This window comes from Acanthaster planci, linkage group LG08 (genome assembly GCF_054643075.1).
Source record: "Acanthaster planci isolate LZ-2023a linkage group LG08, COTS_SCS, whole genome shotgun sequence".
Taxonomy (NCBI): Eukaryota; Metazoa; Echinodermata; class Asteroidea; order Valvatida; family Acanthasteridae; genus Acanthaster; species Acanthaster planci.
The window spans coordinates 2080778-2224956 of NC_141784.1; the positions used below are offsets into that span (position 1 = coordinate 2080778).

The 144179-nt window shown below is 41.6% G+C and overlaps 1 protein-coding gene across 3 annotated transcripts; it reads left to right on the forward strand.

Moving 5' to 3' along the window:
- Positions 1-13300: 13300 nt before the first annotated feature.
- On the forward strand, positions 13301-70921 carry LOC110976056 (neuromedin-U receptor 2-like). 3 transcript variants are annotated; one of them, XM_022229010.2, is made up of 5 exons: positions 13301-13457; positions 21043-21126; positions 41605-41861; positions 63528-63645; positions 64500-70921. In XM_022229010.2, exon 5 carries the CDS (start codon positions 64523-64525, stop codon positions 65741-65743), a length of 1221 nt encoding a protein of 406 aa, XP_022084702.1. In that variant the 5' UTR covers positions 13301-13457; positions 21043-21126; positions 41605-41861; positions 63528-63645; positions 64500-64522; the 3' UTR covers positions 65744-70921. The 3 variants fall into 3 exon arrangements, with proteins under 3 accessions (XP_022084702.1, XP_022084707.1, XP_086996340.1); XM_022229015.2 differs by lacking the exon at positions 41605-41861; XM_087140214.1 differs by lacking the exons at positions 13301-13457; positions 21043-21126; positions 41605-41861 and adding an exon at positions 63310-63329.
- Positions 70922-144179: the final 73258 nt, after the last annotated feature.

Consider the following 144179-nt stretch of genomic DNA (forward strand, 5'->3'; position numbering starts at 1 on the left):
ACCGGCATGTGAATCTAACTCCAACGCCGCTCGCTTATATTGGCAGGGCAGTGTAAAAAAAACAAAAACACACACACACACTGACAGTCATGATGAAGTAACTGATCCACGGCTGCTTCGCTTCACTTGCACGTAAAAAGGGTAAACGTTAGCCTTCGCAGGCAATGAGTTGTGCTACATATACCGGTACGGTATATCGGCATGTATGATTGGAAGTCAAAAGGCCTTGTATCCCACAAAATGAAGAAAAAATACATATATATATATTTGTGTGGAGCTGTGTGTTTTTAATTAAATTAAAATTCAGCCGTGGTACATATCAGTGATGTGCCCGGAACGCGATACATTACTTGATCTACCCTGCGTATGAAAATGTAGATCCACCTCGTTTTATTGGTACAACCTTGAGTACGAGGCTGGTACTGCATTATTTCATGTAAATGAGATTAGGGGAACAGAGACGAACGATTCCTGGATTTTCTGCAACAGCAGCCGTCTTTGCTTACACGCGGAGGGGGTATTTATCCCCCAACTTTTTGAGGGTGGGGTATGGCCTGTTGAATTACCCCCCCCCCGTTTGTGGTGAGCAAAAAAACGTGTTCAATATCACTAAAAATAGGGAAAACAATTTCAAAAAGCCATAAACATGCCATTTTGATGTAATATTCTGCATGAATGTAATGCATCTTACAGATGCATTTAACTATCATGAATATATAGACCTCTATAAAGTCCTTATATTGACCTCGCTACTACTTTATTACGACACTGTGTGACTCCAGGGCCTCACCCTGAAGCTCTTACAAGCCACCCCTGATCGTCAACGTGTCCGGTCCATCTGCATCATTCTCTGACAGTAACCGCTTTTCCGTCTTAAAGACCAACAACGGACAATCAAGCCGTCCATACGGCGCCGCAGAAATAGTGTCCCCAAGGCTCAGAGCTGTCTTCCATCCTACATTAGTGACCTGCCGCACACCACATCGGTGCAGTAGCCTATGGCTGTGCAGATGCTCTGGCACTTCTCTGCTCAGATAGCAACTGGCAAAGGTAAGAGAAGGCCCTCACCAAAGACACGGAGCTTGTGGCCACACACCTGAAGACCTGGTCCCTCAGAACTGAGCATGAGGAAAACTACATCAACCGCCTTCCATCTGAATACCAGGGAAGCTAAAAGTCAGCTTAAGGTGAAGCTTGTTGGTGCAACTTGCTGTATAACCCCTCCCCAGCTGATCCTCTCACTACAGGCGATGGCATTGGCCAGGAAAAACCTTCTGCACGGCCTGGCAGGCACAACGTGGGTGCAAAGGCAACTACACTCCCCACAGGATCCCTGTAGTTCTTGTGTTCAGTGCGGCCGCAGAGTACGCTGCCCCAGTCTAGTGTTGGAGCTCTCACACAAACAAGCTAGACACCACCCTCAATGACACCCTGAGATTAATCATCGGCTGCCTGCGCCCAACCCCAACCGAGTTTCTGCCAGTGCTCTCTGGCATTGCTCCTGCCACCCTCTGCAGAGAACATGCAGTAGCCACGTTCGTAAACAAGGCCCTTCAAGACACCAAACATCTGCCCCACAACTGCGTGCAAGACAGCGCCAGCATGAGAAAAAATTACCAAACATTCTGTACTTGTGTGAATAATGTGGTGGTTTTGAATTCTGCATCGCTACAGACACATGACAGGGGAGACCCCGTAGCAGTGGCGTAACTACGGGGGGGGGGGGCACGGGGGGCGTTCCCCCGCCCCTGGTGATGCCTGTGTCCCCCCTGGGTGCTCCCCTCCCCCGATTTGAAATCTGTGAATAATCTCCGTTGAGTTTATATAGCTATGCAGCTGTTTTCTCCTGGTACCCCCGTAAAAAAAACGTATGTAAACCCGGGTGCTCCCCGGGTATTAGTGTAATTAGCCCCTGGTACGCCACCCCCACGTAGTTTCACAAGGTTACCCACAACAAAATTCCTAGTTTTGCTGTAAAATTTCTTTCTCAGTGTCAAAACCAATAGGCAGTATTTACAAATTCCTAACAATTATTCTATTTAGTTGAATTTGTTCAACTAAACCCTTTGGTGGTGAAGATAATTTCAGTGGTATGAAATGCATTGTAAAGCAGCAAAATGTATGTCACTTTATTCCTTGCATTCATAAAACCTATTACCGGGTTGTAACAAAACAAATGTTGAGTATTGTGAAGCGATCCATGGGTTTTTAAGCCCTCTGCGGCAAATAGCACCCTCGGCTTCACCTTGGATGGACCCCTGCACAGCAGGCAAAAATAACATGTACATTAAGCATGCTCCATGATTCAAGCAAGCGCATAAAGCAAGTGACTCATGCTCAGACGTGTCCGCCTGTCCGTAGTTGAAATCTCTGTTACCTTGGGTCTGCAGTACGATACGGTGCATACTGGCGGACTGATAAGCGCTGTGAGCAAAACCCAAGCCGGTTAGGTTTTCCTACACTGGCATCCGGACCACTTTCTTGCGAGAGTGTGCCGGTAATCCCTAAAAGGTATAAAGCTGTGTTTGCAGAGATAACCAGCATATCAAAGAGGGTCTACGGATCTAAATATCTTGAGGGCTCAACATGTAATCCCACAGCATTCCTCAGACTTCTGAAGTCCATTTTATTGTCTAGCCAGGCTCAGTACGGTGCGATGGTTTCCACCCGTGCCTGGTGTCAAATATTGTTCTGTTAAGGATTTGCTTTGGCTGAAAACTGTGTAATCTTTTCTGGGGGAGTGACCCCTTTCACACTTATTATTTTAAATAATCGTTGCTCTATAGGTAGAGAAGCCTTCCTATAGAGTTTGCGCAGTTGCCATCTTGCAAGCAAGTGATTTTATTCCACTGGATATATGCACAAAGGAGATTTCCATGTGGAACAACAGAACTGCCCTGCAAGATTGCTTGTTGTAAAGCCTCGATACTTGAGGGAGGCGGCCAGAAGACCTTCTCGATTCGTTATTTGTACGCCATGGTTGTAGTTTGCTCAATAGTTGGCTGGTGAACTATTGCTGGCCTATCTGCACAGAAAGCCGAAGAAAAATCGCTCGCGGTTATCATGCAAACACCAAATAATATGGTATTTCCATGCCCAAACCTATATGTACTACGTTAAAATACGACCTTTTTCGAAGTTCCTCGATCGGAACCAAAAGTACATTTTGAAGCAAAACCTGAAAACAACCAATATTACAATTTTTGCAAGCCATGCAAATAAAATAGGCAGCATGAGCGACAGGTCTATATCTGGAAAGGACCAAAGGCCAACCTGTTCCCAAATTTTCGAAATGTTCCAAACTTGTTTTCTCATTATGTCAGGCGATTGTCGATGATGTTTGTGATCATAGCTGACCTTTGGCACGTGCTGCGTGAGGACTGTCGTAGGCCTGGATTAAATCGTTGGACATTTTTGGTGAAATGGAAGTCTGTTGAAAAGGTGCCCCGTTTCCATTTTTTTCATGTACAAGACGTTTAACTGACACTGATTTCGTCATCAAAATTCTATTGTAAACCAGGGTGGCTAACAACATACGGCTTATGAAATGTCGGGTGCAGAAAGCTTCGGCTCAGTGACAGACTAACAGACACTTGAATGTCATTAGCGCGGAGTTCTGTGCACATTTAGATGAAACTGATCAGACTGATAGTGCTTGCTGTACACATTCAAAGGAGCCTGCTCAGTCACCACGTTCTTGTCTCAACATGCCAGAAAGTCGTCTCCACTGTGACCTTTGTTTTGAAGTCAGTTCTTTCAAACTTTCCATAGGCCCGCGCGCACCTGCACGCACTTTTGACAGTAAGCGCCTTATTAGACGACATAGTCTGGATACCAGACCCATGATTCTGACTATTCTACGAATCAATGGTCCGGTATCACCCAATGTCTACGTGACCAAGACGGGAGGAATTCATTCAGTTTTCCGAAAACAGCCGAAATATTCCCAAGTCGTCCCGTCTATATTCGGCATGTTCGGATGATATCGTTGATGTTCGGTTATTCCCGGCTGGGTAGGCAGGCTAGCTGTTGAACGTAAATTCCCGTGTCCTAATGGCAGCTGTTGATCCTACAATATTTAACTTTTCACTGAAACCGAAGGTCGCCTTAGCCGAAATCCAACGCCAGGCGAAAAAAAGTGCAGAATATAACTTACGAATGATGCATGGCCGCCACCACAAACTTTTAATTTCAATGCTTCAACAGCGTCAGCACCGTAAGAATAAAATATCACTCTCCTGAAGGTCTTCTTGGTAATCCCCCTAGAGGAGAATCTAGGAAGAATCAGGACCTGACAACGACTGGCAAATGCCCACACGTACAGGGTGCACCATTGTAATGAAATCGAAAACACCAGGGCTCTCAACTTGTGACCCCTGACCCTTGCGTCATATCTATTTATATCCGTGGGTGATGCCTGACCTAAGATTTTTTATCAACAGTCGTTGATCCCAGTGAGATTTCTGAAGATATGAGGGCGCTACCAGTGTCTTCCGTCGTTACGGTCTCTCCATCACGCATAGATGTATTAGCCTATTTTAAATATGGCGGACAATAGAAGGGCACTATTTGGTTTAGGGGTGCATTTCCACTAATTCAAGGGAGAATTCTGGCCAGCTAATGAGCATTAAAAATGCCCTCACAGTATCTTTTGAAAAAACGAGATTGTATGCCCCCAAATGGTGACATTGTGTAAATTTTGCCGGAGTCAACTTCCTGGGTCTTTGGGCTTTCATATGAGAGCAGAATGGCTAAAAATGCGGTTGGAAAATGGTCCTAAATGCCCCAGAAATTTGAGGGCTGCCACTTGAAAAATGGCTGCAAGCAGACTTCGGAGATATCACTTTTTGGGGATAATTTTGTTTTGTGGGAATAACTCAAAATGTAATCGGTTAATCCACAGAAAAATTGAAAAGAAAGTGAAAGATAGGAAAATAATGTATTTCAGATATATACCTCAGGGATGTAAGTACGCATGTCATTGGACTCCAAACAATGCTGATGTTACACTGTTTTCAATGGGGCTTGAATTGGTGGACTGGCACCCGTAGGTGATCACTCCAATTTACCCACATCAAATAGCGCCCTCCTATAATGTGTCCACCATGATTCCAAACAATAAACTCCTTATCAAGACTAGCTCATGTACGCGTAGAAGAAACGATGTTGCTTCGCACTATTTCTGGAGTGATCCAAGGGCTCAGCGAAGGGAAGGCCAAAAAGGAATGAGGACTGGGGAGAGACTACCAAATGGCACCAAAGGTTAAAAGCAGTGCCCTGCAAATTCTAGCAAACCTGAGATTATATATATAATTGTTTATGAAAAGACCATGTCTGCACAAACGATTCGCGTACAGGGATCTGATGAAACGCTCAGTAGGCCGTAGGCATGCAACTAGAGGGGAGATGGGTTTCTGGGTCACCCCGTGCTCTTTGAAAAATATAAACCTAATAAACAGACTTCACGTAACCGTGAGAATACGGGCATTTCACAATTGTGCGCCTTCGAGAGTTTGTATCGCGTTGACCAGTCACAATGTGCAAAATCCGTCGACCCTTTCTAAACGCGCATTGGGTCGACAGAGTTTGCGCACTGTGATTGATCAACGCGATGCAAACTCTTGAAGGCGCACTATTGTGGTTCGCCTGTATTATAGCAAAAAAAGAAGAAAAAAAGGACAATTCCTGGATCCCCCTCCCCGCTGGAAGCCTCTCTTCGTAAAGTAAGTAAAATTTTTACTTAGGCCCATAAGAATGGTGCCTATTGGATAATCCACTCCCACGTCCACCAGAAATGACACACGGGCGGGCAGGGATAAGAGACGGCCATGTTTCGACCGCTGGTCGATTCTCCCTGGTTATACCGTTTCACAAAATGCAAGTCGTCCTGCTCGCTCTCGAAGTTGTCAAAAAGCTTCAGTCTTTGAAAGGGCGCCCTCTTTCGTCGGAAGCACTGGAAATAGTTATTCGGAGTTCCTGCGCAATTTCTGTATCCGTGGCAGGGAACGATTACAGTGTGCATCTATCAAATTCGGACTTAAAATGATCCAGCTGGGCTCAGGCTCCATCATGGTTATAGTCCCCCCTGAAATCGATCTGCAATCTGACCCCACGGAGAAATCCGTGTCTCCAACAGCTATCCGAAGAGGCTCCCGAAACGAAGACGGTCGGCTCGATCGAGTCCGTCGGTCCCATACGCCGAGTTTCACAGAAGGCTATTCGGTTTCTGGAATTGCCACCATCAACTCGTGCTGTTTTCCTCGTCATCCAAGCTGGATTATTTATTCAGCCTTTAGGATAATTACTGCACGGTTTGCTTACAATTCAAAACTGATGCAAGAACCCTTGGGAAGAATGTTGTCTTCTTTATTCCTCTTACCCTAGTTTTTTCTTAGTCAGAGACCCGACATTTTAGGTAAAAAAAAATCCACATTGACAGCTGGTCAGTCAATATGATTTTAATTTTGTTCAAAGCCGAACATGATGTACAGGGCTTGACAACTCTCGTTTTTTGCTCACGCCCTCTTTAAATACTACTTACAAAACTACAAGGCTATTTTAATGGGTACGGCTAATGAAAAATAGGCATCAGGTGTTACGCTAAGTTACAGCAGAGTTCATTCAAGTTTACCGAGCTTATATATCGTTCCGGGTGATTATCTATCGTGGTTGCCGGTTGTCATCAGAGCCGACATTTTGCAGTCCACACCAGCGCACTATTCAAACTATGAGGAAGGAATACTTGTTAACCCCCCCCCCCCCACCACCTCCCCCATGACTCTGCATGGCCGTCTCTGCAGACATGTAAGATCTCTATCAGGCTGTATCGGCGGTCGCCTGCTCCGGTCTGGTATGTTGTCATCAATCTTGTGGCCTCGCAATTTAAGATGTTTTTGGAAGGTCCCTCTCTTTATAATACATGACTTGAGGTGAAGGGGCCTGGCATTACAATATTTCACTAGGAGCAGCGGACAGGAAACATCGGCGGTGCCTGTTGAACCCATCTTTCTCTGAAGATCTCAGAAGAAAACAAAACCAACGCTTGTGATTACCGAGCGGCCTGTACCTTGAAGAAATCGAAAACAAAAAATTCTTGCTAGTATACTCGTGACACTCCCCCGAAGAGCGCAGCCTTCTCCGTTTTCAAAACTTTCGTTTACGAGATGCCTGTTCTCTGACCAACCGTCCATATATAAAACATATTTACAACATGTTTCTTATTATTTTTGTTGTAAGTTTGCATGTATGACAAAAAAGTTTAATCATGGGAAATGGTTACATTTTGTAGTAAAATGCTCCTATCCTGTGGATGCAAACTCAATTGTCAGTTTGTTAAATCAGCACACAGATAGTCTGATAACCACACGCAGGGATTCTGCACTGTGGAGAATGCAGCAGAATAGTTTTTGTTTCAGACAGTCCTATGAGATTTCTGCGAATTCGAAGATTAATTTCTAGCTTGACAGTATTATAAATAGCATCTCCCTTCGCATGATTTGCCAGATATTGTGACCAAAGATAAAGAACCAAAAGGGGAGGTGAAATGAATGAGAGGAAAAAGACCTTGCTTTGCACTAATAAAGGATCATTTCTGGAGTAGGCAGAAAATTAGAGTGCCCCATATAAAAAAAAACCAAGCATGGGAGATGAAATGGTGAATAGAAAAAAAAAAGAAATGAGATTAAAAACCTTGCTTTGCCATAATGAATGCCCATGTCTAGAATCAGTACAAAATGGAAATCCTCACTGATTAAAATGTATTATGGTGATGCTAGCTGGGCAATGGAAAATAAATCATGTCAGCGAGGAAGATCATTAGGCGCTCACGTTGTGGTCGCGCATACCAGGCGTTATTCTGGAAGCATCCTGAAAGTTCAAATTCCTTGTAGGATGGGACTTGTCCTGTGTAATTACCAAGAAGGCCCCGGCCAAGATGGCCTAGCCTGATGCTATTATAATGCTCACTCCGCATCCTGATTAATGGATGTTGAAAACGTGACCTTGACAGGTCTTTTGACGTGATCGGGCACCGAACGGCCACCTATTGGATTTGCAGAGGTCCATCTTTCTTCCCCCTTTTCGTCTGTACAGTAATTCTCCGCGGCCTTTGTCTGAGAGGGTAACGGTATACCGTGTGAACTTTAAAGTGGACTTTATCAACACTGATTCCTAGATGAACATTCAAGTGCGACTCTCGATGACGTCACCAAGGGTCGTATTTCAAGCTATTTCGTTTTCCAAAAACAACAATAACGTCTATCAGGTAAACCTTCATTCAACAATCAAGTACATTGAAAATGCTTAAAAACAACCCTTCAATTCAACAACCGTAAATATTTCCAGTTTATGTTACTAACGTAGAACCTCGCACAAACATAACCTTCGTTGTGCTTATTTTTTTACGTCACTCTGATGTCAGAAGATAACCAATTACAAACAATATGAAATAAATACCTTGAACGTAGCTTTTGAATGGAACGAAGTATCGTGTTTATGCATGTATTTGAGAGTTGGGAGTCCATATCTTTGGCAACTTTAACCAATATTCATGGAAGCTTGACCAGGGGTAACTGCAAGTGCAGTGATTTGGGATTGTAACTCAAAAACGGAACCATTTTTATACCCTTCTGGCAAATTACTAACACCAGCAAGAATTGCTGACGTCATAGCACGAAAGTATACCCTTTCTTGGCCCATCAAATACCGATATTGTTTTACATTTGAGATTCGTTTGCCATATTTTCATGAAGGTGCCTGGACAAAAACCACACTTGTTAGACAAAAATCATTTTTCTAAAGTTTCAAAATAAGGACATCATCATCCAGGAGGTTATTGACAGGACAATTTTGAGAAGATCGGGCTCCTTTGTTATTTTCATTCGTCATTTTATACACTTCAAAGATGTCATCTTGCACAAATGAGACCAACTACATTTTCGAATGATACTCCTCAATGCAACTTCATCAAAAAGAAATCGATGTCATTGATAACTTCGGGTTTGTATAGAACTCTACAAACGTGTCCCCTTCTATTTTGTTTCGTTTTTCATGGGTACCAATCGATCATGAGTGAGCTGACAAACCAAACTTATTCACACAAAGAACTTGATTCAACCTCGGTAATCACCGTGAGCATCCTTGTAATATTACGTCGTCAAGGGAGATGATACATTACGCTCGCGCCGAGCATGAGACGCCCTGTTGGCAGATGTCCTCGGGCTCTTTCTTTATCAAAACATCTCTGGGGCAATTCAGATCTTCAGAGGGGTGTTGTCTGTCTCACTCTGAATTTGACCTCCCTATGGTAAGTGCTGAAGGGTTTGTAGAATTATATATTCAGCTATGATATGCGCCATGGGCTGTTTCCCTTGACGACATAGGCAGCTGCGATAAGATTGTGCAGGTCGTTGCCACGAAGGAGCTGAACTGCACAAACCCAACCTTATCCGACAACCCTTCCCTTATTTTATTCGATATTAAAAAAAAGTAACAGCAACGCTCGAGTTGATATCCTGTATATAGATTGAGTATATGCCTCTGGGAGCTGGCTTCTTTCACCGATTGTGGTGTGTGAATTTTTATTGTAAAAATTTAAATTTAACGTTTAACAAAGCTTGATGTGATCGTCCCGAGCATCGACTTTTTTGTGGAAACAGTTTGTACCACGATTGCAGCGATGAATTTGTGGACAACGGGAATTTCTGAATTGCAAGCTAAAAGCCAAAGCAGATAAAGCTTCATGCTACACTCCTCTTTAAAGCTGGTTTAGAAAAGGCTGTAACTACATCTGATGGTCTGGTCATTTTTCCCTTGACTTGTGTCCCTGGTTTTTTTTTTTCACGCGTTGGAATTGGAATCGATAAACGCGATGAATAATCAGTCAAGTATCAAAATCGGAATTCGATTAAAACGGCCACATGGTTACTGCAGTGCTTCGACTTTAATATTGAAACGACATGTTGGGACTGCGTGCCCAGTGATGTGTTGACATTATACCGGAAAGGGTGGCTGTCTCCAGGGAGGTCGCATGGTGGGGCTTTGCCAACTTAATTTGAATGAGTCTATGAGAAGGCTGATCGAAAAGAATGCTTTCAGTCAACAGAAAATAAAAGTGTTGCGAATTTGGCACCTTTCGCTGCTACTTTCTTTGTGTCAGAACTGGAGGGCCCAACCCTGCATGTGGTGGGTTCTGATACTGTCCTTTCTTTTGCTCTTGTTGACTTTAAACCTGGGTTTTTTCGTACTAACAGTTGTAATTATAGATACCAGTTTCCACGTGAGCGGAGTGGTTCATTGATTTCTCTCTCAGAGGTGTGGGTCATAGTATTTAACAGTGTAGATCTCATTTTATTCCCATTCTCTGAGAGAGGGCGCTTGGGGGCACAGCTCTCGGATGGGAATCCCTTCCTCTGTTTGATTTTGCAGGTTTTCCTTTTCCCATTGAAGGTGCGTGATGAATGGGCACGTTTGCTCAGGAAAGGTCGTTTTTCCACACCAAGGGTTCAGTTAATTGACCCCTTGGAAGGCACAAACTTCCCACAAACTTGAAGAAGGGTTGGCCAAAGCTTTTGTTGGGATAGTTCACCCAGGGATTCAGGATCAATTTTTGTTAGCTATTTAAGAATTGTGTTTGTTTAGTTGTTGGGTTGTTTGCTTGTTTGTTTTTGCGTCGCTTCCTCGTCTCGTCTCTCATTGGTTTTGATCTGATGTGCCTTTTCTACTGTTTTTTTAAGAAAATGAAATCCTTTCTTTTAATGCAAATTTCACCAAGGCTCATGAGAGTGGAGCGAACAGGATATAAGGACTCGAGTTTGTTATATTATGTAACGCCTTAGGACTGCTGTGGGTATTAATTTCATGGGCTGATACTTGTGTCCCATGGGCACAGGTGTGAGTGGTTACTTCTCATGTAAAGACAGGGTTCCAGACCGCAAGCAAAGATCTCCTTTGGACCCAGTAGGCGGCAGGTGGAAGTGCACACTCTGTATTCGCAAGGCCTGGCAAGATGAAAAATTAGTCCAGAAGTAAACTCTCTTGAAATACCACGGCACTGAAGAGAAAAAAAGAGAGAGACAGAGAGATCAAATTCACGCTGCATCCCAAAGAATTTGAAATCTGTTACAAGCGCCACTCAGCCTAAAACGTGGGCCGCTGGTTATGTCGGGAATAGCGCACCATCATGAATCCAAAGTTGTGTTCCGGGGTTCATTCTCCCTACCCAGGTTCGGGCGGTGTCACGTGATGGACGATACCCTCAGGCCTGAAATGCACCTGTTCCACCTGCGGAGGTTTTTCCAATTAAATTGTCCGGCGTTTTTCTTTTTTTTAAAACGTGCATTGTCTTAAGGCGGACCGATAATTAGATTTTTTGTGAAAACATGACAGTGCCGTTAGATCTTAGTACATTAAGACGTCATCGTTATATTTTGACATTTCAGAAATAACAAACAAATATTACTCTGAGGTCGAGGGAATATCAAACACTTACGCATTTTGGTTTTAAGAAACACAGAACATTAAATATAATTATATTTATAAGTAGCACAGACTTGCAGAGTAGCTTTAAGTTAAATGTATGGAACACTGTATGGTTTTTGTTGTCGTCGGAGTCACCGTCCCGTAGTGACCTTTGACCAGTTTCCTTGTCCGAGATCGCGGTGGTACTGCAGTGGCAAATCTAGAGGGGTAGGGAATTTTAACCCTCACCAGTAATGTTTCTAATTAATAAAAAAAGAGCTAAAATGATAAATGAAATGCTACATTTCCTTATTTTGTTTTACCTTAGATACCTTATATAACAAGAAACAGCATCACTGATTTTTAATATTGTTTCCCTTTGAGCACGCACCGGTACCATCCCTCCTAAAAAGGCGTGTCGTCGATGCTGTTCAACCCCCTTTTCTGGAAGCTAGATTCATTCCCTGTATAATGCCTCAGGTACTCCTCAGATAATCTAGGTACTGATGATTCTCTACAATATTAGGGCCTTTCAAATTTCTTTCTTTTTGCATCCAACATGAATTCTTTATCTAACACATGTACAATATCGTAACAGAAATTACGCTAGGATTCCACCGTCGCCATCTCCATTTCTGCTGATCATCCTCAGGTACTCCAATCTTTAAAACCATTTAAAAAATCAGATAACTAAACAGCGCGCGTGAAATGCTGAACAACTTATCACCCTTTGAGATTAAATTACTACTTCAGAGCGGGGGTTATCAAAAGATTGTGCACAAATAAAAGCAAATTTACAGGATTAATCCAACGAGGAAAAACGAGGCTAAGTTGAAGTCTTGAATTATGCGTCCAGGGTTGATTAATCGACGGGGTGCTTCGAGTCACGGCAGTTTGTCTACAGCTTGGCCGGTGATTAGCACGAAGGTAGGGTCTAGAAACAACCCAGGTCCAGTCCTCAAAGTGAATGGTAACCAATTGACGTCTTCTAGAAACAACCCAGGTCCAGTCCTCAAAGCGAATGGTAACCAATTGACGTCTTCTGATGACGCCACGCTTTGTGTACGTGTGAGCTTTTCAGTGGTGCTCAGTAAGCTGTTGGTTCCCACTGGCTCGGGATGAGAGTACGTAGGTACGGTACAAACTAAGTGTGGGGTATGTCATTAGTACACAGGCCCAGCACGTGCGTAACGACGATGAGACGCCCAACACTTCACCAGTTGTAACGATCAAAACCACAAACACCCTGAGGAACAAACTCGTAATCGAGGTCTAAGATCCATTGTCAGACTCATTTAATGATCAACTAACTGCCTTTTAAAGTTTCACTGACCTTAAAGACTTTTAATGAGCCTGTTGTTTTACTCTTCCTTACAGGGAAAAGATTGAAAACAGGATTTGTATTCATGGAGAGTTAGCCTCTCTCCCTGTCAGGATCACGTTTTATATAAAGTTTGATATAAAAAAACCCCAAAAACAAAACAAAACAAAAAAAACCTCGTAAGATGTCGTCTCCTGGCAGTGTCCTTCTGGTGAATAATGGCGATGTTTGTGGTATTCATTTCTGATGAGGTCCCTCATTAAATTCATATGTTTCTTTACAATTCCCTGTGTAGTGATAGCTTTCCATGAAGACTTTATGGAAGCACGGCTTTTGATAAACACGTTTTATGATTTCCTGCCGGCTTCTCATGATCACGTGATTTGGTCTCATCAGGCGCAGTCTGCCTCCTTCCCAGTCGCCCCGGCTCCCCAGGATTTTGTTTAGCCGTGGGCGGGGTTCAGTGCGGGGCGGCTGCTGCAGGAATCGTTTTCTCCCAGACAGGCTGAAATGAATCAGTCGTCGAAATCATTTGGCGGTCGGCCTGTGTCTGGCTAGGAGCGAAAGGCAAGCCAGATACCAGATGTTGCAGTCTCCACCAAGCGGCACCACTGGTTGTTGATCAGCAAGGATTCTGCCTCAAAGCAGCGTGTATCCACCTGCTGCAGTGGCACGTTGGGTAAGAATGACGCCTTTATCTTATGTTTTCATTTGTAATGAAAGGAATACAGTGAGTGATCGTATAACTGAGAATACGTGATGTGTTGACTGCAATCTTATCTATTGAAAAAAATCGTCTAAACCATCATCTAATAAGTGGAAGCGTTCTTACTACAGTAACACGACGCCAAATTTGTTTTCGGTTGGTATACCTTCTTTGCACATTGGAAATGAAAAAAGCCAGACACTTTTCAGAGAGAGATTCATGACAGAAGTTGGGACTGTCGTCTTCCATCGGTTGTTATGATTCTTTAAAAGGCTGGTGATGGAGATCAGACATTGTTCCCGTCTGAGTGTGCATAAAGAGACATGTTACATCACGAACCAATATTTTAAGGAATGTTACGATTCCCTGTGATATGAACGCACTGGTCTTAGACAATTCGACAGGAAAAGACTCTGCGATCTTGCCTGTAAAACCATGCGACATCAACCTGTCTGACTCCACACTGCCGCTAACTACTGCTTGCCATTGATATCATCTGCAATAATACATGTACGCTAATACACATGTAGTTGAAGCTCCACTTAACAAGGTAATAGTTTTATCGCATTATAAAGTAACTGAGTTTTATTGTGTCGACAACACTCGACGAAATGAGTGTATTTTCTCAAAGTATACCATACGTTGTGTCGCTAAAAACATGAGATGGGAACTAAATTATATTTTCAAATCTCACCCTTTCCAAGAAAAGTAATAAATAAACAACATTTCGTGTTCGAGATCAGAGCAACAAACTTTCTGCACGCAAAATTTTCGGAATGTTTGTTACCAAAAGTATATAGCCAACGCAACCAAACTGTTTTGGTTTGTTATTAATGCGGAGGGTTTTTCATAAGGACTGTACACTCAAAAAAGGTTGGGTAAAAAATGGGTAAAACGTCCTTTACCAGATATTGAGTCAAATCTACAGAACATGGGTAATTGTTTAGACGTTTTATCCAACTGTCCTTCTGTGATGTTGGGTAATTATTTAGCATTAATTTATTGGGAAAATGATCTCCTATGATTAGGTAAGTTTAATTTTACCCCAATTTAATTGGTTAATGAGAATGCTAATTGTTGGTGGTAAATGCAATTGGGCGGAGCTTCATTTCGTCGAACAAAATTCGCTAAATTTCAATCCAAAGTTACTCTTTTACGTTTTGGTAATTGTTTGTGCTTTCGTGGATAATTCAAGTTCCGTTTCAGACCAACGTCAATCTCAAAGAAAATTGGGATTTACAAAGATAGCCTAAATAAAAAAAAAACGGGCAAGGTTCATGTATCCACTGTAATTACACACGAGTGGTGAACTGCCTAAGATATCAAGTAAGGTCACCTTAAAAATAAAGAATTACAGTGACTGCGTACACTGGGGCTACTCACGCGTTCAGTGTAAGTATACTCCAAAGAACTGACCTGCAGTCGGCTTTTGTCACTACTTGGAAACACGATTCCTCCGGACCCCTCCCTCGCAGAATCTCACATGTCACACCAAGTAAAAATAAGTTTTATTTCAAAGCTTTTAAAAGACCAACCATTGGTTAATTATTATGGCTAAATATTGGGCACTTTTGCCCAACCGCAGGAAAATTCTAAATACCAACCATGTTGGGTAGTAAAAGCCGATCTGTGTAGGCAGTTGGTTTGTTACTCAATATTGGGATAGATAGAGGTAGGGCTTATTCTATCCAACTTTTTTAAGAGTGTAGATACACAAGGTGCTTTCAGGATAAACACTTTCTTCTTGTCAGCTGAAATGCAGTTTGACCAGTTCAGGCAGAACGATCAAAAACCAAACAGAAATCAGAATTTATTCCTATTGTTGTCTTGTAATTATACAGAAGTAAAGCCAAGTTCGGGAAAGGAAAAGCATCGAATAAGACAAATTTTGATCAAACCTTAAACATCGTAATGTACATAATAAAGTGTCACTGCATCTCACTTGCCTTTCCTGCGCGTCCAATAGATTGACTAGCTATACAATAATGAAAATGCAACAGAAGACAGCGAAAATCGGGTTAATGTCTTTGAGAGCGACTACGGCTTCCGTCTTTGTTTCTGGACTCCTGTAGATTTAATCAGTGTGAACCAGGGTACCTGACCCGTTGCCCACGACTTGGGCCTGGTCATGATACACGGAAAGAATTAACCTTATTCGATGCGCTCAGTGACGTAAAAAACTCCAGCTGCGCACAGGACTCTTCGCTCCAAGCTTGATGGTGTCCAGAACGATAACAGCTTGTGGAGGTAAACTGAAAATGTTCAGCTCCCTCAGTGGTGATGCGCATTAAATCCATCACACCCAGGACTTGGACTACAGTTTTAATCTTATGAGAAGCTGGAACATGAAGTCACAAAGACAAACACCGAATGGGCCCAGAACACAGTAAAGTATATTAGATTTGCATTAATAACCCACTCAAAACTGGATCTCAACTGGCAACATGGATCCCCTCCAGGCTAATAGAGTCACCGTCTGCGGTAAACAATTACAGGCTAGATGCACAAAGTACAGCATCCTCAAATATATACACTTCGTCCCTGAATGTGATCAGCCCAACCCATGCATAACGAGTTTGCTTGATCCTGCTGATGCAGTGGGCAGCAATTATCTGCCCTACGCCAAGCTCTCTATTTTCTGAGTATCAAATTCCCGGGAGGCCCGGGCGCTTCGTCGCATCTCTATTCTCAATGCACATCTCTAACAATCGGCAATGGGCGAGGAAAGTTCAATGGCTTCAGCAAGGATATACCGATTTCAACCAGTCTGTGTAGCACATGCAGGGCGGATTCTAATATAAGGCATCCCTGCCACTCCATTAGCGTGCAAAACACCAAGTTGGTTAGATTTCCATACTTTCTGAATATGTATCCCTTTTTCCAGTTTGTCGGGTCTTGGTTTGGTGTTAAAACTCCCTTGCATTTCTTGCCCACGGGCCGACTTTCCTCCAAAACGCCAAATGTGATCCACATAATTGCATCAGCGCTTGAATTTCAAAAGGGGAAGAAGACCGACGTTGGGAAAGGGACACATGTCGTGAGTTGTTTTCAACATTTTATATAATTATTAGCACGCCAGAGGGGGTGAAACACCATTCGATAAAACTGGGTCATGTGGCTTATACCGGCTTCCTCGCTCCCGTTCCTTGCTTTGGGCAATAGCCGTGTGCTCTACCTCATCGTACCCAGGACAATGGTTTACTGTCGGTTATTGCATCTTATCAACAGTGTCGTCATACAGTTGCATGCGTATTTCTCGAATTACAGGTATCGGATCTCAGACGCAGAAAACTGGCTGGGATCTGGTTGGACTTAATTGAGGTCGTATATCTTTTAAACGTCGGCTCAAATTCTGCAGGAAAACGCCACACGCAAAAACTGAACATTTTAAAACGTACATGCGGATAACTGACTTTAAAGTGAGCATATAATCAGATATGCCCACATAATAATGGACTTCATATTCACCTTGTCGAAATTGAAAACGTTGAAACATTTCTCACTGGGGATAAATGTCTGGCTCTATACGAACAGCCCGAGTCTTCGTGTCAAGTCTGTACACCCCTAGAACAGACATGGTCAGACAGGCACCGAGTTGTTGACCTTCTCATCACGCCCACGTTCCGAACCCAGTCATTATGATTGCGAGGAGTGGCCTCCCCCGTGCTTTATTATCAATATTGATGTATAGCGCCGCCATCGGTGGTTTTTTTCCCAGTGGGGGGATTGCGTTTCCCTATGTTTCTTTGGCCGTGACATTTAACAGCGAGGGGCAGAGGGGCTTTTCTTTGTAGGAATCAAGAGGAAAGTCAAAGCTTCTAAGACAGCCCAACGATTCAAAGAAAAGCAAGGACGAGGTAGGAAAACAGGTTTTTCGCACAGCCATCCACACAACGCCCGTGTGGCGTGTTTGTGGGAGGCTTCGGTATACCGTGAGGGCAGGTTCTGTGCTCGTATCAAAAATTGACAGCAAAGTGAACTTTATGTGTGTCTTCTGTCAGAGACACCACGAGGACTTGTCCTGACCCATGACCCTCCTCCCAAAAGGAAAGAGAATATACATTTTTTTTCTGGGAAGGATCTACATTGGCGGAGAAACAACTACGATGAGGGCGTTTTTTTATCGTGAGAGCTCCACAAGTGGTTGTATACTTCCGCTTCACTTTTAATTTAAATTTACCTCCGGAGGTAAGTCATTCTGAAGTTTGTTTTCTGGAAATGTAGAGTTGTTGCCAATCATCGTTTCTAACGTTTTGAATTATTTCCTACCATAGTGCAACCTGGAGTAGTGACGTTTGTTGCCTGATTTTTTTTCATCTCCAAAATTACTGTTAGGAAATGAAACAGATTCATAAAATACTACTGTGACAAATTCAACGAACGGTTTACCTTTTTTCTGCTTTGAAAATATATGTTTATGCTATTTTGCTTCCCAGAGGAATTTGAGATGATCAAACTGTAAATCCACCGTATGTATTAAATGGGCGTTCCTTGAAGAACACAAAGCCTTTCCCATGTGATTTCACCTGTTCAGTTAATGGTACTGAAATTAAGGAAACATCAAGAATTCGATCAGTGAAGTGTTTGTTCGGGCTCAAGTAGTTTTCATCCTCTTTCAAAGCAAGCAAAAAGCAATCATGAACGCTATTAGCATTGCCCATGAAAACAAACACTGGAGTGGGCTGTTTTGTTTCCACACGGGTAATGACGATGCGAGAATCGAGCACAGAGTGTTGTAATTACAAGGCAAGTGAAGATGTCGTTTCGATTCTCCGTCCGGCGAGTGGATTAAAATGAAAAGTCTGTTCTCACGATCGAAATCGCACCTAACTGCAGCGCTGTCATCACGGAGACAAATTTGTGAATTTCCGCCGGACAGTCACGTTTCTCTGTATTATTAGCGGTACATTAAAGTAGGACTGCTGAGGCTGTTGCCGCTTATTAAATTATTTCTATTAATCTTGATAAGATGGCGGGACTTACCTGAAAGAACTTCATATTGGGTCGGCACAGGGTATATCTGGGAAACGACTGTAGTTTTATCGCATAGTTTATAATTCATAAACATGTACACAGTTCAGTGCATCCATACTGAGCACGTTTGAAGTATGACTTTATACAAAGGAAAAAAAAATCAGTGATTCGATTTTTTTTCCACCCTTCAAAGAATGAAGCGCGCAGGCACATCACAGATTGAACTCGCTAACCAGCCCTTGAAGCCGTAGTGGTTAGGCAGATGGGCCGATCGGCAGAGCTTTGGAGCCCTAAATATCTTGTCCCAATTTTGCGCTGTTTTCAGCCCAGCTTTTTTTCAACAAGGCGTTAAGCACAGCAGCGTTAAATCTGCGCCCCACACAGTCCAGCACGTATTTGTACCTCAGTCCTCGCGGCTTCGTCGGCGCTCTCAGCCCATTTAATGATCTCCCTATAGACTGGTCGGGCGGGCGGCACGTATAATTAGCATTTTGCATAATTTCCTTACCCTGTCCCAAAGGGGCCATGCCGACAGAAACAAAATGAAACTTTCTGCGGTGTGCGCTCCTTGTTTATGATTCGGGTGACATTTAGGTGGTCTTCGCTGCAGGACAACTTCAACGTTTTGAGTTATAATTGATGCCATTTGAAAACCAGGTCGTGTGTATTATACTCTAAAATGTTAACAGTTGGCGTAAGGGGGTCAAAGTTATTTTTATGATGGAGAGATGACTCTAATCACTCGTTGGAAAACTGTCCATAAGAGAAACATGACACCTGATCTAGCTTTCACTACCCTGTAAGCGTATTAATGTAATAAGCAAATAAGTGACGGTAAATCCGTAAACAAATTTAACCAGGTTGTGAATGCCTAGGCCTACGCCAAACCCCATAATTAAACTGACGCAAGCAACGACCACTGAAAATGCGAAAGCAAAAGTTAGAAAGAGGCGATAAAGAGTTCACCCCTTTTCAATAAATGTGAATGTTTTTCTTTTTCAACAAAATCTTAATTTAAATTAAGATTTTTTTGTTTGCTTCTGAGATGCTAACTAAGTATCGCTGCCTTCTGTAGATAGCAGTCATACCGATTGTCGATTACCCAGTTTTCATACTACCACATTGCAAACCCAAAGCTATTTGTTAAGTGTTAAGACACCGTGGCGGCCGCAGCGGAGTGGAATGTAGGTGGAAAGATTCTGAAGGTGCCTCAGACTTTGATTTCTGTGTATTTGTCCGCTTCCTCAAGATGTCCGCGATGATGACATAATTTCAATATTGGGCAGAAGGTGTTCAATATATATTATTAGCAGCCACTGGTGAGAGATCACCTCAGAATCAATATCTTACTCCATCGCGTTTGTTTTGAAATCAAACTGTTTTTCACTAATACCGGGATTACATAGGCATGCTGGGTCTAAGCCTGTTTTCATTGCTCGGCTCACCGTATATGCACGAGGCTGCCCCGAGCCGGGATAACGGCCAGGCTATGTACAGCTAGGATGAAGCCAGAGTCGCTTTCGGGCAGGGATGTCTGCATCAGCACTCTTCAACAAATTTGCTCCCTCCTCTTTCTCCCCTCCGCCTTCATGCTCGGTTTAAGTTGCTGATCCGCCATAGCAGTCCTCCGCACGCGCGAGATAATACGGGCTGGAAATGAACCATGTCGTTTCCATTATGTTCTGGTTGGTAAAGGTGTCGTCTTCGATGCTGTTTGGTCCTAGGGGCGTTTGTTGCTGCACATGTGAGTGACCTATATACCCAATTCTTTGGGGCTTGTGTGCTGGACAGTTGAAAGGGGGGGGGGAGACGACGAGCTGAAAATCGCACACTTCGTGAACAGCAAACACAGCAGTCCAAAGAGCGAATTTTTCTCCCATGGTACGATTAATGAGCGCGCTATCTAAATATTCACTGGAGAAAATGCTCCCTACGCCAATAAATTTCGCGGGCTGTAGATTCTTTATGTTCATTCTTAACACCAGACAAATAAATTGTAATTCCAGTCTAAGTGTAGGTATCTATCATGCCGGTATGCCCCTGCTTATTGATTGCTTTCTTGGGCAGTAAAGCTTGTAATTATGTCACACACTAGAAGTAACTAACACTCCGAATACATACATGTCGGTGGGATCGACAAAAATCATCATGGAAGGGTAAATGGATAAGGAAACACGTAAACTATTCTAAAGTCCGTACAAGCAGCCGTCTTGAAACTGCAAAATGCACACAGTTTTATGTTTGATCTGGCACTGCAGTTGTTATTACGGGCATAATCATGGATTTTTTTGTTACTTATGTATTTGGGGGTTGAGCATCTAGAGAGCTGACAGCTATACTGCTGGCTGGTTGTCATCCCATCTCGTTTCCATTATCATCTCTAAGCTATTACTTTCGTTGATACCTTACTCGAGCAAGATCTAATCACACAGACGCCGCGGGCAGTGTGTTTAGTATCAAATTCATCCATTCCTCTCTCTCTCTCTCTCTCCGCTCCAAAGGTATGGTCTTTGTTTCGATGGAAGGCTTATTAAAGTCTTATTTCTTTTATGTTTTTTCAACTTATTTTTTATGCACATCCCAGGCCGTGCCCATGCCCAGGTCCTACAGATGTCTCCAAGCTTGCGGACTGGACCACCTGCCTGTCAACATCTGTGAAAAGTTACAGGTAGGATTTGATTTGATTGTGTTGCCAGTGCTGGGAGCGATTGTTGTGGCCACCATGTGCACACGTGCACTTTGCAGTGAGTGTTTCCAAATGTCACTGCCGAGGGTGATTCATACGCAGTTTTGCTTCTGTTTAACCCCTAAAGATGCTCACCCCGGACACGGGTTAACGATGCACCTTTGCTTCTTGTAGTTTGAATCAGAGTAAATGATAATACGTTCCTAGGAGATAACTAACAGGGCTGGACTGACTGGCGGTGCTTCAAACGGGATAGACACTCTACTTCCGATTGTTTCGGTTCGCGTGGATTTTGGTGCACTCAAAATAATAACCGTGTGCCGAGCAGATCAATCCTTGCCATACCCTCCGTCGTGTTCTTTTTTCCCCTCTCTGTACGCACGTCCTAACTAAAGCTGCATAATGCTAATTTAAAGCTTACAGATATCTGCATGAAGCTGACGAATTGCATTAGTTTCATGGGACTTCACTGAGTGAGTATGGAGTCGGTGCGATTCAGTTGACGCCTGTGGCAGAAATGGCGTCGGTTCGGTGCAGCGTAGTGCATGACTGCATAACCCGTTGTGCGAGATAGAAAGATCAGCGTAAACTAAGGCGTCTTATTGTGATCGCATTCTGATAACGTTGTGAAGATTTTGGAAAAAGAGAGTTGTCGTCGAGGTGAAAAATAAGCTTCAGTTGAGTGTCGGTGTATTGCATGGATACTGCGAGGAGACACCGATACCGACGGTGGCACAGAACTCCCGCATGGCGTCGCGGCACCGCACGCGGTCCTCAATGAGCGTGCGTGCATTTTATCAAGTCGCAACACCCCTGATGGTTCTCGTTGGTTAAAGAGGCAGGACTTGACTGGCACCCGTGCATGGTGCCACTGTATAGGAGCAGCTTCTAAGTTTTGTTCCTGATGGAATTTGGTCTTTATTTATACCAATGGATAATGGTTTAAAGGTGGGTGTGCAATAGTAGCTCCTAAATGTATTGGAAGTTAGCACACTCTTTCCCAAGGCGCAGCCGCGTTAACTTGTTTGTCAACTACCAAGACTGAGGAAATATGTGCAGGGTTAAGTAATAAAATAGTTTGCTTATAATGTTATGAATATTTGAAATTTGTTACAAATAACGAGCACATACCATCTAAGACTGTAAGCCAAGTACACTTACCACATAGTCAGTTTAATGCTATAATAGTGGGTCGTCTAGGCATCCGGGCTTCCCTAGCCAAACAAATCCATACAGCGTCCCATTAATTCTCTGTGGCATATTAAGCTGAAACAGAGATAGGCCTTTACAAAGGTATATAAGCACTTCGCTGTGAGATTTACAGTTTGCCGAGGGTACTTCTGTCTCCTTTGGTCTCACACTATGTGTGGTTCTCTGAATCACCGCGGTTGAGAATAAATATCCTCCCATCAAGCATAAAGAAGGGAAGAGTTTAATGTCCCTAAAGGGATACTAGATAACAGCCCTATTAAACAGCACCGAGCTAAGTGTCGCACAGCTTGCGTTTATGTCATTACTGCTTTGCAAGATGTTATAAATACGACGCATATCACCCCGAAGATATGCCTTAATAACTGAATACGTGTTCACTTGTGAAAATTGGACAACATTGTACATTCAGATGAGGCAAACCGGCTCGCACTCAGGATAGTTCATTGATCATTTCATCGCATCGTTGCTGAACCGGTCAACTTTCGTATAAATCTTGATCCTTTAAATAACTGCAGAGTCTGACAAGATAAGCTTGACTAGGAAATGATAACTTACAGTTAACTCTACAATGAGCCTTGAAAAATTGCGAAGAAAGAATGATGTTTCAATAATTGAATAGAGAACACCTGTCATAATGTCAAAGCGTATTGGAGCACTAATTGCAGAGGTTATCGACCGACGATGGAATACAGGTGTCATGTGATCAGCACGACAGGTGGAAAAGTGATACCGTTGTTTGGACATCCCGGGCGCATAAATTAATATAGAATGCTTCAATAAAGTGGACAGGTGTCATGAATAGTATTCTAGTTTCACAGGTAGTATAGGATCTTTTTCCCACTTCTTTTGCTTTCAACTAGACATTATTAACTTTACAAAAACACCAAAATAAAATTTTTCCTAGTAATGAAAAAAATATGCCTTAAGCTTGTTCGTTGTTTGTATGTTGCATCCATTTTTTGATGACCTTCCTTTTTCGGAAATGCTGGACGTCACATCTGCAGTTATCGATTGCTTGTAGCGATTAGACATGACTCTATGTTCAGTTTTATTCACATTTGGAGCAAATCAGTGTTAGCAATTGCACGTTTAAAAAAAAACAAGTCCGTTTACGCACTTACTTTTTGCTGAAAACAGAAATGACACCATGAAAGATATGACTTCGTTACTTTAATATACAGGACAGAGAAGACTGGGTTGCTATTACACGATCATGTCATAATAAAATCGATGACAACCGTCGGCAAATCTGTACGCTTTTACACTGTGACATTTCTTGACATTAATAGTATTTTTCGTTACGTTAAATCCAAAAGGACACCTCCACTGTCGTCTTATAAAATTGCCGAAATACTCAGATCAAATTTTCTTTTATTGTATTGATCTTTTAGTATTAAACAACCCGTCAAGCTTTCACAATTTCAGCAATTTCAGCGCATTTTTAAAACGCATAAACTTTAACGTACAAATAGCGTTTATGAGGTTGAAAACCATTCCGTTTCCTATTGATGTACGATGTACATTGAAGCATGACTTGGCGGCCATTCACCCGATAACTCAATCCAGTACCCGCACAAAGCCCCGAAATTATTCCAAATATCGACTGTGTGGTGTGGCCGGAGGGCGCTGTGTATCCGCGATGTCATTGTCCCGTGATGAAAGCAACATCTTCCTCGCAGGTACATTACCACGCATCATCAGCCAAAGTTGTCACTTTTTTAGCGAGGCGATGTATCTCTTTCCGTTTTGGTCATACTTGTCCTGTAACACAGGATCGAAAGTGCCGGCAAGGCATTCGTCACTGTTGATATTGTTCAGCACCTCTAAAAGTATGACTTAATTGCCTCTCAACTTTGTTCTTGTCCATGGGCTGCACTTCAATCAATTCAGCGACACTATCTCTAAAAGCCTGCGAATTCCTTTCCCAACCGTGTCCTATTACATGAAGATTGAGTGCAGTTATTTCTCTCGTACACCCAAAATGCCACGAAAACGTTTGATGTCAGAAAATGCTCTAAAGTAGCTGGAACACCGGTAGGAATATCGAATCCGATCCGTCATGAAACGACTGCAAATTTTAATAGCCGTCTTCGCAAACTTTAACTGTCCTCAATCCTTCACTTATTGGAAGATTGGGGACTATATTAAAGGGTTAAGACATTCTTTTAAAGAAGAGGCTCTGTTGTCATACGGCGTACGTCTTGATCAATATATTTGATATCAGATAGTAGATATAAACTATGTTAAATGTCCAAAATGACGCTGTAGTATAACGGGGCAAAAAGCAAATGGATCATAATTTTCTTGGAGTATACTAGGTTGGAAGTACAATCTTATAGGCTGTTTTGGATTATACACTCATGCATGTTGCATAGATAAGACATACAGACATAATTTTCTCTCAGGTTCCTAGTTTTGTTCATATTTTTTTCTTCAGAAAATCCCATTAAATCGTTTTGGCTATAAAACAGCACGGCAAGGAGAGCGGCCTAAATACGGAAATCTCGTACCCATAGGAAAAATTAAGACTATACCCCGCTTATAGATTAGAAAATTATAGCAAAAACGATTTAATGGGATTTTCTGAAGAAAAAATGAACAAGGATAGAAAACCTGAGAGAAAATGATCAAAATTGCACCCCTGTACATTCTCAGGGCCCGCTCACACTTCTTACCGCCAAGTCCATTTGTGCACATGCGTGCATAATTGTAAATTTATTAGTGAAAAAGTCTATCGATTACTCGAATATCAAATCATCTTAGCCAATGGATTTTTTTCCAAGTAGGGCAGAGGTAAGCCGACAATGCAAGGGTCATCAAAAGTCAAAGGTCAAGCATTGAGGCCCTTTGTCGACTGAATGTTACAGGTTTGTCTATATATTCTGCCATTTCTGTGAATGGAAAAAAATTCCGCCAAATTCAGCGACCTGCCGTCTGTGCGAATGCAATTGGATTTCCTGTACGCAAACCTCTTACTAGTGATGTAAGACGAGACTAGAATCCAGCGAAATAGCATTGAATGCGAAAATATTGTCCAAATGTTCTTCAAATGGCAAATGAAATTTCCAGCATCATTAAATCTGTCTGAGTATTTTGTAAGGGAGAAATGTAAATCTCATAATAAAAACTTGCGTGGACAATGTTTGGCTAGTTTTCAAGTTACATGGGACCCCATATACAGGGGGCGATTATTAAGGCCCAAAGGAGCTGTAACCACTTCGATAGGCCGTGTTCTACATGCAACGCTGCCCTTTCCAATTGTTTTAACTACTTATTGTTAAAATATTTTTATTCCTAAGCATTTTGTTTTGAAAATGAGGTGCATATGAACTTCAGTGCATTTCTTTTACCGCACACGTTAGCGCTAGTTGTAATAGAGTAGAACATTTCTATATGGAAGGAAAACATGAACATAACATAGGCATAGCATAAAAACAGGGGAAAACGCCGGTATGCCCTGGTGACATAAATTATGCTTGTTGTCTCCCTTGCAAATTAGCATCAGTGGTTCCAATGGCAGTATTTTGTGAATAATAAATACGCGCGGAAATGCCATCCGATCTCCAATTCTCACGAATGAGCCCCAGCGGAATTCCCTTTTTTTTCTATTTTCTTTCATTTATTTCCTAACGAATTTTCGACCAACTGTCATGAAGTCGATCTAATTCACCTAGGATATTTAACACACTTTTGAATCAAGTAAATTGACTTTTAGCCTTATTGGGTTTACCGTCTTAATGAAATCAGACTGGTTTCTGTGGGGTAAGGTGTTCTAGAACTCGATTGAGTAACCACACCCGAACCTTGTAACATTTTCTTTCCTTTCTGAAACTGAAGTCGGCTAAAGTCTTTCGGGATTTGAAGTAGAAACTTGACCCGATATGGGAAAGAGCTGCTTGAAATTAAAATTGCCTGAAAGGGCTAACGGGAGATAAGGTCAGAGGTTGTCAAGTGTTTTTGAGCAAAACCGTCTTAAGAGTTTATTAAACACTCTGGTAAAGCGTATTTCATGTTGGCTTTGAATTACCGTCCTGTGTCAATTTTTTTGCCTCGACAGCCAGGACTTTTTCGCTTTCGATAAAGTGTTATAAGCAGGAAGAGGAAACCGGCTATGTCCAGGAAATACGTTTTCCATTTCCTCGACTGGGCTGGCTCCGCAGCACGCGTATTGATCAGGCGAAAGGTCGTCTAGAATTTCAAAGCCTGTTTATTGATTCGGTATCTGGTTGGAATGCGAGGCAGATCTGATGGGACGGAGCCGCAGGGGAGCACAGTGCAGCAAGTGCCGGCCACAGGTTGGCTATCAGGAGACACTGGGCTTGCGTTCTTTTGAATATTGATACCATGAAGAAAAAAATTAACTTAGGAGGGAAGATGAAGAAATTGGAGGAAAACTGGTCTGGGATATTCTGCTCACGCGTAACAGCTTGAGAAGTGGACAATAGGGGATTCCTCTGCCCGTACAATCCGAAATGATTAAGAAATACTAAGTCCTTATTTCACTTGCGGAGGGAGGTCGGAAATGGGGATCATGGCGGCAGAACTTGGGTGTGCAAAGGCAAGGTTGGCAAACAGACCCAAACGAACTCCGGGATTTAGCGTGAACGCTTGAACATTTCCGTAAACCTCGTAAAAGCTGCTATGTTAGAAGCTATGGCTTTCCCCTGATGTGTTTGAAACTTGCACTGCATGGAACACAACAAGTGCGACAACCTTTCTGCTTGGACCATTGCGATATGTACGGCAGATATCATAAATTGAAAAGTGATTTTATTTACCGTATACCTAATTGTGTTCTATTCACCAAATACTTGGGCAATTTCTAGTTACACCACCCCCATTCATCTACACACGTGTATTTAGTTGGAACCTACAGCACTCCCTATTTCAGATCTTAGTTCTGTCTCTAGTTATTTCCAAACTGGTGTGTGATGTAGGCCTCCCTCCGACAATTTGTTTTTTGTTCCAGCTCTAAATGCCCGGACGGGGCAGTGATCCAGTGAAACCCCATGGGCTACATTGCATGCGAGGGAGTCAGGCGTGGTAAATATCTTCCAAGTTCATGTGAATGTCATAACAGACTCTCTGAGGACCGTGCATGGCTCAGTCTTAAGTATGCAGCTAGTACACATTGCGACATAGATCAGATGCGTTATGCAGCATGCACTTTTAATAATGTCTGCATGTAGAAGAACCAGCTGCGATGGTTCTGTTGGAGTCTATAGTCTGAAGTACATCATCACCAAAAATTAAACAAATAAATTTTGAAGACAAAACTTGAAACAAGCGCTTCAACTTGAAGCAAAAAGCTCAACCGAAAAGATTTCGTAACCTTTGCTACTGATATTATGCTAAATGTTTATATTCAATAAGTTGGAAACAACAATGTCATTGTAGTCGGAAGCCCGTGTGTAAAAAAGTCTTTATTTGAAGTGTTTTTCAAAGCAAGAAAAAAGGAAATTGGAAATATAGAACGGTATACAGAACAATAAACTTTTTCGTGTTATTGTCCCGTTTTAGTGAAATAGTAAGGTATCGACTAATGGCATTTCATTTACACCATATGATATAATTTTAAAATGCCTTATTTCTTTAGAAAAGGATGAAACCTCAAAACAAATATAAATTGCCATAGGTCCTGGGTATAACAAGGTGGTATGTATGTATAGTTCAGCAAATTTCTTGCTTCGATCCTTTTCCCCTGTGCACGCTACAAAGTATGTTCCAATTGCGACACGTATGCCGAGAGCGCTAGCAAAGCGTTAATCAATACCTGTAAAAACTAATTGGACGGGAGGATGGTAAGAACACTTCGCCCAGTAAATGGGTAAAGCAAAAATCATCCGCCAAATACCACAGCAAAATGTGTCGAGCAGTGGTAGCGTGCCAATGGCAACCGTTGGAATGTTGTGTGAATGTTAATCAAATATTGTCCAATTTGTCTTGCCGTATTGCCTGCGAAAACAAATCGGCGCACGTGTTGCAGTTAATACCGCCGGCGGCTGAAATGTCTTCTAAAAAACCAAAGACTTTTCACGTTGACATAAGGTTTGTCAATAGCATATAAAGAGATCGAGTTCCATCTTCCCCAGTCCTACGAGCTCTATATCTTACCCAGATGAGAAGACATCCTGCAAATATACCCGAAGATTTAATTTAATACCTCTTTGCATTTTTATGAACGCCAACCAAGGAAATGTTATTTCTCTCGCCCAATAAGATACTCTTTTCTAAAATCAGATTTGCCAACGAAATAAGTTGATATTTTAAAGGTGGTGGGGTGCTCAAGGAATCCTATTGGTTTGAGCCGATGCTAACAAGACGTTGTAAAACTTATCGTCGAAAAAACAGCAGGTCCTGTTTGTGACTCAGGTGGAACGACAGTTTGGATTCACAAAGAAGAGTTTAATACTCGCATTCGTCACGAAAACTGTGAAATATGGCAAATTTTAATTACGCATATTTGAATTACCAAATTTGAATTTTGTCGGTGTGGTGCGAGAATTGTTTTACAAAATCAGTCTCATGTATGACCCCGCCCCTCCTGCAATGACAAATGCCGTTCCTGAAATTGAGGACTTTGGGCAATCGTTTCGAAAACAGATGTGGCGTCGCGTTGTCGCACTTGAAAGATTCTTAGTTTTATTAATAAACACTAATGCGTGTCAGAGTCCCTCCAAACATGAGAAAGGAGCAATCACGTGGGAGCAGTTTAGAGGTATTCTAATGGACATCAGACAACGTGTGATAACAAAAAAGGGTGCACCTGCAAACGCCCGAAAAGATTTGTTCCGAATTTAGACACTGTTACACAATACATCATGCGTGAAGAGCTGTCTCCATTGTTGTGTTGGGTAATTTTTTTTTTTTTTTAATTTGTCCTCGTAAGTTTCGATTGATTCCTCCTATTTCCCCAGGAGAATTAGAGACAACAATTAAAATGGGCAAATTCCCTAGCCGTGGTCGCCTTGGCAACACACAGAGATCACCATCCCGTTGCTGTAGATACTGGTTTAAGCATTTTTATTGTGCGATGCATGTGCGCACGTTTCGGGCATCTATGCACACGCGTTTCAGCAAGGAAAATATAAACCAATAAAGAGCATCGCTGGCGTACATAAAAACCTGTCAACTGCGGCGGCAGGAGTACTCTATATAATCGCCTTTTCTAATTTGAAATGTGAAATTTGTCATATACTGTTGCGTAATGGAAATTGTGTAACGAGACAATCACATTGTAGATTTAGTTTACGTTAAAAATTTATGAATCCAATTAATAGAATGAAACGTTTCATAGTAGGCCTATCTGCGCTTATCTCTCATATAGGCCCTATAAAAGAGGCGTATTTGCCAGTAAAGTCTACAGTGAAAAGGGAGAGTATTTCTAGCTTGTCATGTGGAGGATTAGGATGTTAGGTACCCGTGCTACCAGGGCACACGAAGGATGTTCCACTTTATAGATGCATAGTCTTTACATCTATAAAAATGATAAGCGTTTAGAAATGACCCCTTATTACAATAAGTCTGGACCCTTCTACTGGTCAACACAGCCTCCAGACGTAGTGCTTCCCACGACGTGAGTTATATATGCTTGGCATCAAATGTGGCTAATTAGGAACTAACACAGCTTTGGTACACCTGTCTTCGGCAGGTTTCAACACTGCACCGTTAGTAATCATTGCTGTTTCCCATTGTCCCCCGTTGAACAAACACCTGCCGGCTAGGTCAACGCCTCATTGTTATGGACCACGTGTTTAACAAATATTTGTCCAATCGAATTTTCGGGAATTTTAATAAGTTGCCCACTTCAACTCTGGGCTCCTACCTACAAGACGTGGGTTCTGCGGACGGCCCAGCCACTGGACCCAAATTCAATTCCCGGTCTTGGAGATGTTTTCTCGTATTGATTCTCCTTTTCCCATCATTGCCCCACTCCGGGAGCTTTTAGGGACGGTCGTAGCTTCCGTACACGCTCAACATGGAAATTCTATAGCACCTTGAGCCCCATCCGTTTAGTCAACACGCTCAGGCAGCTGCATAAAGCGTCTGCGAACTTCGAGGTGAGGTAGTGTAAAGGAAAGGGGGGAAAAAAATCAACCAGAAACACTTCAAAATGCACACCATTCTTCGTGGCCATGGTTGCACTCAGAAAACTAGAAGCGCTCTGAAAAACTGTCACTTTTAGTATTTGTTCAACGTCTCGACGTGGTGACAAGATTGTGCGGTTTCCATATTCATAAACCCGACCTGTGATCTATAAATACCGACTGGTCTTGTCTCAACTGTTATTCGCTCTGCTGTCGAAAGTTAAAACTAACGCCTTCGAACATGTGAAATTGCCCCGGGCTAAAGAATCGTTCTGTTCTCCGTATCCTGTTTTTACAAAGAAGTATATTATGCGGGAAAGACTTTTTTTTAACCTTTTCTTTGGCGCACAGCAGAAAGCAACCGTGCCACGTGAAGTCGCACCTCTGTCCCTCTGCATGGAACGAACAGATCCTGCTCTAGGTGTTAGCCTCACGGTCACTCCCCTATTTGCACACTCACGCGCTGGCATTGACCGCACAAGTGCCGTGTCGTAACCAGCTCTCCTTCCTGCTCCCAGTGCGTAGCTTGCTTCAAAAGAGAGTCGTCTGTGTACATAAGTGTTACATATGAGTTCGAATAGTGACGATGCCCCACAGGGATTCTCCGATGTGAAAAAGGGGACACACTTGACCGTAACCCATCGGTCTTTTTTTATCACGCCTAAAATACAACTGTTTGCACCTTTCCTTGTTGTGTGACCGCCTGTAGCATTTCCTTTACACTATCGTTCGTCGTATCGTCCGGAGGTCGGAATTAGTTGTCTTGTAATTTGAATTACCGGCCACACTTGTGAGTTTCAAGTGATTGCGACTGCATAGTGGATGATTTAATTATGACTTTTACCGGTGAAAGTCAAGTGTCCATTGGAGCCGTGAGGTGTAAGCCGACCTCAGTGTTCATTCTAACCACGAGTGATCCTTTTGCCCTCGTTTGGGCCCACGGGGCAGTGCATAAGGGCTGTAGCGGGCACATTTCAGCATATCCCTGGGGAACATTGGGCGACACTCGCTTACAGAATCACAAACAAGACTGTTTGTAATGAGTACAATTGCTTTTCCATTGGATCGAGGTTTCAAGGCCCTTGTCGCCTGCCCCCCCCCCAATTTTTTTTCGAGTTTTTAATCCGATTGAGCATTTTTAGAAGATGAAATTCATTGGTGAAAGTCTTTCCGGCTAACTTGATTATCATCAAATAATTTATTTGTACCCCCCGTTTTTCCCCCCGTGTACATTGAACCCGAACGCTACCTCTTCCGTTGTCTACCTCTTAAAGCACCCGATAACGCTGCCAAATCCAGATAATCCACAGTACCAGAGGCTGTCGACGAAGACTTTGATGGATCGTGCAAAATCGGTTGTTCCGAATAAAACTCATTTGTCCTAACCTTACCCGGAGCTTCAGAGAATGATGTCGGAGAAGGAAAACAGCTGGGATTGGATGTTGCTGACTGAATCGTCTAGGTAGTGCGCATTTACATATCGTTAGCTTCGATGTATTTGGTGGTACACGAAACCTGAGCAATAAACTACGTGACATCACCAGCCTAATTCTGGATGCTTTTAGCTTTCAGTTCGCTCGAGTGATTTCAGTCAGGATGTTTTGAGAAGCAGCTTAACCTAAACAGTTTTCACATGATTTGCACGGTTGCCCCATAAACATAATGTGCACGTGGAAAATAGCTTATTTTTCTTTCTGTAGCCCTGCAAAAATCGTTCCGGGCTATCCTGCCCGAATCACACCACACCGGACATGTTGTCACAGTAAAATGATACCCGTGGGTTTGTTAGATCGATGTTTGGACGAACGTGAGAAGAATGCAATTTCTTAGTTACCGGTGCTTCTCTCGTGGTCCGATGTGAACCTCCAATCTTAGGAAATGGAGCGAGAGTTTCACGGCAAAGCAGAGGCGGGTCAGTGTCGGCTTGGACGGCTGATAATGAAGAGAGTGTTTGTTGTGTAATTGGTGTGGATGTTACCGCTAACCAAGTTGCCAAAGTGAATCGCCCTAGGACCATTTGCCGCATTGGCTGCATTTCGCCTCTGAATGTCGAATTAATAGGATTCCCCTTATCTCTCCAGCTCAAGTGAATCAAGCAAATTGGTTTAAGCGATGTGTGTGAGTCGTTTTCTCGCAACGAAACCACTATCCTGTGATGAGAGTATATAATACTAGTACAGCCTGGCTTTATAGGCCTATATTGTGTTTTCGGCCTCTGTTTGCCATACGCATAGCCGAGCAACTCTGGCACAGCTACTCAGGTTAGAATTTAACAGAGATCACCGAGGTAGGATGAATACTTAGAATTTATAGTTTGCCGATTCCAGTGCGCATTGAGTCTCTCTGGATTGTGGACAACACATGACGTAAGTAGTGGTCATTCAATCTCTGCGTTTAAGCAGGTGCAGGGCAAGAGACGGCACCAATCTTGCAACAAAATATCAGCGCGCAAGGTGTTCGCCTTCCGGGCCTGCGCCCGGGACATATACTGGATGGTTATTCCTTCAAAATGGACTTCACTGGAAAATTGAACACCTTAATATAGCACCATTGCAGAGCGGGGAGGAATTAATTTCCTATAGCTTTTTTTTCTCGTCCGACTGATATACGATGAAACGCGCGTACGTCCACTGACCTCGGCGAAAGTAAAATGCTAAGATTCTTGAATAAATACCACAAACAAGCCATGTTTTTATTTTTTGTCAGGAGGAGCTGAAAAGCGACATGTAAACGTATATCAGTACAAAATCAATGGCTGATATGACCGTGATCGGTACTGATAATTGTACGCTTACAATAAGCTCTTAATGCCGAAGTGTACCGCTTTGCTTGAAAAGTCCTAGCAACAGAAAACAGCTATTAATGTTGTATCCCCCCGCAATGGTGAGCGCTTACATTAATACACCTCAAACCAGACGAGAATTACCGAGGAAATCAAGACGTAGTGGAGCAGCCCCAGCTTTTTGATAAATGGTCAAGATGTAGCTCGTGTGATCCATTAGCTAAACGAGTCATTAAGGAGGTCGGGTGTTTGGACATATTTGACGGCATTCTCCAATCGCCAGAGTACCAAGTGTAATAACCCCTAGAAAAAAATATAAAGGGCCATCGTCCCTCTTAGAGTCAGAGATTTTTTCTTTCTTCTTTTTTGTTGCTGTTTGCATTTGCACGTTGACTTCGACCCAACGGAGTGGGGGGGGGGCGGTGGAAATTTAGCTAAATCAAGTCCGTCTCAGATCGCTGCAGCCAATCTTGTGATTGGACAGAAAATGGACGGGGCGGTGGGCACACGTCTTGATTTGCTGAACTTGAAAGCCAGGCATGCAGGAAGGTCCCGTCCCCATGATTTAGTTTGCAGGCAGCTGGTAGTGCTTACTCAGCGACGCCTCGGTGTTTGACGTCTTGGAAATGCAAATACCCGGGACTGAAGAACCGTGAATATAATTGCTTCCACTTGCACATAGACATTCCCCTTCCGCTCAAATAGTTGTTGCCGTGATTAGCCGTATAATCTAATGATGGCAACTCTTAATGCAATCAGCGGCACGGTATTCAAACTAATCAGTAGGGGGGTACAGAATCTGAAAAACATGGAATTCAGGGAAGGGAATCCACAGTTTCTTCAACTCTCCAAGATAACAACACTGAGAGAGTTCCTCCGTTTTATGGTTGCTTGTTCGGTCCGACGAAAGGTGAAGGCTCACCATGCATTCTCCTACCCCCACCACCCTCTTGGAAGGACCAACCTGCAGTTGCAGCGAATGAAGTTCGCCTTTGACTTAAGCGTCGACCATGTTTTTCACATTCATTCTCCACAACCTAAATTTGTCTACCCTCGTAATGACCTGTCCTCCCGGCAGATCTCCCTTTCGCTGATTCCCGCCCGGGCCTCTCCAAGTCATGTGACGGCGAAACGGAAACAAGGTAAATTGTCTGAAATATTGGAGCCCCTTGATAAATCGTAACCCGTGTAAAGTTAATTTAGGAACATATCTGGAACATCAGTTGCCTGCAATTTCTGCTGAACCAGATTTGGCCGCCGTGCCGACTGCTATGTTTTGTTAGTTGACACCGCTTAAGGCAAGACACCACAGCATGTACATACACTGCAAATGTAGTTATCACTCTGCCAGGGACTCTGCCTGAGAGCAGATTCTTCCAATGACCTGAATCCTTCACATTTCTGCTCCCGGTTATCCCGGATGCTTTCTGTTGTTTTAGAGGGCTTAGGCCACGTCTGATCAGGACATTCAGAGTCTTCTGAATGATCTTTGTGACTGATGTTTTTGTGCTGTGACTGTTTGGGTTGGCCCTCTCCAAAATTTTAATAAATTGAAGCACGTGCAAGACTAAATCGTCATCTTGCCCGCTTTGTGATAGCTCAGCTCCGTCTGCATCCTATCGTACATTTTGAAAACTCCATCTTAATGTGAGTTCAGTTTTTCACCAGATGCCAAAGTGGTTTGTCAAAAGAAATCCACTACAATTAGAAGCCATCAAATAAATGGTGGAACGTAAACAAAAATTGTCTGGCTTACAATTTGTATTACGCATTGTGAAACCTCTGAATCGCCCCCTTTTTGATGGCTACCTGTGACAGAAAGGTGTGTGTGTTTGGGGGGGGGGACACAGCTACATGTATTTGTTGCTAGCTCTCTTTACGTGTGCTTCTGACAGATGCCTGCATGGCGTAAGATGTGTGCTTGTTCACGCGCAAACTCAACCACCGAGGGAGGCAAGTGTGACCATTGTGACCTGTTCCAAGTGGTGCAGCTGCCCGCGTAAGTGGGTGACCAGGGTGTAGTATGGATTATTCAAGTCACTTCATCCAATTACTGCGGGAAACGGGCAGTGCCACCGCCCGCTCAAGCGAACCCAAACCGAACCTGTTTCCAATGGCAGTCAACCTTATAATGTGAAATCACGTGGCAGCTGCCTCACTCACAAGTCGAATTTAGCGACCGAGCTTAAAGTGTATACCACTGTGTCAAATATCCCACTAAGCCACTTTCGCCCTCCAAAAAAGCCCACTTGAATTGTTTTGCACCAGCTAACTTTTCCTCGGGAGACATTCTGACGTCAACCTTGACCAACAAGCATAAAACAATTCCATGTCTACCAAAAGTTTTGTGCATTGTGTATTGGTTACATATCTGTATCGCAGAAGTGCATGCGCCCTGTTGTTGCCTCCTGGTTATTTGGACTTACATGAAATGAAATATCAGATAGATCGGACTTCGGATTTGTCTATTTGAAGCAACACCGAGGTCCGATCCCGAGAGACGCGCCTCTTCCGTGCAGTACGATTTTCAACAACCCGGGCCCAGAGTCAAGTGTACTTGAGCCGTAATTTAATTCATTTGGTGCATTGCGTAAATCAAACTCGCGTGCGGTTACTCCGAATAATGCCATAATGCTAACTATCCTTGTCATGAAGGTGAAGATAATGTTTTAGGGCCTATATTAATAACTGAAGTCTTTATGGGTAGAATGCCTCGGCTCCAGAGAGGCTGCTGCACCTCTGTACTGCCGAGATCAACTACTAACACGATTTCGTCATTAAGGATGACCTTCTGCAGTAGTATTGAATGTCCCCTGTCCTCCTTTTCGGCGTCGGTAAGCATGTTCTGAACAGCAGAAAGGTCATCACAGAGAATCGAACTTGAACGAAATGTCATTCAGCCCCTTTGCTGAACCGCCAGGCATTTAGTGGTTAAAGTACAAGTTACCTTACAGTACAACCTGTGTGGGTATTGTGTACAGACGCATTTTGTCCCGCTTGTTCGCTTGACTTTGTGTATACTCCGGATGCTCTCTGACGCCCAAAATAGCGCCGAACCCTAGACGACAATGCTCCAGCGTATCGGGGCAGCTTCCTTGGGTTGTTTTCACAACTAATACGGCAACTTACCAAGACGGCTTAGCGGGAGCAATTGGAAGGGGGGGGGGCGCTATCGATTTGTTATATTTTTAGCAACGTCAAATTGCCCGAAGTATTTGGAATGAAATGAATGTGCACATTTTAAATTGTCCATTTGGCGGAACGATCAATGCACCATTGACTAATTCGTATTTTTCCTTGCTGGATAACAGGGAAATTTGGCCGACCTTTTTACCGCCTCCCGGTTTGCCGCTCCGAGCGACTTTAGCTGAACTGTTTGGCTTACGAGATTAGAAAGAAATCTTCTTGCGTTTTGTGTTTCTAAAAGAGCCTTTTATACCTGGAAAAAATATCTGAGGAAAATTCTTTTCGAAAAGCTAAATGTTATACCCACGGGGAAGGAGCCTGTATCAATTTGTATTAATTTCATACGCAGCTGTTTTGTTAGAGTTGTGTATTAAAATTCTATAAAGAATTGTTTTCTTTCCTTTTCTTTCTTTTTTATGACTTGCTCTTTTAATGTAAACAGGAAAGGGTGTTTAATGAGCAGAGGATCTTTAGATTTGTTTCATGAGCTTCGGTCGCATTGCGTTTTGTCCATTAAACTTTAACCCTGAAGGGGAACCATTCATGTGTTCTGAAACTTGAACGTTTACTTGAGCTTTCAAAAGATGCCGTCTAAATTGTGCAGAACGTAATTGCCCATGACCAGTGGGATCATACTTTGCGCAAAAGCGAACACGAACCCCAAATTGTGACGTCAAATCAATTACTCGTGCCGCAGATTTTCAAAACTTGAACTCATTTCCATTAACTTAAGCGAATTTTGCCGCAAATGCTTCGTGACGTCAAATTCGATTGCCTTTCGCTTTCCCGTTCGCCTGAAGTGTGAGCTGTCCCTAAAGCCGACGGTGTAGCGGACGGGCGTCCGTATATATGCCTTAAAATCTGCGGCGTGCGAGGCGGGCTAACAAAAGTTAATTAAATCCAATCGATGAACTTTCCACAGTGACGACGAGGCGAGGTTGTCCCCCTCAGTATTGACCTGAGATCCGTGATAAACATTACCAAACGCTTATAAAAAGAGTGTCACTTGTTTGATTGATGAGCACAAAGCACAGAGATTGGTTCTCAAACAGCAATCTGTAAATAACCACTGACAGCTTTGGCCAGTTTGTCAATACCCGTGTTTGCAAGAAAATGCTGTAATGTAATTTTCCTGGGATTGAATAGCTCCTCCTACGGTCTGCAGAACTGTGAGAAGGGAAAGGGCACGCACCCTTTACCCGCGTGTATCGACGGCGTTAACTATCGGATGATGGCGGTGGTCGTTACATAGATCAACTGCCGTCAACATCTCAGCATTTTTAAAATGATTTCATCGTGGAATGAGTTGTTAAGGTTACGCCCTCATCTTGATATGTTTTCCTTCCGTCTTACTCATATAAACATTTCTTTTGGGGATCCAGTCCTGGTTTATTGGATGAACAAACCAAGTAAGCAATATCCGAAGCTATAGGTCACTGGTCCTTCTGCACTTCTAAGTGGGATTATGCGCACCTCGCAACAGGTTAGCGTTAATTCGCTGGAGCAAATATGAGGAGGTAGGGAAAGAAGAAAAAAGAAAAAATCCATCTGTTTACATTACCTTGGGGCTTTCAGATATTCAACGCTTGATCGAACCTTTCTCTAACCCATCGGCACTGTTCATGGATTGCTAGTCTTGAGGTCAGTTGGTTACCTCTGCCCGCCTGATGAGGGAACCCACTTGCGGCTCACCCTATGCGCTGTTTTACCCTTACTGGATTTCTCTCCGCCGTGGGCAGGGTTGTAGCATAAACATGCGTATAATATTCCTGCGTCGGCTGATTCAATTTGTTCCCGAAGTCTTTGATGATGCAAAGACCGTGGAACGTCCAACAGCCGCGACAGTAATCAAGTTGGTGGGGCCTGCATCTGGCCGCGGCGGGCCTGTGAAGTATCCACCATTCCTAACTCCATTCGTCAACAAAAGCCCCCTTTTTTGGACCAAAGACAAAACACACTCAACTACGTGAGGGCGACACGCTGTGTCTGATACACGAAACATCCATGCGAAATTTCTGTGTTTCTGTACGGTACTTCTGGTCAGGCTATAGGATGTGTTTTCAATCACAAATGTACCTGAGAAAAGACAAGAAACAGAATAACAAGAACTGCGTTCATTGGAAGCCTGGCTTCAAAGGTAACGGAGAACAAAGGGCTGGCAAAATGGCATTTGTTGCTTTAGCAGTGAGACAGGTCAAATTAATAGGATGATTTATATCCAGTTGGGTCTCGTGCGATCAGACGACGAAAAACTCGGTGACTGTTCTGTGAGGCGCGTATAACTATAAGGACATTTAAACTCTGGATCTTTTTGCGAGGTAATAAAACTGTGGTAAGCTCTTGACCAGTATCTTGCGGAAAAATAAGTTGATGCTCCGACTGTCATCCAGTAATGTGATATATCATGAATCATGAATACATATGCTACATCTTGGTTCTAAAATAAGAATGAACAAAACACCCACAAAGGTTGTTCAAATAACTTGGAAACCAAGAAAAAAAAGGCGTGTAATCTTATGCATGTAATTATGCATAAGTTAATCGAGAGATTTCCCACCAAGTCAGGCGCATATATAGCGTGGCCTTTTTGTATAAGATTATACCAGAGGACATCTGAGGCGTGTTTTACTAAAGACATGGTTTCAATTGGAACCCCGAAAGAAGAGTCTGACTGGGAGTGTACTTCACCTTGGCTGCTTCTGGTGAGGAAGAACAGATTTTAAAATGTGAGCACTTTGGAGTTAGTGAGCTCAATTTTATTTCCAGTTCTTAATGTATCGGTCGCATCAGACATTCACGTTGCCACAAGATTATTGATTGTAACAAATAAATTGAAATAAAAATTCCAGCCTGCGCTTTTAAAGGCCAATTGGAGGTCGTCAGACCCCGTTTACCCGTCAGTTTCTTATTTCAGCAAACACTCTACCTTTTAAGAAAACTGCCAATCGACCGTACTGAGTGGAAGAGGGTTTCACACGTTTAGTTGCCAAAACAAAGTCCCCTCCTTCTAGTTGGAGCATTTAGCTTCGTGGAATTTTCATGTCAGGAGTACGTTGCAATGAGTTTGTTTTATGAACGTGGGGGTGATGCCCTGTATCGACACACCAATTTCCACGGAATGGTGCGATTTGAAAATCCAGTTATCGACAGGTGAGCATATCATGGGGATTAAATTCCATACACTACCAATACCGATATTATGTCTCGTTTGTCCATTATTAAATCACATCAAACTATGTACATGTGGAAGACTTTTGCTTTACAAAAATGCTGCAAGTGAATACACATCTGCAGAATTTTCTTTTCTTTCTTTTTCTTTTTTTAGAAATGGGTCATTTTCTAATTTGGCGATCCATCTTTTTCCTGTCCCTGTTACATCTGGCACATGATTTGTAAGAGGCATTCACACGTTTTAGTAGTTTATTTTCTCCGGAAATGATCAGACCTTAAAGGCAGTCTGAAGGAAACTATGACACATAATAGAATAAATCAAGTCCATTGTTTATGCATGCAGTGTATTCGCTGTGCGACTTGCTATTGTTTCCTGCCTATTAATTGTTTGTTGCTTCTCCGTTGTGAAGGTTCCAAAATGAATGTCAAGGAGCTGTGATGACAAAGTCTCGTGTACCTATTTCAAAAAATGGGGAAGGGAAACAAGTCTGAGTACATTTTGCCTGAGGATTGCCATTTGATATGTATTAGCGTATGGCATGTTCTTTAAGCCTCAATCAAAGTTGAATCTTTAATTCAGATCGGTCGAACCATTTCTACAAACAGTGTCAAAACTTGCATAAGGTGCTGGTCTAACTCCGCTTTTGGTACGCTATTTTACGCTAAAAGCAAAAGGCCAGGTGGCAAAATTGCTGTAAATTTAAGGTGGCGCGTTTGCGTCCCATGCTAATCATCACTATTTTCAGGATGGCGTACGTAAAGAAAATTGTCTACGAAGCTCTACTGCAGCGTTTTGCACCTCATACATGCGCAGAAATTGACGTCAAGAAAACCAAAACAACGCCTAAAACACTCTGCGCAGACGTACTACGGTACATTATTCTGTGTTGGCGCTCGCGCTCCGGTGATAATTCATTGAATTATAAGAAGTTAATCTTCTAATAATGTAGTGCATTGTGAATTTCTGTTAGACTCTTCTTATCTAGGATAGTTCATCCACAATGAAATTTCACGAATTCAATGCGCTGTAGATAGGTGCAGAAAAGTTTTGATTCATTTGACATTTGACTGGAAAAGACGGCGAACCAAAACCTATGTGTATCTCGGGCATGCCACCCAAAAGAAAAGCAGCCCAGTAACCGAAGAAAATTCACCTTTAGTAAAGAAACTCTGCCTGTGATACCCACTTCAATTTAATAAGGGGATTCGCTCCATTCTGGGTGAAAACAGTTCCAGCGTTTCAGCAAAGTGTCTTCTATTTCCAGTTAGTGTGCTCGACTTTGTTTGATAAAAATAATGTCAGATTTATTCCACAAGTGTTATATTGCTTGGGCTTAACTGCGGAATGTGATTTCGGATTGGACCACTGTATTGTATTTCAGTAACAGTTCAATTTACAATGATAGCATTTCCAAATGCGGCATCTTTGTTTCTTAGGGAATGGTTTTGCAAGTTTTATTTTCAATAATATCGTCCATATTTAATGAGAAGAAAAGAATTTGTGTCCGAAAGCCAAGGTTTCTTCACAATAATAATATTATTGTGGAGAAAGTATTATTTCAATGATGCGAATGAAAAGTAACTGGATGTATGTGCACTTTATTGCCGAGTGCATTTCTTTTCGCATGATTAATTCATTAGCAATTGTACTTGGATTATCAGGAGGCTAGCCAAAATAAAATAATAACAGAGCGCGTGGGAAACTTGATTGTTACGACACGGGCAATGCTAATGATTAAGACCATACAGCAATGACCTCATTTTAATTGAACTTGCGAGCAAAACAGTATGTCCACACTATGCACTATTTGCTTACTGCGTAGAGATTGGATTGAATTGTACTTGATCTTTCTAATTCAAATAGAACAGTTCCTATTATGTTGGAGTTCGTTGCATCAACCAAACATCCACAAAACACATATTGAGATTATTTCATAAAGAAAGTTAGGAACATGGATAGGATTTCTGAACGCGCGAGTTCAATAATGCAGCCAGGGTTTTTCTCTTTTTTTTCTCTCCCAGCGCCGCACTAGTTGCTGGTTGCTATGTAGATCCGTGACGTCAATTACCAATCTTCTTCCCATAAGTCCGAGCGAAAGGAACTATTCACACCTAGCGCGCTAGCCGGCTGGCTTACATTAGAGACGAGCGAGGAGGCGAGTGCGCATCTCGGGTTCGTATTACGAAAGCTCTCCGAGTGCGCTGTGTGTTTTCCCGTGGAATGTTGGCGGGGGCTGGCTCGGTTGGCAGTGGTTAGCTTTGGAGATTAACGGAAATCGGTGAGTTGGATTCACATTTTTTTTATGGGCAGTATCCTTTGCACTCTTTTAGGCGTTTGTGTAGTTGTGGGCCTTTATAAAAACCTTTTTGGGAGGGAGGGTAACATGATTGAATGACAACATATTTGTAATTATTACGACGGAAGCTTTTATTAAAATTATTAGATATGGCAAGTGAAACAATTTGGAATGGTATATAGGTAAAGAAAACACAATCTTAAAAATCATTAATTTCAAGAAAAAATTAACTAGAACTTAGTAAACGGAATTATTTTCGCCGTATAAACGAACGTCTCTGTTCATTTCTGAAATAAATAACATTCCACCATTCATCCCGGTCATAGTTTACAGAATTTCACATTTTGTTTCCTTGGGCATTACAACATAGCTGCCTGGTGAAGTGTACCGCGCCCATGATTTGCAAGATTGGAAATATTTCGTATAAATAAAATCGCACTAGAATTTGCAGAAAATGTCCCCAAAAGTCTGTTGATTAAATCCAGTGGCGACGCGTTGCGACGATGCCATTGTCATGCAAAGAAATCTTCATCAAAGGTCTGCCTTGCCTTCCTTCATCTCCTGTTACTTTGTGCTTTGTATCTGCGTAATAACCTACGCCTAGCCAAATGTCGACAAACATCGGGTTTCAGGGAGAAAGGAAACGGAGGGCAGTGACGTATGGTCCGCCTGTATGCTTTGGTGAAGAAGCCAGGATCGAACTTTCCGGAAGGGGGAACACCAGTTGAAATGCGTGTACGTCAGCAAATAATACGTGTGCGAGAACCTTTGTCCCACGGAATGTCCGTAATGACGTGAACATCATATCAGATTTGTGATTCTTGTATTGTATCATCTTCAAACATTGCATTATTTTCAAGACAATTTCGTCTGACCTTCAAAGGTTTTCAAAATGAAAACCTTATCACCCGTTTTTTCCTCGCGCAAAGCCACGCGAGCGATATCTTTTAGAACATTTCGAACTTGGTCTAAATCTGTTCTGTTTTTAACATATAAAAACAAGTAAATCCGGGACAAATACAAGAGATTACCTTAAAACAATGCGATAAATACGTACGATATTCATTACAATTGAATCCGTTATCGTTAAAGCGACGTCGCGCACAGAGTCACACCAAAAGCAAAGAAAACCATACGAATTGCACTCAGTTTTTGCTTCTTAGAAAAACATTTAACAACATGGCGAAGCGCGTCGTCTTATAAATCCCCCCTCGTGTGCTCACTAGCGATGAAAACACAGACCTGCTTGATAAATAGAGCTTTTCTGGATACTGGTCATGACAAATGAATGTACCCGCCACTCCAAGCTGGAAGGAAAGGTGGAAGGGTGTTTGTGGAAACCAACCCATTTTATCAACGACATGATCGTAAGTGATATTACACTCAGTGCGTCAAATTACTTTCGTGTAGTGATGATCTCCTTTTCCTGCTCAGCATCAATTCATCAGAATCTCCCAGTCGATCCGACCATGACACGGACATCTTCATAATGTTATGCTTTGAGAGGATTACAAGAGTTGCATAACGGAGTAACACAATACCTCCAGCGGGTATTTGCCGTCTTACTGGGCGAGGCCTGTGAACGAACATTGCAAATGTCTCTTTCGTAACACAATGGAGAAGGGTGTGCGGATCGGCAAGGTGGTCTTATAAGGCTGCTGGAAATCCATAGAACAAGTACGTGCATGGACTGTAGGCCGATCCAGGCGCGTTACCAAGCTGTTATTTTCCTGTTGTAAAACTCAATTTTCCCCTCATTTATGAGAAATCTGAAGATAACGCTATGAAGGCAATAGTATGAAAATGATCGCTTCAGGATTATTTCGTTATAAGGTATCGAGTGCTTTTATTCATCATTTACCATTCCGGTTTGGATTTTATGATCTTTCAGTTTCATCGTCCGGCTTTTTGATCCATCAGTGTCCCTTTTCATTCCCTTGAATTTTTTTCAGTCCTTTCCATTCTTCCACTCTGTACCTCTTTCTTTGTTACTGCAATTTTATGGTGCCAAGATTATAAAAATAAGCCCAGTTATTGTAAAATACATGTAACAGAAAACTGAATGGGATTATTTTGTTTTTTTTTAATCTGCAATGTGACGGTTATTGTAAGAAGTAGCTGACACTGTCACGCTTTCGCCTTGTGAACGTGTTGTCATTCCGTACCGGTACTAAAACTGTCAGTAAAATGAACCAATCAATTAACAGACATTACTGTTACCAAAATTTATTTCAATTTTTTTGAATTAGTACATATTTAGAAAGATTTTTCTGGCTTTATTTCTGTCTTTTTTTCTGCAACGCCTGAGTGATGTACACCGATTGATTCATACTTTAAACCAAGCGTAACATTCAACATCGCTTAACGTATTCATGTATTCGTGGAAGTACTTGCCTGACCTTTTTTGGTAGAAACCCTATCATTCATGCAACTGAACTTTCAGAAATTTACTTTGGTTTATTGTGGCATTCTCCCATGTGCAACAGTGCTTTTAATGATTTCATGTTTGTAGGGAAAAGCGAAAGTGCAGATCAGACCTTAACGACGGACAGATCAATTAATGGTAGAAGCAATCAACATTATCATACATTGGGTATGATAGTGGGTTGACACTGGCAAACGCATGCTTTTTAAGCTTAACTTTTGAAATGAAAAAAAAAAAGGTTATTTTCGGCTGACACAATGTGATGCCGTGACCGGACCTGTGTTTGTGGAGATTTTGTTGAAAGCGCTGACACCCATGGACGTTAATTCTCTGTCGGCTTAATTGGGAAGCTAATTCAGATCAAAACATGCAAATCAAACCAACCCCCATCTCTCTTCGAACCTAAAATCCTGTCGACGGGAAAGTACAAGTGGAACATTAAACTCGTCTTGACGTAGACTCGTTGAGCAATGCTGCAGATTTTACGCCATGGCGTTGGGTGAAAAGAAAAACAAATAAATGTCCACGTTTATTCGGTTATGGGGGGATAAAGACGGATAACATCATCCCTGATGCACTGCTATATGCCAGCCAGATATGACGAAAGGTGTGGTGTGACTGCTGTATTTACAAAGACGAGATAGTTCCGGCGCTTGACGTGACTGGGTCTAGATCCTGTCCTCCCGTAAGTCAAGGAGCTTTGTTTCTCCAAGGCTCTCGCCCGGAACACGGATTTCCGATGGTGGAACGGCAAACCTATTAAAGAGGCACGGCCAAATACGTGCGTTCCGGTGGCGGTAACCGGAGCCTACTCCCGACGTGGTCAAGAGCAGGTTTCTTCTGTTTAAAGGCACTTTACGGACCGGTAGCTATTCAGTAACTATACCGGCCGCGGAGGATGATACCTGCAGACCCTTGACGGTTAAAGTGTGTGGCCTGCATTATGTAGATAATTTCTTATGTGTGCAAATCCTCTTCATTTTTGATAGTAATGAAAAGACTTAATATTTAAGACAAATCATAAATTCTTGCAGCAACTCTTCTTCCGGTTCCCAAATAACACCTTACGAAATATATTCCCTTGTTGACTGTGAGGCCTGATTGGTTGAATGCTGTAACTAGAAAAAAAATTAAAAGGCGCCAGGTTAAGTTGCTTCACAAAATACTTTGGTTTACCCTAATCACGTACGCAACTGATCATCGAGATATTTCAAGAGGATTATGCTCAATTCCATTCCATTAAAGGTCATAGGTAAGACGGAGTGGTATAAAATGCATTAATAATTTGTCAGAGTAACTTATTATCTTGCAGGGAAACATCTAGCATAGGGACGGTTTGTATCATTTGCCCCTAACACATTCAGCCATCGTACCCCCGTCCGTTTTTGGCACTGGACTTGTGTTCATCTCAATGATCAAGTTCCAATCATAATGACGACGTTGAAAAATATGGTCGAAATATCGTCTTAATTTTGCACCCCTGTGGAAGGTTATTGAGGTCAATGTGTCTCCTACAAAGGTGGTTCCTCGTGGGGAGAGAGGGAAGTCAGATTGCTTATTGATCAGATGTCTCGCGGTGCGGAAAGGAATGTACGGTAAAATAAACTCTAGTGACAACTTGCAATTATAATAATAAACTAACTGTACAATGAAAAAAAATCTAATTCCCGACAAAAACACTATTATTTTTTGCCTGTTTCTCAATAACGTTTTAATAATGTGTAACGTCATGGTTGTCACCATGCTATCTCCTCAGATCTTGTTATTGAAAATCCAGTATTCCGTAGCTCACCAGACATTGCCAGTTTATTTTGGACAAAATCATCCGTGAAGCTACTCCTAATTAATTTATGACGGAACCTAATACACCCATCTACACCCCCCCCCCAAAAAAAAACAATCTCGGACTCGCGTTTTTCTAGTAAATAGTGATCATAATATTAACGTCACATCTGCGTTTCTTCGGTAGGCAATGCAGGGGCCCGCGTGGTTTCGCAAGTGTGAAAAGTACTAAATGTACAAAATTCAATAGGAATGGAATAGGGGTGTCTCCTAGTAACACAGTGATTGTGATCCCCCGATAAATCCAGCCCACGCCTTTATTGACACACATTGTATCATGCAAGTTAATGAATTCTTGGACTAAACAAAAAACCTTCGAGGAGGGACAGTATGAAATGTAGAATATTTCTGAGTTTTCAAAGGGTTAAAATGCAGAGTTCTTAATTGAGCCATTTCATCCATCAAAGTGATTGTTTCTCAAACAAAATGAGAAGGAACTACTTTAATATTAACCGTTCGAAGCGAACTCCATTTCAATGGTTAATTGTTTACTTGCTGTTTACATTTTCCGCAGCTTAAACATATCAAAGCCGCTGAGACCGTTGATATTTAACATGATGGATGGTGCTACTTAACCACATGTCAACGACTGTTGCATTAATTTCGCTTCCCGCTCGCCTTGTCCTAAACCATTCGTTCTTGCGTGCAGCAATCAAGTTATGGTATACATTTGAGCATGGTGTTGATTGTCTAGCATGCCACTTTGCCTCTGACTTTTTAGTTTGAAAATGACAATGACAGAGGAAGGTCACGTTGTTGGCTCCCCCTCCCTGGTGCTTCAACACATTTACACTCTTTACTCTCAGTGCAAGTTAGTAAACCGTCATATCGGTGACTTTTGCCATTCTTTATGAAAAAGAAAACTGTTGTTGAAATTTTCCCCCGTAGTATATTGATTCGATAAGGAGACACATATTTACACCTGGTCGTGAGAAATTCATTGTCATAACGTTTTTTTTAATTTCATCCAGCAGTAACCTCAAAAGCAATAATGTGGATATTCTAACGTCTCACCCTCAGTAAATAAAACGTATTCGCTCTAATGAACACGACATTACATTGAAAATGAGGGTCAATTACATTCAATGGAAGCAATTTTATCACAGAGACATATCCTGCACGTTTTGCGATTAAGGGCGCGCTTGTAGATATCAAAGTTCGTGTGGTAACTTACACGTTGCTTCAATTAAACGAGTAGTGAGGAGTGGTATGAGCATGCTCTTGGAAACCAGCGGTGGAGTCGATTCCAAGACCCTATAAATTAATAACAGTGCTTGATTTAATAATGACCGAGATGAAGAATCTCTTGGTTGCCATGGTAACCGCGTGGTAGTGGGCCTTAGTCGCTTCCAGTCTGACGTTGAAGGTAGTTTACATGCTTTTCTAATGGGTTAAGTGGCAACACGGATAATACCTGCTTGGAGTTTTAAAAAAGAAGTTGGCACGCATGAGCGTGTGGTAGAAAACTAACACTGATGGGTTGGTTTGAGCGCAAATTCAACATTGTAGATTGGCAACTTATTGAAATGAGCGTCGTCATACTTTCTAGTTCAAGCAGATGCTGTTTGCTGAAGGATGTATCTCTTTGACACGCGTTGAAATTGAAGATAGAGAACTGAGTTTATTTTCTGCAGAAAAGGTATGGAAAGACCTGGCCATGCACCGACATATGCATTCAGCCGCTGTTGGAACTTAGTTTACATTTAAAGTTGCCAAAACATCTACTGTCCGATCATGCTCAACTATTTAAGGATTTAAGGATCTTCAGGAATTGTTTAACAGTAAAAATTACTGCAAAAATTGACATTATTTTTTATTCAAAAGCATGTTCAATGTCGCAGCAAAAGCAAAAACAAATTCGCAATATCCCCCCTTGAAACTGTACTACTGTGTATATGTGACTAAGCAGTATACATGAGTTAAGCTCATGGCGTGGTACCGTAATTGATAGAAATAAAAGCACCTGCAATACACGAGTCTAAATTAAGAGTTATGACGTCATAGCAAGGCGCTGTGGGTAATACCTTGGCAGTCCACCAAGGCATTTTGGGTGCAGTGCCCATATCAGGCATGCATTGTGAAAAACAGGGATGGCAATCTACATTGATCTTTTTTCAGGGTCGGCAATTAACGCCTAGATGACGCCTGACAATGGCTGATTTGGTGGCCTGGTCGCATAATTTTCACCAAAAATATATCACAACATCACACAGTGGGAAAGAGAGCTTGTCGAGAGAATGTTAAAAGTTTTAGAGAAAATTTACAATTTTTAATTTTTTTTTTACAATCAAAACCCTCAGCGGTAAAACATGAGCTTTTATATTCACAATGATTTACCCGCACGAATGCTAACGAAGTGTAGTGGATGGATTTTAATTTACAATCAGTCAGTCTGCCATCTTTCATTTTATTTTATTTCCAGCGTCCAAAACCACGACTTCTCCTAATGAATATTGCATGCTCATATATTCCCATTTGTTCCATGAATTGAACATCATACTTTAACATAATTACACTTTTCTCCAACCGGTTAATTTGATCAAGGTCCGTGATTCCATGAACCCTTTATTGTGTATGCAAATATTGAATGCGTATCGTGGGGTTATTGGGATAACTCGTGCGTGTGCGGTGAGTAGGTCCGTTGATTCTAGGCTTGCAATATCATCATTGTTAACAACCTGATACGTGTACGTCTTTATCATTTTACGAATATAACTTGTTTTTAGGTAGGCCAACTTTTTTTGAAAGGGATTGTCCTTGCTGACTGCTCTTCGTATCTCATCTGCGTCCTATTTATCACTGCGTAATTATTTAATCCGTATAGCTTATTAAGAGACGCATTGCGTGAAATATCATCACGCAAATTTTACTTTCCTGCTTATTGTCATGAAGTACGCCACGTAGAATTTCAGCAGTTTAGTTGTGTAAGGTGGGATTTTCAAGGTTAAAGTGCGAAAAGTTTGGGATTTAGTCCAAAGACATCAGCTCGATCATTTTATTTCATCATCCCAAAAGATACACTTTAAAAACTCCCGGGTCAGATTGACCAAGAATTGGACCCCATTCAACGTGACCCTTTTCCGGGTCAAATTATGACCCAGAGAAGGTTAAATTATGACCCCGAAAGGGTAAAATGTGACCCGAAAGGGTCAAATATGACCAGAAAGGGAGTCATATTTTTACCCAGAAAAGGGTCACGCCGTGGGAGCAATTCTGGGTCAATCTGACCCGGGTTTTTTTTAAAGTGAAGGTTATTTGTATAATTATCTATTTTTTATGATACATGTGGCTCTGTTGGCTTTTGAAGGGAATAAACCCCCAATCTATCTCGCTACTTAGCAAAGTCGGCATTTTATTCCCGTGACAAACTCGTGGTTATTTCCACCGCTGTATACAAGACATAAATTGGAGTATTTATTTTTAATCTTCAAAAGAAATACTTTAGCCAGTAGTTTGCTGATCCTCAGGGATGGTCGGGCCTTGCAGTAGCTGTGTGTTCAAACACAGAGGCCGTGTTTGCGTTTGAATTTATGTTTGTCGTGCATGATTTCCCCCTGGACAAACTAACGAGGACAGAAATGAGTTTTTTCCTGATTCACAGTGATCCTTTGCATTGTGTGAGCATTGCAGTGAAATTGAGTGCCTTTGGGATGGATTCTTGTTACAATTAATATTCTTTAACAAGTGCTATTTTCCTAGGGTTATCAATTTTATGCAAGACGGCACAACGCTTTGGAGATGAGTGAGCGCTACAGTCTTGCAGTGTAACCTCCATCTATATTTAATTCGAAATTGATTGGATTCCTTTAAATCAGGCGTGATTCATTAGCGGAAAGGTTCAGGGAATCCAAGTAGTGTGGGATATTATATTAAAAGTGACATTTTAAATTGTCTGTGAGAATCGTAGACATTTAGCTTTCACACTCGATATTGACTTTTGTATGTGAATTTAAATATTGTAAGAGCTGATTATCATGGTCTGTCGTCGGGAAATCATAACACTTGCTTTTGAAAACAATACTTATTTATGTTGGTGCCATCAGCGGCATTTATAAATTTTTCTGACAAACACAAACATTTCTGAAAATCGGATGAAAATACAAAGACATTTTGTTGGTGCAAAATTGTATGTTTTGTCGTGATCGTATCTCTCCCTACCCCTTTTTCCCGGGAGGGAATAACTTCCTGCAATGTCTATTAGTGTAATTACGCACCACAAAGCCGTCTGAAGAGGAGGGTTTCTAAATTGTCATTTCAAAAGGATTTAAATTGGTTGTTTGACTTGACTCCGTGATCTGTCCATGGGGGCTTTAGCCTCGACGGATGTAACCAGCAGGAAAGGGTGTTTGACCGGCCACAGTAAGGACATATTTGTCTATGACCGGATTCCAACTGAGCTTGTTTGAGCTTCTTTCTCTCTGGCTAATTTTCGTCATGAAGATAATAATCTATTGGGATCTTGGATTGGAATGAGTTGCTTTCAACGTCAAGGCGCGTAGCCTGTCCCAACCTGCGTGTACGACATGGGGGCCCCAATCAACTGTGTCCCACCGCCGACATAATAGATCACGGAAAGATTGAACCGAGGCGGGAGATATGAAGATCTATATCTCCACGTGCCTGGGTCACCATCCCAGCCAACTTCCCCTCTGTGTGTGTTTGACGTACCCAGACCAAATCATGCAGGCACTCGGATTCGGTGCCGGGAAATAATCTTGCGCCTTGCTGCCAAGTTATTCGCCTACGAGTGATTGGATTTGAAGCGAATCATCGCCCGTCCAATAAATTCCAAGATGAAGGAGCGTGAAGGGAGGAGTAGAGGCGATCGAGAGGTAGCAACCAAAGTCTTGATGATTAAAACTTTGGAGCAGTGTCAATTCCTGACTTGAAAGTGATGTATTTGAGGTAGTTGTCAAAACACAGAGTCGTATACCTGTTTCCTAACTGTACGCTGTGATGAATGATTTTGTGCATTCCTCCCGTACGGTAAGGTCCGCGAAGTGTTGACACAGGGCGACATTCAGCGCGCATATACTGCTGACTTTAACGCGTACGGCCGTCTTCCCGTCGGTTTTGAATATAGGTGCACTTATCATGAAGGTTCATCTGAAGAACATCGACAGTTTCCCCTTTTAAACGTTCAACAACCTCTTTGTATGCGATTTCAACTAAGAGTTATTTTATTTCGCGTGATTCGGGAATCAAACATTTCAACAGCATTTCCTACTTTTTAATTTTATAATTTAAAAATGAATAGTTTGAGATATAGCATTCTTTGGAATAAAGACTCAAGGTCAAAACCTCTCTGTTGAGCAAAACTTTATGCGCAATTTCGTTTCCTCTTAAAAATGATTAATGGACTTGTGTTGGTTGCAAAGGCTCTGCCAAGTTTGCACCTGTCTTCAATAAAACCGGAAAGCAGTAAGCATCATCACGCCGATTAATACTAACCCATAGCAGGTGAAATGCATGGACGCCCCGATGCAAATGTTTCATGTGTCTCATGTGCACTGTCAGGCCACGTGATATTTCATGCTCCAATACATCACTAATTCATCACTAATTCAGAAATTTGAGTATAGCAGTGTGGCTACAACACAGGTAAGTGAAAAGATGTATCTCCATAAGATGAATGAATTCGGGCATGGTTGGAGTGCAATGGCGTAACTAGGGCTATTATGTCCGAGGGGCACCCGGGGCCGGGGAGCACACATTTCTTTCAAGGGGGCACCAAAAAACTATGAGCTGCAGCAGAGGTTGTTCATGTATTTCAAATGGGGGGGGGGTCCGGGGGACAGGCAGTCGCTGGCGTGTTGGGGAGTTGGGGTAACGGGTGGGTGGAAAGGCCAAATGGCAACCAAAGTTTTTCCCTCCAGGATAACCGTATCCGTTTCAGAGATACGAAACATGCAGGTGTATGGCCGTTTACAGGGTTTGATATTGCAAAAGATTATCCTTGTATTTAAATGAACACAATGGTTATACTTTGTTCAAATGACAGTAATGCAGTATACCTCTCCAGATGTTATTTGATTGATTTGGTGTAGTACCTGATGTTGTGAATTTCATAAATCTGTAGCAGGTATCAGGAATCCCTACGTCAATTGATTCGCTGGAATGTCGAGGCTAGCGTGGCTTCTCTTCCTGGCTTGATCTCACTCTTGGGTATATTTCCCGACTGAATGTTATCAATCATTTCATCCGCGGGGTCCAACAGGGAGATTATTAACGTGTCCGTGAAACTCAGCGTCCTCTTAATACCCATGGAAGTCTTCTTAAAAGCAAAGTATGTGGCTTGCGAGATGTCGATGTGAATCTATCTCTGATTGTTAATGCAATCCCATTGCTCTGGGCTATTAGATGCTCAATAGTATAAAGGAAAAACAATGCAAAGTATCCCCGGTCAGGAAATATTTAAATAAAAACAATACGATACTACCTACGGTCCAGTTCAATCCATGAAAATTCACAGAAACGCTGAGCATTTCATACAGCCTGATTTCTTTCATTTTTGAAATTTTTTTTTAAATATTTGCCTTAACGTCATGTTGACACATTCAGACAAATTCCCTAATATGTCAACAAAAACTAATATCCTAAGTCTATTTATAATCTCAGTCAGCTATACTCACAATATGCCATCAATTCCATGAGTGTGGAAAATGGAAATTAATGTACATGTACATTTCTGATAACACATGTGTGGCTGGTATATCGTAGAAGTGACTTTGGAATAAACAGAATTTTTCTGATCGAAAGGCACTCTGGTCAAATATAAGGCAAAGGCCTAACAAATAAGATGAATTATAGTCGAACACGTATCTCCGTTCCCTGGTGAGGTCGGCTAGTTGTTTGTGTATGAGCTCAACAAAGTACATCTCGTTTGAAATCGGAAACAGATCGATAACAGCAGAGGTTGAGCTCGGCAAGAGTACTCCGTAAATTAGATTTCAAATGTTGTATCTTTAGATTTTAGAAAGCTCAACCCGTCACAATGTTCTAATTTGCAGGCCTGTCTTCAAATAATCAGAAGTCGAGATTGCTAATTACAGGACGCGCCAGACAGGTTCTCTTCTTCATTAATAGGTTATTTGTCTCTGGGGATTGTCTTCTTGCGATGAAAACGATAGCGTTCCGATTATCCAGTGCACGGTTATTAACGTAAAACTTGCACCAGTGTGCTGATACCTCCGAAGCATTTTGTTATATCTGTTCTGCATTATAAGGAGATATCGAAGGCTGGACTGTGATTCGACAAAAATGTGACTGAACAAACCATTTAAACTTCGAATCATGGACGAATGATCAATTGAGTTCGACATAGGCGTGTTCGCTGGCGGGTTTGCATAAATCTTCACGTCGTTATGTAAATATGCACCATGGCAGTACATAATTTTACATATGGCCTTGGTTTTGTATTAGCATCTTTTGCAAATAATTGTAATACGTGAGAGTTTTTTGGGGGCGACTGCCTCCATGTTAGTGGGTGCATTTTTTCTTGTCAGGTAATGACAATAATATGTTATGTACACTTCAGTGCTATTGAATAGCCGTGACTTGGCAACATGACCCTGTTGGTGCAATGGGAGAGCCGACGAGATCATTACCTCTAAGGTATTCCTCCAATATTCCCCCTTCGTTAGTTTAATTTTAGACGCGTGCCCATGTTTTTAAATCAGATATCTCCCCTAGATATAAAGCTCATGGATCTGCATATGCGACTGTTTCCTATTGTTGACGATGTGCGGTGGGCAGAGATGGCGGATGTGTTGAGGGACCAAACGTGGAGGTGAGGGTGGACGATTTGAGGCTTGGCGAATTTTCCCTGGAGGCAACCTGTATTTTCCACGGTTCAATGGCAGTCTTCTCCGACCTTCTCGCGGGGTTTCTGGCTTCATTTTCCCAAAGCACTTTCGCTCGTATTTTGATAGATTTTTTTCTATTGTCAGAGTCCCGGAGAAGGATTCGTGTTAGCAACCTTTTCCCTGAATGGCAAGTTTGTTAGATAAAAAGGACTGAAAAGATTGTCATATTTCTCACAGCACGCGTAAATATCGATGTGTTTTGACGATGACAGAAATGTAGAACATCTACAAATACTGAGGTAGATCTAAATTGAGATTCAAAACGAATGTTAATCATTTTTTACCACTATTAGACTAGGACAAGTGTTTTGCAGATTCTACCTAAATTTTAAACGCCTCACTATATAGGAAGAACAATTTTGCATAGTCCACAACTAATTAACATAAAGATTATGGAATTACGGTGTATTTTCGTTCTTAAAAGAATTTCAATCATCCCGTAACATATTTTCGAGAAATTGTTAAAAAAATAAATTTGCTTTGACAGAGACAATTGTAATATTTGTTGAAAACTACAATGTGATGTCAAAACACCTGCACCCAATCTAGCCTGTTGTGAATGAATCATACATTTAATCACCAACATTTCATGTGTTCAAATTTACGACTCTAATCTAAAATCAACATGTATGCTAAGGTGTAAAATTATGTTGAATAATGCTAGTGTATCATTTTGTGATGACTAAAATTATAATAATGATCGTGGAAATTACAAAGAATAAGACTGCTAGACTGACTACTTGGGCTGCAATTCTGCACCTGCACGCGCCTCATGTGATTGACAGCCTATAAATAGGCCGTTGAATCATCGAGATCGAATTGCCGTTTACTGATGGACACCATCAACAGACGTCGACACTTGACAGGTAGAGGGACATGTCATTGCTGTGAATAACACGACACACGGCGCCCAGAGTTGCTATATACGGGCTCTCGCGCCTTGTCGCGGGACACGAAATATAACGATTTCTGTACCTGCTATATTGCTTTTTCAACCCAAAGAGGCTAATATTATGGTTTTGGAGTGGTTAATCACTACTTTTGCGTCAGTGTTGTCTTACATTTTGGTGGACTGAACACCCAAACATCTAATAGCCGTCTGTTTTTCATCACGGAGAGGGAGTTGAGGAAGGGGAAAATGAGAGTAATGGAGTCATTCTTCTGTCGCCTTGAAAATGCGGTTATTGTTGTTTGATGAACAGTACATGTATAATATGGGCAGTGGTGTTTTCCAGTATCGATTGCAAGTAAAGATACACTTTCTTTCAATAAATTTTTTTCTGTAGCGTAACAGAGGCCTATGTTTAATCAGACAGTGCCTTTTGTCACTAAAAATATATGTAAGAGAATTGTTTTTCCTTTCAAAGTCACGCCAATTCTTCTCCAACGTTGTTCTATCAGAAGTGTCCACATGCCAGTCTGTTTATTACATTTAAATTATCATGAAGACATCATACTCACTGTCACTCCAAAAAACAAATGGCCCGAAAACGAGAAACAAAACCTGACGAGATGCGTTATCCCTGGCTCGCTGGCCGGTCGCAGCTTTATTAATGTGCATGTGCAAATGTGCTGTCTTGGTTTGAAACAGTAAAATATGGTGATGTACGATTTTATGTGCAAACTATACTAACCGGCATCTTAGGAAAAAGAGTTCATAATTCTAAAGTCGGGAAGTCGTTGAATAAAAAACAAAATCTTAGAGGAAACAGCCTCTAAAACTTTTGTGAATGAATTTTTTTTGGAACATTCAGTTATCAGAAACAATCGCCGGACTCATTAAAATGCCACGGCGACGGGCGATATTCGTCTGATTCCAATTTTGCTTGGGCAGCGGCTTACATCAGAAGCATAGGCTAACAGAACACATCACGGAATTAATTACACACTCAATGGAGCCCTGGAAAATAAAGATCTCTCCACTCTAGGAGGTGGTAAACCTAAATCAGGAATGGTTCCCGAGGCTATAGACCCTGCTTTGTCCAAACTTTCACATATTCGTGTAAACCAGAGCTTAATTGGCTAAAACTGTTGCAAACCATGAATAATAATTGGTGCTAGAATCTATCTCAGACTCTTAGAGGAATTTTTCCACATTGTAAATGTACCAGAGTCCACATCGACAGCCACAAAGAGCGTAGTGCAAGTTTCCAAAGCAAAGCATGTGAACTATGGCGAGAAGTAAACCTGTTTTTCCCGAATATTTGTCTAAATACATGTCTTGTCGCAAATCAAATGTCATAATTGAAGAGGTTAGATTAATTCAGAGTAGCACCCCAGACATGAGAGTCGAGTTTGGGCGGCCTATTCGTGATACGGGTTTCTTATTCTCGCGCTCGAATGGCTGGGACACGACCCAAGAACACTGTTCTCGGAACAGGATCACACACACCATCTCCTCGTCAGGGTTTTACACAAACACACGGAAAGCTCGTGAGATTTGATTTTTGAGCAGCTGCAAAAAACTATCAAGAGGGCTTACAAAGCCAGAGACAATAGGAAATTTTTCACAAATTAATATTAATAATTTTCCATGACAGAAAAGAATTTTTTCATGGAAAAGAAGCTAGCCCAGTTATCCAACATTAACTCTCGAAGAATGCTCTAAGATGCCACCATGTTTAACATTACTTGCCACAAAATAACTATACTAGCGATAACCGGTTGTACGTTCCCGGCGCTCGAGCAGCGGACTAACGAACAACAAATCGAGCTGTTCGTGAACATACGAGAACAAGCCGTCCGAACTCAGCCCAAGACAGTGTCGAACGGGAGACTTTTGAGACGCTTGGTGGCAGCACACTCAAGGGGGTCGTGTGCTTTGAGAAACTTTTCTCTTGATTACAAACATTGACCACCATTTTGTATGGACGGCCAAAGTTTGCGGACACAACAGTCATGGTTGGCAGCTTTTGCCTCAAGATGTGCATTTTGCTTTATAAGTCTGGAAATGAGTGGCACCTTTCATGTAAGGCCGTAGACCTGCGCATCAACAAAAATAAAAAGTGTTTTATTTGGTATAAAACATTGTCCAAATGCTGCCAAATGTGCTTGATCGACTGGAATCCTCCTACTGCGTAAATTTAACTTTTTTGATGGGGTACGGTTGAGTAATATGTACAATAAAGGGGTCTGTCTTGTTCCTCATACATTTAGTCCTGCTCTTTCAGATGACGTCATCACTATAGTATACATTTACATATGTTAACCAGGCAACGGAGTGGTCTTATGCTCTGTGTTCTTGTACTAATTGAAAATGCTTTTAACCAGTAAAAAGTGCGGGGCTAGTCTATTTTAGTGTTGGTAGCGGCCAGCGTTACGTGTGCATGCAGTTGCCATGGGCATTGCACGGTATACGTACATCATTTCCAGAAAAACGAAGAGGGTAAAAAAAAGCTACGTTGTAGCCGGTTCCTGACCAGAAACCACCGATATTTAATAAATTAATTGAGATTAACGAGATTTATCTCAAGGCCAGCCAGTGGTTGTTAAAAAATGCGCCTTATAACTAATAATGTTTAATAATAATATGATCTTAATTAGGCGCAGTTATTTATTAATATGCTTATGTTTAACTTGACAATTGGTAAAAATATGCCTAGATCATTGGCTATTAAATGTGACGTCGCTCTCCTTAACCGCTTTACGAACAATAGATTGAGGTGGTTCAGACTGGTTTCCTCTGCACATTCCAATGAAGGTACCGGAAACCAGCGTGGAATCGACCTAGAATTGGGTCCCATTCAGTGTGACCCTTTTCTGGGTCAAAGCATGACCCTCTTTTGGGTCATATTTGACCCTTTCTGAGTGACAATCTAACCCGGAAAAAGGGTGACGCTGAATGGGACCCAATTCTGGGTCAATCGGACCTGGACGTGTGCAATTCGATCGTTGAGAGGAGTGGCTGTCACCAAACGTTTCTAAAGTCTCCCAGTTGGACACCACCAGCATGGGGTATGAAATCTCCATCAGTCTCGCCCTGCTGTATTGTGTTTCGTGGTGACACGTTTCAGTTCCATTCCACTCATCATCCTCGCTCGCTCTACATTTGGCAAGTGAGCTCTCGTAGAGTATTGGCATATGATTGTTGAAAGGTGCAATGGTTAATCAATGATTCCACTCGAGCTGAGAGGGCTCTCTAAATGTTTTCAATTGCACTTGTACATAGTTTTGCTTCGAGGTAAATGTTCCATTATATATATATATTCCGCATATACAGTCACCCTATGTTCGCTGGAAAGCGTAAAGTGACCGGGGGCAGAATAAAATTCTGAGCTACTTTAGAGACTACTCGAGTTCGACGTAACCATGGGCAAATGAGCTCCCGGTGAGCGCAGAAAACGTTTGTCAATATCATGGATATTCAAGGGAGAGTGCATTACCGGCAAGAAACCCCGTGGATTCACACGATTTTGCTCAAAACGGTTTGTGGCCTCCAGTCCCTCGGCGCGTAAGCTATTAGCAGCTGCGTAAAATGTATGAAATCGTGACGGGAAAATGAAGAGATTTTGGAGGGAGAGCGTTGCATAGGAGGAATTTCTCTCACAATTCAAAATCAAAGACTCGACAAATGCCCAGAAACTGTTGCACCGTTGGGAAAACTTCTTGGGTCACTACCCGTGCGAGACGAGGTACGGAGACATTTACCGGTAATTACATAATGCAACTTTCATTTACTCTTTCAACGATCACCCTTTCCCCCTGAGTCTATCCCCCACGGTGTCCAAGTCCACTTGCTCCATTACTGTGATGTAAGGTCGAATGGCTGTTTTTTGGAGAACATCACGCTGATAAAAAAAAAAAACCAATTTGGATGCTTCATGTGACAAATAATCGCCTTCAGTCAATGGTGTAACGATTGGAAAGAGGTGCGTGGGGGTTCAAATCAAAACCCGATTCATTGAAGCAAGGGGGGAAAAATAAAAGGATGGAATTGAAACATAAAACAACAAATAAACAAAGATGATGAAAACCTTGGGAGAAAGTCTGCATTTGGTTCATTCATCAGAACAGAAAATTCTGAGCCGGACGTCAAGCTCTTCAGCGTTGGTACCTACGCTATATAACAATGCCGCCAGTATCATTATCTCGTATTCGATTCCACCCAGCCAACGACCGAGGCCCAACAACTCCCCCCCCCCTAAAAATTTAAATGTAGGAAATTAAACGGAAGAGTCAATTGGAATCTCTTGGTTATCACTGTTCCATTTTAATTTTCTATCGATAATTCCCAGTCCAGATTGCGCTCGTCAAGCACTCTTTCATTTGGAATGAGTGAATAAGCGGTATGGTCTTTACAGGACCACATAAAACTTTCAAACTGACCAACAGCAAACAAACGGGACTCAAAATAAATTTCTCAACTGCAATGAAGAACATGCTCGGACTTCCGGACGATAGTGCCCATTAAATTCTTCACTAGAGAGCAGAATTTCATCTAAGTCGACAAGCCAAAAAAAAGAGCATATAGCGATATTTCGGAATTCTGTGGACACAAAATCAATAAATTTCTCCATGGTTCAGCGCAAGACAGCAAATGAATTGCGCTATTTATAGAGAGAGGTATTTTAGGATCATGTTAAATTTACAGGAGTCGTGTAAGAAAAAAAATTACGGAGATTCCCCACAGCTTCTAATGTTACAGGTTTGCTGTGTTCTGAATTGAAAAGGGAACGTCGTGCCTCTTCATGTCGATGATTTCTCGTTCCCTTATCTCTGGGTAACAGGAAAGATCCCGACCATCTTAATTGTGTGTAAAGACCAAAACGAAAGCTCTGATTACTATGTACATAATCTATTCAAGGTCTTGAATGAAGGCAGGGTAGAAATAGTCGCGAAGTCTTGAGGACAATAAGGCGGCTCTCCTAGGACTTTTATACGGACGGGAGGAGGGCTTAAGCGTCGGTATGAATGAATGAGAAAGGTCATCTATAATTCTAGAAGGCCAAAATTATGGAAAACGAACTGAGACATAATATAAACAAACCGCTCAAACTTACCGATTTGTATCAAAATGCACTAGACTCCATATTTAAATAAGCGATCCAACGGTGAACCACGGTTGTTGTTTGGCCAAAATTTATTCTGTTTTTAAGTTATTACATGCTTAGGGATACATTATGAAAACATAGCAAGATGCAAGGCAGAGTAACTCGCGGACTTCTAAGGAAACCATTTTAACAGACACGCGGTGACGGCTTCTGCGCAGTAAACCAAAATCGAACATAAAGCTTTCCTATACGGAAATGTTCACACCGCGAAAAAAACTGTTTACAAACTGTGAAACAGAGAGGTACACCTGAGTGATTCTTCAAATTCGCCGCTCTGGAACGGCAGGTTCGGACCAATCAGCGGTCTTGTGGCGTAAGACGTCACAGACTGACTGGCATGACTGAGCGGTTTCCTCCTTGTGCCTTCAATTCCCCCACGAAGGGCCATTTTAAGCGTGGACAAAATCGGTCACTTCGCAAACCAGCAGGTTTATGCCCTGTGTTAAATGCATAATATCCTGCGGCACAACATGGCTATCTGTCAACGCTTTCCGTAAATTGGCCTTAACACGGCATTATGTCTGTTATAGCCATCGGTGTTTTCTTGTTCATAAGGAAGCATTAAATCTGTATAATTAGTTTCAACGCAATCAACCTCGAGCCCTGATGAACATATCTAAAAATTCATTTCAAAAAGAAAAAAATAAGGATGACATTGTTTACTTGCTCCGAATCAAAAAGGGGAAAAATACCTCTTTTGTGTCATCCTGGCATTGAGCAAGCAATACAATGACCTTTATCAGGCCTGAAAATAGAATTTGGCAAGTTTCGTTATGTTTGTTTTGGTTCAGTTTGGTGCAGTTTCAATGCTGCTTCGTGATCTCAGCGTATGAACTCAGCCCTTGAAAAGTTCTCAATTAGAAAGGATATTGATTTAATTATAGAATACAGAATGTGTCATATTCAATTACTTTGGAATACCAATCGGACAGCTTTGATGTGGAGCAACCGAGTGACATCTAAAACATGACTATACAAACATGTAATTATATATTACAACCTTACGGCGGAATCCACGAGGCGGAAAATACAGTCAAATGAGTATAGAGTATGCAAAATTAATGACCAGTTTATCTTTAGTTGGAGAATTGCAGATGCCATCAATAGAGGCCACCATGCCATACGTACAGATTTGAAAGATCAGATAGCTCTCCCAACGGTCGCTGCAAAAAAGGGGGGGGGCGACTCTGGGTTAAATGTGTTCACTGGAACCCGTGATGATTGATGTTTTCCAAGTGTTAAGCCAGGAGTGTATGAGAAATATGACCGGTAGCCCGTATACTTACCTCAATGTCTGACATTTCTGTTGATAGATGGTGTGCTGTTTTTAAGCGACGGAGTTAACAAGTGAAGCCTGGCTTGCATTTTGTCACGACCGTAATTTTCGTTGTTGGTGGTTCATTATTGTGTCAATTGATGAAGGAGTCAATTCAAGAAACCACTATGATGTTGTGACTGTTTCAAAACATTTTACTTTTGTCGCTGAGCAATTTATAAAAAAAAATTGTTAAATTTCCAAGTAGGCCTTAATTTAACAAACTAACCTGGTGTCTTATTGTCTCTCTCTTAATGATTTAGTATGGATGTCTTATACAAAGTTACACTAACAAGGGCTGCTAAGCTGTAGAGTGTGTTAGCTCATTGGGGGTAATTTAAAAAAAAAAGATTCCCGTCGTAGGAAATGTGACTTTGGTTTCTAAAGACTGGTCGTTGCTAGGAGGTGCCTGCAAAACGCTTTGCAAAAGCCAATGAACTATAACTCCTTAGTGATACAACCCCAACTTTTCGAAAGTGGAATTTGTGCGCACCCATGGGGCACGAAAATCCATCTGTTGAGATCGACTTTCTATGAAACAAGTGATTGTTTGCCATGTTTTGAAACGCTTTGAAGACCTTCAAAGATTTTATGAGACTGTGGTCTTTAAGCAATCTTGAAGTAGGTGTAAAATCTATCATGATATTCTTAGCTATATCTTTAATCTACAAGCTAACACATGTCACACGGTCCTAGGCAGATCCAGAACTTGTTTTTTGGGAGCCCCCAAATAGGTTGATTTCGGTAAGTTACCTTTCACGGCCTTTATGGGGCCAAATTTTGAGGCTTCAGTTGGAAAGCATTTGGAAGGAAAAGAAAAGAAAGGAAGTGGTCCTAAATATGGCCTTACTGTGATTATTTTTTTTAAGAAGCTAAACAAATTGTTGCCCTCCCATCCGCCCTTGCACACGCTTACTTAATATATGTATATTTTTTCCTTGTCCACATAGCGGCCAGGAACTATGTGTTCGTGAGAGTTCCTGCGGTATACGTCCATATTTGTGAAACTCGCTGGAGACGAATTCCTGGGTTGGGATGGATGGCGATATTGTCATTCCAGAGTTTACCGGCGACCTCTAATAGCCAATACAAAAAAACAGCCCCATACCTAATACTGCCAGCCCAAATTGAATATCGAAGCTTAATTGCTTTTTATTGATCAAACAATTAGGGGCAGGGCAACGCGTCAATGCAAGCTGTATTTCACCAGGAAGTTTGTCCCGGCACCCGAAGTATTTGACCCATCGGATATTGTGTATCAAAGAGCGGTCTCGGCTCTTTATGTGAACAGATCATTTAATTTGATTTGCGGATTCCGCGTAAAAGCACAAGCCTGGAGTTGTAGAGAAAGTTGAATTGCTGTCGACTATGACTCATTGAACCCATTGTCATAGTTATTTAAGCAGTGTCATATAAAAAAGCAAGGACAAAATAACATGTCTATTCTTAAGCAATACTGTTTGACCAAAATACCATGATGTTTTAAAGATACACGAAACTCCTTGTTCGTATCAACGATCTGAGCAGTAATTATTTTACAAATGCGGATTCTTAAAAGAAACAAACTACCTGAATTCGTTTAATTGTTATGTCATGAAAAGGAATTTTCTGTGGTTATGATGTAATATTAGATAATTGAACAGTGCAAACAAAATTTTATTAATTGCTCACATTGAGCCAACTGCAACTAAGATGCTCAAAGATACATATGCATAAACAGAGTAGAAATTAATAAGTTGACCTACATCCATGGGAACAGAACCTCAGACGACGACATTCGTAATACGGAGACCCAGGCAGTATTTCAGATAAGAAAGGGGAGCGTGTTTGCGTCAGACATCACGTGACTATACACCCGTCTGGAGCCATTCCGGGGCTTCTTGCTAAACCCCAAGCCTAGTTGTGTGTCTCCCTTTGTGTGTTACCAGGAGGCAGTGGGTCGTGTTCTTGGATGTACGTAACAGCCGGCTGTGAGATTTTTATTATACCGAGCGCAATCGTTGATGACTCCGCGGACCCCCTCGGGCATTTGGAAATGTAGAGGGATCGTATTGAAAACGCCTTCATTCAAAGAGAGGCGGTGCAGTTAATCAATTTGGTTATAATGCTATATCCTGACTTATACTTTTTTTCTGTCATTCCTTCTCGCAGGAAAAAAATGTATGGATTACAAGAAACCTGACTTGGATTACAAAGGATTAACACTAGCAATCATACTGCTAACTACCTAAGGGCCATCAACACTATTCACGACGAGCCAACAACAAAGGTAGGGGGAAATTTGATTTTCGTTGACTTGTTTGTATGCGGAAAAGTTTCCAACAACTCCTCTTGATGCGGCACTGCATGCTGTTTCAAAGAGATATATTCGTGGTGCCCTGCCCCAGCCAATAACCGATATTCCCGCAGCCGCTAAAATGGGCCAGCTCGTAAACCAAAACCAGGTGCGGATCCAGGATTTTTTTTTCCGGGGAGGTTGGGCTGGATATTTTTTTTTATGTCTCTTTTCTGCAGACAAGTGGAAACGGTGATGAAACGTTACATGACATATATTGTTTACAGTGATATTGGTGTACAAAGAAGAAGAATCCGTGGGATGCTATCTTGTTTTGAAATTTACTTTAGTTATTTTTTATGAACCCCTTTTAGTTCCTGTTTGTCTCAGAGTGGGGGGATTCGACTCCCCCCCCCCGATCTGTGGCTGGAAACCCTCATGATATTAGTTTTAATCTGTAGTCAGTGAGCGTTTTTAAAAAAAGTAATTTATCATTAAAAACAATTCAAGAAAGTAGTTCGATAAAGAAGGGTAAACAAATACCGGAAGTGGAAGCGTTACGTTGACGGAGAAGTGGTATGGATTTACATTAGTTTTGAGTAAAATACTGCCAAGTAGGGAGAATTTTCCAAGCATTTTTAGTATAAATTCTGTTAACTTTGTTTGTGGCTTTATCTCTGTGAAATTTAGCTAAAGTGGTGACTATATCCTTAACATTTATCAACTTTATAAATAGGTAAAATGCAAAAGCAATCGCAGAAGATCAGCTGCAACAGCTCTTGAGAAATTGCATACTTCACGCACTAATGACACATTATCCTATGTTTTCCCCGTTTCATCATCCCCAGATTTAAAAGTAATCAGCTGACGAATGCCAGGTCGGCACCGAAAGATGGCAGGCACTGAAGGATATACTCTTGTAGACGATCAAGACCACACCATGAATAATACGTACAGCGGGTCGGTAAATTTCCAGAACAACCCCGAAATGGATGAATCCATGCCTTCTGTCAACGTCACAGATGAAAATCTGCACTTGTACGTGTACTCCACCGTGGATACATTGTTAGTGACGGTAGTTATGCCCCTGATATTTTCCATCGGTGTATTAGGGAATCTGGCCGTCATTGCTGTGTTTGTACGTGTGAGATCCATGCGAACGGTCACCAACCATTACTTGGTCAGCCTTGCCGTGGCGGACTTGACCTTCATACTTCTTTCGGTGCCGCAATTCTGGGTCATGTATGTTACCTCACCGCTCTTCGGAGATTACCGGGTCCTGCAGGCGGGCTACTGTAAACTGACTATTTACCTTACCGAATCCAGCATCATAGCCTCATGCTTCACTGTCATCTTGGTAACATTTGAAAGGTACGTGGCGATATGCTGGCCCCACAAATTCAAAGAGCTGAGCACGAAGCCACGGGCTGTTCTCCTGTGTGCTCTGGTGTGGGTATTTGCGCTTGGATACAAGATACCGACACTGTGTTTCTCCACTGTCGTTGAAAGCCGGATCGTGTGGATGGTATCGAAGAAGGCGGACTCTTATCCAGATAGCATCTTCTACTGTCATTTCTGCTATCCCAAGAATTCCAGCCCCTGCGTCGCTTACAAGAAATCACTGACACTGGACCAGATCATGTTACTGATGGTGATACCAATCACAATGGTCATGTATTCGTTAATTGTGCTGCAGCTTCAGAAACTTGCCAAATCCACAATGATCAGAGGTACAGGAAGCAGCTCTTCCACTCGGATGAAGAAACAAGTGGTGCGCATGCTGATTGTAACCATTACACTCTTCGTCATATGTATGACACCCTTTCGCATCCTGAACCTCTTCGACATCTACAATTTTACTCTACCGCCAAACTCGCAGTGGGTGCTGGTCAATGTGGGACGCATAATGTTGTACACAAACTGTTCGGTCAATCCCATTATTTACAACATAATGAGTGACAGGTATCGCCAGGCTTTCCACGATACGTTCCTCTGTTGTCTGCCCAAACGCGGTGAGACGAACCACGAGCAGTCGAGCTGCAACCGTAAAACAACCAAGTACACAGCGAGCATGTGGGCCGAAACGAAGTAAATGTTGCAGACTGCTATCTCGTCGACCCTTACCATGGCCAATGGTTACAGTCACGACTTGTGAAAAGTTATGGAAATCCTTCATCTATATGGTGACAAACCTTTCACTGCAACAGCAATGTTACGCAGGTGGTCCAAGTACACAAGTACCGAACAAGAAGTCAGCGAGCCTACCCAGGAATAAGTCAACCCAACCCAACTTCCAAATATGAGTTGGAAAAAATGTCGGAGACTCTGCCGTGCGCGGTTAATGGTGAGGTATTAATGAAGCGAATATCTGGATGTAAATAGTTGTGGCTATCCTTCGTGCATAGCCTTTGTGGTAAAGAGGCCCATAAAAAAACTAAGCTAAATAGTATTAAAACTTGGTGGTCGCCTCTAAAAAAAATCGTGCTTTTTTATTTGCAGTAGGCGAATTATCTAATAATGGGAAGACACGCTTGCACAAAGATTCGTTTGGGAAGATATTTTCGTATCGGTTCATGTTCGGCGCGAATGCGAACGTGAACGTGAGCAAGACCCTGTGATATTGCGACGAATGATATTCTCGCTGTGAAATTTAACAGGTTGAAAACATTTCAATTCTTGACGCCAAAATTTGCTTCACGTTCGCATTCGTAGATCAGTAATTAGTATTGGGTATTCAAACTATAAAGAATTCTGTGTGATGGTCGTATCTTCTTTCAAAAGCCCAGGAAGCGTTCATTATTTGAAAGAATAACGGTAACAGAGGAAATTCTTATGTACATTAATAGCTGCAAAAGCGATGGTGTCGTTGGGAAAAGGTGAAGTTTGTTTTCAGTGTTAAAGTGGTATTTTAATGTATCTGTTTCGGGAAGTTTCGGTTCTGTCAATGAACAGAAATTCAGTGAAGTTGAGAGCCTTTATTTCAAACATTAACTTTATTTCAGTGCCCGAACTTTGGCTGATAAAATTATGTAAAAGACAATGAATTATACAATGTAAATATTTAATTCTCAAATTGTTGAATTTATGACATTTCAAATACTGTTTTGTGAATAGAGTAAGCACAATTATCGGGTGATATATTCGTGACGCAGACAGGCCAAACAGGTTTTCTCATACGGAGACGAAAGTTCGTAAGTCAAACCCTTGACTCATTTGGTTTGTTGATATGACAACAATCGTGCAATCATTTAGAAAACTGCACCAGTTTGTGACGGAGAATTTTTCTGCATCAAAAACTCATCAATAAAGTAAAGCTGTATGTGATAAATGATGTAAACGCACATAATGTACAGTGTAAACTATGTGCAGTAGATCGGCTGCAAGCACGTTCAAAATTGCCGTCAGAGGTCTGTGTTTGTATAATTGATAAGAGTAACATAATATGATGTTCTTGCTAATTGCTGCGTTACACTATCTTCGAAAAAAGTACGTCCGTGGTACCCTTTGTTTAGATTTTAAGTGATGTTGGTATTGTCTGCATCTTTTCTTTTTTTAGAATGAAAAGAGTTGAGTTTTAAACTGTTTGTGGGTTGGAGTTTAAGGAGAAAAGATTAGTTTTGCTGTTCCTTGTCGACCGTCACCTCTTCTTTCGATTATTGTGTTCATTTTCCAGCTCTGTTTTAGTTGTGCTTTTTCAAATTATATATTTGTGACCCACCATCCTATACTAGGCCCAAATTTGAAATGTAGCTTTTTAAATTAAGATTCTGCACTACGGGATATGCTATGATTTAGATGTCAAGCCAACCCCAAGTGTTTAATGCATAAGGTAACAGCTGAGACAGTCGGTTATATAAAATTCATAATGCGCGTGTGCTTATAAAACTGACAAGCTTATCTGGCGATAGTGGGTCATATATATTGTATTTCATCTGTCGAGATTGGGAACTTTGAAGACATATTTTGACGTTTTAGTATTTGTGGATGGTATAAAAATGTAAGATTTTAAAAAGATAACGTACTTAATGCATTTCGCAAAGAAAACGTGTTGGGTAGCGATTGGAATGTGGTGGGCCACGTCACCATAAAACTGACAATTACACAAAAGGATTGTACGATGGAACTCGTCATTCCAAGATATGTCCACACCTGCTTCAACATTTACTTGGCAAGAATTGGGACATATATGGAGCCACACTTGCAGTGATTTAAAAAATTGTAAAGTGTGTAACTATCCCACAGGATAAACGTATTATCTCTACTCGTGAGCTGGTTCTGAAAAGAAAACTTGTGAGAAGTTGGAGAAAAGTGAATTGCAAAGAAGAGGAAAATTCCATCTGGAAGCACTACACCCTTAGAAACTATATTTGCTAACCCCAGTCGGGTGTACACCTCATGTATTTTGCTGTGAAGATTCAGAAAACCTGCGAGATAAGAATTCCTATGTTTTGAGCACTTGTTAGAGCTGCTACCCATTCAGTCTTCTTGTTGGTTTTATGCATCGATTTTTGCAAGCATTTTGTTGATTGGAATTATTTTTGGTTTCGATTTCATTTAAGAAAGAGACGCTGAATGCTGTAAAATCATACGGAACGTGGACAGTTTCTGTTACCCATCAAGCAAGACTTCGACGAAACGAAACAAACTACATGAAAAATATCAATTATAATGACGTAAATGGACCCGACTGTAACATACGCTTGCAATATGGAGTGAGCAGTATTTTCTTTTATTTGATAGATAATTAATTAGCTTGGATAGTGACTGTGATATGACACAAACATCAGACAACATATGGACAAAGACTTGGTAACATTACGAACAGAAACAGTAATAAGCTTAACTGGCCCCTCTTAATGGCACAGTAAGTTGTCGGTTCCAAACCCGACACGGCCCAATTATGGACCAAATTGTGGGGGCAAATCACCGGTCTGACAGATGGTACGACCTAATTGATAAGTGGCATGATTTACTGCGTAATCCTCCCGAAGCATACGTTAGAATGTGTGACCACTATAAGGTGTCATAAAGGAACTGAGTTTTGAAGTTTGCGTTTATCAACATGAGAGGTATATAGGTCCCGCTGCAGTTTTCATTTCCACGCGTCGATGTTTACAGTATTTTATTCTAGTCATGTACAGTTTTATATTTTATTGGCATAGCAAAGTTAACATTTTTATATGCACAAAACAAAACAAAACAAACAACGAGTTTTTGAAATTTTGAAATAAAAAAAACATTGACTGAGACAGCAGACCACGGGACTTACGGAGACAGAATAAAATGACTAATTAAGATTTGGGTCAGTTAGCAGTAGCACGGTGTTGGGAAATATTTAACAAAAGAGGATGTTCCTGCATGGTGTTACCGCGAGCTTATCAAACCTTCCACACAAATGTCAACGAAGGCCTATTTAATGTCAGAAGTTTTTTTTTTTCTGAGAGCTGCACCGAGCGCCTTTTTTGTCCGGCTGATGTAAATTTGATCAGAGACAAGTGACCACGAAGAGAAAACGGACAGACCTTAAACAGCCTGATGACTGACATGACAAACGATTCATGACGCCTCCTTGGCATTTTGACGTAAAAATGAAAGACTTAAAGATACACATTGTATCACTACCAGAAAAACATTACAGGGCACTAATGCATCCTTATCTGACTAACAGCAACCGTGCCCTGCTAGTGTCACACCATAGTCTGCCACCAATCCCTGCAGGTTAATCACAAGTTCATAAAGAGCCATTATCTCACAAGTCAAGTCGCAAGCTTTTCAAATGAAGTATGATAAAAGTGTTTTTGTTATTGGGTTTCCTCGTCCTCTGGTCACCTGTGACTGATCATACGGGACGACTTGACAACAGCTTTTGAGGGTCTAGTGAAAGACTCGACTACAGCACTCCGTGATATATGCCGAAGCGTGACGAAGCCATGACAACGACTGTCATGATAGACCAATCAGATTGTCACACGACCATTACCATTGCACTGCGATGACATTAGCCTCAGACGGACGATCACGACTCCTGACGGTACAAAAGAGACGCTTGAAAATCCAAGCTCAAAAGGCAGCCTAAGGGTGCATTTTCAGCAAGTTCTCAATTTTTATGTGCCTAATGTAAACCTTTTCCTAATGTAGGAAACTAATCAGTCGTGATAGATGAGACATGACCCTCGATCGGAATAACTGTCCAACAGTTTCTGTGGTGGAAGTCTTACGGAGCTTTTGCCTTGGGATCATAACCATATGTCTGTACTGGTGCTCCGTTGTCCTTTGTCGCGCACAGCGTTTTATGTTTCGTTCGTAGAAGTTTTCTTACTAGGTCAACAATTTTCAACAAACGATTTTGTTATGTTTTGAAAGGTGGCAACCCCACAGGAAAAAGGCCTGGCAGGAAAAAAGCAAAAGGCGGTCTAAGTCGAAGTGATGAATATTTATTGGGGTCTAATGAGGGAAACAGAAAACCAAGGGGCGCACTGTGATGCTGGGGACATGAAGCGAAGAATCTAGGATTCTAGCCCTTTGCCCAAACCAATAGCAGATATCGATCTCCTTCTCGGCAATGACTCTGTGACGAGAAACCTCGACGAATTCACCTACCATTGAGCCAAGGGGTGAGCAGTTAGGTTTCTGATTTCTCGAAAGGCAGGCAATGACATGACAGTTACTGGTGTGAATGAAACCAAGTCAGCTCTAAGTTCCAAAGGGAGATGCACCTACTGGGTTAGCCTATAAACTCTAGACAGTAACACCTCATGCTAACTACGGATACCGAACGATTTAAAGACACCGCTTTTACCTATCAATACTGACGCTTTTTTTTTTCAACCTTACTAATCCATGACTTTATAGCGTTATTTATGGCTTCTTCTGGCAATAATACGATGTGCTGAAAGCCATACTATTCTTTTTAAAAAGTCAAGATTATTCCAAGTTTTGAGAGGTCAATCAATTATTGGGAATTTTTGGAAATCAAGCAAACTCTTCTTAATTGGCGTCTATAACATTACCAAGTATTTTAATTTTCTAAAGAGAAAATAGTTAATAATAAACTATTTATACTGTGTGGTCATTGTGATGTACCTTCACTGTTATCTTGAAAATTAGATCACCAGAGATATATTGGAACTGTACACATGAGAAACAAGTTATTGTAAATAAGTCATACCATAACGGTTGTTATAAACATGTATAGCAGTGGTTAAAACTAGAACAAAAAACTCTAGCCTCGACGTTGAATTAAACAGGTACTTGTTGATAAGGTCACATATTAATTGCTTGGCTGTGTTTTTGGATGTTGCATCGAAAATCAATCTTAGGGAAATTATCTACGATTGCAAGGTTCTCCATTTTATCGTGTGTAAACCATTATGGGTGAAAACGGGCAGAAGTTACCATCAAATTTCAGCGAGACTTCGACAGATATCAGTAAACACACTGAATCTCAAGCATATATAACGAGTAAGAATTTATTATCTACGATTGGTTACGTATTCCCATAAGTCTCAAAATGACTTCAGATTGGTTTGGAAGCAGTGCTTTCCAAAAAATGACAGCGAGGAAAAGAATGAAACCTTCAACCCGTATTATGGATTTCAGGTCAAATCCTATGAAGGACCTTAGGATTTTAGCGAATATCCACAAACATACGCTCTTCTCACGTGAAACGTTTGTACGCATTCTGTTGAAATTAGCCGCACGCATTCGTGTATGAGTTCTGTGGCCAAACCATTTGCAGCAACCCAACAGCAATCCACCATTTCATATTTCACTCTCGCCAATGACTTTAAATAACTTCTATCGTGTCTGTGCATTCAAGGGTCTAGGGCGGCTACGTGCCAAGTCTCTAAGAACGGCTGTTTGCACCAAGACAAAAGCTCTTACCGCCCTCCACAGCAGTCTCAGAAGTACAAGTACTCGATGGCACATACACGTAAAATGGCGCCATCCATGTGTCGCCCAACACATCAATGACGTCAGCTGTGAAAACACAGGAAGAACGTCTAGTGCATGTGTGACTGGTTCTATGCCATCTCGCGATTGCTTTCACTTTGGGAGCAGCGAAGCGGCAGACAGTAATCGGAATCGCTGTCGGTAAATGGAGATTGAGTGAATCTGCCTCTTTGGCTGCAGCTTTCAAGCAATGGCACGCGGCAGTGCGTGAGAATTTTTAATACAAAGATTGACTATAAAGGTATATATGAGCCTGACAGTGAGGGGCAATACTGGGTGATTAAAACTCGACATGCACAAAATTTGACGCTTCCTTTTCTTTTAATGGCGGTAATTTATTTTTCTTTTTTTAGGATTTAGAAGTATGGCCGTTGCAGTTGATCGTGAAAAAGTGGACAAAATTGGCTCTCGTGCTGTTGTCAAGTATTCGCAGTTTACGGGGTGAACTCCCACCGTAATCGATACCGATGCAACTTCATCTGTACCGTTCAAGAAGTTGGGATACTGACGGGGAAGAGAGAGACAGAGCCATCGGGGAACACAACTGCGCCAATCCAGGTTGACGATCGATCGTGTCCAAAGCATGATGGCCGACGACAGACGACTGACTGTTAGATACATAGCTGAATTTGAGGGAGTCCCTCGAAAAGGAGTTGGGAAACTTCTGGCGAAGGGCAGGTTTCTGCTGCACGGATGGTTGCGACGCCTTTTGACTTCTAATCAGAGGGGCAGCAGACCTGATTGCACCGGCTGAGAAGTTGATATTGCTGTTGCCCAACTCCTGTCGATTCCGTAGCACGGTTTGTAAACCCAGAATATGCTGGGTCCATCACTTCTGGCGAGGGATTATATACAATATTCAGTGTAGTAGAAGCATCTGTATTCACTAACTCCTCTGCAAGAGGCAAAGGGAGGCTGCTACGTCTGACTGAAAGGTGACAGTCTGTTATCTGGAATTCTAGCGGGACACATAGGCTCCTTCCCAGAGGGCTAGATAATAAATATAGAGTACAATCAACTTGTTGAAGTAGCTGCAGGAATTTTGTGTAGGACAAATGTCAATGAAAACAAAAGAAGGGCTGCTATTCCATAAAGTGGCAATGTCCCTGCTCACACGTCGGCGGTTGCCATGTCTACAGGTCACAATGGCTTCAAACTCACTCGACAACATAGTCTAGTCATGCGCCACCATCCGACTTCTGTCTTTGTCCTAAACACAAAAAGGAATTTGAAGGGGAAAGCATATTGAGGACGTTGGTGACGTCATTTCCGCTACTGAGGTCTTCTTTGACCTCCGGTTACAAATCTGTATGAGCTGGTACTACATGATGAGGCCCCCCTGGTAAAAAAAGTGCATTGACCTCCAAGGCTACTTTGTACTACTAGTACTATGTGAAAAGAAATAACTGTAACAACGAATCGAATCCTTGTGGCAAGGGCCCTAACCTGTCGCCTACCCCTCTTAAATGTCGCCAGAGCAACTTCTGGTCGATCTAATTACCATAGAAAGGCTTGTCACTAATACTCATGTTACCATTTGATTTGTGGTCTTTGAGCGAATGTGAAGGAGCGAATAACATGGTGAGACGACGGGTAACAAGTGTTGCCCGTTATTTTCAGAAAATGTTGGTATGGATTAAGTGCTGACAGGCGACTGTAAATTTTAAGCCAGAAGCTCTTGGGGAGGATGGTGAACGTTGGTGCTAATAAATAAATTTTATGCACCTGATTTATTTTGCTGTTTGGATGATAATAATTGAATGAGTGTTTTCCAATCAATCCAAATCCACTCTCACTGTAACAAGGTATTGAATAACAAAATCCAACCAGTTTATTTTCCACATAAAACATCGCTACTTGTCTCTAATAGTTGTTTGTATTTTAACCTATGACCACGCAATAATTCTTGCAAGATCGAGTCCGTCATTGCATTTGTGCTATGGTACAGTCTCGCGTGCTTCAAGTACCTGTGCAGCTACGTCAGTAGTGGCCACAGACATAAATGACCTATAGACCGACAACAGCGGGCGCCAGAGTGTAATTTTACGGACGACGCCATTTTCAAAAACCATGGGCATTGAACATGCGCAATACATACACAACCACCGTGGTTTGGCTTCATACGTATGATTGCAGACGTATGGTCGCAGACGTCATGATTTGTATACTGAACGAGACCGTCCGGTCAAATTGTTAAAAAAGAACCACCATAGATAGAGTTAGTTTTTCGGTGTTATTAATATTATGTAATTCAACGGGTAAAACCAAAGTAAAAGTACGATAGACTAAATTTGTGAGCTGTCGATTAATTTTGAGTAATTTTATTCGGCATTTTTGAAAATTGTCTCAGGGCAATCAGCAAGCATGTGGCGTGAGCGTAGGCCATTCATGCTAATGTTAATTCTAGTCTCCAGTTTTTTCGATAAGCTGAGTCCTTATTTATAGCAACATTTGTCCTCTATTTCAACGTAAAGCAATGGAAGCATTGGTCCAAAAAGACATATTGACCCTAAACACTCTCCTTTGTCATGTTTGTACATGTACATCTCACCATGCTCATGGTCCATCCATGTGGTGTTGTTGTTAGTTATACCATGGAGGAAGGAAGACTGGTTACACATCTGCATGTGTAATTTGTAAGGTGGTTCGAAACGAACAAAACTTCTACCTCAGTTTACAGTGATTCTTCACCCACTTCCTGAAATGCCAGAGAATGTTTGTACTTAAGCGTTGTGATGACTAGGGGGCTTAATTATCCTGAAGAAATGGTAGGACGGGAAATATTTGGATGAAAAAAGGGAAAAACAGTGGCTGAATGAGGTCTGAAACTTCTGAAGTTGAACTCTTAATTCAGCTGTAGAATATTAAGATTCACTTCATTTGTAGCATGTTTTATTTGTATTGCATGTGAATGCTAGTATTCCAGTAATTTTGCTTGAGCAGAGATAAACCGATAGTACATGTACATATAACTTGATGCCAATTTCTGTTTGAAAATCGATGTTTACAAGCAGTGTTTCCCATTCCTCTGATTCGTAATTTGCAGAATTCAGGAGATTTACCATGGCTCAAACGCCTGGCATGGGGATGCTGTTTTGATGAAAAAAGGAAGGAGAAATTTCATTCCTCTCAATTCCAAAGGACCTCACCAGAATGAGAATAGTGGGTGTATTTGTAACACTTTAGTTTGCATTTGGTTATGCCACCCTGTATTTAAAAGAACAGATTGTCCATGTTCAGAAATTATATCTAAATGTAAGATTACGGGATGATTATATAAAACTAATTTTATAGGACATGCAGCAGTCACACAGGTGTGTTTACTCCATTAACACTAAGACCAATGAAAATGGCCTACAATATGAGAATACTGAGCTGAATAGAGGTCTGTGCTATGTGGTTAAAAGAATCTCTGCGTCATAGTGTGAGTGTCACAAACCGGGTCCGAAATATATAGATTGATCACTTTTTCCTTATCTCCACTCACTGACAAAGCCACAAAAAAGAGAAACTTTCAGGAACTAGTAGTAATCTATACAACAAAAAAGTAAAAAAGAAATATATTATTATTTACAATCTCCACAAAATCCTTCATAGAGCTTGTGAGTTTTTCAAGAGTTTACCCGAAACTTAAACTACATTAAACATCATTACAAATTCATTATATTACTACCCCCCCCCACATGGGTACTCATGCATGTCCTCCAGTGTGTCGTCGCTCCACCAGCTGAACGCTCTGGGATCTCCGCCGATTTGACAAGTTGTTTTTGTTTTACTGGCGCTTGCAGCAACTCAGGCTGTTTGCGCCAATAACTGTACGTTTATTCATACACTTTATTAATCAGCATCACATTACGGAGTTAGGAAGAAGGTCCAGTTTTAGAGGCAGGAGGAAACCGGAGTACCCGGAGAAAACCTGCGAGAGCGAGCATGGACTGGAAACCAAATGCACTTAAAGCTTGGGCCAGGCCGGGACTCGAACCCAGGCCTCATTGGTGCAAAGCGAGGAAAGAACCGCTACGCTAACCTGCTCCCCCCGATTTGACAAGGTAATGTGGTCGCGAGTCCCCCTTGCTAGGTCCTCCGTTCCCTCCTTGTTCTCTTCGGGGTAACGGGGCAGCCTCTCCCTCAAAGAGGAAGATTCTATGACTGAAACTCCACTATAATTACAACGTATAAGGCTATTGCCGTATTTACAATAAAGCTCCAAAATATGCAAAGATGATACCCAAAATCGATGAGTTTTCTACACAACACCGTGTCGCGTTAAATCTACAAAGGTTGGGCTATGCATGTGTACACAATAGTCACTATGAATAATGCAAGCCGCATTGGCGTTGACGTTGTGCAAACATGAATTCAAGCAGTATGCACGGGATTTCCACACGAACACAGACTATTTCTTATAAGAGGTAATCTTGACATTTCGAATTTATCTTGAATACAATGATTAAAGCAAAATGACTGAAAATTATACAAAATAACTTTCTACAACAAAATACTCAACTTACAGTTTTAAGACGAGCAAACAGTCTAAAAGTCTGACTCCCTGGCTTGAAACAACGATCGGTTTCCGTAGATTAACTTCCCGACCCTGGATTTAACTTTCCAAGAATTGGATGTTAATAAAGTGGTAGTTAATGAAGTAAATATACGATTTGGGCTATCGCCTCAAACTATCTCTGTTTCTCAAATTCTCATAGAGCTATCGCTCAATCGACGAAATCAAAACGTGCTATCGCACGATGACCGATCAGGAGTCTCTCTAAGTCAAGATCTGTCCGCTGCCTCTCCAATGCTTTACTACGATTTTAACCCCGCAGAGAGATCATGCTAACTAATCTAAATGTCATGCGAATTTCGAAATTCCACACGTTTTCAAATTTTTCCCGCGTCAAACGTATTTGGTCATATTAGTCAAAAACTTACATACTCCCCGTGTTACTATACGTAGGAAGGTGGGTCCTGAAATATGCTGCATATTCATTATATATGTACCAAGGTTTTACGCCCTCTTGTGACAGTGAGCTTCAAATGAATTTGTCAGTAAAAATAGAAAACACTGTCTGCTTTAATTTGATACCATTTCTGATTAATACTTTGGGAGAAGAAACATTCATGCTGTAAATGTACAAGTAAAGAAATTTGGGGTATTTCCCTTCTCTGTGGCAAAACATGATTATCTTAAATATTGCAGACTTTGCAGAGCTCCAAGCTGCAGGCTGTCTATTACTAGAGCAGCAACCTGTTTAAAAAAAGGTACCATTGACGTTGATCATTAGTAAAACAACTCTGGAATGTTGAAGAGGTGTTATTTTTCCGGAAGAGCACGCACAAATCTGAAAGAAACATATGAATCATATTTTGGCAGTGTCTCCCAAGAGGAAATTTTGTTGTGGAAAAGAACACAATACAGTGTTTTTTGAGAAAGCTGAAAAAGTGCGGCATTAGCTGCTATTGTATTTTCCCCCAAATTTTGTTTGAAAACCCTGTAATATATGTTAGAAATTCAGTTAAGTTTTACCAAGTTCTGTATTTGATATTAACAGTTTTGAAATCTCCCACATGTCAGATGTGAAGGAAATAGCATATAGGTTTCTGGCAGTATGTTGAACTAATTACACAACATCTAAACTGGAATTCAAAAGTGCTTCTGAAAGCAAGAAAACTATGCCAGAGTATTTGATTTTGGAAGAAAACCTACAAACCTATAAGTTAGAATAACCTATTATTTTTTAAAGATTTGTTAGTGACAGGTTAACGTTGTCAAGACTTCAATAAAGGGAAACGACATCTGAGTGCAATGTACTGATGTTTTCTTGAATTGATGTCTATGGGTTGTTTCTGTTTTCCATTTAGTTACAACTTTATTTGACTTCCTGGAGCATGGCCAGCACTACTGACGGACTACCACAAAAATACATGGTCCAGACCATCCGAATCCACTTTGAGTAGAAGCACCCCCTCTTCAGTTGCAAAAGAATTTTGTCAGAAAAGTTTATTTCGTTGTTGTTCGTAAGCCAGCAAAGTGCAGATTGGACCAAAGGAGCCCCCACTGCTCGGAAAATTGTGACCTCTCATAATTCGTCCAACTTGAGGCTCACAGTCATAGTCTTGCATCATTCATGTACATGTAGGCCTGCACGTAGCTCTATTGAGTGGAGCATTAATATTCCTCTTTTTTGAATACTAATGCTCCACTCGGTAGGGCTAATGTTGGCCTACGTGTCAATTTTATCCAGGAAAAAAATCATATTGCAATTTCTTCTACGAGCTCCACCAATATTTCCCTAGAGTGACTACATAAAGCAGTAGGCCTAACATGTCCCAAAAAGTCACATTTAGCGTGAAAATATTGAAGTATTCGCTTCAAAAACACTTTGAATTTATAGGGTCTGCACACAGAGTGTCAAAGGGTGTCTGTATATGGAATTCTTTCCAAAATATTAAAGAAGTGCAAGAGTACCATTTTGAGTTTAAGAAAAGCTGCAGTTCACAGTCCACAAGGCAAGTGCTACATTAAAGTTGCCTGTTACTACTAGTAGTAGGCCATTATTTTTGTAGTATTAGTAGACCTAGTGGTAAAGAATTTCAGAGTAGCCTAAGTCAATGGAACTGAGATACTATCGGCTATTTTGCCCCAATCAAAATACGAATACAGTACTTGCCAAACGTATGCCTACATGTCATATACATGCATGTAGTACATGTACTTCTTATTAGAGGGAAAGAGTTTTAACGTCGGGCTTGATGCCCCTGTGCACAACCCTTTGTGTACATAAAAACACTGTACAGGTAATTGCTTCTGAGTTTTCCTTGCTAATTTTCACTTTTGTGGCATGTTATCACTTTCTGGCGGCTGTTGTCAAACATTTTAAAGGAAAATTTGTGTTGTTCGTATATGGAACTCCTTCCCTGTCTTGTTGCAATTACATGTACATCAACAAACGACGTGCGCGCACGTGCGCGACCGTGGCGACAGGTCGGCACGTCATGCACGTCGCTCCAAATTCAATCATTCATTGTGCAAAGACCAAATTATTTTCTGAGAAAAATAAACAAATACGGGCCTCCGTAGCTGCAGTGGAGCTCAAAGTAAATTCTGGACAGGGTTTTTTAGTCGCTGTCAGGGCATTATCATCCAAAATTTCTGATTTGAATCACTCATCCTGAGATTTCTCCATAGACATGTGCACACTGCTGAGCTACTTCAGCCCATGGTTTCATGTTTAGTCGGGCGCCGTCTTCATTACGGTATCCAGACGTTGATTTACATAGGCGCTGTCGGTCTATGGGTTATTCATGTCGTACACGCCCTCTCTTGGTAAATGGCGATAATGGAGTTACAATACTCGTGCTCAAACAAAACAGCGCAAGAGTTGTTTGTCGCTTCATGATTTTTTTTAATCACTGCTACACGCTCCAACTGGCCCCTGAATTTGGAGGGTAAAAATAATTCGAAACAACTGATGACAGATTGTATTTCTTTCTCATTTGATGCCAACAAATCAAACTTTCATAAACAACAACTATCATGCTGGAGAATTGTCATCGTTTGTAGACAAAAAGTGTAATGAATAAAATATAATTAAAATTCACAGGGAACGATGCATTACGGGTTTACAGGTTGCACAGACTTCGAAGACTTGAAGCTCCTACGTTACGACTTCCAACCTGTACGTATAAAGACTTATGAATTTTTGACTTGGGAGTCAGATGGTTTCCCGGTCCCCAGCATGTCTGCATTGCAACTTTTGCAACACCCATTTCCCATATACATGCGTTTTAATGCCAGTCAAAAAAAAAAAAAAAGAGTCAGTGCCTGTACCTTAGGTCGAGTTCGGGCGGCGTGTTCTTGACACGGGTTTCTTGTTCTCGCGCTCGAACGGCGGGAACACGACACAAGAATACTGTTCTCGGGACAGGATCACACACCACCTCCTCGTCAGGGTTTTACAGGAACACACGGGAAAACTGGTGAGATTTAGATTTTTGAACAGCTGCAAAAAGTAGAGAGACGGCTTCCAAAGCCATAGATCATGTAGACAATAGGAAGTTTTGCACACTAACACTAAATTATTTTCCGTAACACAGAAATGAATGTTCCTGTTTACATAGGAAAGAATTCATCCCATCCAAACCTTTACTCTCGAATAACGTACATGAACGCCGCCATGTTGCATGTTGCTTGTGATAACCGGTTGTTTGTTCCCGGCGTTCAAGCGGTCGACCCACGAACAACAAATCGAGCTGTTCGTGAACATACGAGAACAAGCCGCCCGAACTCAGCCTTAGAGTGATCGACGGAACCCGTCAACAGAGGGCGCACGCGCCAATTATAAGGACAGCTTTCATCGCCGCTCTTCAAGTGATTACTCAATTTCCTGACGCGTGAGGGAGCTGTTGATTAGATGTCACTCCAGGCACTACAGAATTACCCCTCCCTCTCGAGAAATGCCACTGATAATGTTTCCATTTGTGTGTAGTTGAACCTCAACGAGAAATGAACGTTTCCACAACTGGCAAACAGCACTCTCGCTACAAGCCAGAACACAGCGGCAACACTGTTGTGTTCAAGTTTGCAGAAATTCGCTTTAAAAATTGGGAAATAAGACACAATATTAATGTTGGGTATAGCGTTTTTCTCCGAGGTGAAGGCAAGAGTTCCCGGGGGGCAGGGGGTTACTGAGCCAGGCTCTTCTGGGGGCGGGTGTAAGGCTTCAAACCAGGGGGGCGGCTGTGCCACTGAAGACACACCGAGTAAAATCAAAGATAAGTGGAATAGACAGGCGCAAATAAAAGTTCCAATTCTTCATCGGCCGATTGTATGAGTCAATTTTGAAAGTGAATCAGAACTGAAGCAAACACGATACCAGTCATGATAAATAAAAGAAATCACGGAAGCATGTTGTTAACAACCATTGCGAACGATCACCACTGTTTTCTGTATACGGCAAATGATTCCTGTTAATTAAACGATACACAGTTCTGTTCGTGAGTGGTGATTCAAGCAAGAAATGAAAAAAAAATTCTCTGCATAGAAAAATAAAAATATCAAACTATTGGTGTTGGTTTAGTAGTCTTCAAAAAGCTACACTCAATTATTATGGGAAAACATGTCACTCTGCCCCACTATTAATCACTGATGTTAACAATTTCATTTCTTTATTCAGGAAAAGAATTAACAAAAAGTCGTCAAAGGAAAGAACAAAGCTGCAAAAGCAAGATATTGTAGAGATAAAAAGGTTGGATGTCGTACGCTCTCTACTGGTAAACAGCGGGTAATGAAATTGCACACTCTTGCGCAGACATACACCAAAGAAGCGCACTAATATAGTCGTTTTGGTGATTTAGTGCTCACGAGCGACTGAGCAAGAACCTCATAGGGAGGGTGGCGTTGGTGCACATTCCATAAGAAATTTTATGCAGCCGATTCATTCTGTTGCGTGAATGGTCATAATTGAATGATTGTTTTCCTAATCCACTCTGTTAACAACGAATTAGATTTGAAAATCTAGCCTTTTTTCTATATGTTATTTGCCTATGAACTTTGTCTGTCTTTGAACCCCAGAAGACCATGTAATATTTCTTTCAAAAGTCCTTTATCATGTAAGCGAACAGTGTCAGCTTCTTCACTTACCCGTTACCGTCTCAGTAGTTGTTAAGGCGTGCACGCCCTCTGCTGGTAAGAAGCGGGAGATAAAACCGCACAAACACCAAATAAGCAAAAGAGTTGTTGCTTGAATTTTATTGCAGGCAATGGTCTTCGAATGACCAAAGTACAGAGAAGGGCAAGTAATTAGGAAGAGTATTTAAGGGAACTCACAGATTCGATTTATGCCCTATTTTTTATTCTTAAGCGCTTGTAGTTGATGTCAGTAAAGAATCAAGCTGATGTAAACTACATGCACAATCACATGAATCAAAAGTAAAAAAAAAAGAGCCAAATGAATTATATACAGTTCACCGAACAATAAATCGAAACGAGATTTTGCCATACAACATCTCAAGCGGCTTCCCCAGAAGATGATTCGTTTTGAATTCTTTTAAATAACACAAGCACTATGTTTGCGGTGCATTCAATGGTCCATCCGCCCAACAAAAGGGGAGAATCTGTATAAAATAATTCAATGCTATTTTCTGATGCATTTTGAAAGGAATGCACTCAACATTGTCTGTCCATAAACTATGTTACAATGACTATTACTTATCACACGACCATATGTTGTGGCTTCTTTACTTAACTTACAATTGCAGCGCAGAGCGAAGAAAACAAACACGCTCCCGTTTCCTAATTTCTACACGATTTTCAACTAGCCTAGGCCTACTTCGTTTCCTCGTAACACTGATTAAAAATCAGACACAGAAAAAAATAAACATCAAGCTGCACCACTCTAAGCCTTTTAGAGATTAGCATGAACGTAAACCATCTGCTGAAGGGACATACTCTCTCCGTAAAGAAAGAAAGGCTAGCAGAATAGGAGTGTGGAATTAAAACCGACATAAAAAAGATACATGTCACTGCTATATACAACTAACTATTGGTTGCAGAGCTTGTGTACTGAGCACAAGTGTTTTGTCAAAAATGGAAGCTTATGCAATAGACCATGTTGTTTCTACAAATAACAAATGGCTTTTGTATGTAATGGTTTCTGTACGCTGTTTTGTTTGGAATGGTGACGCAAATAAAAAGTGAAAGAAATTTATAGCACGCTAAGCCTAGGTTGATTTGTCGACCGACGTCAGTCCTAAAGCAAGTAGGTCTAAACACTGCTTACCAAATCTATTGATTTATAATGCATAAAGCTAACACTTTGATTCACTAATTCATGGAGGAAGTATTCAAAAGTTCATTTTATGATAAAGAATAAATCAGTCAATGTGAGATAGCAAGGACCTATGAGAGATACCTCTGATACAGACAGAGGGCAAGATGTCCCCAGGGCCATCAGGTGGAACAGAGGTGAAATTGGATGACTTTGTACCCATGGATATTTTTATGGGTGGGGCTGGTTGGTTGGCAAGTTTGTTGACCCAAATCCCAATTAATTTGATACAGTGGCTATGTTTGACAAAGGGGGCATGGAGAGAAATAGGTGTTAGATTTTACTTCAAAGTATAGCTGCAATAATTTTTCTTTTACATAGTTTTCCTGCATCTTTGCACGTGTCTTCAATGTATGAAAACTCTAACAACTCATAACAGTTCTGAGAGAGGGATTGACGGTTTCTTATTGCTCTGCACATAAACAACAATGAATCAGCAAAGAAGAGAAAACTTGGTTTAGGAAAATCTATAAACGCGGGACCTTTTGTGTACAAACCAATGTAACATTAAGGCTTCTTCCTGAGATGACATCACAGTTTTGCTCATGAACATGGAAACTGTTATTAACATAAAAACAAAAAGGCATTGAAATACCCTTTCAAATAGTAAAAACAAAGTTTGAAATAAGGTTTACTGAGGCACAAAGGTGCATTTTACAGGTTTGTTGTCAAAAACATGGATTGCAGCTACCCTTTAAAACGAGCGATTTAGTCCTGCCCTTGTCCTGTCACACGATATTAATAATATTCAAATTATCCAATTCAAGCCATAAGCACATATTTTTCCCCAAGGAGTATTTGATTTTGACTTATCTACCTTGAACCCACTCCGCAGAACTGTACTGAAGGCCTTAAATAATGCCTAAATTAAGCACGAAGAAGACAAATTTCCATACGAGACGAAAAACTGCAATCTAGATGCTGCCATTCAGCTATATTGGAGAGGGATTTTACGCTGTGATTTTTGATGAACTCTGTCGACAAGGTCTTCACAAACTTGATCAAACTTTAAAATTGGATGATGGCTACCGGTTTTACAGAAAAACTTGAAATTCGTCCTAGGCGAAATTTAATTCAAAATTGGAACCGGTGATTTGGAATAAACAAGTTTTACAATAGCTTGGAACAATATTTCTCTTGCACAAATATTCATGTACTACGTCTTCAAAAGAAGGTTGTAAATTACAAAAAAGAAGGTATAAAAGTGACGGGTGGCTGTCTTAAGGTCAAACTAAAATGAAAATGTTTCGAGTATGGAAGATTCAAAATGTGACATAGTGTGGATGAGTCTAAGGACCTTTTTCCCTCCTTTACATGATCTGACGGAAGTCTTCCACTATTCAGGTGAACCTTCAGGTGACGTCACTTCTTTTAGGTGTCAGGTACAAGTCTTCTTCGTCACTTGGACAGGTGTGTGGTATACCTATGGTCGCAGTTACTACTGTTTGAAGTGGTTCTGCTACGTCGACGTGTTTGGGCGTTGGCTCATCAACAGGAATTTCAGAGTAATGATGGCGCGTTGGGTCTGTTGGAATGGTTTCCAGTTTGACTGTGTCCAAATACACAGGAGTTCTCATTTGCTTGGGAGGGATGCAGGATGCAGGTCGGAGCGTGGGGAAGCCTTCGGGTCTTCGCCTCAGACGTCGAGCTGACCGAGTTCGGTGCTTGGGCTGAGAGAGTATGGTGGGCTTTCTAACCTTAAGTAAGTAGACAACGATTGCAATGACGATAACCACGACGACAAGCAGGGCGAGGCTACCCCCAACAGCAGCCCAGAGTCCCACCGGCCGCTGTGTACTGGTATCAGTGACGATTCGAGTGGGGCGGAGAGTGGGGGCGCTGGTAAGGTGCGTTGGTTCGTCTCTTTCCTTGGAGATCGTGCCCCATGTCGATTCGCTTTCTGCATCCAAAGTCTGCTCAAACAGTAGAATCCTGTGCCAGGAACTCTGTTGGTCACAGTCTGGAAAGAAAGTAACCTCACATTGAATTCGGCTCCCGTTGTCAGAGGCCACTAACGGTGAGATGATCAGCCGTTTTCCTGACACGACAAATCTGTCTGTGGTGTTAATGGAAACAGACTGGTTATCTGTTCCCTTCATGAGCCATCTAATTGTAGTTGAGTTTAGATCAGGGTCACCGTCACAGACAAACACTCCCTTACCGCCAACAACTAGTTCTTCGCTGTCACGAATATTGGTGACTTCGTTCACAGACGTTTGACAAATAGGTTCGTCGGTCACGATGAGTAATGAGGGACTTGAGTTTGCAATTGGAATAGTGTCTGTTAGTCTGTAAGTAGTGCAAGAGTACCACCCGACGTCGGATGACGCGAGATTATTAATAAGCAGAATGTAGGTTGTCCTGTTAACCGTAGTATTCAGAATAACTGAGTGTTTGTCGACATCAGCTGATGCACTAAGGTTTCTGCACCTGGTTAACAATGTCCAGTTACTTTCATTTATTGCTTTCTTCGTCCAGTAGATTACTTGAGTAGGACAAGAAATGACATTCTCGGTTTGGCAATAGAATGTCGCTGTTCCACCAACTGGCACGCTCTGGTTGTGTGGGATCAGGTAAACTTTGTCAGCCTCTGATGAATGTGAAACTTTCAGGAAAACGCACACGAAGAGCGCAAGACCAGCTGCAGCCATGGTCACCTTGAGAAAAGCCAAATCAAAAATGATACTCACTAGATCTGAATGCTTCATGAAGAACAGGAAATAATCCTTACAAATTAAAGTTCGATGAAAATGCATCTTGATACCACGTAAGTTAGGAATGAAACTGTGAGGCCGTGGTGCTTATAGAAGTAACTATCAGAGGGAAGGAGTGTGTTTATTGTAAAATGTATATGCAAATCCGTCATGTGCTGTTCTGAAAGTTTCACCTGTTCTGCAGCATTCGAAACTTATTCTTTGTATATTTTATTGAACCTTACTTTCACTTTTGTATTTTGATGACTTATTTTCATATTTTTGGAGCTATTGCTCAAAGGCAAAGGATGAGAGATTATAGTCAGCCACGTGCCATTTAAGCAAGTATTACATTTTGGCAGTTGATGTGCACATCCTAAGCGATTTACTATATGTGACGGTAGCAGCGAACCACCTTAGAGTGCCCAAGAAAGGTGAGACAGTATTGGTCACAGCGCCCTCGCTTGGTGGCAGGTTTGAGCTTCACACTTTCCTGCGCCACCTTGCCACCGGCCTGGCCATGCTGTTTTAAGAACAATTCAGGTAGTCTCTTGATTTTTCACTCTACAACTCTCAGTTCACTGGAATTTTGATATTGATTAGGTAAAATAGTGGTGTGTTGACATCATACCAGGTTTAAAAGTGCAAACGTCAGTAATTTCAGCCAAGATGGATCCCTCCATGTACGATGCTACATCTAAAAGAGGGAAATTCCATGTCAAGCATTCTTCATTGAGGCTTTGTACCAGAAAAGGAGCCAGGTGCTGTCTACGGAGTCTAAGTACAAGAAAAGGATTTTCCAGAGCTAACATGTAACCTTGAAGGAGGAAATTCGGTGTCTCCAGTTGTTGTTTGCCAGAAATATAAAGGAAGCGTCCTTTTCAGAAAATGGATGGCAGGCCTTTGTTTATACACGTAATAATCTCTTACTTGTAGGCCTGTGAATAGATTGCGCATTTTAGGAATAGACTGCACACATCCAGGTTTGAGTATTTATGTATTCGGTGACATTTAATGAACTGCTTGGAGCGGGGATGAAACACCTCCCCCCCGGGGTTTCATTGTCAAATATTTTGTCTAAATGGTGTAGATTGTTTATCAGCCATGCCATGGTGTGACATAAATAACAATTATTTGGAACAACCTGGTTCTCTCTCCTTGCCATGTATGCGTACGATAGGTTAGTTGCTCTTGTAACATGGAAGTACGGTATAAATGCATAACAAATTATTACTGCCCTCTTTATGGTTTTGACCGACGACTGTACAACCTGTTTTTCTGTACTAATGGAAATTCTTTCATTCTTGGTTTAGTTTTCTGTGGGTTTGTGCTTCACACTTTCCTGTGCCACCTTGCCACCGGCCTGGCCATGCTGTTTAACAATTCAGTTTGAGACTGGCAATTAAACTTTGTTTTGGGGCTTCTATGCATGTGTGTCATTTGAAAACTGCTTCCCGGTTGCCATAAAGCCAATTCGAACCCAGGTGCATACTGCTGCCACATATAGATGCAGCATGTTAACAAGAAAGTGTACAGTATATGAATAATCAGTGATTGTTAAACGAAATTACCTTTCCTAATGATACCTCACTTGGAAATATTTCTTAAAGGTCGATAAATCATGAATCTAAACGGCAGATACAAAATGCCTCTTTGTTTTAATCAGGATGGACATTCATAAAGTTTCAATCCTAACCATGAGGGGAGCGTCGCCAATATGACTAAGTGAAAGCAATAACAAATCAAGAATGGATAGGATGAAGGTAAACTCTTCATTTTGGGAACATGAACATTAAAATGACAGTGACGAAATAAAAGAATGATTTAAAATTGGAGTCAAATTAATGATACCCATGATTTTAAGCCACATTTGCAATAAGTGAACGAAAGGTTTCGAGCCCAAAATAGTCTGGCATCAGCATATCTAACAGAGTATATTTAACATGACAGATTCAAGGAACAAGATTTAAAAGGGGGGGTGGCTACTCTGTGAATAAGATCTCTTGGGGCTTGAAAAGGCATAATTCTACAAGATAGTTTTATCCCCGATCACCGAAGCTTGGAGTGATATTTCTCAAACATTGTGAGTAGGGGCGTAAATCCTGGTGGTTTGGGGTATTTCCCCTCCCACTTTTTGAATTTTCACTGCCGGCCAATTTTGATGTCAGTCATCCCCATTCCACAGTCCCTGCCACAGATTTACGTCATTGATTATGCGGTTGGTTCACTCAAGCAGTCGACAGCTGCTTGCTGCGCTGACAGGGACAGGACGGAGTAGACCTACTCGGCCCTACGAACACCCTAGTGACAGCTAAGGAAACCGATCAAGCCTCGCGACCACTCGGCCAAGCCTTGGCTCACAGGAAAAAAGTAACTCCCGCATAGAGCAGCATTAAGTCAAAGATAATGCCCAGCATCATTGAATATACTTTCTACGACGTGTCATGAACAGCATACATCCTCTGGGAACAAGCCGACATCAGCAATCACTGTGTAATAAAGCGTCTCATGTGCGATCGGCAGGTTTATATATTGACAATTTAATGAAACTGTTACTTTTTACAACGGTGTTTTTCACCGGCTTTAATTCAAAAAAAGTGAGAGAATGTTTGCGACAAGCCGAGACCAGCTGCCAATTTTGTTACACCCTGAACAGCCCATGTTGAATCATCCGGAAGTAACAAAGTGGAAACAAGCCGGAGCCAACATATCAACCAACAAAATCTGGTAGAGTACGCCCTCTGCTATGGGTGCAGACCACTAATTCAAGTGAGAATTTCTGACCAGCTCATTAGCACTAAAAGTGCCCCCACAGTATCTTTTGAAAAAGGAGATTGTTTGGCCCCCAAAATGGTGAGATTGTGCAAATCGTTGCTGGAATAAACTCCCTCGGTCTTTGAGCTTTCATATGAGAGCAGAAGGGCTAAAAACTACGGTTGAAAATGGTCCTAAGTGCCCGAGAAAGTTGAGGGTTGCCACTTGAAAAATGGCTGCAACCAGACTTCGGAAAAATCATTTTTTGGAGGGTCATTTAGTTTTGTGGAAATAATTAAAAATGTAATTTGTTAACCCACAAAAAATTGAAAAGAAATTGAAAGATAAGTGACCAGACAAGAATTTTATTTGTGTTTCAGAAATCTCAGGGATGTTGGCAGGCATGCTATTGGGCCCTGAGCGGTGCTGATTTTACACTGTTTTCAATGGGGCTTGAATTAGTGGACTGGACCCCTGTGGGCTGCATCAATGAGGTTGTCCGACATAATTAATTCGAGGGGAAAACTCTGCTGCCTCTGGCAACGAAGTGGGGAGCTAGGTGAAATCTGATATAGAGACTTTTTTGAAATGGTGGAGGACTGAGTGATAAACCAGATTCAAGAAAAAACAGTTACTTTGGTTTGGTTGCATCATGCCGTTTTCATGCACAGCAACTAGGGAAATATAGAATGGTTAGTACTACACATGTATTTGATTTTTTTAGAAACTTGTTGAGAAATAGGTACAGGTACATTTTAGCAGTATTCTATTTGAGTTCGAATTGGGGACATACTTGACTAAGGAATGAATTACTTTTTACTGTGCCATTTGTTCGTTTGTTTTGAGTTTGTCGCAGCATTTTCGTACTTGTATTTTTTTGGGCAGACCACTAACCATTCACAAACAGAGCAGCGATTGTAACGCATGCGACCCAAGAAGATTAATATTTTTGTGAGAAATTGTTTTTGAAAGTATCAAATTACTCTACAGTTGAAAGCAAATGAAATTTGGAAATATGACAAATGAAAATGTACTTCCATCAATAAAGTAAGGAGGCGAGTGCCGCCCAACTGTGCCACCTCTGGATGTGTTACAGTTGAACCATCTGTTATGAAACACTCAATAGATACGCCTCTGCTTTTTTATATATATTAAAATTACCCAGAAGAATTTGACCCTTTTAAACACGGCTGGGATTGATCTTAATGTTGTCGAAAATTTAGGAATTTCAGATTATAAATGAAAATAAATCATCATCAATCCGTTAACTCATTGTATTCAAACTGAGAAAAATGCCTTGTGGGTTCTGTGCCCAGCGAAATAAAAAAAGATGTGATGAGGGAAAAATCCAAAGGTTCTGTGGTGTACCAAGCATTCAGGCGCACGGACTCCTGAAATTTGCAAGGAATCTCAGTTACCGGCTATTATAGGACTCTTCTGGGGCCTCGGGGTTCCCGGCCCAGCACACTTCCTCCCTGTCCATCCATTTAACATAAAAAGGGTCAAGTGACCATGCAAGGGAGGAAACGATACAAACCCCTAAGCCCTGGCCGACGAGTCGGCCATACGTCTCGAACCTGTACCAAGGCGCTCACCTGGACTTCACGGACAGTCCCAGCAGTAGAGCTTACCTCGCCGGCTAAGGTAAATAAGAGTCTTTTCTAATTGCTGACTGACAACGTACACTGGGAAAATAAAAACCATCACCGGGATTCGAATCAGCTTAATCACTCGGCCATTTCCAAGAGATTGCTTTATGCCATGTCATATTTGAGAGATAATAATACAGCACAAAATGACGCTTTGTGAAGACTGAGTGATTAAATACTGCATCACGTAGCCAAAATACGCATACACACAAATAATTATCGTCAATATTAATGTTCTCCCTGACAGCTTCTACTTAGTATATATAAAAATGAACGCTCATCAATATGGGGCAAGTCTCTGGAACGCGTCTGGACACCTGTCTACATGTCTGAACTGTTCAATAGTATTATGCAAATGACACGCCTTTTTGGGGGGGGCGTCCTCTTGTTTTTTTAACCAACACAAAATGACGGCCGAAAGTTGAATCAGGAATCAGTTCATAAGGGACTTTAACTCTCCTTTACAATACATATTATAAATATCATAAAGATCTTGGGCTTTAATCTTTCTATGAATCTTAATGTGTGCTACCGTATTGATAATTACAAGCAATTCACATGCACTCTTGGTTTTTTGGGAAGTTGTTAAAAACAAGTTTCGAAAATCATACGTCTCTATGGTCTTGTTCTCTCCAAACGCAATCCCTGATATCTCTTTTAAAGAGTTATCCAACACAAATTTCACAAAGATTTATTTCAGACACTAGCTGGCAATGATCTAATTGTTTTCATTTAAATGTAACTACAGGGTCCGCCCCACCATCTTAACCCAACCCCTTTTGTTGCTGCAACAATTCGACTGTACATTTGTAAAGTTCGAAATAGCCCCACTTTAAGGCGACAGCCACAAACAAAGGCTTGTTTTTTTCTGATTATTATATACGATTAATTAACTAGTTTTATTTTCTCAGAATGTAGGTTTCCTTCTAACAGACGGTTTGCCCCTTAACCAAATGCAAGCGATGACTCGTTTTCAATTATGGCGAGAAGACTCCTTCAATAAGTACATTTTGCCTGTTTCGCTTTTGATCAGCAAAGCAATCAAACAGCTCACCTTTTAAAATGACAGGAAAATTTATGTACAAGTGCTGAAATTCTTTATCCGTTAAATCTGATGATACTGTACATTATGCAATCGTAACTCAAATTAGGTTCAAACACTTTCATAATATGAAAGATTACAATATACACAATCACGTTACGTCCCACTGGCCGTTGAGTTCGAGAATTTCTAACAGCCAGTTATTACATAGCTTTCTAAATACCTCAATAATTCTTGTTCACTGTAACCTGCAAATAATTTGCCGATATGGCTAAATTTCCTTCGTCCTCTGAGTGAAACACAAAGGGTCATTCAAAAATCCCACTCATACACGTACGGTTGATCCACAGATATAAGTATTGCTGAATAGACGCAGTTATGAAAAGGAAACTTAAGCCAAAAATTAAACAGAAACAGAAAGAGAAAAGCAAAAGCAAACAAATGAAAATATACACAAAATATACATTTAAAAAATGAGAAAAAGCCACTGAACCCGTGCTGTTGCCGGGGTAATGCTATGGTAAATACACTTAGTCAACTTTGAACCTCCCCCGATAGAGATTCATCTCCAGCTCAAAGCATCACATTTACTTATCGTTATGACAATAAAACCAACACAACGACGATTCCTCAAAAACGCATAGGCACTGCAGGTCAAAAGCCAGGGGAAACCCGGAGAAGATAATGAGGGTTAATGCTTTCAATGTGGGCGGAAAATCCTGGAACCTGCGGAAGAGGAACCGGGCAAGATTTGAAACCAAGGTCACACAAGACGGAAAGTGAGGAAAGCACCACGTACATCAACCTCACTCTCTTTACATTGATGAGTCGTTCTGTTCCGCTCTCTTTCCTTAGGTTATAACGTGAATTACTTTGGGTATCTGGGCGCGCTGTTTCCATTCCTGTGAATTCTGGGTCGGTTCATAGAAAGCGTTTGATTTGCTCATGCCTGTCTAAGAAAAACAGCCATCTGACTGGGATGAAAATTCTACGGAGGACATCCACATCAAGAGGGAATTCTGCTTTAGCTTTCTGATTCGACGCCCCCACTCGACGTACACATTGGGTAATTCTAAAAGAGTTCTTTCTCTATCATTTGGAGAGAAGAGGCGACAGTTCTGGTGGCACCCTCATAGGCGGGCTCTCTGTCTATGGGAGACCTTCGCGATTTGACCATGTGACACGTGAAGGTTATGGTGAAGGTAATCAGGAACAGCGTTGCAACGATGCCGATGACAATCACGCCTACCGGGCTGGACTGCCGAGAGGGCTGGGTCTGACCAGGACGATGAGCTGGCGTGGGCTCCCCCGTTTCTCTGGGTTTCTCAGAGGGATGGTGGGTCTCACTAGGGCCAGCAATCCTGTCCTTTGCTGGGAACTTGTTCTGAGGTTGCCCCAACCGTGGAGAAATCCTCCGGTTCCTGTTCGGTCGGATCAAAAGTCCCTGGAATCAGAAAGAGGTGGTACCAAGGACTTGGTAACTCACAGTCCGTGGTGTGCGTCATTTCACATCTCACTTGGCTTCCGTTGTCTGAAGCCAAGAGCTGGGACACGATCAGCCGATTGGCTGAAGTGACGAATCGACCCGTGGTGTTAATGGAAACAGTCTGGTTCCCAGAATCCTTCATGAGCTACCTATAAAACGAAGAAGAGCCTGACTGAGGGTCAGTGTCACAGTAAAACTCCCCAACACCACCCACAACAAGATCTTCGTTTTGGATAATATTGACAGACATGTTTAGGGGGGTTCGACAGATGGTGCGATTTGTGACGATTAGCACCCCACGACTCGAAGACTCATGCTCGACTCCACGGAAAGCGAAGCAGTTGTACTCCTTGCTGTCAGCCGGACTTACGCTGTTAATTACCAGCGTGTAAGTCGTGTCGTTTCCGCTGGTTTCCACAAAGGCTGAGTACTTGTCCACATTGGCTTCGGAGAGAACCTGTGAGCAGCCCGTCAGTGATTGTGTGTCACTGTCTTTGCCTCCTATTGGTCGATGCACCCAGTAGACCCTGTCTTGTGATGGGCAGTCTATGTAATAGTTGATTTGGCAAAAAATGTCGCTGTCTCACCCGCCATTACACTCTGATTCCATGGGGCTATACTAATTTGCGCAGTCTCCGATGAGAAGGATACAATTATTTGCAGGAAAATGCTCACAAGAGAAAAGAAGATTTCCAGCACTGGAGCGGGAGCCATGATCGCATTTATCAGATAACAAACAAAATGGTACTCCTTAGACAAGCTACGTTTTCTGTTTTATCCTACCGTTGATACGAGAAGGAATCAAGTAAAGGAAAAATACTCATTCGAGCTTCGCCACTGCGTCATAGAAACAGGGTCCCTGGCCTGAGTTGAAAGCGAAAGCAATCCTGCGCGGAAATGTAGTAGTAAGCTTGAGGGGGAAAATATAAACACATAGACAAGTAAAAAGGAAACTGCAAAGGAAAGAAATAAAGTAAACAGAGGGCGATTTTACCAACACAAATTGTATGCAGTGATCCCTGCATAAGAATGTCTAGCAAAGAACAGTGAAAATTACTTTTCCATTGTCTTTGATTTGAATACCATTTCACACATTTCACATGAAGCAGAAATTTCATCTTGCTTATAGTTCATTTGGACAGTTATACTTCATCTGGACAGTTATAGTTCGTCTGGACAGTTACAGTTCATTTGGACAGTTATTCTTTTGTTAAAATAAGAGGCAAAACCATGGGCATACGCATAGTGCTAAAGGCAGAGTTCCAAAAGGGAGTTCCAACAGTCATATCCTACTGTATCGATGATTTTTTTCGCATATTTTTCTAAGGAACATCAAAGTCAACAAAGACATTTTTTTAATATTGGCGGAACGGTTAGCGGGCTCTGCAAGATTTCGACTCTATGTGGACTGCGTGTGCGTTGCTTCACTAGCGCCTGGTCGTGTAGAATACGAAATGACTCTGATCTACACATAAACGTTAAGTGAATTGAACGCATATTTCAAAGTTTCAAGCTCACGCCCACGTATTCTCTTGCACGTCACGTACACTCTAAAAAGGCGCCAAGAGTTTAAATACAGACCACTTGTTGTGCCCACTTTCTTGACAGCGACGCGTTTATTATTATGTGTTTAGGAATGCGTTTAAATGCTAAGTAGATTTCAAAACGCCGAACATGTACCATGAAAGCGTTCAGCATTTAACACATTCTTAAACACATTTCAGTAAACCTGCCATTTGGTTAAAGCTTTTAAAATGCATGTGGATACAAAAGGGTTTTAACAACGTTGTGTTGAGAGTATACGTCTAAAGGCGCCTTTCTGTATGAGCGTGAACACTTGCACTAAGAGTTGTGTATCTGTCAAAATCGCTACCGAAGCGAGTTTAACGGCCAAACGCAACGTACTCGTATGTTATATTAATGGAGTCGATTTTTGTGTCCGCAGAAGTGAAACGCATGAACGCGACGTGTACGCAACGCACCCAAAAATGTACATATGAAAAGGCGACTTAAATCTGCGTTGTGTGCAAACACATTGACAAATCTCAAAATCAATGGGATATTCAAGTCTTACAATGACGACTCTAGATAAAATCTTATAGGTCATGTATAACCAACGGACACAAATAGATCATAATGCAACATGTCGAGAGTCAAAAGAAAGTCCTGGGTGGATCCAATGTTTGAATGTACATGCAGGCTATTAATGTTGGCGGTCATTTTGAAAACATGCAAGAACTGTAAAAAGAAAAAGGAGGTGATAGTAGCAAACAAAAGAAAACATCCTTATGCGTAGTGCAACCCGTCTGTCCAGGTAAACTGCGTCCCTTTTTGCCCGTTTTAGGCCTTCTACACACACGGCCGGAACTACCCGTACATCAACGATGCTAGCCGTATGTGGACGGGACGAGTTTGCAATATTTCCCCTACTTTAGGAAACTGGAGGAATTCCTCCGATTTTGGTCACGTGGACAATGGGTGATACCAGACACTTGCTTCAACAAGAATCGGAATCATCAGGTCTGGTATCTAGACTATAGTGAGGTAAGATCATTCCCATGTGAACGAGGTTGGACCCTACATTATCCTGCATGTACATTACGGGGGAGCGCTACACGCGTGGGTGCGTGAAAAGACAGAATCCTGGCTTATGTTATCTCTAATATGAAGTGTGACATGCTTTTTAACACCCCATCACGTGATTGTTCCGTGCTAGTAAAAAAAAAGTAGTATTCATTGACAAGCGTGACTGTAGATTTGTTCTGCAGTTTAATGTGATTAAGTGAAAGACGTATTCAAGTAAATTCTTCTTGGAATTTGGAGGTCACTTACACTATAATAAATGTATTTCTTTTCATTTCAATTTGTTAGAAATCTTACAGATATATTCCAGGGATAGCCAATACCGTAACAGTGGCGCATCGAAGCGGGGATCGGGGGCCTTGAATCCCAGGAAGTTTCGTTATGTTTGTTTGATGTGTAGCGATTTTTTCTGAAAAACACACCTACGTCCCCAGCTACTAACCCTGATCGCTGAGGGAAGGGGTGAGCACTGTGGGCTATTTGGGGTAGATTCCGGTTCAAGCCCCCACCCCCAACAAATGCTGGCCGCGCTGTTGTCCTTCATTGGCAAGTCTCACCTACAGTGAGAACAAATTGCTGTTTAAAAAGACAAACCCAGGCCCTAATTTACGTCCATGGAAATCACGATGATTTCCATAGAAACATATCACGTCATGACAAATAATGTGGCAAGTGATAAATTTTCGACTTTTCTTGTGTAGTCATATACAGGTTGTACAAACAATGATGTTTGTGTGACTGGATTAAGATGAACAATTTTTGCCAAGTGACCCCCCCCATTGACAGTCAACATCTGTGTAGTGTTGTCTTATCAGCTTCCGTACTAAAATAACGAAATGGCGCAAAAGGTGGGATAAGTGTCAAAACTTTGTTTTGAGGCGTCTTCGGTGTACAAGCTAAGTTTGGCTAATAAACTGCAAGATTCTGCTATGGAAGCATTTTGATCGCGGACGCGTTTGATTTTTCAAATGGAAAGCCAAAAGTTGGAATGTATGTATATTCATGAAACAACATTAGGATGTTTTCATTATTTGCGTCCCTTTCCAACCAACAGTCCACACTGACAGGGCACTATTCAAAGCAGTCTATTCTATTTTGGTTCTGAAATCAGTCACACTCACTCACTGTTCTCTCCTGTGTTACAATGTATCATTAATGAAAAATGAAATTGTTTCACGGCAGAATGCCAAATATTAAGTTTAAAACTTTTTTAAACATGTGCGAGTAGACCATATCTGATAACAGCTTTAAAAGTTATGCCATTGACATTCTCTGACATCGAATGAACAAACAAATAGTCTTATGTTCAACCGAAATAGTTGCATCACCACCCAGCTGGCTACACATTTTTTCAGGAGCACGTACAGCTGAAAGCCCAGAACCTTTGTTATCTTTCAGACATTTTGAGACCAGATTAGTTAGCAAAGAATCTTTTTTTCCAAAACTTCATTTTCTCCTCAATAATATTTTCCATAATGACATCAGATATTCAGAACTTGTAAACAATAAGTCTGTGTGTATCCTCCTTACTCACCTGAATGTGATTTGCAGCTACTGTCCCACATTTCGCTAAAGTGCACGCTAAACATTTCTCTAAAATGACAAAGACAAAAAGCCCTGTTCTTAAACAGCGAAGTGTGTCTTTGGTAGAGTGTACAAATCTTCCCCCACCACAAACCGTTTGAGAGCTTGACTTGATTCAATGTGGCCATCGGGCAAGTGGTTTGAGGCTTTGGCGTTTCCACATGCCACCTTGTGCGGCACGGTGTAGAAATCGTCTCCAGCCTGTACATGTGTCAGCGGTCCATGTCGTCCATCCCTCTGCCCGTCTTGGCTTCCTTCGCGAGCATGAGTTGAAGAGGCGGACTGGGATCTTGCAACTGTCTCGGCCTCACGCCGGCGTGTGTCGGGGATCGCGTAAAGCGCCTCGCCAACGCGCCCGTGGGCGGGACGTTGGCCAGACAAAGGAGGGGTATTCCGAGCACTCAGGGGTGTATCTCCACCTTCTCTCTGTAAGGTGTAACTACTGTATATGTGAGCATCGCTTCTTGGGAATGGGATAAAGCGTCTCAGGGTGGGGGCAGCTTGATCAACGTGTCGAGATCTGCTTCTGTTGGTTTTACGTTTACGATGACAGAAGACGACAGAAATGATTATAGCTCCAAGGAACAGTACGGCGAGGCTACCGCCGACAGCAGCCCAGAGTACCATCGGCCGCTGTGTAGCGGTAGTGGGGGCGCTGGTAAGGGGCGTTGGTTCGTCTCTTTCCTTGGAGATCGTGCCCCATGTCGGTTCACTTTCTGCATCCAACGTCTGCTCAAACAGTAGAATCCTGTGCCAGGAACTCCGTTGGTCACAATCTGAAGAGAATGTAACCTCACATTGAATTCTGCTCCCGTTGTCAGAGGCCACTAACGGTGAGATGATCAGCTGTTTTCCTGAAGTGACGAATCCGTCTGTGGTGTTAATGGAAACAGTCTGGTTGTCTGTTCTCTTCATGAGCCATCTAATTGTAGTTGAGTTTGGATTAGGGTCACCGTCACAGACAAACACTCCCTTACCGCCAACAACTAGTTCTTCGCTTTCACGAACATTGGTAACTTCGTTTACAGACGTTTGACAAATAGGTTCGTCGGTCACGGTGAGTAAAGATGGACTTGAAGTTGCGGCTGGAATAGTGTCTGTTGCTCTGTAAGTAGCGCAAGAGTACCACCCGACGTCGGATGAGGTGAGATTATTAATAAGCAGAGTGGAGGTTGTCCTGTTAACCGTAGTATTCAGAATAACTGAGTGTTTGTCGACATCAGCTGATGCGGTAAGGGTTCCGCACCTGGTTAACGATGTCCAGTTACTTTCACTTATTGCTTTCTTCTTCCAGTAGATTACTTGATTTGGACAAGAAATGACATTCTCGGTTTGGCAATAGAATGTCGCCGTTCCACCAACTGGCACGCTCTGGTTGTGTGGGATCAGGTGAACTTTGTCAGCCTCTGATGAATGTGAAACTTTCAGGAAAACGCACACGAAGAACGCAAGACCAGCTGCAGCCATGGTCACCTTGAGAAAAGCCAAATCAAAAATGATACTCACTAGATCTGAATGCTTCATGAAGAACAGGAAATAATCCTTACAAATTAAAGTACCTCCCCTCACAATAACGAAAATGTCTCGTTACTGCATTGAGAATGAAAGTATATGTTGGGCCTGTACATAAAATATGTTAAGTAAAACAAAGTTATTTCAGCGTTTAATTCATTGCCGAATTCAAATAAGCCAACGATCTACCGTAATTCAGAAATATTTTCGACAAGCACAGTTTTTGCTCGCAATCTAAACAGAAAAAAATAACAAACGGAACATTTCCTCCCTGGGTTACAATGCACTCAGCTCTCCAGTAAAGCATGGATAAATTTGATGAACTATTTCTAGATCCCTAACCGAGGGCTGGGAACAAATATACCGTCGCCTAGCCACCTTCTTTGGGCCCAACTCCGCCCAAGGAACCATAGAGTGCAAATTTCATAATGCTAGTGGGCGCTAGAGATTTGCATTTCATGTTGATGCTAGGATGTATTGTACAACTGGCTTGAAGCTTTCCAGATGTCTGTAATTAAAAGAGCGAAGTCAACAATTTGAACTGCATGTATACGATGAGCGTTTTACGACATATCGTGCACTATATAAAAAAAGTCTGTTAAATTACAGTGTAGATTCTATTGTTAACTGGCATTACACAAGTTGCTGTTTTGGGACAGCACGTTCTACTGTCAATTTTCTCTGTACACTAAGAAGAGACTGTTTTGGAAGTGTACATGTATTTAGGACATGGTAAGAAAAAAATTCTATTCGTACGAACTGATTGCTACTTCGTACGTACAGACGCATCTCCTCATCGGTTGAAAAGAGACATACTGGTATATAGTAGAAAGCGTTGTTTTGTTGGTAGGGCCGGACACGTACACAGCTCATGTTGCTCATTGTCATTCGGGGACCAGCAAAGTGGAGTTCCTCCCAAAGGAGGCTCCGTTGTTAAGGAAATCGCCAGCAGCGTGGCGGGGGGGGGGGGCTTGGAGGGCGCAAGCACCCCAGGCAGGAAAAATAGTCGCCCCCTCCCACTTGCATATTATTATTATTATTTATTTCTGACAATGTCAAGGGTTGTGGTAGAGACAGTGCAGTCAATCTTAAACATGAGGACCACAAACATCACAAGTAGTAAGTTATGTAAAATGTCATTAAGAACTCTGTGAAAAGCTTAAGCAAAGTCCGAGAAGATAATATCGACACTGTTCCCAGCATCCAAGCTGCTGCTCCAGTCATTGATGGCATCTATCAGTTGCGTTTCACAAGAACGTTTGGCCTAAAACAGTGTTGATTTTCGTCAAAAATGTTGCTGTTATTGAGGTGACCAATAAGATTATTCTATCAAGGGTTTTCTCACAACTCATGTGAGTGAAATAGGCCTATAACTGCTGGGATCGTCCCCTTTGCCCTTTAGAAACACAGGGACAACGTGAGCCCTTCGCCAATCCTCAGGTATAAATCCTGTTCGTTAAGAAGCATTACACAATTTAAATAGTGAGGGTGCAAGGTATTCTGCTCCAACTTTTAGGATTCTGGGAGAAATGTTATCTGGACCTTGACTTTTACTGATATCGATGTCTTTGAGTAATTGACACACTTCATAAGGAGTACATGTAATATCCTCCATGATGTTAGCATCGAAGTCACTATCAGGGTTCCTCTTAGCCAGCATGCATGTTAAACACAGAATAAAACTGGGCGTTCCTGATGTGATCACGATTATGCACATGTATATGTCCAAGATGCAGTCAGCTCCCCCCCACACACATGCACACTTTAGCGTGAAGCCCCCGCCCCCCCCCCCCGTGCAATCCTGGCTATGCCGCTGGAAATCGCACCCTCTCTTGGTCCTGCACGGGCCCAATTAGCTGAAGGTTAGTCATGCAATGCAACTTGTAGATAACCAATCTGTAAATACGGTTCAGTAATCCGTAGGTACCATACTCCGTACCTACGAAATAGTGCAGTCGAATATTAGTTTACCCAGAGTGGTGGCGTAAAATTGTTTCCGGGATTTTCGCAAAGGAAATGACTGGTTACTTGGCGTGCAGTTAACAGTGGATATGAAATTGCGCTGAGAGGAAGGCCCCATTAAAACAAAAATAAACCATGGAAAACGAAACAAACACCGGCCATTTTTTATGAGCAATTTTTTATCACCTTTGAAAATGGAACGATACTGTCATGTGAGTGAAAATACTCAAAACACGTTTAGAAGCCAAGCAAAGGTTACTATTTATCGAACAGTTTCCTATCACCTTTAGGCCTACACAGTAAAAACAAAGTGCGTGGGAGGGATATGAAATATAACATAGCACGAAGTGAAACAGAGTATATTAGTCATTGTAATAGTCCGAGCACGTGTATGGCCTTCCAAATCAAAGTTTGAAAAGAAAAGTTTGTGTTAAGTTTGGGGACAGTATTCTGCTAAGCTAAAGCACATTATAAAGATGCATCGTCCCTGTTCTTTGCTATGGCACCTTTAAAAATAGAATTTCAAAGAAGAGATGATTTTTCTAGGATAGCATTTGTTACGAGCTTTTCAATGAGACATCAGTGGAAAGAAATCGGTCTGTGGAAGTAATCATAAAAATTATAATTAATTTCAATTTCGAATTGGGGGCGTCCCGCTCCTAATTCAAATAAGAAGGCTGTTGACAGGAAGTGTTCACGTGCTTTCTTGCGATTGTAGTTAATGAATAATAATTAGAACTATATGTGCACAATGCACATATGGTTCTAAAGTGGTTTGGTGCGTGCATCTATACATGTAGGCCTACATTTTGTAGTAAATCTGGCCTGCCAAGGTGATCCAGGGTGCATTCTATACGTTTCATTTTACCTCAGCCTCGCCTCGGAAAACCACACCTAGGTTACTAATAACATTTGAATTACTACGTGTTTTGCATACGGTACTGTACGCGTATGTCTTCAACTCATTAGTGCGCCCTCTATCCGGGTCATCATGCGGCTGATGGATTCGACGACCTGGTTGACGAACCCTCAAGGGTACACTGAACCAATTCAAGCTCCATTGAAAATAGTGTAAAATCAACCAAGTTTGGAGCCCCATGGCAGGCAACTGAAGTCCCTGAGGCCTCTCAAACAAAAAAAAAAACAAGTGTTGTTTGGTCCTTCAGGTTTCATTTGATTTTCAATTTTGAGTAGGTTAACCAATGAATTTTTTAATTATCCGCCCCAAACAAACTAACCCCCCGAAAGTCAATATTGCCAAGCCCTCCCAGCGGCCAATTTTCAAATGACATCCCTCACCTTCCTGGGGTTCTTCCGACTAATTTTCAATCCCATTTTTGTCTGCTTTGCCCCCAGATGGGTGCCCCTGAATCTACAGAGATGATCCTGGGCCATACTGACACAATCCCACCATTTCTTGGCCCACACAGACCCCTCTTTTCGAAACGATCTCTGGGGGGTACTTTTTGTGCACCTCGGCCTGGCGGAGAATTTTCCTTGAATTGGGACACTGCACCCATAGGCGCTGTCGGTCTATGGGTTATTTATGTCGTATACGCCCTCTATTGGTAAATGGAGATAATGGAGTTACAATACTCGTGCATAAATAAAACAGCGTAAGAGTTGCCTGTCGCTTGATGATTTTGTTTTTAATCACTGCTACACGGTCCAACTGGCCCCTGAATTTGGAGGGTAAAAATTATTCGAAACAACTGATGACAGATTGTATTTCTTTCTTATTTGATGCCAACAAATCAAACTTTCATAAACAACAACTATCATGCTGGAGAATTGTCATTGTTTGTAGACAAAAAGTGTAATGAATAAAATATAATTCAAATTCACAGGGAACGATGCGTTACGGGTTTACAGGTTGCACAGACTTCGAAGACTTGAAGCTCCTACGTTACGACTTCCAACCTGTACGTAAGACTTATGAATTTTTGACTTGGGAGTCAGATGGTTTCCCGGTCCCCAGCATGTCTGCATTGCAACTTTGCAACACCCATTTCCCATATACATGCGTTTTAATGCCAGTCAAAAAAAAGAGTCAGTGCCTGTACCTTAGGTCGAGTTCGGGCGGCGTGTTCTTGACACGGGTTTCTTGTTCTCGCGCTCGATCGGCGGGAACACGACACAAGAATACTGTTCTCGGGACAGGATCACACACCACGTCCTCGTCAGGGTTTTACAGGAACACACGGGAAAACTGGTGAGATTTAGATTTTTGAACAGCTGCAAAAAGTAGAGAGACGGCTTCCAAAGCCATAGATCATGTAGACAATAGGAAGTTTTGCACACTAACACTAAATTATTTTCCGTAACACAGAAATGAATGTTCCTGTTTACATAGGAAAGAATTCATCCCATCCAAACCTTTACTCTCGAATAACGTACATGAACGCCGCCATGTTGCATGTTGCTTGTGATAACCGGTTGTTTGTTCCCGGCGTTCAAGCGGTCGACCCACGAACAACAAATCGAGCTGTTCGTGAACATACGAGAACAAGCCGCCCGAACTCAGCCTTAGAGTGATCGACGGAACCCGTCAACAGATGGCGCACGCGCCAATTATAAGGACAGCTTTCATCGCCGCTCTTCAAGTAATTACTCAATTTCCTGACGCGTGAGGGAGCTGTTGATTGGATGTCACTCCAGGCACTACAGAATTACCTCTCCCTCTCGAGAAATGCCACTGATAATGTTTCCATTTGTGTGTAGTTGAATCTCAACGAGAAATAAACGTTTCCACAACTGGCAAACAGAACTCTCGCTACAAGCCAGAACACAGCGGCAACCCTGCAGTGTTCAAGTTTGCGGAAATTCGCTTTAAAAATTGGGAAATAAGACACAATATTAATGTTGGGTACAGCGTTTTTCTCCAAGGTGAAGGCAAGAGTCCCGGGGGGGGGCAGGGGGTTACTGAGCCAGGCTCTTCTGGGGGCGGGTGTAAGGCTTCAAACCAGGGGGGCGGCTGTGCCACTGAAGACACACCGAGTAAAATCAAAGATAAGTGGAATAGACAGGCGCAAATAAAAGTTCCAATTCTTCATCGGCCGATTGTATGAGTCAATTTTGAAAGTGAATCAGAACTGAAGCAAACACGATACCAGTCATGATAAATAAAAGAAATCACGGAAGCATGTTGTTAACAACCATTGCGAACGATCACCACTGTTTTCTGTATACGGCAAATGATTCCTGTTAATTAAACGATACACAGTTCTGTTCGTGAGTGGTGATTCAAGCAAGAAATGAAAAAAAATTTCTCTGCATAGAAAAATAAAAATATCAAACTATTGGTGTTGGTTTAGTAGTCTTCAAAAAGCTACACTCAATTATTATGGGGAAACATGTCACTCTGCCCCACAATTAATCACTGATGTTAACAATTTCATTTCTTTATTCAGGAAAAGAATTAACAAAAAGTCGTCAAAGGAAAGAACAAAGCTGCAAAAGCAAGATATTGTAGAGATAAAAAGGTTGGATGTCGTACGCTCTCTACTGGTAAACAGCGGGTAATGAAATTGCACACTCTTGCGCAGACATACACCAAAGAAGCGCACTAATATAGTCGTTTTGGTGATTTAGTGCTCACGAGCGACTGAGCAAGAACCTCATAGGGAGGGTGGCGTTGGTGCACATTCCATAAGAAATTTTATGCAGCCGATTCATTCTGTTGCGTGAATGGTCATAATTGAATGATTGTTTTCCTAATCCACTCTGTTAACAACGAATTAGATTTGAAAATCTAGCCTTTTTTCTATATGTTATTTGCCTATGAACTTTGTCTGTCTTTGAACCCCAGAAGACCATGTAATATTTCTTTCAAAAGTCCTTTATCATGTAAGCGAACAGTGTCAGCTTCTTCACTTACCCGTTACCGTCTCAGTAGTTGTTAAGGCGTGCACGCCCTCTGCTGGTAAGAAGCGGGAGATAAAACCGCACAAACACCAAATAAGCAAAAGAGTTGTTGCTTGAATTTTATTGCAGGCAAAGGTCTTCGAATGACCAAAGTACAGAGAAGGGCAAGTAATTAGGAAGAGTATTTAAGGGAACTCACAGATTCGATTTATGCCCTATTTTTTATTCTGAAGCGCTTGTAGCTGATGTCAGTAAAGAATCAAGCTGATGTAAACTACATGCACAATCACATGAATCAAAAGTAAAAAAAAAAGAGCCAAATGAATTATATACAGTTCACCGAACAATAAATCGAAACGAGATTTTGCCATACAACATCTCAAGCGGCTTCCCCAGAAGATGATTCGTTTTGAATTCTTTTAAATAACACAAGCACTATGTTTGCGGTGCATTCAATGGTCCATCCGCCCAACAAAAGGGGAGAATCTGTATAAAATAATTCAATGCTATTTTCTGATGCATTTTGAAAGGAATGCACTCAACATTGTCTGTCCATAAACTATGTTACAATGACTATTACTTATCACACGACCATATGTTGTGGCTTCTTTACTTAACTTACAATTGCAGCGCAGAGCGAAGAAAACAAACACGCTCCCGTTTCCTAATTTCTACACGATTTTCAACTAGCCTAGGCCTACTTCGTTTCCTCGTAATACTGATTAAAAATCAGACACAGAAAAAAATAAACATCAAGCTGCACCACTCTAAGCCTTTTAGAGATTAGCATGAACGTAAACCATCTGCTGAAGGGACATACTCTCTCCGTAAAGAAAGAAAGGCTAGCAGAATAGGAGCCTGGAATTAAAACCGACATAAAAAAAGATACATGTCACTGCTATATACAAATAACTATTGGTTGCAGAGCTTGTGTACTGAGCACAAGTGTTTTGTCAAAAATGGAAGCTTATGCAATAGACCATGTTGTTTCTACAAATAACAAATGGCTTTTCTATGTAATGGTTTCTGTAGGCTGTTTTGTTTGGAATGGTGACGCAAATAAAAAGTGAAAGAAATTTATAGCACGCTAAGCCTAGGTTGATTTGTCGACCGACGTCAGTCCTAAAGCAAGTAGGTCTAAACACTGCTTACCAAATCTATTGATTCATAATGCATAAAGCTAACACTTTGATTCATTAATTCATGGAGGAAGTATTCAAAAGTTCATTTTATGATAAAGAATAAATCAGTCAATGTGAGATAGCAAGGACCTATGAGAGATACCTATGATACAGACAGAGGGCAAGATGTCCCCAGGGCCATCAGGTGGAACAGAGGTGAAATTGGATGACTTTGTACCCATGGATATTTTTATGGGTGGGGCTGGTTGGTTGGCAAGTTTGTTGACCCAAATCCCAATTAATTTGATACAGTGGCTATGTTTGACAAAGGGGGCATGGAGAGAAATAGGTGTTAGATTTTACTTCAAAGTATAGCTGCAATGATTTTTCTTTTACACAGTTTTCCTGCATCTTTGCACGTGTCTTCAATGTATGGAAACTCTAACAACTCATAACAGTTCTGAGAGAGGGATTGACGGTTTCTTATTGCTCTGCACATAAACAACAATGAATCAGCAAAGAAGAGAAAAGTTGGTTTAAGAAAATCTATAAACGCAGGGCCTTTTGTGTACAAACCAATGTAACATTAAGGCTTCTTCCTGAGATGACATCACAGTTTTGCTCATGAACATGGAAACTGTTATTAACATAAAAACAAAAAGGCATTGAAATACCCTTTCAAATAGTAAAACCAAAGTTTGAAATAAGGTTTACTGAGGCACAAAGGTGCATTTTACAGTTTTGTTGTCAAAAACATGGATTGCAGCTACCCTTTAAAACGAGTGATTTAGTCCTGCCCTTGTCCTGTCACACGATATTAATAATATTCAAATTATCCACTTCAAGCCATAAGCACATATTTTTCCCCAAGGAGTATTTGATTTTGACTTATCTACCTTGAACCCACTCCGCAGAACTGTGCTGAAGGCCTTAAATAATGCCTAAATTAAGCACGAAGAAGACAAATTTCCATACGAGACGAAAAACTGCAATCTAGATGCTGCCATTCAGCTATATTGGAGAGGGATTTTACGCTGTGATTTTTGATGAACTCTGTCGACAAGGTCTTCACAAACTTGATCAAACTTTAAAATTGGATGATGGCTACCAATGTTACAAAAAAAACTTGAAATTCGTTCTGAACGAAATTTAATTCAAAATTGGAACCGGTGATTTGGAATAAACAAGTTTTACAATAGCTTGGAACAATATTTCTCTTGCACAAATATTCATGTACTACGTCTTCAAAAGAAGGTTGTAAATTACAAAAAAGAAGGTATAAAAGTGACGGGTGGCTGTCTTAAGGTCAAACTAAAATGAAAATGTTTCGAGTATGGAAGATTCAAAATGTGACATGGTGTGGATGAGTCTAAGGACCTTTTTCCCTCCTTTACATGATCTGACGGAAGTCTTCCACTATTCAGGTGAACCTTCAGGTGACGTCACTTCTTTTAGGTGTCAGGTACAAGTCTTCTTCGTCACTTGGACAGGTGTGTGGTATACCTATGGTCGCAGTTACTACTGTTTGAAGTGGTTCTGCTACGTCGACGTGTTTGGGCGTTGGCTCATCAACAGGAATTTCAGAGTAATGATGGCGCGTTGGGTCTGTTGGAATGGTTTCCAGTTCGACTGTGTCCAAATACGCAGGAGTTCCCATTTGCCTGGGAGGGATGCAGGATGCGGGTCGGAGCGTGGGGAAGCCTTCGGGTCTTCGCCTCAGACGTCGAGCTGACTGAGTTCGGTGCTTGGTTTGAGAGAGTATGGTGGGCTTTCTAACCTTAAGTAAGTAGACAACGATTGCAATAACGATAACCACCACGACAAGCAGGGCGAGGCTACCCCCAACAGCAGCCCAGAGTCCCACCGGCCGCTGTGTACTGGTATCAGTGACGATTCGTGTGGGGCGGAGAGTGGTGGAAATGGTAAGGTGCGTTGGTTTGTCTCTTTCGTTGGAGATCGTTCTCCATGTCGGTTCGCTTCCATCACCCAACTTCTGCACAACCAGTAGTATCCTGTGCCAGGAACTCTGTTGGTCACAGTCTGGAAAGAAAGTAACCTCACATTGAATTCTGCTCCCGTTGTCAGAGGCCACTAACGGTGAGATGATCAGCCGCTTTCCTGAAGTGACGAATCTGTCTGTGGTGTTAATGGAAACAGTCTGGTTGTCTGTTCTCTTCATGAGCCATCTAATTGTAGTTGAGTTTGGATCAGGGTCACCGTCACAGACAAACACTCCCTTACCGCCAACAACTAGTTCTTCGCTTTCACGAACATTGGTGACTTTGTTTACTGATGTTTGACAAATAGGTTTGTCGGTCACGATGAGTAATGAGGGACTTGAGGTTGCAGTTGGAATAGAGTCTATTTCTCTGTAAGTAGTGCAAGAGTACCACCCGACGTCGGATAAGGTGAGATTATTAATAAGCAGAATGTAGGTTGTCCTGTTAACCATATTATTCAGAATAACTGAGTGTTTGTCGACATCAGCTGATGCGCTAAGGTTTCCGCACCTGGTTAACGATGTCCAGTTACTTTCATTTATTGCTTTCTTCTTCCAGTAGATTACTTCATTTGGACAAGAAATGACATTCTCGGTTTGGCAGTAGAATGTCGCTGTTCCACCAACTGGCACGCTCTGGCTGTGTGGGATCAGATGAACTTTGTCAGCCTCTGATGAATGTGAAACTTTCAGGAAAACGCACACGACGAATGCAAGACCAGCTGCAGCCATTGTCAACATTAATCCAACCAAATCAAAAATGATGCTTTACAGATGTGAATACTTTTTCAAGTTCAGGAAATGATCCTTACAAATAAAAGTTCGATGAAAATACATCTTGATACCACGTAAGTTAGGAGTGAAACTGTGAGGCCGTGGTGCTTATAAAAGTACCTAACAGAGGGAAGGAGTGTGTTTATTGTAAATTGTATATGCAAATCCATCATGTGCTGTTCTGAAAGTTTTCACCTGTTCTGCAGCATTCGAAACTTATTCTTTGTATATTTTAATGAACCTTACTTTCACTTTTGTATTTTGATGACTTATTTTCATATTTTTGGAGCTATTGCTCAAAGGCAAAGGGTAAGAGATTATAGTCAGCCACTGCAACGTGCCATTTAAGCAAGTATTACATTTTGGCAGTTGATGTGCACATCCTAAGCGATTTACTATATGTGAGGGTAGCAGCGAACCACCATAGAGTGCCCAAGAAAGGTGAGACAGTAACTGGTCACAGCGCCCTCGCTTGGTGGCAGGTTTGAGCTTCACACTTTCCTGCGCCACCTTGCCACCGGCCTGGCCATGCTGTTTTAAGAACAATTCAGGTAGTCTCTTGATTTTTCACTCTACAACTCTCATTTCATTGGAATTTTGATATTGATTATGTGAAATAGTGGTGTGTTGAAATTATACCAGGTTTAAAAATGCAAGCGTCAGTAATTTCAGCCAAGATGGATCCCTCCATGTACGATGCTACATCTAAAATAGGGAAATTCCATGTCAAGCATTCTTCACTGAGGCTCTGTACCAGAGAAGGAGCCAGGTACTGTCTACGGAGTATAAGTACAAGAAAAGAATTTTCCAGAGCTAACATGTAACCTTGAAGGAGGAAATTCTGTGTCCCCAGTTTTTGTTTGCCAGAACTATAAAGGAAGCGTCCTTTTCAGAAAATGGATGGCAGGCCTTTGTTTATACATGTAATAATCTCTTGGCCTGTGAATGGATTGCGTATTTTAGGAACAGACTGCACACATCCAGGTTTGAGTATTTATGTATTCGGTGACATTTAATGAACTGCTTGGAGCGGGGATGAAACACCTCCCCCCGGGGTTTCATTGTCAAATATTTTGTCTAAATGGTGTAGATTGTTCATCAGCCATGCCATGGTGTGACATAAATAACAGTTATTTGGAACAACCTGGTTCTCTCTCCTTGCATGTATGTGTACGATAGGTCATTTGCTCTTGTAACATGGAAGTCTGGTATAAATGCATAACAAATTATTACTGCCCTTTTATGGTTTTGACCGATGACTGTACAACCTATTTTTCTGTACTAATGGAAATTCTTTCATTCTTGGTTTAGTTTTCTGTGGGTTTGTGCTTCACACTGTCCTCTGCCACCTTGCCACCGGCCTGGCCATGCTGTTTGACAATTCAGTTTGAGACTGGCAATTAAACTTTGTTTTTGGGCTTCTATACATGTGTATCATTTGAAAACTGCTTCCCGGTTGCCATAAAGCCAATTCGAACCCAGGTGCATACCGCTGCCACATATAGATGCAGCATGTTAACAAGAAAGTGTACAGTATATGAATAATCAGTGATTGTTAAACGAAATTACCTTTCCTAATGATACCTCACTTGGAAATATTTCTTAAAGGTCGATAAATCATGAATCTAAACAGCAGATACAAAATGCCTCCTTGTTTTAATCAGGATAGACATTCATAAAGTTTCAATCCTAACCATGAGGGGAGCGTCGCCAATATGACTAACTGAAAACAATAGTAAATCAAGAATGGATAGGATGAAGGTAAACTCTTCATTTTGGGAACATGAACGTTAAAATGACAGTGAAGAAATAAAAGAATGATTTAAAATTGGAGTCAAATTAATGATACCCGTGATTTTAAGCCACATTTGCAATAAGTGAACGAAAGGTTTCGAGCCCAAAATAGTCTGGCATCAGCATATCTAACAGAGTATATTTAACATGACAGATTCAAGGAACAAGATTTAAAAGGGGGGGGTGGCTACTCTGTGAATAAGATCTCTTGGGGCTTGAAAAGGCATAATTCTACAAGATAGTTTTTATCCCCGATCACCGAAGCTTGGAGTGATATTTCTCAAACATTGCGAGTAGCTGCGTAAATCCTGGTGGTTTGGGGTATATCCCCCTCCCACTTTTTGAATTTTCACCGCCAGCCAATTTTGACCTCAGTCATCCCCATTCCACAGTCCCTGCCACAGATTTACGTCATTGATTATGCGGTTGGTTCACTCAAGCAGTCGACAGCTGCTTGCTGCGCTGACAGGGACAGGACGGAGTAGACCTACTCGGCCCTACGAACACCCTAGTGACAGCTAAGGAAACCGATCAAGCCTCGCGACCACTCGGCCAAGCCTTGGCTCACAGGAAAAAAGTAACTCCCGCATAGAGCAGCGCTAAGTCAAAGATAATGCCCAGCATCATTGAATATACTTTCTACGACGTGTCATGAACAGCATACATCCTCTGGGAACAAGCCGACATTAGCAATCACTGTATAATAAAGTGTCTCATGAGCGATCGGCAGGTTTTATATATTGACAATTTAATCAAATGGTTTTACTTTTTACAACGGTGTTTTTCACCGGCTCTGTTTAAAAAAAAAAGTGAGAGTATGTTTGCGACAAGCCGAGACCAGCTGCCAATTTTGTTACACCCTGAACAGCCCATGTTGAATCATCCGGAAGTAACAAAGTGGAAACAAGCCGGGGCCAACATATCAACCAACAAAATCTGGTAGAGTACGCCCTCTGCCATGGGCTGCATCAATGAGGTTGCCCTACATAATTAATTCGAGGGGAAATCTCTGCTGCCTCTGGCAACGAAGTGGGGAGCGAGGTGAAATCTGATATAGAGACTTTGTTGAAATGGTGGAGGACTGAGTGATAAACCAGATTCAAGAAAAAACAGTTACTTTGGTTTGGTTGCATCATGCCGTTTTCATGCACAGCAACTTGGGAAATATAGAATGGTCAGTACTACACATGTATTTGATTTTTTTAGAAACTTTTTGAGAAATAGGTACAGGTACATTTTAGCAGTATTCTATTTGAGTTCGAATTGGGGACATACTTGACTAAGGAATGAATTACTTTTTACTGTGCCGTTTGTTCGTTTGTTTTGAGTTTGTCGCAGCATTTTCGTACTTGTATTTTTTGGGCAGACCACTAACCATTCACAAACAGAGCAGCGATTGTAATGCAGGCGACCCAAGAAGATTAATATTTTTGTGAGAAATTGTTTTTGAAAGTATCAAATTACTCTACAGTTGAAAGCAAATGAAATTTGGAAATATGACAAATGAAAATGTACTTCCATCAATAAAGTAAGGAGGCGAGTGCCGCCCTACTGTGCCACCTCTGGATGTGTTACAGTTGAACCATCTGTTATGAAACACTCACTAGATACGCCTCTGCTTTTTATATATATTAAAATCACCAAGCAGAAATTGACCCTTTTAAACACGGCTGGGATTGATCTTATTGTTGTCGAAAATTTAGGAATTTCAGATTATAAATGAAAATAAATCATCATCAATCCTTTAACTCATTGTATTCACACTGAGAAAAATGCCTTGTGGGTTCTGTGCCCAGCGAAATAAAAAAAGATGTGGTGAGGGAAAAATCCAAAGCATTCAGGCGCACGGACTCCTGAAATTTGCAAGGAATCGCAGTTACCGGCTATTATAGGACTCTTCTCGGGCCTCGGGGTTCCCGGCCCAGCACACTTCCTCCCTGTCCATCCATTTAACATAAAAAGGGTCAAGTGACCATGCAAGGGAGGAAACGAGACAAGCTCCTAAGCCCTGGCCGCCGAGTCGGCCATACGTCTCGAACCTGTACTAAGGCGCTCACCTGGACTTCACGGACAGTCCCAGCAGTAGAGCTTATCCCGCCGGCTAAGGTAAATAAGAGTCTTTTCTAATTACTGACTGACAGCGTACACTGGGAAAATAAAAACCATCACCGGGATTCGAATCAGCTTAATCACTCGGCCATTTCCAAGAGATTGCTTTATGCCATGTCATATTTGAAAGATAATAATACAGCACAAAATGACGCTTTGTGAAGATTGAGTGATTAAATACTGCATACACACGCATACACACAAATAATAATCGTCAACATTAATGTTCTCCCTGACAGCTTCTTCTTAGTATATATAAAAATGAACGCTCATCAATATGGGGCAAGTCTCTGGAACGCGTCTGGACACCTGTCTACATGTCTGAACTATTCCATAGTATTATGCAAATGACACGCCTTTTTGGGGGGGCGTCCTCTTGTTTTTTTAACCAACGCAAAATGACGGCCGAAAGTTGAATCAGGAATCAGTTCATAAGGGACTTCAACTCTCCCTTTGAAATACATATTATAAATATCATAAAGATCTTAGGCTTTAATCTTTCTATGAATCTTAATGTGTGCTACCGTATTAATAATTACAAGCAATTTACATGCGCTCTTGGTATTTTGGAAGTTGTTAAAAACAAGTTTCGAAAATTATACGTCTCTATGGTCTTGTTCTCTCCAAACGCAATCCTTGATATCTCTTTTAAAGAGTTATCCAACACAAATTTCACAAAGATTTATTTCAGACACTAGCTGACAATGATCTAAATGTTTTAAAATGTAACTACAATGACTTTTCTTTGACACATATGGAAACTCTTTTAATTCCTACTTGATTGAATGCATTACAAGGGGACCTTTAAAACACATTAATATTATTAATGCTTATCTGGACAAAGGAGGGCGCTGTTGCTGTATTGTCATCCAGAGGGATAATCTCACAGGTATTTCTGTTTGTGAACCCAGAATTTACATACTGAAAACATTTCTCAGAAAGGGAATGATGTTTGCGTATTGCTGTGCGCATAAGCAACAAGGAATCAGCAAAGAAGAGAACATTTAGTCCAACGAAAGCTGCAAACATACAGGACTTTTTTGTGTACAGACTAATGTTATATTGAGGCTTTCTTCCTGGGATAGCATTACAGTATAGTGTTCATGTACAGGGAAATACTTGTTAGCATAAAATACCAAAAAGGCAGTAAAATACCCTTTGAAATAATGAAACCAAGGTTGTAAGTAAAGTTAACTGAGACAAAAGGTGCATTTGAAGGATTACATTATAAAAACAAATTCATTGCAGCTATCCTTTCAATAATTTAATTGCAAATTCAGATTGTCAAGATTTAACTTAGATATAGACACAAGAACGGTTGTCAATGAATATTCAAATTTTATTAATACATCACATGATCATGTTAACATTTATGCCATTTCACATGTATCAGTCTGAGTACAAACCAGTGTTGGAGCAAAGGTTTTGAGAAGCTGCAAACCTTAAAACCAAGGTCAACGCTTGACCCTCAAGGCCAAGGCACTTCACTTTGAACTTAGTCCTACACCAATAAAACATGTCACATCCTAACCAATCATCACCTTTATCGCCGAGGTGGCAGATTTTTGCGATGCCTTTTTGTTATTTCATTACAGTGATATGCAATCCTGCAATAAGACGGTGACAAGTACAATGAATTCTGCATGACACGTGTTCAAGATAAGATCACAGTCTGTAAAGTGAGATTCTTCTAACTATGATAACACCAGTTCCCCAAGCGGTGTATGCTCAGGGACGCGTTCAGCAGTCCACTCATTAGATCAGATGATGTTCTACAGTCCTGGCCATAGTTGTTGGGACACGTGTCACGTGTCAATAGACATACCCTTCCCAGGTCCCCCAATCCCCGGTCAATGTTGTCATCTCGAGCTGGAGCACAGGCCATGCATCGACACCTAACATTGAGAGAGGAGCCGGGGGTTGGGGGCCCAAGGAGATTTGGCTGGGATTGTATATATTCCTGTCATCTTCGACATTTCTATTCCAATCCGTAAAAGTGCTAAAGCAGGCAAAACGTATATGGTGTAGAACTATCACAAACCCAAATGTTCATCGGATGTGCTGATTACAGTCCCTTTGCCGAAAGGTGAAGCCGAGGGGGAGGGGTTATAGTACAAGGTTTATGAAACACGCCTTTTTTCTCTCCCTTTCTGACACCATTAAAACGTGTGGCGAGTATTAAGCAACAGTAAAACGTCGTATTTAATACAAATAGCATTAATATGTACACAGTCTGCCTATGTCACTGCTGGCCTTTTTTTCATGTTACGCAAAGATTGTTAGGATAATGAAGTAAAATAGAGAGCTCTCCTTCAATTCTCCGCAGTGCACAAAGTCTGCTCAGGACACAATTACGTCATGTTTCCAGATTTTTTTTTGTTTTCCATAGAGTAATTACGGGTGTTGATTTTGTCTTTATGCGTGATCTACGTCAGCTACTGTCTTAAAGACAAATAATTTACATATCACTTTCTATTCTTTGCATAATACATTGTGCATATACATGTATTTCATTCGGTACACGATGCCATTTCAAAAGGGACATCGGAGAACGAGGCAAATGACCTCGTTGTATTCATTTCCGTATTAATTTCTTCGTCTAGATTTGGAAATCAAGTGGCATAAACACGACAATCCAATCATTTCAATGCGGGAAAAAGTTACACGCATCGTTTTCAGTAATGGATTAACCTCCCACATTTCAAAAAGAAATAAAAAAAGAATGTTTGTTCTGATAATTGAAAACATTATGGGATTAAGAAAAGCCCTGAACTTAGCTGGGACAGGGTCCGCCCCACCATCTTAACCCAGCCCCTTTTGTTGCTGCAATAATTCGACTGTACATTTGTAAGGTTCGAAATAGCCCCACTTAAAGGCGACAGCCAGAAACAAAGGCTTGTTTTTTCTGATTATTATATACGATTAATTAACTAGTTTTATTTTCTCAGAATGTAGGTTTCCTTCCAACAGATGATTTGCCCCTTAACCAAATGCAAGCGATGACTCGTTTTCAATTATAGCGAGAAGACTTCTTCAATAAGTACATTTTGCCTGTTTCGCTTTTGATCAGCAAAGAAATCAAACAGCTCACTTTTTAAAATGAGAGGAAAATTTATGTACAAGTGCTGAAATTTTTGATCCGTTAAAGTTGACGATACTGAACATTATGCAATCGTAACTCAAATTAGGTTCAAACACTTTCATTATATGAAAAACTACAATATACACAATCACGTTACGTCCCAATGGCCGCTGAGTTCGAGAATTTCTAACAGCCAGTTATTACATAGCTTTCTAAATACCTCAATAATTCTGGTTCACTGTAACCTGCAAATAATTTGCCGATATGGCTAAATTTCCTTCGTCCTCTGAGTGAAACACAAAGGGTCATTTAAAAATTCCACTCATACACGTACGGTTGATCCACAGATATAAGTATTGCTGAAAAGACGCAGTTATGAAAAGGAAACTTAAGCCAAAAATTAAACAGAAACAGAAAGAGAAAAGCAAAAGCAAACAAATGAAAATATACACAAAATATACATTAAAAAAATGAGAAAAAGCCACTGAACCCATGCTATTGCCGGGGTAATGCCTTGGTAAATACACTTAGTCAACTTTGAACCTCCCCCGATAGAGATTCATCTCCAGCTCAGAGCATCACATTTACTTATCGTTATGACAATAAAACCAACACAACGACAATTCCTCAAAAACGCACAAGCACTGCAGGTCAAAAGCCAGGGGAAACCCGGAGAAGATGATGAGGGTTAATGCTTTCAATGTGGGCGGAAAATCCTGGAACCTGCAGAAGAGGGACTGGGCAAGATTTGAAACCAAGGTCACACAAGACGGAAAGTGAGGAAAGCACCACGTACATCAACCTCACTCTCTTTACATTGATGAGTCGTTCTGTTCCGCTCTCTTTCCTTAGTCTATAACGTTAATTACTTTGGGTGTCTGGGCGCGCTGTTTCCATTCCTGTGAATGCTGGGTCGGTTCATAGAAAGCGTTTGATTTGCTCATGCCTGTCTAAAGAAAAACAGCCATCTGACTGGGATGAAAATTCTACGGAGGGCATGCACATCAAGAGGGAATTCTGCTAGTAAAGGAAAAATACTCATTCGAGCTTCGCCACTGCGTCATAGAAACAGGGTCCCTGGCCTGAGATGAAAGCGAAAGCAATCCTGCGCGGAAACGTAGTAGTGACCTTGAGGGGGGAAATAGAAATACATAGACAAGTAAAGAGGAAACTGCAAAGGAAAGAAATAAAGTAAACAGAGGGCGATTTTACCAACACAAATTGTATGCAGTGATCCATGCATAAGAATGTCTAGCAAAGAACAGTGAAGATTACTTTTCCATTGTCTGTGATTCGAATACCGTTTCACACATTTCACATGAAGTAGAAATTTTATCTTGCTTATAGTTCATTTGGACAAAGGCAGAGTTCCAAAAGGGAGTTCCAACAGTCATATCCTACTGTATCGATGATTTTTTTCGCATATTTTTCTAAGGAACATCAAAGTCAACAAAGAATTTTTTTAACATCGGTGGAAAGGTTAGCGGGCCCTGCAAGATTTCGACTCTATGTGGACTGCGTGTGCATTCCTTCACTAGTTCCTTCCTTCACTGGTCGTGTAGAATACGAAATGACTCTGATTGGCTATTCAGGATGAATACACATAAACGTACAGTGAATCGCACGCATATTTCAATGATTCAAGCTCATGCCCACGCACTCTCCTGCACGTCACGTACACTTTAAAAAGGCGCCAAGAGTTTAAATGCATAACACTTTTTGTACCCACTTTCTTAACAGCGACGCGTTTATTATTATGTGTTTAGGAATGCGTTTAAATGCTAAGTAGATTTCAAAAGGCTGAGCATGTACCATGAAAAGCGTTCAGCATTTAACACATTCTTAAACACATTTCAATAAACCTGCCGTTGGGTTAAAGGTTTTAAAATGCATGTGGGTACAAAAGGGTTTTAACAACGTTGTGTTGAGAGTATACGTCTAAAGGCGCCTTTCTGTACGCGCGTGAACACTTGCACTAAGAGTTGCGTATCTGTCAAAATCGCTACCGAGGCGAGTTTAACGGCCAAACGCAACGTACTCATACGTTATATTAATGGAGTCGATTTTTGTGTCCGCAGAAGTGAAACGCATGAACGCGACGTGTACGCAACGCACCCAAAAATGTACATATGAAAAGGCGACTTAAATCTGCGTTGTGTGCAAACACATTGACAAATCTCAAAATCAATGGGATATTCAAGTCTTACAATGACGACTCTAGATAAAATCTTATAGGTCATGTATAACCCACGGACATAAATAGATCAAGATGCAACATGTCAAGAGTCAAAAGAAAGTCCTGGGGTTTGAATGTACATGCAGGCTATTAATGTTGGCGGTCATTTTGAAAACATGCAAGAACTGTAAAAAGAAAAAGGAGGTGATAGTAGCAAACAAAAGAAAACATCCTTATGCGTAGTGCAACCCGTCTGTCCAGGTAAACTGCGTCCCTTTTTGCCCGTTTTAGGCCTTCTACACACACGGCCGGAACTACCCGTACATCAACGATGCTAGCCGTATGTGGACGGGACGAGTTTGGAATATTTCCCCTACTTTAGGAAACTGGAGGAATTCCTCCGATTTTGGTCACGTGGACAATGGGTGATACCAGACACTTGCTTCAACAAGAATCGGAATCATCAGGTCTGGTATCTAGACTATAGTGCGGTAAGATCGTTCCCATGTGAACGAGGTTGGACCCTACATTATCCTGCATGTACATTACAGGGGAGCGCTACACGCGTGGGTGCGTGAAAAGATAGAATCCTGGCTTATGTTATCTCTGATATGAAGTGTGACATGCTTTTTAACACCCCATCACGTGATTGTTCCGTGCTAGTAAAAAAAAAAGTAGTATTCATTGACAAGCGTGACTGTAGATTTGTTCTCCAGTTTAATGTGATTAAGTGAAAGAAGTATTCAAGTAAATTCTTCTTTTCTTTTCAATTCAAATTGTTAGAAATCTGACAGATATATTCCAGGGATAGCCAATACCGTAACAGTGGCGCATCGAAACGGGGATCGGGGGCCTTGAATCCCAGGAAGTTTCGTTATGTTTGTTTGATGTGTAGCGATTTTTTCTGAAAAACACACCTACATCCCCAGCTACTAACCCTGATCGCTGAGGGAAGGGGTGAGCACTATAGGCTATTTGGGGTAGATTCCGGTTCAAGCCCCCACCCCCAACAAATGCTGGCCGCGCTGTTGTCCTTCAATGGCAAGTCTCACCTACAGTGAGAACAAATTGCTGTTTAAAAAAACAAACCCAGGCCCTAATTTACGTCCATAAATCACGATGATTTCCATAGAAACATATCACGTCATGACAAATAATGTGGCAACTGATAAATTTTTAACTTTCTTGTGTAGTCATATACAGGTTGTACAAACAATGATGTTTGTGTGACTGGATTAAGATGAACATTTTTTGCCAAGTGACCCCCCCTTGACAGTCAACATCTGTGTAGTGTTGTCTTATCAGCTTCTGTACTAGAATAACGAAATGGCCCAGAACTTACAAGGCGGGATAAGTGTCAAAGCTTTGTTTTAAGGCGTCTTCGGTGTACAAGCTAAGTTTGGCTAATAAACTGCAAGATTCTGCTATGGAAGCATTTTGATCGCTGACGCGTTTGATTTTTCAAATGGAAAGCCAAAAGTTGGAATGTATGTATATTCATGAAACAACATTAGGATGTTTTCATTATTTGCGTCCCTTTCCAACCAACAGTCCACACTGACAGGGCACTATTCAAAGCAGTCTATTCTATTTTGGTTCTGAAATCAGTCACACTCACTCACTGTTCTCTCCTGTGTTACAATGTATCATTAATGAAAAATGAAATTGTTTCACGGCAGAACACCAAATATTAAGTTTAAAACTTTTTTAAACATGTGCGAGTAGACCATATCTGATAACAGCTTTAAAAGTTATGCCATTGACATTCTTTGACATCGAATGAACAAACAAATAGTCTTATGTTCAACCGAAATAGTTGCATCACCACCCAGCTGGCTACACATTTTTCAGGAGCATGTACAGCTGAAAGCCCAGAACCTTTGTTATCTTTCAGACATTTTGAGACCAGATTGGTAAGAAAAGAATCTTTTTTTCCTAAACTTCATTTTCTCCTCAATAATATTTTCCATAATGACATCGGATATTCAGAACTGGTTAAAGATAAGTCTGTGTGTATCCTCCCCACTCACCTGAATGTGATTTGTAGCTACTGTCCCACATTTCGCTAAAGTGCACACTAAACATTTCTCTAAAATGACAGAGACAAAAAGCCCTGTTCTTAAACAGCGAAGTGTGTCTTTGGTAGAGTGTACAGATCTTCCCCCACCACAAACCGTTTGAGAGCTTGATTTGATTCAATGTGGCCATCGGGCAAGTGGTTTGAGGCTTTGGCGTTTCCACATGCCACCTTGTGCGGCACGGTGTAGAAATCGTCTCCAGCCTGTACATGTGTCAGCGGTCCATGTCGTCCATCCCTCTGCCCGTCTTGGCTTCCTTCGCCAGCATGAGTTGAAGAGGCGGACTGGGATCTTGCAACTGTCTCGGCCTCACGCCGGCGTGTGTCGGGGATCGCGTAAAGCGCCTCGCCAACGCGCCTGTGGGCGGGACGTTGGCCAGACAAAGGAGGGGTATTCCGAGCACTCAGGGGTGTATCTCCACCTTCTCTCTGTAAGGTGTAACTACTGTATATGTGAGCATCGCTTCTTGGGAATGGGATAAAGCGTCTCAGGGTGGGGGCAGCTTGATCAACGTGACGAGATCTGCTTCTGTTGGTTTTACGTTTACGATGACAGAAGACGACAGAAATGATTATAGCTCCAAGGAACAGTACGGCGAGGCTGCCGCCGACAGCAGCCCAGAGTACCATCGGCCGCTGTGTAGCGGTAGTGGGGGCGCTGGTAAGGTGCGTTGGTTCGTCTCTTTCCTTGGAGATCGTGCTCCATGTCAGTTCGCTTCCCTCACCCAACGTCTGCTCAACCAGTAGAATCCTGTGCCAGGAACCCTGTTGGTCACAGTCTGGAAAGAAGGTAACCTCACATTCAATTCTGCTCCCGTTGTCAGAGGCCACTAACGGTGAGATGATCAGCCGCTTTCCTGACACGACAAATCTGTCTGTGGTGTTACTGGAAACAGACTGGTTGTCTGTTCCCTTCATGAACCATCTAATTGTAGTTGAGTTTAGATCAGGGTCGCCGTCACAGACAAACACTCCCTTACCGCCAACAACTAGTTCTTCGCTTTCACGAACATTGGTGACTTCGTTTACTGATGTTTGACAAATGAGTTCGTCGGTCACGATGAGTGATGAGGGACTTGAGGTTGCAGTTGGAGTAGAGTCTATTTCTTTGTAAGTAGCGCAAGAGTACAACCCGACGTCGGATGAGGTGAGATTATTAATAAACAGAATGTAGGTTGTCCTGTTAACCGTAGTATTCAGAATAACTGAGTGTTTGTCGACATCAGCTGATGCGCTAAGGTTTCCGCACCTGGTTAACGATGTCCAGTTACTTTCATTTATTGCTTTCTTCCTCCAGTAGATTACTTGATTTGGACAAGAAATGACATTCTCGGTTTGGCAATAAAATGTCGCTGTTCCACCAACTGGCACGCTCTGGCTGTGCGGAATCAGGTGAACTTTGTCAGCCTCTGATGAATGTGAAACTTTCAGGAAAACGCACACGAAGAACGCAAGACCAGCTGCAGCCATGGTCACCTTAAGAAAAGCCAAATCAAAAATGATACTCACTAGATCTGAATGCTTTATGAAGAACAGGAAATGATCCTTACAAATTAAAGTACCTCCCCTCACAATAACGAAAATGTCTCGTCACTGCATTGAGAATGAAAGTATATGTTGGGCCTGTACATGAAATATGTTAAGTAAAACAAAGTTATTCCAGCGTTTAATTCATTGCCAAATTCAAATAAGCCAACGATCTACCGTAATTCAGAAATATTTTCGACAAGCACAGTTTTTGCTCGCAATCTAAACAGAAAAAAATAACAAACGGAACATTTCCTCCCTGGGTTACAATGCACTCAGCTCTCCAGTAAAGCATGGATAAATTTGATGAACGATTTCTAGATCCCTAACCCAGGGCCGGGAACAATATGCCGTCGCCTAGCCACCTTCTTTGGGCCCAACTCCGCCCAAGGAACCATAGAGTGCAAATTTCATAATGCTAGTGGGCGCTAGAGATTTGCATTTCATGTTGATGCTAGGATGTATTGTACAACTGGCTTGAAGCTTTCCAGATGTCGGTAATTAAAAGAGAGAAGTCAACAATTTGAATTGCATGTATACGGTGGACGTTTTACGACATATCGTGCACTATATAAAAAAGGTCTGTTAAATTAAAGTGGAAGTGGTTTTGGAAGTGTAGATTCTATTGTCAATTGGCATTACACAAGTTGCTGTTTTGGGACAGTACGTTCTACTGTCAATTTTCATGGTAAGAAAAAATTCCATTCGTACGAACTGATTGCTACTTCGTACGTACAGAAGCATCTCCTCATCGGTTGAAAAGAGCCATACTGGTATATAGTAGAAAGCGTTGTTTTGTTTGTAGGGCCGGACACGTACACAGCTCATGTTGCTCATTGTCATTCGGGAACCAGCAAAGTGGAGTTCCTCCCAAAGGAGACTCCGTTGTTTAGGAAATCGCCAGCGGCGTTGCGGGGGGGGGCTTGGTGGGCGCACGCACCCCCGGCAGGAAAAATAGTCGTCCCCTCCCACTTGCATATTATTATTATTATTTATTTCTGACAATGTCAAGGGTTGTGGTAGAGACAGTGCAGTCAATCTTAAACCACTTCCAGATAAAATAAACAGAACGAGTAGATGTTAAACAATGTAAAAAATATAACCACAAAAATGATTACTAAGAGGACAAATCAGAAAAAGATATAAAATTAGCAAAGGAAAGGAACGGAAACAAAAGTAATGATAGAAACGCGTTGAATTTAAAAAAAATAAAACGAAAAATGAATAGAGTATTACCAGAAGGTAGTGAAAATGAGGAAAATTATTTAATTAAGATATGCCACATTCTAGGGTAAACTGTAAAAATATTTAAAGTTTGCATAAGAAAAAGGAAAAATATCAAACAACGACAGAGTTATATAATGGTAGAAAGCAAGATAAAACAAACATCGAATAACGAGTGAAAAATTCAAAGAAAGAGCTTTCGAACATATTTAAAGATGTAGACTGGATCGCATGTTCAGGTAGACTATTCCCCATCATTCGCTGTACGGACGAGAAAGGAATATTTCAAACAGAGTAGTTTAAGACTGTTATCATTTTGCCGAAGTCTCACGGTTGAATGAAACTTATTTATGGCATTAATGTCGGTAAGGCCATTAAGAATTTTCAAACACATAACCAAACGGAAGGACTTTCTTCTGGTTCGGATATCAGTCCAGCCTAAAGGATTAATCATAGTGTTATATTTAGTATGCTAGTCTTTACAAATAAATCTGACACTCTGGTTTTGAACACGTTCTACAATTTAAGAATGATTAAGCCTACATGGATCCCAGGCTATACAAGAGTAATCCAGCCGAGATCGGATAAGAGAGATATAAAATTTCTTCAAGATAGCGGAAATTTACTAAAATTTCGTTTCATAAGGCCTAGTGTTCTGATTGACTTAATGTAAATGTTGTGACAGTGCTCACTACAATTTAACTTACCATTTAACACGACTCCTAGATACCCTTCACAGGAATTAGCAGTTAAAACTGACCATTTAAAGAGTAAATAAAGTCGGACTGTAACACATCACTGTCACCATCAGGATTGATGGGCCGATATAAAACACAGTCATTTGCATATAAGCGAAAAGCAGACCGAATATTCTTAGATGTGCCATAATTGTTGATAAATCAGAGGAACAATATCGGGTCGAGAATGGTTCCCTGAGGTACATCAGATTCTACCCTGGTCCAGAACGAGAATTTCCACTTATATGTACTCTCGGTTCTCTCACTTAAGGAAATTCATGATCCATTTAATATTAGGACCACAAACATTATAAGTAGTAAGTTTGTTATGTAAAATGTCATTAAGAACTCTGTGAAAAGCTTCAGCAAAGTCCGAGAAGATAATATCGACACTGTTCCCAGCATCCAAGCTGCTGCTCCAGTCATAGATGGCATCTATCAGTTGCGTTTCACAAGAACGTTTGGCCTAAAACAGTGTTGATTTTCGTCAAAAATATTGTTGTTATTGAGGTGACCAATAAGACTATTCTATCAAGGGTTTCTCACAACTCATGTGAGTGAGATAGGTCTATAACTGCTGGAATCGTCCCGTTTGCCCTTTAGAAAGACAGGGTCAAGGTGAGCCCTTCGCCAATCCTCAGGTATAAATCCTGTTCGTTAAGAAGCATTAAACAATTTAAATAGTGAGGGTGCAAGGTATTCTGCTCCCACTTTTAGGATTCTGGGAGAAATGTTATCTGGACCTTGATTTTTACTGATATCGATGTCTTTGAGTAATTGACACACTTCATAAGGAGTACATGTAATATCCTCCATGATGTTAGCAGCGAAGTCACTATCAGAAATGGGTTCCTCTTAGCCAGCATGCATGTTAAACACAGAATAAAACTGGGCGTTCCTGATGTGATCACGATTATGCACATGTATATGTCCAAGATGCAGTCAGCTCCCCCCCCCACACACACGCACACTTTAGCGTGAAGCCCCCGCCCCCCCCCCCGTGCAATCCTGGCTATGCCGCTGGAAATCGCACCCTCTCTTGGTCCTGCACGGGCCCAATTAGCTGAAGGTTAGTCATGCGATGCAACTTGTAGATAACCAATCTGTAAATACGGTTCAGTAATCCGTAGGTACAATACTCCGTACCTACGAAATAGTGCAGTCGAATATTAGTTTACCCAGAGTGGTGGCGTAAAATTGTTTCCGGGATTTTCGCAAAGGAAATGACTGGTTACTTGGCGTGCAGTTAACAGTGGATATGAAATTGCGCTCAGAGGAAGGCCCCATTAAAACAAAAATAAACCATGGAAAACAAAACAAGCACCCGCCATTTTTTATGAGCAATTGTTGATCGCCTTTGAAAATGGAACGATACTGTCATGTGAGTTAAAACACTCAGACAAGCCAAGGTTAGTATTTATCGAACAGTTTCCCTATCACCTTTAGGCCTACACAGTAATAACAAAGTGCGTGGGAGGGATATGAAATATAACATAGCACGAAGTGAAACAGAGTATATTAGTCATTGTAATAGTCCGAGCATGTGTGTGGCATTCCAAATCAAAGTTTGAAAAGAAAAGTTTGTGTTAAGTTTGGGGACAGTATTCTGCTAAGCTAAAGCACATTATAAAGGTTCATTGTCCCTGTTCTTTGCTATGGCACCTTTAAAAATAGAATTTTAGAGAAGAGATGATTCTAGGATAGCATTTGTTACGAGCTTTTCAATGAGACATCAGTGGAAAGAAATCGGTCTGTGGAAGTAATCATAAAAATTATAATTAATTTCAATTTTGAATTGGGGGCGTCCCGCTCCTAATTCAAATAAGAAGGCTGTTGACAGGAAATGTTCACGTGCTTTCTTGCGATTGTAGTTAATGAATAATAATTTCAACACTGCACAATGCACATATAGTTCTAAAGTGGTTTGGTGCGTGCATCTATACATGTAGGCCTACATTTTGTAGTAAATCTGGAGAATTTTCCTTGAATTGGGACACTGCACCCATAGGCGCTGTCGGTCTATAGGTTATTTATGTCGTATACGCCCTCTATTGGTAAATGGAGATAATGGAGTTACAATACTCGTGCATAAATAAAACAGCGTAAGAGTTGCCTGTCGCTTGATGATTTTGTTTTTAATCACTGCTACACGGTCCAACTGGCCCCTGAATTTGGAGGGTAAAAATTATTCGAAACAACTGATGACAGATTGGATTTCTTTCTCATTTGATGCCAACAAATCAAACTTTATTAAACAACAACTATCATGCTGGAGAATTGTCATCGTTTGTAGACAAAAAGTGTAATGAATAAAATATATTTCAAATTCACAGGGAACGATGCGTTACGGGTTTACAGGTTGCACAGACTTCGAAGACTTGAAGCTCCTACGTTACGACTTCCAACCTGTACGTATAAAGACTTATGAATTTTTGACTTGGGAGTCAGATGGTTTCCCGGTCCCCAGCATGTCTGCATTGCAACTTTGCAACACCCATTTCCCATATACATGCGTTTTAATGCCAGTCAAAAAAAAAGAGTCAGTGCCTGTACCTTAGGTCGAGTTCGGGCGGCGTGTTCTTGACACGGGTTACTTGTTCTCGCGCTCGATCGGCGGGAACACGACACAAGAATACTGTTCTCGGGACAGGATCACACACCACGTCCTCGTCAGGGTTTTACAGGAACACACGGGAAAACTGGTGAGATTTAGATTTTTGAACAGCTGCAAAAAGTAGAGAGACGGCTTCCAAAGCCATAGATCATGTAGACAATAGGAAGTTCTGCACACTAACACTAAATTATTTTCCGTAACACAGAAATGAATGTTCCTGTTTACATAGGAAAGAATTCATCCCATCCAAACCTTTACTCTCGAATAACGTACATGAACGCCGCCATGTTGCATGTTGCTTGTGATAACCGGTTGTTTGTTCCCGGCGTTCAAGCGGTCGACCCACGAACAACAAATTCGTGAACATACGAGAACAAGCCGCCCGAACTCAGCCTTAGAGTGATCGACGGAACCCGTCAACAGATGGCGCACGCGCCAATTATAAGGACAGCTTTCATCGCCGCTCTTCAAGTGATTACTCAATTTCCTGACGCGTGAGGGAGCTGTTGATTGGATGTCACTCCAGGCACTACAGAATTACCTCTCCCTCTCCAGAAATGCCACTGATAATGTTTCCATTTGTGTGTAGTTGAACCTCAACGAGAAATGAACGTTTCCACAACTGGCAAACAGCACTCTCGCTACAAGCCAGAACACAGTGGCAACCCTGCAGTGTTCAAGTTTGCGGAAATTCGCTTTAAAAATTGGGAAATAAGACACAATATTAATGTTGGGTACAGCGTTTTTCTCCGAGGCGAAGGCAAGAGTTCCCAGGGGGCAGGGGGTTACTGAGCCAGGCTCTTCTGGGGGCAGGTGTAAGGCTTCAAACCAGGGGGGCGGCTGTGCCACTGAAGACACACCGAGTAAAATCAAAGATAAGTGGAATAGACTGGCGCAAATAAAAGTTCAAATTCTTCATCGGCCGATTGTATGAGTCAATTTGAAAGTGAATCAGAACTGAAGCAAACACGATACCAGTCATGATAAATAAAAGAAATCACGGAAGCATGTTGTTAACAACCACTGCGAACGATCACCACTGTTTTCTGTATACGGCAAATGATTCCTGTTTAAACGATACACAGTTCTGTTCGTGAGTGGTGATTCAAGCAAGAAATGAGAAAAAAAATTCTCTGCATAGAAAAATAAAAATATCAAACTATTGGTGTTAATAGTAGTCTTCAAAAAGCTACACTCAATTATTATGGGGAAACATGTCACTCTGCCCCACTATTAATCACTGATGTTAACAATTTCATTTCTTTATTCAGGAAAAGAATTAACAAAAAGTCGTCAAAGGAAAGAACAAAGCTGCAAAAGCAAGATATTGTAGAGCTAAAAAGGTTGGATGTCGTACGCCCTCTACTGGTAAACAGCGGGTAATGAAATTGCACACTCTTGCGCAGACATACACCAAAGAAGCGCACTAATATAGTCGTTTTGGTGATTTAGTGCTCACGAGCGACTGAGCAAGAACCTCATAGGGAGGGTGGCGTTGGTGCACATTCCATAAGAAATTTTATGCAGCCAATTCATTTTGTTGCGTGAATGGTCATAATTAAATGAGCGTTTTCCTAATCCACTCTATAAACATCGAATTGGATTTGAAAATCCAGCCTTTTTTCTATATGTTATTTGCCTATGAACGTTGTCTGTCTTTGAACCCCAGAAGACCATGCAATATTTCTTTCAAAAGTCCTTTATCATGTAAGCGAACAGTGTCAGCTTCTTCAGTTACCCGTTACCATCTCAGTAGTTGTTAAGGTGTGCAAGCCCTCTGCTGGTAAGAAGCGGGAGATAAAACCGCACAAACACCAAATAAGCAAAAGAGTTATTGCCTGAATTTTATTGCGAGCAAAGGTCTTCGAATGACTAAAGTACAGAAATACAGGCAAGAAATTAGGGAAAGTATTTAAGGGAACTCACAGATTCGATTCCTGCCCTATTTTTTATTCTTAAGCGCTTGTAGCTGATGTCAGTAAAGAATCAAGCTGATGTAAACTACATGCACACATGATCACATGAATCAAAAGTAAAAAAAAAAGAGCCAAATGAATTATATACAGTTCACCGAACAATTAATCGAAACGAGATTTTGCCATACAAAATTACAAGCGGCTTCCCCAGAAGATGATTCGTTTTGAATTCTTTTAAATAAACACCTGCACTATGTTTGCTGTGCATTCAATGGTCCATCCGCCCAACAAAAGGGGGGAATCTGTATAAAGTAGTTCAATGCTATTTTCTGATGCATTTTGAAAGGAATGCACTCAACATTGTCTGTCCATAAACTATGTTACAATGACTATTACTTATCACCTGACCATATGTTGTGGCTTCTTTACTTAATTTACAATTGCAGCACAGAGCGAAGAAAACAAACACGCTCCCGTTTCCTAATTTCTGCACGATTTTCAACTAGCCTAAGCCTAATTCGTTTCCTCGTATCACTGATTAACATCAGACACAGAAAAAATACATCAAGCTGCACCACTGTTTCGCTAAGCCTTTTAGAGATTAGCATGAACGTAAACCATCTGCTGAAGGGAAATACTCTCTTCGTAAAAAAAGAAAGGCTTGCAGAATAGGAGCGTGGAATTAAAACCGACATAAAAAAGATACATGTCACTGATATATACAACTAACTATTGGTTGCAGAGGGTTGTGTACTGAGCACAAGTGTTTTTTCAAAAATGGAAGCTTATGCAATAGACCATGTTGTTTCTACAAATAACAAATGGCTTTTGTATGTAATGGTTTCTGTACGCTGTTTTGTTTGGAATGGTGACGCAAATAAAAAGTAAAAGAAATTTATAGCACGCTAAGCCTGGGTTGATTTGTCGACCGACGTCAGTCCTGAAGCAAGTAGGTCTAAACATTGCTTACCAAATCTATTGATTTATAATGCATAAAGCTAACACTTTGATTCACTAATTCATGGAGGAAGTATTCAAAAGTTCATTTTATGATAAAGAATAAATCAGTCAATGTGAGATAGCAAGGACCTATGAGAGATACCTCTGATACAGACAGAGGGCAAGATGTCCCCAGGGCCATCAGGTGGAACAGAGGTGAAATTGGATGACTTTGTACCCATGGATATTTTTATGGGTGGGGCTGGTTGGTTGGCAAGTTTGTTCACCCAATCCGAATTCATTTGATACAGTGGCTATGTTTGACAAAGGGGGCATGGAGAGAAATAGGTGTTAGATTTTACTTCAAAGTATAGCTGCAATAATTTTTCTTTTATACAGTTTTTCTGCGTGTCTTCAATGTATGGAAACTCTAACAACTCATAACAGTTCTGAGAGAGGGATTGACGGTTTCTTATTGCTCTGCACATAAACAACAATGAATCAGAAAAGAAGAGAAAACTTGGTTCTGGAAAATCTATAAACGCAGGGCCTTTTGTGTACAAACCAATGTAACATTAAGGCTTCTTCCTGAGATGACATCACAGTTTTGCTCATGAACATGGAAACTGTTATTAACATAAAAACAAAAAGGCATTGAAATACCCTTTCAAATAGTAAAAACAAAGTTTGAAATAAGGTTTACTGAGGCACAAAGGTGCATTTTACAGGTTTGTTGTCAAAAACATGGATTGCAGCTACCCTTTAAAACGAGTGATTTCGTCCTTTGTAACACGATTTTAATAATATTCAAATTATCCACTTCAAGCCATAAGCACATATTTTTCCCCAAGGAGTATTTGATTTTGACTTATCCACCTTGAACCCACTCCGCAGAACTGTGCTGAAGGCCTTAAAATACTGCCTAAATTAAGCACGAAGAAGACAAATTTCCATACGAGACGAAAAACTGCAATCTAGATGCTGCCATTCAGCTATATTGGAGAGGGATTTTACCCTGTGATTTTTTATGAACTATGTCGACAAGGTCTTCACAAACTTGATCAAACTTTAAAATTGGATGATCGCTACCAGTTTTACAGAAAAACTTGAAATTCGTCCTAGGCGAAATTTAATGCAAAATTGGAACCGCTGAATTGGAATAAACAAGTTTTACAATAGCTTGGAACAATATCTCTCTTGCACAAATATTCATGTACTACGTCTTCAAAAGAAGGTTGTAAATTACAAAGAAAAGAAAGTATAAAGGTGATGGGTGGCTGTCTGAAGGTCAGACTAAATGAAAACGTTTCGAGTATGGAAGATTCAAAATGTGACATCGTGTGGATGCGTTTAAGGACCTTTTCCCCTCCTTTACATGATCTGACGGAAGTCTTCCACTATTCAGGTGAAGCTTCAGGTGACGTCACTTCTTTTAGGTGTCAGGTACAAGTCTTCTTCGTCAATTGGACAGGTCTGTGGTATACCTATGATCGCAGTTACTGTACCGAGCAGCGACCATCTGTTGGACTGGTCAGTTTGACGTGGTTCTGCTACGTCGACGTGTTTGGGCGATGGCTCATCAACAGGAATTTCAGAGTAATGATGTTGGAATGGTTTCCAGTTCGACTATGTCCAAATACACAGGAGTTCTCATTTGCCTGGGAGGGATGTAGGATGCGGGTCGGAGCGTGGGGAAGCCTTCGGGTCGTCGCCTCAGACGTCGAGCTAACTGAGTTCGGTGCTTGGTTTGAGAGAGTATGGTGGGCTTCCTAACCTTGAGTAAGTAGACAACGATTGCAATGACGATAGCCACCACGATAAGCAGGGCGAGGCTACCCCCAACAGCAGCCCAGAGTCCCACCGGCCGCTGTGTACTGGTATCAGTGACGATTCGTGTCGGGCGGAGAGTGGTGGCGCTGGTAAGGTGCGTTGGTTCGTCTCTTTCCTCGGAGATCGTTCTCCATGTCGGTTCGCTTCCATCACCCAACGTCTGCACAACTAGTAGTATCCTGTGCCAGGAACTCCGTTGGTCACAGTCTGAAGAGAATGTAACCTCACATTTAATTCGGCTCCCGTTGTCAGAGGCCACTAACGGTGAGATGATCAGCCGTTTTCCTGAAGTGACGAATCTGTATGTGGTGTTAATGGAAACAGTCTGGCTCCCCGAATCCTTCATGAGCCATCTAAACAAAGAAGAGCCTGGCTGAGGGTCAGTGTCACAGTAAAACTCCCCAACACCACCCACAACAAGATCTTCGCTTTGGATGATAGTGACAGACATGTTTAGGGGGGTTGGACAGATGGTGCGATTTGTGACGATTAGCACCCCACGACTCGAAGACTCATGCTCAACTCCACGGAAAGCGAAGCAGTTGTACTCCTTGCTGTCAGCCGGACTTACGTTGTTAATTACCAGCGTGTAAGTCGTGTCGTTTCCGCTGGTTTCCACAAAGGCTGAGTACTTCTCGACGTCGGCTTCGGAGAGAACCTGTGAGCAGCGCGTCAGTGATTGTGTGTCACTGTCTTTGCCTCCTATTGGTCGATGCACCCAGTAGACCCTGTCTTGTGATGGGCAGTCTATGTAATAGTTGATTTGGCAAATAAATGTCGCTGTCTCACCCGCCGTTACACTCTGATTCCATGGGGCTATACTAATCTGCGCAGTCTCCGATGAGGATACAATTATTTGCAGGAAAATGCTCACAAGAGAAAAGAAGATTTCCAGCACTGGAGCGGGAGCCATGATCGCATTTATCAGATAACAAACGAATTGGTACTCCTTAGACAAGCTACGTTTTGTGTTTTATCTTACCGTTGATACGAGAAGGAAACAAGTAAAGGTAAAATACTCATTCGAGCTTCGCCACTGCGTCATAGAAACAGGGTCCCTGGCCTGAGTTGAAAGCGAAAGCAATCCTGCGCAGAAACGTAGTAGTGAGCTTGAGGGGGAAATATAAATATATACAAAAGTAAAAAGGAAACTGCAAGGGAAAGAAATCAAATAAACAGAGGGGCGATTTTACCAACACAAATTGTATGCAGTGATCCCTGCATAAGAATGTGTAGCAAAGAACAGTGAAGATTACTTTTCCATTGTCTTTGATTTGAATACCATTTCACACATTTCACATGAAGCAGAAATTTCATCTTGCTTATAGTTCATTTGGACAGTTATACTTCATCTGGACAGTTATAGTTCGTCTGGACAGTTACAGTTCGTTTGTACAGTTATTCTTTTGTTAAAATAAGAGGCAAAACCATGGGCATACGCATAGTGCCAAAGGCAGAGTTCCAAAAGGGAGTTCCAATAGTCATATCCTACTGTCTCAATGATTTTTTTTCGCCTATTTTTCTAAGGAACATCAAAGTCAACAAAGACATTTTTTAATATTGGCGGAACGACTTGCGGGCTCTGCAAGATTTCGACTCTATATGGACTGCGTGTGCGTTGCTTCACTAGCTCCTGGTCGTGTAGAATACGAAATGACTCTGATCTGCACATAAACGTTAAGTGAATTGAACGCATATTTCAAAGTTTCAAGCTCACGCCCACGTATTCTCCTGCACGTCACATACACTTTAAAAAGGCGCCAAGAGTTTAAATACAGACCACTTTTTGTACCCACTTTCTTAACAGCGATGCGTTTATTATTATGTGTTTAGGAATGCGTTTAAATGCTAAGTAGATTCCAAAAGGCTGAACACGTACCATGAAAGCGTTCAGCATTTAACACATTCTTAAACACATTTCAATAAACCTGCCGTTGGGTTAAAGGTTTTAAAATGCATGTGGGTACAAAAGGGTTTTAACAACGTTGTGTTGAGAGTATACGTCTAAAGGCGCCTTTCTGTATGAGCGTGAACACTTGCACTAAGAGTTGTGTATCTGTCAAACTCGCTACCGAAGCGAGTTCAACGGCCAAACGCAACGTACTCATACGTTATATTAATGGAGTCGATTTTTGTGTCCGCAGAAGTGAAACGCATGAACGCAACGTGTACGCAACGCACCCAAAAATGTACATATGAAAAGGCGACTTAAATCTGCGTTGCGTGCAAACACATCGACAAATCTCAAAATCAATGGGATATTTAAATCTTACAATGACGACTCTAGATAAAATCTTATAGGTCATGTATAACCCACGGACATAAATAGATCAAGATGCAACATGTCAAGCGTCAAAAGAAAGTCCTGGGTGGATCCAGTGTCTGAATGTACATGCAGGCTATTAATGTTGGAGGTCATTTTGAAAACATGCAAGAACTGTAAAAAGAAAAAGGAGGTGATAGTAGCAAACAAAAGAAAACATCCTTATGCGTAGTGCAACCCGTCTGTCCAGGTAAACTGCGTCCCTTTTTGCCCGTTTTAGGCCTTCTACACACACGGCCGGAACTACCCGTACATCAACGATGCTAGCCGTATGTGGACGGGACGAGTTTGGAATATTTCTCCTATTTTAGGAAACTGGAGGAATTCCTCCGATTTTGGTCACGTGGACAATGGGTGATACCAGACACTTGCTTCAACAAGAATCGGAATCATCAGGTCTGGTATCTAGACTATAGTGCGGTAAGATCGTTCCCATGTGAACGAGGTTGGACCCTACATTATCCTGCATGTACATTACAGGGGAGCGCTACACGCGTGGGTGCGTGAAAAGATAGAATCCTTGCTTATGTTATCTCTGATATGAAGTGTGCCATGCTTTTTAACACCCCATCACGTGATTGTTCCGTGCTAGTAAAAAAAAAAAAGGAGTATTCATTGACAAGCGTGACTGTAGATTTGTTCTCCAGTTTAATGTGATTAAGTGAAAGACGTATTCAAGTAAATTCTTCTTGGAATTTGGAGGTCACTTACACTATAATAAATGTATTTCTTTTCATTTCAATTTGTTAGAAATCTTACAGATATATTCCAGGGATAGCCAATACCGTAGCAGTGGCGCATCGAAACGGGGATCGGGGGCCTTGAATCCCAGGAAGTTTCGTTATGTTTGTTTGATGTGTAGCGATTTTTTCTGAAAAACACACCTACATCCCCAGCTACTAACCCTGATCGCTGAGGGAAGGGGTGAGCACTATAGGCTATTTGGGGTAGATTCCGGTTCAAGCCCCCACCCCCAACAAATGCTGGTCGCGCTGTTGTCCTTCAATGGCAAGTCTCACCTACAGTGAGAACAAATTACTGTTTAAAAAAACAAACCCAGGCCCTGATTTACGTCCATGGAAATCATGATGATTTCCATAGAAACATATCACGTCATGACAAATAATGTGGCAACTGATAAATTTTCAACTTTCTTGTGTAGTCATATACAGGTTGTACAAACAATGAGATTTGTGTGACTGGATTAAGATGAACATTTTTTGCCAAGTGACACCCCCCCCCTTGACAGTCAACATCTGTATAGTGTTGTCTTATCAGCTTCTGTACTAAAATAACGAAATGGCGCAAAACTTACAAGGTGGGATAAGTATCAAAACTTTGTTTTAAGGCGTCTTCGGTGTACAAGCTAAGTTTGGCTAATAAACTGCAAGATTCTGCTATGGAAGCATTTTGATCGCTGACGCGTTTGATTTTTCAAATGGAAAGCCAAAAGTTGGAATGTATGTATATTCATGAAACAGCATTAGGATGTTTTCATTACTTGCGTCCCTTTCCAACCAACAGTCCACACTGACAGGGCACTATTCAAAGCAGTCTTGCCGAAGCTAATCAAACCAATATGGATAAAAATTATACATTTCTTTCTATTTTGGTTCTGAAATCAGTCACACTCACTCACTGTTCTCTCCTGTGTTACAATGTATCATTAATGAAAAATGAAATTGTTTCATGGCAGAACGCCAAATATTAAGTTTAAAACTTAATTAAACATGCACGAGTAGACCATATCTGATAACAGCTTTAAAGTTATGCCATTGACATTCTCTGACATCGAATGAACACACAAGTAGTCTTATGTTCAACCGAAATAGTTGCATCACCACCCAGCTGGCTACACATTTTTCAGGAGCATGTACAGCTGAAAGCCCAGAACCTTTGTTATCTTTCAGACATTTTCAGACCAGATTAGTTAGCAAAGAATCTTTTTTCCTAAACTTCATTTTCTCCTCAATAATATTTTTCATAAGGACATCGGTTATTCAGAACTGGTTAAAGATAAGTCTGTGTGTATCCTCCCCACTCACCTGAATGTGATTTGTAGCTACTGTCCCACATTTCGCTAAAGTGCACGCTAAACATTTCTCTAAAATGACAGAGACAAAAAGCCCTGTTCTTAAACAGCGAAGTGTGTCTTTGGTAGAGTGTACAGATCTTCCCCCACCACAAACCGTTTGAGAGCTTGACTTGATTCAATGTGGCCATCGGGCAAGTGGTTTGAGGCTTTGGCGTTTCCACATGCCACCTTGTGCGGCACGGTGTAGAAATCGTCTCCAGCCTGGACACGTGTCAGCGGTCCATGTCGTCCATCCCTCTGCCCGTCTTGGCTTCCTTCGCCTGCATGAGTTGAAGGGGAGGACTGGGATCTTGCAACTGTCTCGGCTTCACGCCGGCGTGTGTCGGGGATCGCGTAAAGCGCCTCGCCAACGCGCCTGTGGGCGGGACGTTGGCCAGACAAAGGAGGGGTATTCCGAGCACTCAGGGGTGTATCTCCACCTTCTCTCTGTAAGGTGTAACTACTGTATATGTGAGCATCGCTTCTTGGGAATGGGATAAAGCGTCTCAGGGTGGGGGCAGCTTGATCAACGTGTCGAGATCTGCTTCTGTTGGTTTTACGTTTACGATGACAGAAGACGACAGAAATGATTATAGCTCCAAGGAACAGTACGGCGAGGCTGCCGCCGACAGCAGCCCAGAGTACCATCGGCCGCTGTGTAGCGGTAGTGGGGGCGCTGGTAAGGTGCGTTGGTTCGTCTCTTTCCATGGAGATCGTGCTCCATGTCGATTCGCTTTCTTCATCCAAAGTCTGCTCAAACAGTAGAATCCTGTGCCAGGAACTCTGTTGGTCACAGTCTGGAAAGAAGGTAACCTCACATTGAATTCTGCTCCCGTTGTCAGAGGCCACTAACGGTGAGATGATCAGCTGCTTTCCTGACACGACAAACCTGTCTGTGGTGTTAATGGAAACAGAATGGTTATTTGTTCCCTTCATGAGCCATCTAATTGTAGTTGAGTTTGGATCAGGGTCACCGTCACAGACAAACACTCCCTTACCGCCAACAACTAGTTCTTCGCTTTCACGAATATTGATGACTGCGTTTACTGATGTTTGACAAATAGGTTCGTCGGTCACGATGAGTGATGAGGGACTTGAGGTTGCAGTTGGAATAGAGTCTATTTCTCTGTAAGTAGTGCAAGAGTACCACCCGACGTCGGATGAGGTGAGATTATTAATAAGCAGAGTGGAGGTTGTCCTGTTAACCGTAGTATTCAGAATAACTGAGTGTTTGTCGACATCAGCTGATGCGCTAAGGTTTCCGCACCTGGTTAAAGATGTCCAGTTACTTTCATTTATTGCTTTCTTCCTCCAGTAGATTACTTGAGTTGGACAAGAAATGACATTCTCGGTTTGGCAATAGAATGTCGCCGTTCCACCAACTGGCACGCTCTGGTTGTGCGGAATCAGGTGAAGTTTGTCAGCCTCTGATGAATGTGAAACTTTCAGGAAAACGCACACGAAGAACGCAAGAACACCTGCAGCCATGGTCACCTTAAGAAAAGCCAAATCAAAAACGATACTCACTAGATCTGAATGCTTTATGAAGAACAGGAAATGATCCTTACAAATTAAAGTACCTCCCCTCACAATAACGAAAATGTCTCGTCACTGCATTGAGAATGAAAGTTTATGTTGGGCCTGTACATAAAATATGTTAAGTAAAAACAAAGTTATTTCAGCGTTTAATTCATTGCCGAATTCAAATAAGCCAACGATCTACCGTAATTCAGAAATATTTTCGACAAGCACAGTTTTTGCTCGCAATCTAAACAGAAAAAAATAACAAACGGAACATTTCCTCCCTGGGTTACAATGCACTCAGCTCTCCAGTAAAGCATGGATAAATTTGATGAACTATTTCTAGATCCCTAACCGAGGGCTGGGAACAAATATACCGTCGCCTAGCCACCTTCTTTGGGCCCAACTCCGCCCAAGGAACCATAGAGTGCAAATTTCATAATGCTAGTGGGCGCTAGAGATTTGCATTTCATGTTGATGCTAGGATGTATTCTACAACTGGCTTGAAGCTTTCCAGATGTCTGTAATTAAAAGAGCGAAGTCAACAATTTGAACTGCATGTATACGATGAGCGTTTTACGACATATCGTGCACTATATAAAAAAAAGTCTGTTGAATTACAGTGTAGATTCTATTGTTAACTGGCATTACACAAGTTGCTGTTTTGGGACAGCACGTTCTACTGTCAATTTTCTCTGTACACTAAGAAGAGACTGTTTTGGAAGTGTACATGAATTTAGGACATGGTAAGAAAAAAATTCTATTCGTACGAACTGATTGCTACTTCGTACGTACAGAAGCATCTCCTCATCGGTTGAAAAGAGCCACACTGGTATATAGTAGAAAACGTTGTTTTGTTTGTAGGGCCGGACACGTACACAGCTCATGTTGCTCATTGTCATTCGGGGACCAGCAAAGTGGAGTTCCTCCCAAAGGAGGCTCCGTTGTTAAGGAAATCGCCAGCGGCGTTGCAGGGGGGGGGCTTGGAGGGCGCAAGCACCCCCGGCAGGAAAAATAGTCGCCCCCTCCCACTTGCATATTATTATTATTATTTATTTCTGACAATGTCAAGGGTTGTGGTAGAGACAGTGCAGTCAATCTTAAACATGAGGACCACAAACATCACAAGTAGTAAGTTATGTAAAATGTCATTAAGAACTCTGTGAAAAGCTTAAGCAAAGTCCGAGAAGATAATATCGACACTGTTCCCAGCATCCAAGCTGCTGCTCCAGTCATTGATGGCATCTATCAGTTGCGTTTCACAAGAACGTTTGGCCTAAAACAGTGTTGATTTTCGTCAAAAATGTTGCTGTTATTGAGGTGACCAATAAGATTATTCTATCAAGGGTTTTCTCACAACTCATGTGAGTGAAATAGGCCTATAACTGCTGGGATCGTCCCCTTTGCCCTTTAGAAACACAGGGACAACGTGAGCCCTTCGCCAATCCTCAGGTATAAATCCTGTTCCTTAAGAAGCATTAAACAATTTAAATAGTGAGGGTGCAAGGTATTCTGCTCCCACTCTTTTAGGATTCTGGGAGAAATGTTATCTGGACCTTGACTTTTACTGATATCGATGTCTTTGAGTAATTGACACACTTCATAAGGGACCTTGACTTTTATTGATATCGATGTCTTTGAGTAATTGACACACTTCATAAGGAGTACATGTAATATCCTCCATGATGTTAGCAGCGAAGTCACTATCAGAAATGGGTTCCTCTTAGCCAGCATGCATGTTAAACACAGAATAAAACTGGGCGTTCCTGATGTGATCACGATTATGCACATGTATATGTCCAAGATGCAGTCAGCTCCCCCCCCCCACACACGCACACGCACACTTTAGCGTGAAGCCCCCCCCCGTGCAATCCTGGCTACGCCGCTGGAAATCGCACCCTCTCTTGGTCCTGCACGGGCCCAATTAGCTGAAGGTTAGTCATGCAATGCAACTTGTAGATAACCAATCTGTAAATACGGTTCAGTAATCCGTAGGTACAATACTCCGTACCTACGAAATAGTGCAGTCGAATATTAGTTTACCCAGAGTGGTGGCGTAAAATTGTTTCCGGGATTTTCGCAAAGGAAATGACTGGTTACTTGGCGTGCAGTTAACAGTGGATATGAAATTGCGCTGAGAGGAAGGCCCCATTAAAACAAAAATAAACCATGGAAAACAAAACAAGCACCCGCCATTTGTTATGAGCAATTGTTGATCGCCTTTGAAAATGGACCTATACTGTCATGTGAGTTAAAACACTCAGACAAGCCAAGGTTAGTATTTATCGAACAGTTTCCCTATCACCTTTAGGCCTACACAGTAATAACAAAGTGCGTGGGAGGGATATGAAATATAACATAGCACGAAGTGAAACAGAGTATATTAGTCGTTGTAATAGTCCGAGCACGTGTATGGCCTTCCAAATCAAAGTTTGAAAAGAAAAGTTTGTGTTAAGTTTGGGGACAGTATTCTGCTAAGCTAAAGCACATTATAAAGATACATCGTCCCTGTTCTTTGCTATGGCACCTTTAAAAATAGAATTTCAGAGAAGAGATGATTCTAGGATAGCATTTGTTACGAGCTGTTCAATGAGACATCAGTGAAAAGAAATCGGTCTGTGGAAGTAATCATAAAAATTATAATTAATTTCAATTTTGAATTGGGGGCGTCCCGCTCCTAATTCAAATAAGAAGGCTGTTGACAGGAAGTGTTCACGTGCTTTCTTGCGATTGTAGTTAATGAATAATAATTTCAACACTGCACAATGCACATATAGTTCTAAAGTGGTTTGGTGCGTGCATCTATACATGTAGGCCTACATTTTGTAGTAAATCTAGCCTGCCAAGGTGATCCAGGGTGCATTCTATACGTTTCATTTTACCTCAGCCTCGCCTCGGCAAACCACACCTAGTTTACTAATAACATTTGAATTACTAAGTGTTTTGCATACGGTACTGTACGCGTATGTCTTCAACTCATTAGTGCGCCCTCTATCCGGGTCATCATGCGGCTGATGGATTCGACGACCTGGTTGACGAACCCTCAAGGGTACACTGAACCAATTCAAGCTCCATTGAAAATAGTGTAAAATCAACCAAGTTTGGAGCCCCATGGCAGGCAACTGAAGTCCCTGAGGCCTCTCAAACAAAAAACAATGTGTTGTTTGGTCCTTCAGGTTTCATTAGGTTAACCAATGAATTTTTTAATCATCCGCCCAAAACAAACTCACCCCCCAAAATGTCAATGTTGCCGAGCCCTCCCAGCGACCATTTTTCAAATGACATCCCTCACCTTCCTGGGGTTCTTCTGACTAATTTTCAATCCCAATTTTGTATGATTTGCCCCCAGATGGGTGCCCCTGAATCTACAGAGATGATCCTGGGCCATACTGACACAATTCCACCATTTCGTGGCCCAAACAGACCCCTCTTTTTGAAACAATCTCTGGGGGGTACCTTTTGTGCGCCTCGGCCTGGCGGAGAATTTTCCTTGAATTGGGACACTGCACCCATAGGCGCTGTCGGTCTATGGGTTATTTATGTCGTACACGCCCTCTATTGGTAAATGGCGACAATGGAGTTACAATACTCGTGCATAGATAAAACAGCGCAAGAGTTGTCTGTCGCTTGATAATTTTTTCAATCACTGCTATACGGTCCAACTGCGTTGCTCCTGCGTTACGACTTCCAACCTGTACGTAAGACTTATGAATTTTTGACTTGGGAGTAAGACGGTTTCCCAGTCCCCAGCATGTCTGTATTGCAACTTCGCAACACCCATTTCCCATAAACATGCGTTTTAATGCCAGTCAAAACAAACAAACAACCGAACAACCCAACAAACAAACAAACAAAGAGTCAGTGCCCTTACCTAAGAGTGATCGACGGAACCCGTCAACAGATGGCGCACGCGCCAATTATAAGGACAGCTTTCATCGCCGCTCTTCAAGTGATTACTCAATTTCCTGACGCGTGAGGGAGCTGTTGATTGGATGTCACTCCAGGCACTACAGAATTACCTCTCCCTCTCCAGAAATGCCACTGATAATGTTTCCATTTGTGTGTAGTTGAATCTCAACGAGAAATAAACGTTTCCACAACTGGCAAACAGAACTCTCGCTACAAGCTAGAATACAGCGGCAACACTGTTGTGTTCAAAATTCGCTTTAAAAATGGGGAAATAAGACTCACTGTGGGGTATAGCGCTTTTCTCCGAGGCGAAGGCAAGAGTTCCCGGGGGGCAGGGGGTTACTGAGCCAGGCTCTTCTGGGGGCGGGTGTAAGGCTTCAAACCGGGGGGCGGCTGTGCCACTGAAGACACACCGAGTAAAATCAAAGATAAGTGGAATAGACTGGCGCAAATAAAAGTTCAAATTCTTCATTGGCCGATTGTATGAGTCAATTTGAAAGTGAATCAGAACTGAAGCAAACACGATACCAGTCATGATAAATAAAAGAAATCACGGAAGCATGTTGTTAACAACCATTGCGAACGATCACCACCGTTTTCTGTATACGGCAAATGATTCCTGTTTAAACGATACACAGTTCTGTTCGTGAGTGGTGATTCAAGCAAGAAATGAAAAAAAAATTTCTCTGCATAGAAAAATAAAAATATCAAACTATTGGTGTTGGTTTAGTAGTCTTCAAAAAGCTACACTCAATTATTATGGGGAAACATGTCACTCTGCCCCACTATTAATCACTGATGTTAACAATTTCATTTCTTTATTCAGGAAAAGAATTAACAAAAAGTCGTCAAAGGAAAGAACAAAGCTGCAAAAGCAAGATATTGTAGAGCTAAAAAGGTTGGATGTCATACGCCCTCTACTGGTAAACAGCGGGTAATGAAATTGCACACTCTTGCGCAGACATACACCAAAGAAGCGCACTAATATAGTCGTTTTGGTGATTTAGTGCTCACGAGCGACTGAGCAAGAACCTCATAGGGAGGGTGGCGTTGGTGCACATTCCATAAGAAATTTTATGCAGCCGATTCATTTTGTTGCGTGAATGGTCATACTTGAATGAGCGTTTTCCTAATCCACTCTATAAACATCGAATTGGATTTGAAAATCCAGCCTTTTTTCTATATGTTATTTGCCTATGAACGTTGTCTGTCTTTGAACCCCAGAAGACCATGCAATATTTCTTTCAAAAGTCCTTTATCATGTAAGCGAACAGTGTCAGCTTCTTCAGTTACCCGTTACCATCTCAGTAGTTGTTAAGGTGTGCAAGCCCTCTGCTGGTAAGAAGCGGGAGATAAAACCGCACAAACACCAAATAAGCAAAAGAGTTATTGCCTGAATTTTATTGCGAGCAAAGGTCTTCGAATGACTAAAGTACAGAAATACAGGCAAGAAATTAGGAAAAGTATTTAAGGGAACTCACAGATTCGATTCCTGCCCTATTTTTTATTCTTAAGCGCTTGTAGCTGATGTCAGTAAAGAATCAAGCTGATGTAAACTACATGCACACATGATCACATGAATCAAAAGTAAAAAAAAAAGAGCCAAATGAAATATATACAGTTCACCGAACAATTAATCGAAACGAGATTTTGCCATACAAAATTACAAGCGGCTTCCCCAGAAGATGATTCGTTTTGAATTCTTTTAAATAAACACCTGCACTATGTTTGCTGTGCATTCAATGGTCCATCCGCCCAACAAAAGGGGGGAATCTGTATAAAGTAGTTCAATGCTATTTTCTGATGCATTTTGAAAGGAATGCACTCAACATTGTCTGTCCATAAACTATGTTACAATGACTATTACTTATCACCTGACCATATGTTGTGGCTTCTTTACTTAACTTACAATTGCAGCACAGAGCGAAGAAAACAAACACTCTCCCGTTTCCTAATTTCTGCACGATTTTCAACTAGCCTAAGCCTAATTCGTTTCCTCGTATCACTGATTAACATCAGACACAGAAAAAATACATCAAGCTGCACCACTGTTTCGCTAAGCCTTTTAGAGATTAGCATGAACGTAAACCATCTGCTGAAGGGAAATACTCTCTTCGTAAAAAAAGAAAGGCTAGCAGAATAGGAGTGTGGAATTAAAACCGACATAAAAAAGATACATGTCACTGCTATATACAACTAACTATTGGTTGCAGAGCTTGTGTACTGAGCACAAGTGTTTTGTCAAAAATGGAAGCTTATGCAATAGACCATATCGTTTCTACAAATAACAAATGGCTTTTGTATGTAATGGTGTCTGTACGCTGTTTTGTTTGGAATGGTGACGCAAATAAAAAGTGAAAGAAATTTATAGCACGATAAGCCTGGGTTGATTTGTCGACCGACGTCAGTCCTAAAGCAAGTAGGTCTAAACACTGCTAACCAAATCTATTGATTTATCATGCATAAAGCTAACACTTTGATTCACTAGTTCATTGAGGAAGTGTTCAAAAGTTCATTTTATGATAAAGAATAAATCAGTCAATGTGAGATAGCAAAGACCTATGAGAGATACCTCTGATACAGACAGAGGGCAAGATGTCCCCAGGGCCATCAGGTGGAACAGAGGTGAAATTGGATGACTTTGTACCCATGGATATTTTATGGGTGGGGCTGGTTGGTTGGCAAGTTTGTTCACCCAATCCGAATTAATTTGATACAGTGGCTATGTTTGACAAAGGGGGCATGGAGAGAAATAGGTGTTAGATTTTACTTCAAAGTACAGCTGCAATAATTTTTCTTTTATACAGTTTTTCTGCGTGTCTTCAATGTATGAAAACTCTAACAACTTATAACAGTTCTGAGAGAGGGATTGACGGTTTCTTATTGCACAGCACATAAACAACAATGAATCAGCAAAGAAGAGAAAACTTGGTTTAGGAAAATCTATAAACGCAGGGCCTTTTGTGTACAAACCAATGTAACATTAAGGCTTCTTCCTGAGATGACATCACAGTTTTGCTCATGAACAGGAAACTGTTATTAACATAAAAACAAAAAGGCATTGAAATACCCTTTCAAATAGTAAAACCAAAGTTTGAAATAAGGTTTACTGAGGCACAAAGGTGCATTTTACAGGTTTGTTGTCAAAAACATGGATTGCAGCTACCCTTTAAAACGAGTGATTTCGTCCTTTGTCACACGATCTTAATAATATTCAAATTATCCAATTCAAGCTATAAGCACATATTTTTCCCCAAGGAGTATTTGATTTTGACTTATCTACCTTGAACCCACTCCGCAGAACTGTGCTGAAGGCCTTAAAATAATGCCTAAATTAAGCACGAAGAAGACAAATTTCCATACGAGACGAAAAACTGCAATCTAGATGCTGCCATTCAGCTATATTGGAGAGGGATTTTACTCTTTAATTTTTGATGAACTCTGTCGACAAGGTCTTCACAAACTTGATCAAACTTTGAAATTGGATGATGGCTACCAATGTTACAAAAAAAAACTTGAAATTCGTTCTGAACGAAATTTAATTCAAAATTGGAACCGGTGAATGGGAATAAACAAGTTTTACAATAGCCTGGAACAATGTCTCTTTTGCACAAAGATTTCATGTACTTTGTCTTCAAAAGGAGGCTGTAAATTATAAAAAAAAAAAGAGAGTATAAAGGTGATGGGTGGCTGTGTAGGTCAAACTAAAATGAAAACGTTTGGAGTATGGAAGATTCAAAATGTGACATCGTGTGGATGCGTTTAAGGACCTTTTCCCCTCCTTTACATGATCTGACGGAAGTCTTCCACTATTCAGGTGAAGCTTCAGGTGACGTCACTTCTTTTAGGTGTCAGGTACAAGTCTTCTTCGTCAATTGGACAGGTCTGTGGTATACCTATGGTCCCAGTTACTGTAGCAAGCAGCGACCATCTGTTGGACTGGTCAGTTTGCAGTGGTTCTGCTACGTCGACGTGTTTGGGCGTTGGCTCATCAACAGGAATTTCAGAGTAATGATGGCGCGTTGGGTCTGTTGGAATGGTTTCCAGTTCGACTGTGTCCAAATGCACAGGAGTTCTCATTTGCCTGGGAGGGATGCAGGATGCGGGTCGGAGCGTGGGGAAGCCTTCGGGTCTTCGCCTCAGACGTCGAGCTAACTGAGTTCGGTGCTTGGTTTGAGAGAGTATGGTGGGCTTTCTAACCTTAAGTAAGTAGACAACGATTGCAATGACGATAACCACCACGACAAGCAGGGCGAGGCTACCTCCGACAGCAGCCCAGAGTCCCACCGGCCGCTGTGTACTGGTATCAGTGACGATTTGTGTCGGGCGGAGAGTGGTGGCAATGGTAAGGTGCATTGGTTCGTCTCTTTCCTTGGAGATCGTGCTCCATGTCGGTTCGCTTCCATCACGCAACGTCTGCACAACTAGTAGTATCCTGTGCCAGGAACTCCGTTGGTCACAGTCTGAAGAGAATGTAACCTCACATTGAATTCTGCTCCCGTTGTCCGAGGCCACTAACGGTGAGATGATCAGCCGCTTTCCTGACACGACAAATCTGTCTGTGGTGTTAATGGAAACAGACTGGTTATTTTTTCCCTTCATGAGCCATCTAATTGCAGTTGAGTTTGGATCAGGGTCACCGTCACAGACAAACACTCCCTTACCACCAACAACTAGTTCTTCGCTTTCACGAATATTGATGACTGCGTTTACTGACGTTTGACAAATAGGTTCGTCGGTAACGATGAGTAATGAGGGACTTGAGGTTGCAGTTGGAATAGAGTCTATTTCTCTGTAAGTAGTGCAAGAGTACAACCCGACGTCGGATGAGGTGAGATTATTAATAAGCAGAATGTAGGTTGTCCTGTTAACCG

Bases quoted from the DNA above. Each gene is read 5' to 3' on its own strand.
- LOC110976056 (XM_022229010.2), top strand. From the start codon at position 64,523: ATGCCAGGTCGGCACCGAAAGATGGCAGGCACTGAAGGATATACTCTT.